The sequence below is a fragment of the Delphinapterus leucas genome, chromosome 9 (assembly GCF_059928025.1).
Source record: "Delphinapterus leucas isolate spDelLeu-1000000601 "Yukka" chromosome 9, BTC_Dleu_Yukka2, whole genome shotgun sequence".
NCBI classification, from domain to species: Eukaryota; Metazoa; Chordata; class Mammalia; order Artiodactyla; family Monodontidae; genus Delphinapterus; species Delphinapterus leucas.
This window is the reverse complement of record NC_143137.1, coordinates 12,720,128-12,864,306: the sequence shown is the minus strand read 5'-3', so window position 1 is coordinate 12,864,306 and position 144,179 is coordinate 12,720,128. Positions and strand designations below refer to the sequence as shown.

General features: G+C 45.8%; 1 protein-coding gene across 1 annotated transcript; it reads left to right on the top strand.

Annotated features, from left to right (window-relative positions):
• The first annotated feature begins 103,680 nt into the window (after positions 1 to 103,680).
• LOC111177630 (transmembrane protein 178B) lies at positions 103,681 to 140,897 on the top strand. Its single transcript, XM_089917969.1, has 3 exons — positions 103,681 to 103,729; positions 105,335 to 105,472; positions 140,647 to 140,897. The coding sequence occupies exons 1-3, from the start codon at positions 103,681 to 103,683 to the stop codon at positions 140,895 to 140,897; spliced, it is 438 nt and encodes a 145-aa protein (XP_089774095.1).
• Positions 140,898 to 144,179: the final 3,282 nt, after the last annotated feature.

Genomic DNA, 144,179 nt, shown 5'->3' with positions numbered 1-144,179 from the left:
CAGAGGTCTCTGAAGACCAGCTAGTATAAGATCACCTTTATTTCCAACTCCTTCTTTCTACAGAGGAGGCTCAGAGAGTTTCTGTACCCAGCTCAAGGTGACTTAGGAAATCAGTGGTTAGAATCAGGTCTCATGACTCTCAGATCATTTTGATAAGCTGTACTTCTTCCCTGGTTGGTCCTCTTTATATATTGTGTGCCCCGTTCCTCCAATCTACGACGTCTTTAGGTTTTATTGCCTTCGTGTCCTTAGAGTTGACCTCCAGGGCTTGGAATGAAGGCTAGGCACTTGAGGCATTGACACTGGATGTCCTAAAGCTCCCCAAGGCTGTGCAGCCTCTGTTACCACCATCCAACCAGTTCATCCTGAGATGTCTACCAAGAGATTGTATGGAGTTTTGTTAAAACTTGCCATGGTAAAATGAGTGAAGTAACTGTGCCCCTCAAACTGTCACTCCATCCCCCCGACCAGGCATCAGAGGTTCAGATGTGGAGCGGTGTCTGTGGGCAGAATATCAGGCACCCACCTGTGTAAGGCAGGAGGGAGGAAAGCTGGGGCTCTGGTTGGTCTGGCCACTGTGCTTACCGTCCTCGTTGCCGGTTTCCTCCTGTGACTGGGTAGCAGATTCTGCAAGCCAGCGGACAGCCTGTTGAACCACTATATCAAATCATCATCCTTTTGTCCTGATACTTGTCAGCAGAGCTGCCTTTTATTCTTGTCCCAGGGGATAAAGCTTTCCTGTCATTGCAACATATTCAGGTAAAGTCATCTGTCCTTGGCGTTTTTGTTCGAAGGAATTGAAAAATGAGTTGTACCGAACTGCTAGTACATCAACCATTCTACAGACCATTCTATAATAGCCATTGCAGATGTGTTAGGGGAAGGAAATGAACCCCATGGCCCAGAAATACTTAGCAAGCATCCCTTTATACAAGTTACACTGTCTTTTCTTCCCCATTAATTAAACAAGTATCCAGTGACTTGCTATCATCAGGGAGCTGATAAGGAGACAGAAAATAAAATAGGAGACGCAATCCCAGCTCACAAAGAGTTAAAAACGATCTGGTTAGGGAAATCAAACTCACACAAAGAGGGCAACTCTTCAGAAAGTATTCTAATGTCAGGTTGCCAATACAGTGTACACAGAATCAGCGGTAGCTGAATGGGCTCATCAAAGTGTATGGCCAGGAGACAGACTAGGACCACCACTGCACAGCAAAGTGAAGATGGATTGAGCTTATCAAGAAGGTCATGGCATGCCTGAGGAGCTTAGACTTTATCCTGAGGTCAGTAGGACCACACTGAAGGGCTTTTTATTGGAGTGTACCGTGATTAGATTTCTCATATAGAAAGATCATGGCTGCTGGGTGGAGAATGATATGGGGGCATGTGGGTATTGACACAGAGGGAAGTAAAGGTGTAGATCAAAAGAAACTGATGGATTTGAGAGTAACTGTCCGGTGGGAAGCCATTGGAGGATTTTGAGAAGAAGAATGACATGATCTGACTTAATAGAATCACTTTAGCTCCGGGATTGAATATATACCTGAGGTTGGGAAGAGGGCAGCAGCAAAGAGAGCAGCTATTGCAATAATCTAGACGAGGGACGGTAGGCAGTGGAGATTGTGAGGGGTAGTCAAATTCTGTCTTGATTTTGAAGGTTGAGCCAACAGGATTTCCTGATAAGCTGGTCGTGAGGTACGAGAGAAAGAAAAGTCAGGGATGTCTCCAAGACTTTCTGGTCTGACAACTGAAAGGTTGCATTGCCATGAATTGAGATGGAGAAGACAGAAGAAGGAGTTAGATTTACGGGGGAAGTGTTGGATGTGTTAATATATCCAACTGGAGATTCTACATAGGCAAGTAGATTACGAGTCTTGAGTTCACTGTGAGTTCTAGTGGAGACTCCAGTCTCCACTAGAGACTGGAGACATAAATTTGGGAGTCTCTGGCATGTAGATGGTATTTAGAGGTGGATGATCTCACCAAGGGAGTAAACATATGTAAGTAGAAGAGAGAAGAGTTGGACTCACTCCTGGGGCACTCCAAAGCTAAGAGGTCAAGTTGATGAGGAAGCAGCAGCAGAATAGACAAGCTGTGACCACTGAGTTAGTAGGAACCTGACAGTGTGGTCCTTGGAAGCCTTGTGAATAAGGTGTTCACAAGGGGAGGAGGTGACGAGCATGATAAATGCTACTGATGGCTCAGATAAAAAGAGGACCGATGAGTTTCCATTGAATTTAGCAGCGTGAGATGCAATGATGAGCTTGATGAGAACAGATTGGGGAAATGGAGGGAGCAGACATCTGATTGGACTGGTTTCAGGAGAGAATGAGAGATGAGAAATTAGATATAGTGACTACAGATATTTCTTTTGGAGAATTTTGCTCTAAAGGGAGGGAGAGAAATGGGGAGGGTGAGTTGGAAATAGAAGTGAGGACAAGGAAGTCACTGGTGCCTCTGAGGGAAACAGTTTCAGGGGATGATGCTCTGGGGAAAGAGGGCATTGAATGTCTGCTCGCTCGTGCTTAAAAACACGGTGAGTGCTTTGGGCCAGTTGGTGCATGTCCTCAAAAACCAGTGGCGGACCTCGGGATTCTCTCGGTGGCCTCCTTGTGATACTCGATGTGCCTGTTCACATTTCACTGCTCTCACCCATGTGTTGTCTTATTCAGGACCTCCTACTGCTCCCTTTGGAATATTCCCCCGTGAGGTTGTGTCCTCTGATTGGGCTTTTCCCTGTGTTCTCAGGACACGTACTTGTACCCCTGGAGCAAGGGGATGACCTCCTGCCTGCGCATCTGACCTTCACATCTGTCATTCCGAGTCAGTCTAACCCGACTCACGGTTCTGAAAAATCTTGTGCTACTGCCCAAGATCCAAGACCCTCTTGCAAATCTTTATGCATAGTTTTGTTCATTAATACATTATTCAGGCACCCATTATCCAGATTCACATTCCAAATATTTTAAAACTCCTCTTCTTTTAATGGCCTAAATACTACATTGCATTGTGAAAAAATTAGAATATACCCGTGAACAAAAAGAAAAAAAATTCCCTCATAGGCCCACCACCCTCATCTAGCTGTTGTTACCATCCTATGGTTCCCATGTACACTGATACACGTACCTGTAAACACACACACTCCATTGGTACAGTCTGTTCACTCAGACCAGCGATCGACGTGACCCCCCTGACCCGTGGGAATGGTTGCCCTTCCCCTCCTTGTGCTTTTGTTCTCTTCTCTTCACACAAGTTCCCTGCCTCCTCCACCCCTCGCTCCTCTTGGGGAGGAATCATCAATTTAGAGATGCACGTGCCTGTCACGTGATTGTCCACAAGGTTTTCAAGCATCTCTTTTAGACATTCTTTTCAAAATCCAGAAAGCAACAGTGTGTTTATGGGGAGGAGGGTGACGGTTGACTTTGCCCAGAGAAATGCAAGCGTGAAATGCAGGTGAGTTTGTCTCCTGCCTACAATCCTGTCCTTCCCCACGGGGGAAACTCTCCATTGCCCCATCCATCTGTCTCACCTGGAATATGCAAAATGTGTCAGCCTTCTCTAGTGCCTCCTCATCTTGCAGTGAGCGTTGCGGATTAAGTTCATACCAACCAGCCCAAGTGCTTCATTCGTCATTTTGAGAACGGATGTATTTTGGTGCTTTGCAGCTCACTCCCTTCCAGTTTTCGTAGGGGTCTCCTTGGTGAGCGCCGAAGAGCACGTGGCTGAAGAATCGTCCGCATCCATTTTGAATCCACCATTTTAATGAAATTTCCAAGTTTTTTTTTTAACCACCCTGGGATCAAAGCAGTTTACTGAGGGGCTTTGGGGGAGAAGGTGGAAGGGCTGGGAGGACAATGAGATTTGATGTCCTTGACCGGAATCTCCCTGGCTTAACAATTGCTGAAAAGCCCATTTCTTTATTGTCATATCCACTCTACCTCACCCCTCCACTGCTCCTAGAGGGTCAGCAGTCCCGAGGGGTGGCCCAGAATGAACACCTACTTTTTTCCAGGTCCCAATGGCATCTCACTTAAATACTCAGCTCTAAATTTCTGTGGTGTTGGAAACACCATTGGACACGGACATTCGTGTGGCTCCATCACATGTTGGTTGGCAGACCTTAGCCAGGTTGGGACCCCTTAGGACTTGTGTAGGTGTTGGGGTGTCCATTTTCCACTCCCTCTCCTTCCCCAGCCCAGCCCCTTGTCACAGCCCGGCACAGCTACTTTGGGTCCATCATTCCCTTTCTGGTCTCAGCAATGTCTTATTTGGCTTTTCTGCCTGTGAACCAACTGTGCCCACACAATCGTTAGCAAGTGTGGGAATGGTTATGAGCTGCATATTTATTGTACACCCACCAATTTTTAGGTGCTGTGCAGAATACAATTGTCAGGGGATTGCTTTTGTCTAAGATGCCAAAGGAAGTTCATTAGCATTTGAGAGAAATGCCCACATTACAGATGGGGCTCCTGACCACAATGGGCCAGAGCCGGACAGAGGCTGGGCCGAGGCCTCGTCAGCTGTACTGAGTAGGGGGAGGGCATCCTCCCAGGGCCTGGAAAGAGGCAAGCTGGAGGAGGACCCATGCCTAGGAGGAGGAGGCCACAGAGGCGAGGAAGCCGGTCTCCAAAACTGTCTGGCATGTGTTCATCCTAACTCCACACAGCCCTAGGACAGAAACTAGGTCAGATTTCTGGAGCTTTTCTGGGAATGTGTGGGCCTTCCTCAGGACTGGCTTGACATGCAACACAGTGTTTCACTCAGACTGATGTGTGTTTGAGTCCTGGTTCAGCAACTTATTGGTAGGTGCCCGGGGGTAAGTTATATAACATCTCGGAGCCTCTCTTTTTCTCATCTGAAAAATGGGCATGATAACACCTCCATGCAGGCTTATTATTATGCGGCTTAGAAATAAAGTATATTAGGAAGCGGGTGCCACGTTTGACCTATGAAGGTGTTTCGCACCTGTTACTTACTGTCATCGTTGTGGTTGTTGCCGTGGTCAGTTCTCGATTGTATGCTTTGTCACGTGTCCTCGGGTCCTGAAGAAGACGAATGCCTGGGAGCCAGCTACCCCAGGCAGATTCCTAAGGAAGATGCACAACCTAATTCCTTGGAAATGGGGAAAAGATTTGTTGTACTTGAACATGGGAAAATCTGTTGAAGGGAGTAGAGAAGAAAGCAATGGTAAAAAGGGAAGAGCATTTCTGAAATTTCCACTAGGAAAAAATCACTAGTTACACCTGTGGCTCCCCTTCCCTCCTGCTGCCCCATGTGGAGGTCACCATCTCAGGGACCATCCTCTTTACAGATCACTGGGGAGAAGCCCTGGGAAATGTGCATAGTTGGCATTCCAGCCACGTGTATGCCATGTCCTATAGGGGAGAGCACTTGATCCAGGTAATTAAAAGTGTCAGCTCCTTATCCAGGAGAGGGTTCTATTAAATTATGTAAATATTTTTGCAGGTTGGAACTCTGAAGAAGACTTACTGATCTGGGGCAAGCTGCCAGGCGGCTGGTAAAAGGTTGGGAAGATTGTTCTCAATCCAAGGCAGGTCCTAGGAGGGGTGGGAACGCACACACAGTCCGGAGACTCTTTTGTTTCACCTTTATCTTTGCCTCCCTTGAGGAAGCTGCAGTTTCTCCCAGGGCTGCTGAATCAGTAGCAGACGATGACATGAACTGCTTGGTTACCTCGGTGATTCTGATACAAGCCATATTGGCATGGTTGCTCAGGGGGGCAGCCTGGATGAGGGAGGGGAAATCGGTGTCAGGGGATGAGAGTCTGATCCAACTGGAGGGGGCAGGTGGCACTGTTGGGAGGCGGGTGGAGGGGACAATGCTTCCTGGACCCTCGGCTCTGTCCTGTCCTCCAGGATCTCCTGAGTGGCACTAACCCCCACCCGCCGGTCCTTATCTGCCCTTCCTCCTCTCTCCTGCCTCAGCCCCTGGCTCTGCCCTGAGGATGCTGGGAATGGCGTTGGCCGACTGATATGTGTAGTCAGCTGGGTCTTGAGAACAGAGACACAGAGATGGGAAGGGGAGGGCTGGCGTGGCCAGGAGATCTTTCCTCATGCTTTTGGTCCTGTGCAATTGGACAGGCACCCCGAGGAGGGGCCAAGGGTGACAGCTGAGAGGGCTGCCCAGATGCCTAGCATTTCTAGAACCCCTACTAGCTAAACTAGCTAAACTAGCTAAACTAGCACTACTCGTTTCCTGGTGTATGGTGTCTCTCTCCTTCCTTGTCTTCTTCATGGCAGTATTCCCAGTTCTTAGAACTCTTCCTAGCACATAGTAGGTGCTCAGTAAATATGCGCTGAATAAATGAATGATTCCCACCTCCTTTGTCTTGATTTACTTCTCCTGTGAAGGTTCCCAGGGGTGGAGAAAGGGCTATTCTAGTGCTTGGAGGTTTTGGAAAATCCTACTGACCCTGTATGCCGAGGAATGCAGTGGGGACTGCTCCAGGACCGGAGTCCAGGTGCTTCCTGTCATTTGGAAACTCCTGGCAGCTGGGCTGTACGGCAGAAGGAGTGACTAGAAACAAAGGCACAGGTGGTCAAGGAAAGAAGAGACATTGGGAATAGGTAATATACACGGTACCTGCAGCTGACGCTTCCTCTCTCTGTCCCGCTGCAGCCCTATGTGTTCAGCAGCCCCTACCTCCCCGCTTCCCTCTCCTCTTGATTCCTGTCACCAGTGGCCTTGGCATGTCTCTGGGGTCCTGGCACGGGCTGATGTGGACTTTTGGGCTCCCTTAACTCTCTTTCTTCCCACTGCCTGGCATCTTGCAGATTTTTGGCTCATTTGCACCTTTAGTGGTCATGGACGAAGCGGAGAACAGAACCCAGGAATACACAGTTTTGCTGTTTGTTAGTAGCTTCTGTCGGGTGAGAGAAGCCGAACTGAGTCGTAATACCGTGTGCAGTTTGGGATTGCGCCTTTTTTTCCCTTTAAACTTACCATTGCCTCACCTCTCCCCATTAGTACAACATGATGGGGACTGCCTGCGTTACAGACACGTTTGGAGCAGAGACACATGGTGGTTCCGTCAGGCTGGTTCAGCGTTTCAGGTGACAGTCTGAGCAACACAGCAGAGAGAGGGCTGCAAAGATGATGCGTGTGTGCACGTGTGTCCTAGAAGGTTCTGAGGCCATGCTCTTTTTCCTAAATTTGAGGAAACTTGCTAATTTTCCTCCCAGTGTCTCTGCGAAAAGAGAAGCCCCACTCCGTGCTTGAAGTTTCGTTCTCTGCAGGGAGCCGTTACTTCGCTGTTTAAAGAAGGCTTTAATGCCTTGCAGCTTTAGATCGTTTCACATGCTGAAACACCATCTCGCTACTGACAGTTGTAATTTAAAATGTTTGACGGTCTTTTCAACTGAAAAAGAGTCATCGTCACATGCCACAGGCAGACTCGGAGAGTCGCTGTTACTGAGCCAACTGGGAGAATCTCGCTGGCTCCTCGTGGAAGAATCGGGTCCTCACTGGGGCCTGCGCTGCCTCACGTGCCCCCATCCTTGCTGTCTTTTCACCCCCGCAGTGGCGCTCTGCCTCAGGGTCCCACCACCGTCACCACGCACGCACAGCTTGCCTTCTGTTCGCAGGCCTCCATGTCTGTCTTCATCCCCTCATCCATGGAAGACTGGTGGGGTGAACTGGGAGATTGGGATGGACATATATACACTAATATGTATAAAATAGATGACTAATAAGAACCTGCTGTATAAAAAAAAAAATTCCATAACAAACCCCAAAACACTGGGAATCTGAACCCTGGGCTGCTGGTTGCAGTGGAAGGAACAGGCGGTGGGAAGTGCTGAGCTTTGGAGAGAGACTGGCGGGGAGGAGAGTGTTCGTTGAACGACAGAATGCTGGGTCTACCCCTGTCCACTCTGTGACCTTGGGCGGCACTTATTTAACTGTTGTGGGTCTCTATTTTCTCATGTGTCAAATTACCTACCTGTTCGGGCTGTTGTAAATTTTAGAGCCAATGTTACAAAGTTCCTAATCCAAGGGTTGGCTCAGTGAACCTGTTTTCTCATGAGGATGATATCTGTAGGACAGTGTATTTAGAAAATGTAAATTGTGTAAATGTGTGGTTTTACTACTCATACTCTCTAGCTCAATGAACGACATATCATAAAACTTCTACCACCATTACTTCTACCATCTCCGCCATTACCACTGCCCCATCACCAAGCCTACCCCCACCAGCACCACCGCTGCTGTTAACTCCACCAGCACTATCATCACCGTGACCTCCACCGCCACTAAAATCAGCCACAGGGAACTCTCGTGGGACTGACTTACCAAGCACAGTTATAAGTGCTTTGCACGTATCTACTCAGTTCTTACAAAAACTCTGTGATGTATTCAGATATCATTAACCTCATTTCCAGTGTTATTACCTTCATGACAGATGACAAATCTAAGTCTCAGAGATGTTCAGTAATTTGCCCAAGGTCATAGAGTTATTAATAAGTGGTGACGAAGCCTCTGTTCTATCTATACTTTTGGCTACATCATTCCGATGATTTACACGTGTGCTTTTGTGTCTGTGTGTCCGTGGATATGTTTTTATATAGGTCGGTACATACGTTGTTATTTTGACATTGAGGAGGCCATGGTGGCCTTATTAAAGATTTTAAATATTAAAATATATTAAAGATATAAATATATTAAGATATTAAGTCTTATTAAAGATTTTAAGTCCATTACAAACAACAGGGGTAGAAAAAATTCAGGAGATATCTATCAGATACCACGAGATGGCTTGGTGTGTTTAAAAGCAAGGTTATTTTTGAAACTCTGTGATAGAAATTAATTAGAGTAATAAAGGTGTAAGAAAGTGGAAGGAAAGTAGAATTTTGATCATAAGGCAGTTAAAATCTTCACTAATAACCTTTTCTTTAAAAGTGATTATGATCAGTGGAGAAATGCTGTAAATGAGTCAATTATATAATTGAGCTTTCTCTCAACCTTTCCTTTTATTCTCTCCCAACTTTGTTTTCTTCCCTGGAAGTCAAAGAAGCATATAAAAGTAGTCTTTGGGGTTCAGGTTGGAGGGCACTCACTCTTATTCTGGCCAGAAACATCTCATTAAGACAGTCAATAATGAAAACACCTGGAACCCTACAGCACCTGCCCTCTATTTGACCTTGGATGGTGATTGAAGGAAGGCAGGGGTAATGTCTGTTTTCTTACATAGTTTAGAACAAAAGAAAAAAGACATCCCCCTTTTCAGTGATTTCACGTGCCAGCGCCACATTGCCCGTGAGGTCTGGACTGCTTAGCCTTGTGAGCGAGTTCGTGACATTTGATTCCGTCTGGACATGCAGGGAAAGCAGTGGCCGAACTCTCACCCTGGTAGCTCCTAGCCTTGTGGCTGTGGTCTACCCTGTGTGCAGAGGGTGACAGCTGCTGACTGGGCTCACTCCACCTCTCACAGCTGTCAAATCCAATCCAGTCCTGGTTGGTCAGGGGTGACATCTCTGCATAAAACGTCACTTTATTTTGTATGTTAGAAACAGGTCCTTGGAAGGATGTTTGCTTTGGGGGCACTTCGTTCCCATCACAAACAGTTGTGCATTGGGGAGTTATCTTACTGGTAGGGAACTGCAGTCATCTGTTAAAATGGAAATACATAGTTACTTCAGAAAAGTACAGGGACTTCCATGGCAGGTGTCAGAGAGAGAGAGAGAGAGAAGGGGCGTGCACTGTGACTTTAACATGTAGACGTGCATTGTAAATCCCTGAGGGGGTCAGTTTTTTCAGACCCAGGTTGGGGAAGGTTCTAGCAACCCCCTTGGGGCCACCTTCCTTCTCTTTGGCTCTCTTTGCACTCGGGAGTGGAAGGAGGGTCCCTGCAAGGAAAGGGGTCTGAAGCCAGTGAGGAATCATTTCAGCAGTGGCCAGCCTCGCACAGCTGGGGAGGATAAGGTAGCAGTCTCTGGTCGAACTCAGTAGACGGATCTGGAGAATGGGCAATGTGCTGCAGCAGCCAGGCCCACGATGGGGCCCCCTCAGCCATGCAGGCAGGTGGGGTGGGACTTGTGACGGCTCAGGAAACCAGCTGTGGGGGAAGTATGGATTTCGGAAGTCAGGCCAAATAGGAGATCAGAAAACCAAGCCTGCACTTCAGCAAGAGATCTAGTAAAAGGGGTTCAAATTAGCAAAGGAGATTTGTTTTTTAAATAAGGAGTTTTGTAAAGTTGAAGATGCAACTATAAAGTCAAATAGAAAAGCAAGGGCATTCATGTGCATCACGAAGGAAAAATCGAACTTTAAAGCAGATTCTCCCCCCATCTCGTCACATCTCACCCTTTGCGGCAGAAAGTATTCCTCGATGCTGTGCATGGGGGCAGATACCTGCTGGACACCCCCTGTCTGAAGGTGGGGGGAGGATGTAGGCTGAAAGACAGGAGCAGGTAGAACCTGGTCCAGCCAGGCTGCCCTTGAGTGAACGGACCGCTCTGCCAAACATCTGCTGTCAACCTGGCTTGAAGTTACAGAGCCAGACAGTCGACTGCCCAAGAGGATTCAGGGCAGGTTGGAAAAGGTCGTTTTGTCAAAGTCTTGGAGTAAGACCAGGGATCAGATGAAAACGTGATGATTGTTAGGCATGATTTGTTGAGAGTGGTGCTGTGCTAGACAGACAAATTGCCTGTGAGATGTCTACATCTTCATCTCTGAAACCTGTGAGTATGTTACCGTCCGTGGCAAAAGGGTCTTCTCAGATGTGATTGAGTTCAGCATCCTGAGACAGAGCATTATACTGGATTACTCAGGTGAGACCAATATAAACACACTGATCCCTGTGAAAAGGCAGGAGGGTTGGAGTTAGAGATTTGAAGATGCTGCACTGTTGGCTTTGAAGTTAGAGGAGGAGGCTGGGATCCAGGAAATACAGGTGGCTTCTAGAAGCTGGAAAAGACAAGGAAACAGATTTTCCCCTAGAGCCTCCAGAGAGAGCACAGTCCTGTCTACACCTTGATTTTGGACAGGTGAAAACCATTTTGGACATTCCGACCTACACAACTATAATATAATAGATATATGTATTTTAAGCCTCTAAATTTGTGGTAATTTGTATAGTAGTAATCAGAAACTAATACACCTACCAATTTCTTCTGAGATATTTCTTTTAAAAGCTTGCTGTAGAATCTTCATCTGTAATTCCTGTTATTATAATTTGGCATGTATAGCTGCATTGATAACATTTAAATAAGGATTCACATTTTCAAAAGGAGTGAAATCATGCTTGTTTCAGTCTTAGTTAAAACTCATCAGGGGCTTCCCTGGTGGCGCAGTGGTTGGGAGTCCGCCTGCCGATGCAGGGGACACGGGTTCGTGACCCGGTCCGGGAAGATCCCACATGCCGCGGAGCGGCTAGGCCCGTGAGCCATGGCCGCTGAGCCTGCGCGTCCGGAGCCTGTGCTCCGCAACGGGAGAGGCCACAGCAGTGAGAGGCCCGCGTACCGCAAAAACAAAAAACAAAAAAAATCTCATCAAAAGATGATGTGTGCTTCTCGGCACCCTAATTGTAGCCATACCACCACCTGTTGGCAGTACAGCGTTCCCTTCAGGAAAAATATCTAAGGAAAACACAAGGTAGGCCGGGAGCATGGCAACAGGAAAACACTAAAGTTATAAAGCAAAAGCCAAATATCCTGCCTTGACGTGAAACTGTACCTAATAGATTGGTGGGTCGTTGATGGATTTTATAAATATTGCATGAGTCTGGAGCACTTTGAGAAAACAGTTTCTCTCCTCAGTGCGTATAGAATACTGTAGGCTGTTTTTTTCTGCAAGATCATTTAATACTCCTTTTTTCCCCCAATGATATACAATTATGTAGCTGTATGTTCTCAAATATGTGGCTAAATATGAAATTCATTGCTCCATCCCTCGAAACAAAGACAAGCTCTCAGAAATCAGTCGCAGCCAGAAATATTGAGTGAGATCAAAGCACAGAATCACATGTACGCGCCATCGCAACAAATCCACATGTAAACATCAATGAGAAGGAAGTGAATCTACTTTCTTTCTCAACATAGAGCGGTTTTGACCCCGTTTGGAGTTATCTGTGCACAAGCTGGAGAGAAGGGTGCAGGCTGCTTGCTAGTTGTTGTTGCTATGGAAACTGTCAGAGACAAAAGGCCACACAAATGAAGGAATAAGATGACATCTAAGGACTAAAAAACACAACAAAATGGGGTTTTCTTTCTTCCCTTCTCTCCATTTTGCTACATGAATATATTAAATGATATGATTAGAGAGGCCAGAAGTTCAGGGAGGGAAATATGAAGAAGGGCAAAGGACAAGGTTTTGCCTTCGGTCTCGTCACTTGTTTTAACTGCATAATCCAATTAAGGTTTTTCTCTTGAATTCCCCATAACTTTCCTCTCCTACAAAAGAAAAGGATCTACCCATACATCTGAAGATAGCGTGCAAAGCTCTCCTTTCTCTCTAAGGAAGGAAGTGTGACTGTTTCAGCTCAGTGTGAGGAAGGTCTTTCTAACCAGTGGACTGCCTGCCTGCCTGCCTGCCTTCCGATTGGGGTATTTTCATCCCTAGAGGTTAAGGAGTGGCAGAATGGCTACCAAAGATCCCTGGCAACTCTTGTGTCTAGTGATTCAGGGGTTAGTCATTTCAGTCATTTGACTGAAACAGGATTGAGTTTCAAATGCATCTCTCTTTTTCAATCTAGGGGGAAAAAAACCCCCCACATGGTTGCAAGGATCCTGTCCTGGGAAGCCCAGAGATCTTCCACTGCTTTTTCACTAGCCCCATTCTGCTTGATCTGGGAAATTTCCTACGCTTTGGGATTGCGGTGATTTTTTGCCATTTCAGAAATTAGTCTTAACTTCTACAATGTCTTCTGGGAGAAACTTACAAATTACATAAAAAAATACAACTGAAAAGCAAACAATAGTTGAATAAAAGAGGAATAATAGATCTGTAGATGTCATTGGTTCCAACCCTCTGATGTTGGATGAGTGAAGCCGGTATTTCTCGACTGAACTAAGTCGGGACAGGTGGAGTCCTGTGTTAAAATGCATATTCAGAAAATTCATATTCATGGAGCGCCTTCTCAAACCTCCTGAGGTAAGGAATCTCTTGGGATGAGCCTAAGGAATCTGCTCATTTTACTCTCATTTTATCCTTGAGATAAAGTTCCACCTTCCAGCCCAGGTCTTTCTGACGACGTTCAGGGCGGCCAGAGAGTCCGGGATGGTGTTCACTTAGCTGGTCACTTGGCTCCTTGGTTGATAAGGAATCCCTTTTGGGTAAGTTTAAGCAAGTCTTCATCACTTGGACAGAGAGAAGAGCAAGCTCAGTATCTACTTTATACAAGACTCTTCTCACATATGCATGGCTCAGTCACTCCTGGTTTTTTCCATTTGATTTTCTGCAGTCAATGAGGTGTGAAAACACCCTGACCAACCTCATGTGTGTCCATCTCCAGTTTCTCTGTGCTTGATTGACTCTTCTGCCTAGCCTGATAGGTTCTTCATGCTGTGGGGTTTGTTATACACACTGTCTGTCCTGATGGAATGCTAGCTTCCTGTCATCATTTTGTTTGTCACTGATCCCATCTGGCTGCTCCCTTAAACATTCTGTACTGTTGGTTCTCAAGCTTTAACTGCATCAGAATTACCTGGAGGCTTGTTAACACACGGGCTGCTGGGCCTTCCCCCAGGGATTTCTGGTTCAGTAGGTCTGGGCCGAGGCCTGAGAATGTGCGTCTCTAACAAGTGATTCTTGCTGAGGCCCAGGTGATGCTGCTGGTCTAGGAACCTCACTTTGAGAACTGCTGCCCTATATTTTACACACATCGCTGGACCATGTAGGCCCCTTAAGGAGTCTGATTCATTCCTGTCCCACTGACACCGTGCATTGCATCTGACAAGGTCACACACAATAAATATGCGTTATGCTGAGTTGGACAAATGAAACGAGACACCCCTCTGACCTCAGACTGGTCCTTGGATTCTGACTACAAGTTTCCAAAGCCAGATGGGCCCCCAGAGAGGCCTGGTTGGCACTCCCCAAATCCAGCTGGGGCCTATTGTTGGGCTCATTTGCAGCCACAGAATCTAAGGCCAGATTGGTGCCGGGGCTGCTGACCTTCCCACAGCTGCCCGGCTCAGAATCAGACTTGATACAGCTCGCAGCTGTGATGGGAAAACTTCCTTAAGCCGCTGTGCTCCGGCTCGTTCTTTAGAGACAACTGTGGGGCGAGCTGCCCAAGCCCTTGGACTCCTGTCTCACCCCCGAGTGTCCGTGGTCTCAGCCTGTGACTCCCACGCGCCTTTGGGAGCAGAGAGTAAATCTAAGCAAACCTCCTTACGTAGAGGATGAGAGTTTGAATTGCAGTAAGTCTGAAAACACAGAATATATTGACCCCTCACTATACACTGGTCTCAAGCTCTGTTCTCTGGTGTTAATGTGTAGGTGACATTGCCTAATAATGAACATATCAACGGCCACAGCGGTGAGCTTGCTTATGGCATTGATCTTCTATGCTGTAAAGTTTTGTAAGTCCCATTTCACAGACCAGGACACTGAGGCTGGACTGGTTAAGTTACTCGTGTGTGGTCACAGAGTTGGAGGCACTGGTCTCAGGTCTGTCTGACTTCAAGGCCCGAGCTCTGAACCTCTGATTCTGTGACCCTTCAGTCACCAAGCTTCAGATGGTGTTTTAAGGGATCCAACTTATATTGAATTCTACTCTGTAATGAAGAGTTGTAAGCTTCCAGCATATTTTAGAAAATTTTTTTACTTTGAAAATAATTTTAATGTGATTTTAAAACTTTTTTTAAGCCATGGATTTTTATTTTTAAATCAAATAACTCTTAGACAGAAGGCTAAAGTATGAAATCGATAAAGATGTACCCGGAAGGCTCAGAACTCCACCCTCCCAGACCCCTAGAGATTCATGGATGAGTTTGGAAACGACTGGAGAGAATAAAGATGGCAAAACATTGGGCATCAGAAGACCTGGCTTTTAGCCAGTGGCTCTGCCACCAGCTGTGAGACCTGGTGCAAGTCGGCAAGCTCTCCAGGACTCAGTGGCCTTGGTTGTAAAGTCACAGAGATGGACAAGGGTCCTACATGTCTCTGATTATGACCTTGATTAATGAACTTGAACTAATGGCTAAAAAAATAATTAAAAAATAGGCTTTATTTTTATGAAGAGATTAAAGCTAGTCATAATTAGCACATTGCATACAACTGTATTATGAAAAAGAGTCTGGACAGAAATTATGTCCTTAAGTAAAAGGTTACAGACACACTCTGATTTATATTAGCACTTTCTCAGGATCCCTTCTCCCCACCGTTTTTCCATTTATACATAGAAGACAGCTAATATTTCCACCTAACCCCGGTCAAATTGGCACAAATTCATTATCAATAGTAACTGAATTAATAACAGGTTATTAATTATCAGAAGCCCCCACTTTTACAAATACATTTACAGAAGGAGTTGATAATTCTGTGATAAAAATCTTTAAACCCAAATGTTAATGATTTGGGTAGTAAAGATTTTTCAGAGATTCTGGAGAAGTAGGGTGTTGCTTTCCGCCTTAATTTTGCTTCCTGTCCTCACCATTACAGTGCTTGGCCTCTTTCTTTGACAAGCTACAGGGAAGATGACACTGTTACAGTGAATAATAGAGTTATCTTGGCGTAAGCTGTGATGTATGCATCAGGGTCCTGGTAGCCTTTTATAGTCAAGCATTAGGTGATTTTGTCATGAGCCTCACTAGACAATGGTTTGGTACAGATGGTTAGTGTTGCACAGAAAATGCAACAGGTAATCTGATGTGGCCAGTAAATTAATATTTATCTTGCAAAGAAGAGAAAAAAGCTGAAGAGATTGGTTTAATGAATTGTTAAACCAAATCATAAAGGATTATGTACAATGGAATATTACTCAGCCATAAAAAGGAACGAAATTGGGTCATTAGTAGAGATGTGGATGGACCTAGAGACTGTCATACAGAGTGAATTAAGTCAGAAAGAGGAAAACAAATATTATATATTAATGCACATATGTGGAATCTAGAAAAATGGTATAGATGAACTGGTTTGCAAGGCAGAAATAGAGACACAGACGTAGAGAACAAACATACGGACACCAAGGGGGCAGAGCGGGGTGGGGGGTGGGATGAACTGGGAGATTGGGATGGACATGTATACACTAATATGTATAAAATAGATAACTAAAAAGAACCTGCTGTACAGCACAGGGAACTCCACTTCACTGTACAGTAGAAACTAACACAACATTGTAAAACAACTATACCCCAATAAAAAAAAGAAAAAAAAAAGGATTATTTAAAATTCCTTTACTAGGACTTCCCTGGTGGCGCAGTGGTTAAGCACCTGCCAGCCAATGCAGGGGACCACGGGTTCCAGCCCTGGTCCAGGAAGATCCCACATGCTGTGGAGAAACTAAGCCTGTGTGCGACAACTACTGAGCCTGCTCTCTAGAGCCTGCGAGCCACAGCTGTTGAGCCCATGTGCCACAACTACTGAAGCCCGTGCGCCTAGAGCCCATGCTCCGCAACAAGAGAAGCCACCGCAATGAGAAGCCTGCGCACCGCAACGAGCAGTAGCCGCCGCTCGCTGCAACTAGAGGAAGCCCACGCACAGCAACAATGAAGACCCAACGCAGCCATAAATAAATAAATAAATAAATAAATTCATTAACATAAATAAAATAAAATACCTTTACTGGTGGTTTTATAGTAACTACCACTTACCATGAGATGGGCCTTTTAAAACTTGGAGTCCTTAGCCAAATGAGAACTACAATTTGGGCATCCTGTCACCAGGTGGTAGATGGTAAGAAACTTGTTTTGTGGCATGTGGTCCAGATCTCTTACCCATTTATTTATTAAAAGTAAGTCTTGGGCTTCCCTGGTGGCGCAGTGGTTGAGAGTCCGCCTGCCGATGCAGGGGACATGGGTTCATGTCCCGGTCCGGGAGGATCCCACATGGCGCAGAGCCTGCGCTTCCAGAGACTGTGCTCCGCAACGGGAGAGGTCACGGCAGTGAGAGGCCCGCGTACCACAAAAAAAAGAAGTCTTTACAAAACTAGGTGATATGGAAAACAGTAAATCATGATGTAGAAAAATACTAAAAAGTACAGACTTAGGACAATTTGACATCCTTTTCAACAATTCTTGGGTGTTATCCATCAACCCTGGTACAATCATCATAGTTCCTTCTTTCCTAATTTATCTAAAATGTCACCTGGAAGATCAATCTTCCTTGGGACAGTAGCCATCTCCAGGGCTTGATACCAGCTTTACGTAGGGCTGCTAGCTTATCAGCACCTTACGGGTAGGAATCACATGTCACTATCTGTGTGTCCTCCCTGCCCTCACGTCAGCCACCCCAGATACAGGCTATGAATACCTCTGTGTACACACACATGGATAGACTCACATTTTTTAAACTAGGAAGTAAATTTCCATTACAAAGTAAATTCCTCATAAAGCAAAAAGAGGTGTTTCCTGCCCCATAAGGAATCTCCTAGACCAGGTCTACCTAGGTTTCTCACGAAATTTAAATATAGGGTAGCAGAGAGTCATGCTACTCTGGGTGTATTCTAAAGTTAGGATGTGAAGTGGGAACCCCTCCCGTGGAAACTCCTTTGGGCGGTGCCACATTGGAGGTCAGCACACAGTCTCCCAGGGCGCCCAGCAGAGCCTGGTTTTCCTTCAGCCTGGAAAGAGACCAATGTTTGCTCAGCTGAACATCAGATGACACAGTTGGTTTGTGTTGAGAAGACACACTGCGCGAAAACACTTTCATTAAGGACCAGCATCACACTGTGCAGCTAGGTGCTCGTATGTGAGGGAGCCATGGTGACGGGATGCCTCCAGGGCCAGCAGGTTCCCAGCTCCGGTCCACCTCACCCCCGCTTGCTCTTTGCATGGAGCCTTGGCACATACACCATCTTTCCCTCTCCAGCTCTCCTTCTCTCCTCTGCCTTCTCCCTCTCTCCCCTTCTTGTCCCCCTCCCCTCACCTCTTACTGACTGCCCACCCCCTACTCCACCACCCCCGCCAACAGTGCAATGTGTGTATAATGAATGCAATCCCAAGACAAAATGCCCTGACAATCTTGCTTTGTCGCAGTTGTTACCCAGGAAAGATGACTTCACAAACAGCCTCTGTCATAAAACCTTTCAAAATGTAATTTCCAAAGGTCTGCATCTAATTACCACAGAAATTTTAAAAACAATATTTACACTAGTTGGAGGAGAAGAGGATTTTAAAAGCTCTAGCCACATTTAGCAACAAGCTATATATTCTGTTGCATCCTCGTGAGATTTTTATTAACCAGGTCTTTGTTTTCTTTTTTACTTTTTATTTACTTTTATTGAGACATAATTGACATATGACGTATTAGTTTTAGGCATACAACATAATGATTCCATATTTGTATATATTGCAAAATGATCACCAAAATAAGTCTAGTTAACATCCATCACCACCTATAGTTACAATATTTTTTTCCTGTGATGAGAACTTTTAAGATCTGCTTACTTAGCAACTTTCAAATATACAATGCAGTATTTTTTTAATTGGAGTATAATTGCTTTACAATGTTGTGTTAGTTTCTGCTGTACAATGAAGTGAATCAGCTCTATGTATACCTGTATCCCCTCCCGCTTGGACCTCCCTCCCACCTCCCCCCCTCCCCACCCCCGCCCTTCCCACCCATCTAGGTCGTCACAGAGCACTGAGCTGAGCTCCCTGTGCTTTATAGCATGTTCCCACTAGCTATCTGTTTTATGCGTGGTAGTGTATATATGTCAATCCTAATCTCCCAATTCCTCCCACCCTCCCCTTCCCCCCCTGTGTCCACATGTCCGTTCTCTACGTCTGTGTCTCTATTCCTGCCCTGCAAATGGGCTCTTTAACTTTTTATTTTGTATTGGAGTATAGTTGATTAACAATGTTGTGTTAGTTTCAGGTGTACAGCAAAGTGATTCAGTTATACGTATATCTATTCTTTTTCAAATTCTTTTCCTATTTAGGTTGTTACTTAATATTGAGCAGAGTTTCCATGCTTTACAGTAGGTCGTTGTTGGTTATCCGTTTTAAATATAGCAGTGTGTAACCAGGTCTTTTTATTTCGTTTTGTTTTGTTTTTAGTCTTAGCTAAAATCTTGGCTTTTGCTGTAGTGGGTTTTTTAAATTTATTTCTTATTTTTAAAATTTGTTTCTAAGTTTTGAAGTTGTTTTGTTTTGCATAAAAATAAGATCACAAAATCAGTGAATCAAAGCTTCTTCTGTAATAAAGCCCAAATCATGTAAAAGTTTTCTAAGATCACATCTGAAAAGGTTATAAATTGCATTTAACATGTCTGTCAGCTGGGCATTGTGCACATAATTTGTTAAAGGGTGTTGGACTTTTCCAGGGCCTGGCAGGGCAGTGAGGGGGCTGTGAAGGAATGGCTTTCTGATTGGGGAGTCAAGTTTTAGAAGAAAGACAGGTTTTTGGAAGTAATAGACCATCTCTGGGCTATCTTGGCAAATTGTAATTTAGGGAGAGAACAGCCTGAAATTAGTTAATCTAATTTAGACTGTGAGAAAAATGCAGCCATTTCAGAGAGCGTGTGGATAATTTCAGGCTGAAAGCAAATTTTAACTGACAAGAATATCTCCAGCCTTGTTAAGCTAGTGAAACCTTAACTAGGTTACAAAGAAATCAGAATATGAGAGTTTGAAATGGACCTGGGAAGAAAAGGAGCAATTTCAGATAATGTGTCTTACTCTGGGCGGAAGGCTGAGTTTTGTCTGAAAAAGAATAGCTTTAGCCTAGTTAAGATAATGAAACCCTAACTAGGTTACAAAGCCATCAGAGCATAAGTGAGCAGACCTGACACCTAGGAACTTGTCAGAATCCTGTTAAGAGAGTGGCAGGCAGAGCTCATGACAGGCTACGGGGGGCAAGGAGCCACTGATGGACAGATCATGCTACGTTCCCACATGACTGACACGTGGGCAAAGGAAAAAGGTCCACAGATAATAGTTTGAATATATTTTATAATTTTCCCATCAGACTCCTCTTCTTCACTTTAGTTCGTAGTTAATGTTGTTATTGGTTCATAGATGATAAACAATTTAGCTTTTATTTATAAACTGTAAGTGCTCTATATTTTTTAAGTATTCCTGATCTATATTTTCCCTGTGTATCTACCTTGCTCAGATTTTTAGATTGCCCAAAAAAATACATATTTTTAAGAATTATTCATGGAGCCTGTCTCAACTTCTCTTTGGTGAACCTACGTTTGTGGATAGAACACGTAACTGATGGATCTTCCTAAAAGCAGACATCTCGCAGGAGAAGCTAAACAGGAAAGGGACCAAGACGCATATTAGGTCAGTCTCCAGAAAAACTGAGATGGACAAGGTCACATTCAGACATTTAACGTGCATGTTTTCAGCTCTTACTATGTCCTGAGCATTGCATGAGGCGTCTGGGTTATGATAATAAGCAAAACAGGCAAAGATCCCCGCCCTCGTGGAGCTTGGATTCCAGTGATAGGAGACAGATGCGCAATAAACAAAGCAAGTAGGTCAGTTATCTGCTGTGTCAGAAGGTGTACATTGCTGTGAATCAAAGGAAAAATATAGCAGGGTAAGAGTTTGGGAGTGCTGGGTGTGTGGGGATGGGGCAGAATGGGGTTTGAAGCCTCGCTGGTGGCCCCAGTCAGCATTTACTGAGTAGCCATTATTCTCAGAGCCATGAGGAAGAATGAATCTACCAACCCACCCACCCGTCTTCCATTCATTCAGTAAGATTTATTGGGTACCTGGCACTGGTCTGGGCTTGAAGATACACAGGTGAATAAGACATGGTCCCTGCCTTCAAGATGTCACAGTGAAAAAAAAAGACCTAGACGAGAAAACTAGTGATTACAGAACGGCGCTCTGCCTCTCAGTGTCCCTTCATTCACGCTGCGCTCAGATCCTTCATTAGTGAGGCCTTCTTTGCTCATCTCACCTAAAAGAGCCTCCTCAATGCCTTTCTATTCCTTGACAATGCATTATTTTACTGTATAGCATTGTTATGTACTTATTTGTATTTTATTCTCCCCCACTAGAATGTAAACTCTGAAAGGAGGCATGTTGTTTTGCTCATTGCTGTATTCTTAGTGCCCAGCATAATACCTGGTGCATAGAAGATGCTTCATAAGGTTTGTTGAATGAATGAATAAATAAATGAAGTGCTGTAGCAGAGAGGTATATTAAGTATGGAGCTGCTGACCTTGGATCTCCTAATAAAGTGGTGACTAGAAAAAGCAGTATTACCATAGGCTCCCTTGGAAACAATGTAAGGGATGATTAAAAATAATGTTATTATAGTAAGAAATGTAATATATTTCTTACCAGGTTAAAAATTTTTATTTTAAATTATGAAATATGTCAGACAAACAAAAAAGTACATAATATATCCATATACACCTTTTACCTGGGTTTTTGTTTTATTTTTTCTGACATTCTCTCTTTCTCTCTCTCTCTCTCTCTCTCTCTCATATTTCCTTGAAGGTTTTATAATGCTTCAGTCCCAAGACTCACAATAGCAAAGCTTAGTAACAAACAGTCCCTGGTCACTTGAAGACCATCTCTCAAAGAACTTCCCCTGCCCCCAGTAGTGGTGGAACCGTACCTGGGCACCCCTGTAACGTGTGACCTGTGTACCCTCTGGCATCCTTTTGAGCAAGCCTTATCACCACGTGGACGATGGCGTGGTACAGCAAAGACTGCTGTTAGCGGTGGGCTCTGCACATCTGGAACTGGTCTCCAGAGTAGTTGGAGCGTCAATTTCCTTTGAAGTAGGGCGCCAAGGAGGAGTGTCTTACATAGTCCTTTTACACAGATAGTCTATCCATAGCTTTTGCTACACATAATCTCCAACCTCTAGTGGCTTAAAGTAACATGTATTTAACTCAAGTTTCTGAGTTGGCGATGTGGGCTGGGCTCAGCTGGGCAAGTTCTTGTCTCCAGGAGCTCATTCAGGTATCTGCAGTCAGCTGAGGTTGGCTGAGGGCCAGCTGATCCAGTGGATCCAGCCACTGGAGTGGCTGGTCCAGAAAGGCCTCAGCTGGATTGGCTGGTCCAGCAATGGCCTCAAATGGAATACCTGGTCTCTGTTCTGTGGGAGTTTCCATCCTCCAACAGGCCAGCTTAGCTTGTTCAAGTGGTGGCTGGGCAGGGCTCTGAGAGACAGCAGCAGTGTACAAGGTCACTTCTGCTGGATCTGGTTGCTCAAAGCAAGTCACAAGGTCGATCTAGATTGAAGGGCAGGTGGGGAAACAAACTCCACCCCTTGATAGGAGGAGCTTCAAAGTCACATTTTTAAGGAATGTGGTTACAAGGAGGAGAATACAATGATTGTTGCCATTTTTGTAAAGAATCCCCTTGAATTCTGACATCACTTCACCATTTTACCTTAGCCTGGACATCTGCTTTTGTTTCCCTTTTCCTGTCATTTTTTTAATCTGAAAGTTTTTCTAATTTCATGACCTTTTTGAACACCCCCTACTTCTGATCCCTGGACCAGCTCTTCCTAGAGGTAGGAAATAAACACACAGGTAATCAGCTGATGTGTCCCACCCTTGAGGTGCTGCTACAGAGGCAAATAAGAAACTTGAGAGCAACACGATTTCATGGAAGTTTGTTGAGCCCTCCAAATGTGCTAGACTCGGCATGAGAAAAGAAAAAGCCAAGGATGAATATGATATGAACTCTGTTCTTAAGGCATTCATAATTGTTTTCAGATAACTTAGCATTGTTTCAAGTAGCTCACTCTCCCTCCTCCCTATTTAAATGCAACGTCCTGCAGACTTTACTTTTACATGCCTTCCGGAGGCATCCCTTCCACCACCACCTCAATTCAGTCCTCTTCATCTGTTGCCATGACTACAACACAGCCTTCTTGCTGGTCTCCCTGACTCAATTCCTCCCCCTCTGCCAAGCTTGGCTAAGTCTAGATTGCTGCCAGAATGTCTTCTAACATGAACATTTGGTCATGTCACTCCCCTGTGACGATGTTTCCATGGATGGCCCCCAGCCTAACGGCTTATAGCTAAAGATCCTTACGTGCCACACAAGACCCTTTTTGAGCTGGCATCCCATCACCCCACCATCTCACATTTTATGCTTGAGCAAGACTGAACCATTGTTAGTTTCATGAATACACCGGCCTTTGTCGTATCTTTTGCCTTACATATGTTGCTCCCTTTGACAAGAACAACCTCTCTCCTGCTTCACTGCCTAAAGATCTTGACTTTCTTTGAGCACAGGTTATTCTTAAAAAGATACCTACATTATTTAGAAGCTGTATATGAAACTCAAACTTATGCTATTGCTGCTGTCTCTAATGACTTCAGACTTCTATTCCTACTTCCAAGTGCAAGCCCCATTGCTCCACTCCTATTAGCATCATACTGCATTATTTTGTCTCTTCTCATTACTATTGTTTTGTTTATTATCTGAAACCTCCTTTGAGACAGCGGCCTTTTCAACGTCTAAAAGTCTAGCAACTAACACTTAATAAATATTAATTAAATGAATGAAATCAAACCAAAAAGAAGTGAAAATATTAAGTTCGTTTAAATTACATAGACGGACAGGCAGCAAGGTGTCGTGTACTGATCACCGGACTTGGTGCCGGAAGATGTTGCTTTGCTACTTCATAGCCACTTGACCTTGAGGAAGTCTCATTCCTTCTTTGAAGTCTCAGTTTCCTCATTAGCTAAACAAGAATAAACCTACCCTTTCTACCTCATAGTGTTAGGAGGGTCAAATGAGAGAGCGAAATGTGAGCATCTTATTACTGGCGAGCAAAAACCGAGAACTAGCCCTAATCCTTAAGCAGGTTTTTAGGAGTCTGTGGTCTTTCCCCACTGCTTTGCTGCACAGTGTATGGTCCATGACTTGTAAAGACTCTGGTAGGCAGTAGCAATATATATGCTTTGACTATTAATATATGTTATACTTCGGGTTTAATACAACCTTCTAAATTCTGTAATTTTTTGTTGTTTTAGAATAAGCTATCCTCAAAGAACATTAAAGAACTTCATGGTAACATGGAAATAGGTCATATTCGGTGGAAATGCTTTTGGTGCCGTGGTAGTGATGTTATACGTAGTCAGTCCTTTTCCACTTCCTGCCATGACCCTAGAACTTCAAATTTGGTATGGCATCCAGTTCTGACAAAATAATGAAGCAGGCTACTAATGCCAGTATAGTCCAGGAAAGTGAGAAGTTTAGGAGTTAAAGTGTGTGTGTGTGTGTGTGCGCAACAGGGAAGGGAATTGTAGGTGCATACATATGTGCTTGAGAGTTAAATTATTTTCATTTATGGGGGGTTTCTTACATTATTTGGTATCGCCTTCCTACCTATTTTCCCACTTCCCTCCATTATTGACCTCCAAAATCAAATCTTTTTAAGCCTTAAGGGGTGTATTGTGGTAACTCATCTCTACGTCCCACTCTCTCCACCTAGTTTCGCTTTAGTGGTTTCTGTGGTTCTCACTTGTGCACCCCCTCCCATTACATTTCTATATCCTTTATTTATTTCTGAGCCATTGCCATTCACACCACCACCTTCTGAGACATTTCTCTGAGTTTCTCTCTCTTTCATCTCTTTCGGACATCAGGGCTTCTTCCTTCTTCAGCCTGGCTGTGAACTGATCGTGAATATCCTTACAGGTTTAAGAGATTCTAGCTGCTCTCTATTTAAGATGATTTTTTTTACCCTTTGAGTTGTTGTTTTGTTTTGTTTTGCTTAGAAGGAACAAATTTATTCATGTTAATGAAAAAAATTCGCTAAAAGCAGCCAGACCAAGTAAACAGCTTCCTCAGCCAGACTGCTGCTGTGATGAAAAGGGTGGAAGGGATGAAGGATTTTCCCTTGGGAAGGCAGAGAGAGCACCAGGGTGAATACTGATCATTTTTTCAGGGGTATCTCCAGTTTTATGGAAGGGAATCAAATGTTCTTGCTAATTATTGTCAGGGATCTGACATGAATTGAGAGAGATGCAGAACAGATGAAGACCATTGATTCTCTTAAAGAGGGAGAGAAACGATGATAAATATTTCAGGATCTTTTAATTCTTGAGTGGGGCAGAATGAGTATGTACTGTATGGGAAGGGCATGGTGGAGCCAGACAAGCTTAGGCATTCCACACAGGTTTAAAGTTCCTGTTAAAATAAAGGCTGGAGGGAAGATCACGCCTATGACTGAGCTGTCCACGGTGCTGACTTGCCTCTGAGTTAGGTGACCTCGGGGCATTGATCTTATTCTCAGAGATTCTGCCTAAGAACTTAACTACTTTGAACCTTGCTGACCTTGGCACTATGACCCTACGCCTTCGCTCCTTTCAACCTCTTCTCTGGGTCGTAAAATCACTCTCTACCTGCTTCCCTGCAAATATGATATTTTGTGATCCATAAAATACACCTTAAATCAGCAGGGAAAGCGCAAGTTTTTAGTGCTCAGTACCTGATGCTGGGTGATGGAATAGAGATATGCAGTCATTGTGGGTTGTATTATAATTTGTTTTAATCAGGTACAGAGGAAATGAAAAAACCCTGATTCATTAGAACAAGGGTAGACTCTTAAAGAAGGAGAGAAATATAACATTATTGGTTCATACCCAATGGTCTCCAACTTTATCTTCTCCATCAAATGATGTCTTCAGATGAAGGTTCTGTTGTCTTCCCTAATGTCAACCGTAAAGGTTAAGTGCCTCCAGCTCTGCTCTCTTAGGAGCTGCTTATGGTTAAAATTGACAAGTTTGTCCAAACACTTTTTGAATCCTTTCACATTTCCAATCTGCTGAAATAGTGAGGTACACATCTTTTCAAGGCTTCTTGTAAACTTGCCTTTTGTGGTCCTAAACTCACTGTACTTGTGTTTCTTCTGCTTCCATCCCACGCATCTTCACTTACATAGACACGGGACATAAGTTTGTTCATCTCCATTATTCATTACATGTTAAGCGTTGATCATATTATTTCTCAACCCTTGCTGTTATGACAGGGGCACTTAGCTTTGGGTTCCCAAACCCGCAGGGGGCCTATGGGAGAAATCCAAGGGGGTTATGAACTTCGATGGGAAAATTTTTTTTTATTTAATTTTTTTTTATACACCACGTTCTTATTTAGTCATCCGTTTTATGCACATCAGTGTATACATGTCATTCCCAATCTCCCAATTCATCACACCACCACCGTTATCTCCCGCCGCTTTCCCCCCTTGGTGTCCATACGTTTGTTCTCTACATCTGTGTCACAATTTCTGTCCTGAAAACCAGTTCATCTGTACCATTTTCTTTTTTTTTTCTTTTGTTTTTAAGGGCTCAGTAGTTGTGGCTCGCAGGCTCTAGAGCACAGGCTCAGTAGTTGTGGAGCATGGGCTTAGTTGCTCTGCAGCATGTGGGATCCTCCCGGACCAGGGCTCAAACCCGTGTCCCCTGCATTGGCAGGCAGATGCTCAACCACTGCACCACCAGGCAAGCCCCATCTGTACCATTTTCTAGGTTCCACATGTATGCGTTGATATACAATATTTGTTTTTCTCTTTCTGACTTACTTCACTCTATATGACAGTTTCTAGATCCATCCACGTCTCTACAATGACCCAATTTCATTCCTTTTCATGGCTGAATAATATTCCATTGTATATATGTACCACATCTTCATTATCCATTTGTCTGTCGATGAGCATTTAGGTTGCTTTCATGACCTAGCTATTGTAAATAGTGCTGCAATGTACATTGGGGTGCATGTGGCTTTTTGAATTACAGTTTTCTCTGGGTATATGCCCAGTAGTGGGATTGCTGGGTCATGTGGTAATTCTATTTTTAGTTTTTGTTGTAGTTGTTGTTATTGTTTTGCGGTTTGCGGGCCTCTCACTGTTGTGGCCTCTCCCATTGCGGAGCACGGGCTCCGGACGTGCAGGCTCAGCGGCCATGGCTCATGGGCCCAGCCGCTCCACGGCATGTGGGATCTTCCTGGACTGGGGCACGAACCTGTGTCCCCCGCATCGGCAGGTGGGCTCTCAGCCACTGCGCCACCAGGGAAGCCCTATTTTTAGTTTTTTAAGGAACCTCCATACTGTTCTCCATAGTGGCTGTATCAATTTACATTCCCACCAACAGTGCAAGAGGGTTCCCTTTTCTCCACACCCTCTCCATCATTTGTTGTTTGTAGATTTCCTGATGGTGCCCATGCTAATTGGTGTGAGGTGATACCTCACTGTAGTTTTGATTTGCATTTCTCTAATAATTAGTGATGTTGAGCAGCTTTTCATGTGCCTCTTGGCCATCTGTATGTCTTCTTTGAAGAAATGTTTATTTACGTCTTCTGCCCATTTTTGGATTGGGCTGTTTGTTTTTTTAATATTGAGCTGCATGAGCTGTTTACATATTTTGGAGATTAATCCTTTGTCCGTTGATTCGTTTGCAAATATTTTCTCCCATTCTGAGGGTGCCCTTTTTCTCTTGTTTATGGTTTCCTTTGCTGTGCAAGAGCTTTGAAGTTTCATTAGGTCCCATTTGTTTATTTTTGTTTTTATTTCCATTACTCTAGGAGGTGGATCAAAAAAGATCTTGCTGTGATTTATGTCATAGAGTGTTCTTCCTATGTTTTCCTCTAAGAGTTTTATAGTGTCCGGTCTTACATTTAGGTCTCTAAACCATTTTGAGTTTATTTTTGTGTATGGTGTTAGGGAGTGTTCTAATTTCATTCTTTTACGTGTAGCTGCCCAGTTTTCCCAGCACCACTTATTGAAGAGACTGTCTTTTCTCCATTGCATATCCTTGCCTCCTTTGTCATAGATTAGTTGACCATAGGTGCGTGGGTTTATCTCTGGGCTTTCTATCTTGTTCCATTGATCTATATTTCTGTTTTTGTGGCAGTACTGTATAGTCTTGATTACTGTAGCTTTGTAGTATAGTCTGAAGTCAGGGAGTCTGATTCCTCCAGCTCTGCTTTTTTCCCTCAATACTGCTATGACTATATGAGGTCTTTTGTGTCTCCATACAAATTTTAAGATTTTTTTGTTCTAGTTCTGTAAAAAATGCCATTGGTAATTTGATAGGGATTGCACTGAATCTGTAGATTGCTTTGGGTAGTATAGTCATTTTCACAATATTGATTCTTCCAATCCAAGAACATGATATATCTCTCCATCTGTTGGTATCATCTTTAATTTCTTTTATGAGTGTCTTATAGTTTTCTGCATACAGGTCTTTTGTCTCCCTAGGTAGGTTTATTCCTAGGTATTTTATTCTTTTTGTTGCAATGGTAAATAGGAGTGTTTCCTTAATTTCTCTTTCAGATTTTTCATCATTAGTATATAGGAATGCAAGAGATGTCTGTGCATTAATTTTGTATCCTACAACTGTACGAAATTCATTGATTAGCTCTAGTAGTTTTCTGGTGGCATCTTTAGGATTCTCTATGTATAGTATCATTTCATCTGCAAACAGTGACAGTTTTACTTCTTTTCCAATTTGTATTCCTTTCATTTCTTTTTATTTCCGATTGCCATGGCTAGGACTTCCAAAACTATGTTGAATAATAGTGATGAAAGTGGACATCCTTGTCTTGTTCCTGATCTTAGAGGAAACGCTTTCAGTTTTTCACCATTGAGAATGATGTTTGCTGTGGGTTTGTTGTTTATGGCGTTTATTATGTTGAGGTAGATTCCCTCTGTGCCCAGTTCCTGGAGAGTTTTTATCATAAATGGGTGTTGAATTTTGTCAAAAGCTTTTTCTGCATCGATTGAGGTGATCATATGGTTTTTATTCTTCAGTTTGTTAATATGGTGTATAACATTCATTGATTTGTGTATATTGAAGAATCCCTGCATCCCTGGGATAAATCCCACTTGATCACGGTGTATGACCCTTTTCATGTGTTGTTGGATTCTGTTTGGTAGTATTTTGTTGAGGATTTTTGGATCTATATTCCTCAGTGATATTGGTCTGTAATTTTCTTTTTTCTTAGTTTCTTTTTGTCTGGTTTTGGTATCAGGGTGATGGTGGCCTCGTAGAATGAGTTTGGGAGTGTTCCTTCCTTCCTCTGTAAATTTTTTGGAACAGTTTGAGAAGGATGGGTGTTAGCTCTTCTCTAAATGTTTGATAGAATTCACCTGTGAAGCCATCTGGTCCTGGACTTTTGTTTGTTGGAAGGTTTTTAATCATAGTTTCAATTTCCTTACTTGTGCTAAGTCTGTTCATACTTTCTATTTCTTCCTGGTTCAGTCTTGGAAGGTTATACCTTTCTAAGAATTTGTTCACTTCTTCCAGGTTGTCCATTTTATTGGCATAGAGTTGCCTGTAGTAGTCTCTTAGGATGCTTTGTATTTCTGCGGTGTCTGTGTAACTTCTCCTTGTTCATTTCTAATTTTATTGACTTGAGTCCTCTCCCTTTTTTTCTTGATGAGTCTTACTAATTGTTTATCCATTTTGTTTATCTTCTCAGAGAACCAGCTTTTAGTCTTATTGATCTTTGCTATTGTTTTCTTTGTTTCTATTTCATTTATTTCTGCTCTGATATTTATGATTTCTTTCCTTCTGCTAACTTTGGGTTTTGTTTGTTTAACTTTGGGTTTTTAGATTGTTTATTTGAGATTTTCCTTGTTTCTTGAGGTAGGCTTGTATAGCTCTAAACTTCCCTCTTAGAACTGCTTTTGCTGCATCCCATAGGTTTTGGATCGTCGTCTTTTCATTGTCATTTGTCTCTAAGTTTTTTTTTGATTTCCTCTTTGATTTCTTCAGTGATCTCTTGGTTATTTAGTAACGTATTGTTTAGCCTCCATGTGTTTGTGTGTTTGACGTTTTTTTCCCTGTAATTCATTTCTAATACCATAGTGTTGTGGTCAGAAAAGATGCTTGATATGATTTTAATTTTATTAAATTTACTGAGCCTTGATTTGTGACCCAGGATGTGATCTATCCTGGAGAACGTTCCATGTGCACTTGAGAAGAAAGTGTAATCTGCTGTTTTTCGATGGAATGTCCTATAAATATCAATTAAATCTATCTGGTCTATTGTGTCATTTAACACTTGTGTTTCCTTATTAATTTTCTGTTTGGACGACCTGTCCTTTGGTGTAAGTGAGGTGTTAAAGTTCCCCACTATTATTGTGTTACTGTTGATTTCCTCTTTTATAGCTGTTAGCAGTTGCCTTATGTATTGAGGTGCCCTTATGTTGGGTGCATATATATTTATAATTGGTATATCTTCTTTTTGGATTGATCCCTTGATCATTATGTAGTGTCCTTCCTTGTCCCTTGTAACATTCTTTATTTTAAAGTCTGTTTTATCTGATGTTAGTATTGCTACTCCAGCTTTCTTTTGATTTCCATTTGCATGGAATATCTTCCCATCCCCTCACTTTCAGTCTGTATGTGTCCCTGTGTCTGAAGTGTGTCTCTTGTAGACAGCATATATATGGGTCTTGTTTTTGTATCCATTCATCAAGCCTGTGTCTTTTGGTTGGAGCATTTAATCCATTCACATTTAAGGTAAGTATCGATATGTATGTTCCTATGACCATTTTGTTAATTGTTTTGGGTTTGTTTTTGTAGGTCCTTTCCTTCCCTTGTGTTTCCCGCTTAGAGAAGTTCCTTTAGCATTTGTTGTAGAGCTGGTTTGGTGGTGCTGAATTCTCTTAGCTTTCGCTTGTCTGTAAAGCTTTTGATTTCTCCTTCGACTCTGAATGAGATCCTTGCCGAGTAGAGTAATCTGGGTTGTAGGTTCTTCCCTTTCATCACTTTAAGTATATCATGCCATTCCCTTCTGGCTTGTAGAGTTCTGCTGAGAAATAACCTTATGGGAGTTCCCTTGTTATGTTATTTGTCATTTTTCCCTTGCTGCTTTCAATAATTTTTCTTTGTCTTTAATTTTTGCCAATTTGATTACTATGTGGCTCGGTATGTTTATCCTTGGGTTTATCCCGTATGGGACTCTCTGTGCTTCCTGGACTTGGGTGGCTATTTCCTTTCCCATGTTATGGAAGTTTTCGACTATAATCTCTTCAAATATTTTCTGTGGTCCTTTCTCTCTCTCTTCTCCTTCTGGGACCCGTATAATGCGAATGTTGTTGCATTTAATGTTGTCCCAGAAGTCTCTTAGGCTGTCTTCATTTCTTTTCATTCTTTTTCCTTTATTCTGTTCCACAGCAGTGAATTCCACCATTCTGTCTTCCAGGTCACTTATACGTTCTTCTGCCTCCGTTATTTTGCTATTGATTCCTTCTAGTGTAGTTTTCCTTTTAGTTATTGTATTGTTCATCTCTGTTTGTTTGTTCTTTAATTCTTCTAGGTCTTTGTTAAACATTTCTTGCATCTTCTCTATCTTTGCCTCCATTCTTTTTCTGAGGTCCTGGATCATCTTCACTATCATTATTCTGAATTCTTTTTCTGGAAGATTGCCTATCTCCACTTCATTTAGTTGTTTTCCTGGGGTTTTATCTTGTTCCTTCATCTGGTACATAGCCCTCTGCCTTTTCATGTTGTCTATCTTTCTGTGAATGTGGTTTTTGTTCCACAGGCTGCAGGATTGTAGTTCTTTTGCTTCTGCTGTCTCTGGATGGGAAAATTTGAGACTTTATTTCCACTAACATCTAATTGAAATTCAGGGTTTTATTCCATTACAAATACCACCAATAGATATCACAGATATTTTTGTGGCATGCCCAGGTTTGTAAGAGTTTCCTGTATCTTTTTTTCAATAAGCTTGAGTCTTTTCTCTCCATACCTGTTTGTTGTCATCTGTGAGACATACTTACGTCCTTTCTCCTAAACATTGTTTTTGGAGATGCTAAACAGCACTGGCCTGGTGCTTATCTGTGAGAAACCAGGCTCTTCATATTTTGCTTCTGTACTCTGAGATAGTTTCTTAAATACTCTGTTCCCTAACAGCTCTTTATCTGTGAAACCCTAACCCTACCCTGTCTCCTCAGTTCCATCACAGTTCATTCAATAAATTGAAAAACGATTGAGCGGAGAAGCTTTTATTAATGATGAAGAAATTCTGTTCCTCTTTATTTAGATTCCTTCTTCCTTTCTCGAAAATTCTAACAAGTAGGCAGATACCACTGTTCTCTTGTTTGAGCCATGTTACTTTCCCATTATAAGGATGCTTAGATTTTATAACCATCTATTAAAAATGAATATTTTAATAAATATTAGATCTCTGGGAGATGGAGTTCAGACAGATCATCAAAGGATGTGGAAGTTTTGATTTTCAAGAGCTTTATTAGTCACTAAGTCTTTCCCAGAGGTTCAGTCTTTCACACACACACACACACACACACACACACACACACACACACACACTCACTCACTCACCTCTGTATGTACTCCTGCACAGACAGTTCATAGTTACCTTAACTGACTCAGAGTGATCAGCTGTTTTTCATGAAATAGGTGCTACGTTTGATATTGAATGAAATGGTCCCAAGAATTTCTCTTTGGGAGACTCTTTCATGTAAAATCCAGGAATCTTGCCCTAGTGTCTTTTTTTCAAGCCTTTTCACTCAGTGGTTTATTGCTGTTCTGTTTTCTTCTTGCCTTTCCAGGGTACATCTGGTCTTAGTGAGATGTACTTACCAGTTCTGCCTCACGGTACAGCCTACCAGCTTGGTGCCCTGCTTGCAGTTGAATCTGACATAATTAACACACTTGATGGTATTGTTGAAATTCTGTATTGAATTTCTCTTTACCATTTTCTTATACTAACTGCCATGCTCTTATCCAGCCTCTCAGATTCACTCTATCCCAACCTGCACTCCAATCTCTCCTAATTGACCCATTATTATTAACTCGATTGTTAGCTTATTCTATCCATAATGACTATAAACAATTGTGATGATAACCTATTCTTACAAGGGCTACAGAGACAATTTGGCTTGTAGTGGCTCATAGCTTCTTATTAGAGAAGCCATCAGCCATTTCTTCAGATCCACCTTGGAGTTCTTCTTATGAACAGGGGATACATTTTTAGGAAAGCAGTCTTTAGAATTGGTGGTCATTTATATGCGTGGGTAACATATTTTGGCCAGTTTTATTTTTCAGTTCCCTCAGAATTCTTGGGTGCATGCTATCTCATTCTGATAATTAATGTATTTGTTTTGTAAATTTAGCTTGTGGCATACTTTGCCTGTAGAAGAGCTATATGACCATCCCTTCCCTGCTAACAGAACCCAGGTTCTGTTCACATAAGGATAAGGAGGGGAAGGTAGGTTCCTCTGACAGCCTTGGAGGATGGATCATGACTGATAAGAGCCAGTCATGGTCATGGCATTCTGCTCCGACAGACAGTCCCTTGCCAGCTTCCCCTGCATCTAGGGGTGTCTATGGGACTGTTGTAGCTAATAAGAGGAAAGGAGAAGTCTTCTGGGGGTTTCTGGAAAGGATTTTGATTCCAAATAAAAGGTGAGATCCTTGTGAGCAGCAAGCCTTTTCTCCTCTGCGCCTTCCTTCCTGCTTGGCATGCTAGCACGCAGCCATACTTTCTTCAGTGGCTGTAGCTGTCTTGCGAACGTGATGGAACAGTCAAGAGAGACCCAGAATGCTGACCCAGCACCCTAACATTTTTGAGCCCCTTCACTAACTGTAACAGCTCACTCCCAGAACTAGTGTTGTGTAGAATACTTAAACGACCTCAACTTCTCATAATTCAGATTTTCTGTTGCTTGCAACCAAATGCATTCTTAACTAATTTGGGCTTAAAATACAGTGTTTTGACTGCTTTCTCCGTCTGGGATTTAGGTTAGGTCCTGGGTTTTAGATGTAGTTATAAGTAAGATCAAACATTTTAGAGGGCATTTGGGAACAGAACATCATCTAATCCTCCTCGGTCAAAGAAAAAAAAATGACAATTTGGTGATGCTTCAGAGTTCCAAGGGAAGACAGCAAGGAGAACATTAATCACTGTGGGCAATTTGGCCACACAAAGAAAGCCTCAAAGAAGGGAAACAGTGAGTGGAGCTTCTCTAGGCAGAGAGAAGAGAAGAGGTCAAAAAAGCATTAAACCAGGAAGGACGTGATGCCTTCTGTGGATATCTTCCCAGGTAGTGTGCCAGAATAAGAGGCTATTTGAAGGGAGAGAATATGGTCTGGGGATCTTGACACTACCTAGGTCCAAGGCACCACCCTGCCACTGGCTGGGCATGTGACATGGTGACCTCTCTGCTCCTCACTGCTTTACCTGGGATGTGGCAGAGTTTGGCACCAAGAGGTCATTCGTCTCCACCGTCCCTCTGGGTTTTAAGGTGAGGAAGCAGGGAGTGGAGGAACAACCCAATTACAGTGTCCAGTAACTCAGAGGACGTACAGTCCTCCCTCGGTATCCTCAGGGGATTGGTTCCAGGACCTCCTGTGGATATCACAAATCTGTGGAAGCTCAAGTCCTTTAGTGTGCCCACCGAACCTGTGGATTGCGCCTCCATGGAATCTGCTTCCGTGGATTCAACCAACCCAATCTGCTGTTGGTTGGATCTGCAGATGCAGAACCCGTGGATCGCTAGGGCCAACTGTACTGGAAAATCAGTTCTGTTTTTGAAACGGAAGAATCTTCAATTTCTCTATATCCACGGCACATTTGGGGGGAGAGGTGAACAAGAACAAACGGCTTGAATTGAGCTTGCAAGACTGTCCCAGAGGTCTTGATTTGGTAAGACGTGTGTCGTTTCACCTACCCCCTTTACATGTTTAAAAAAGTAGGTGCCAACATTTAATAATCAGGAGACTTTGCATAAAAATTCATGTTTCTGGTTTCAGAACAAGTAGACATCTTGGCAACATTAGGCCTACATAACTGCATGCCACTCGGGTAGGAGCAGGGTAACCTTTGTCCTATCACGTGTTTCCTAGTTTGAGACTGTCAGCTTTGCTTTATTGTCTACATGACACCGAGGCCGAGGGTTAGTTTATCATCACTCTTGCAATGCTTTTTTTTTTTCCTCATAATAGAGACTGTCTTTCTCCAGAGTGGGGAAACAAAAGAATAGATGAAGTAGGCTGCATGTTTCTTACACCCAGCCCACTTCATCATTAAAATTAGCTGCCTACCAACACTTGTAGGCCTTAGAATTTGCAAATTTGCAAACCCAACTATAACTGTAGTGCAGGCCACAAATGGAGATTTGTCTCTGTGACACTTTGATTCCCATCCTTCTTGGAAAAGGGGAGGTGAGGAGGTTGATTATTCTTACAAGGCAAAGCATCTTTAGTGCATGGCAATGGCTAAAAATTAATTCAGCTTTCCAGACCTCTTTGCCGCAAGACAGCTAGTCCGACAAATGCCATTGCAGATTAGCGTGCCAAGTCACAGGAGGGACCCGCTCTCTGGCGGTCACAATTAGTGCTTTTCAACAGGCCCCACAAATGAAGACATAACGTGCAGTTTTGGCCTAGGTGGCAGCAGTAGGACCTTTATTTTGCAGTGGAAGGGGACATTCCCACCAGGGCCATTTGCTGGGACAAAAATCCCACCTCTGGTGCAAGGAAATCAATATAGGGCGCGGCAGTCATGCCAAAGTGGACCTTTTTTGGCTTTGAAACGTACAGACAAGATGCCTGCAGCCTGATCGTCTTTCAGGCTCCAGGATAAGACGCTGGCCCCTCGGCATCTATGAAACTGCTTGTTTCCTCTTCGATTCTCTCATAAGGGTGAAAGCTTAACACGTGTACAGTATTTTAAAAGACCTATTAATTAGCCAGACTATTAATTTGCCCACTAAAAAAAGCTCCACGGAACAGGGAGGTCTAGGTCATATTATGATCCAAGTGTCGATCTAAGCATATGGACATGGGCAGTTGGCTCTCGGGCTCAGGGAACGCTCCATTGGACATTTGGTGCTTTGAGGTCGGCATCGTACCTTTGCTGACATTCTGGGTGAAGGACTGGCTGAGGGTCTGGTTTCTGGACGTCAGTGAGCAATTGGGACAGCATCTGTGAGTTCCCACCTCCGCTGGGCAGAGGTGCTTTGAGCAGTTTGCAAGTTACAGGAGGTGGGCAGGAAATCACCCACGCTGTATTCTTCCCTCCTCTAGCCACCAACAAATGCTCAGTGGGCAGCTCTTGCCATCCAGAGCAGGCGGCTAGCTGGCTGGCCATCTGGAGAAACCCTGGTGAAGTCAGACACAGCAGACAAAGAGGGACGTCTTTTGAGCAGACAGAGCAAGGGCTGGGAAGGCAAAGGTAGGCTTTCCTTCAGGGATAGAGCAGGCCATGAGCCCCCACGCCTGTGGGCTCTGGAGAGCTGGCAGGGCAGAAAATTCAGGGGAGACAAGACCATCACAGAAGTCTCCAGGGCCTAAAGCAGAGTAGCTTGTTAATGCTAGAAGAGTGAGCAGATCTTAATGTGAGTCAGAATACTATGACTCATGAATGGGGCTATCATGACACCCTCAGGGTTTGCCTTTGCGGGGTTCGTAAACAGCTAGGAATTCCTTTAGGATCTTGACGTCGAGAGCCAGATTATTTAGAGCAACATGCATGACACATAGCTCTCTTCCCTGAGTCCATCGTGTATAGCTTTTGGCTGATCAGTTACTCAAGATATCATGACCATGTCCACGAAGTGCCTCCATGTATGGCCTCGGAGGACCTGCCAAGTAACCCCTTGGAGTTGACAGGAGGGTTTCAGTTTTCAAGGGAGGGAAACGGAAGATCAGTGGAGTGTTTGGCCACGGTCAGGCTGATTCAGTGGGAGACCAGGACTTGCACCCGCCTCTGATTGCAGGGCTGCTGCCTCTGTTCAAGGCTGAATGGTTCCCCAAGATGAGTTTCTTTATGTGTCAATGAACTTTCCCTCCTGTCTCCTTTATGTGCAGGGGTGGGAAAAAGAGAGATTTCTGTGGAAGTTAGATCTCTTAGTGCTCTTCTCAATAAAGATAAGCCCGGGGCAAGGAGGGACTCAGCGGTGGCCAACCTCCCTGTGGCCTTTAAAGGGTGAAGAGGCTCCATGAACTGCCTCAACTCCCTCTGGATGTCTGTTTATGTTTTCATCACCCGTGAATGTATCTAAACCGTTTTTGGATCTAGTTATAGCTTTACATCTTCTGGAGTTAATGGATTTATATGCCTTCTGCATCTAACAAATGTGACTTCTTTTGATTTGTCTTCTAATTCCTTTAAATCTTACTTTACAAGGTGAGCAACCCCCCTTTCCTGTCCTAAAATAATTTTCAAGAGACAACTACCTCGGTACAGTTAGATAGTCATTCATTTTTTCTGCACTTCTGGGCTGTGCCCCCTTGCAAAGCAAATACCTCTCCCATGTAAGAACCCGTTAAAAAATTGGGCCCAGGATCACATCCTGCAACGTCTACTCTTCAGACCAGGCAGGTGGTCCGAGAGGGAAGTGGGCAGGATGTAGGAAAAGCAGCACCATGAGAGAGAGGTAACAGGCAGTTGGCATTTGGCACCTGCAAGGATGTAGGCCTTGTGTTGCCAGATCTTCTGCTTTTCCAATAAAAGCTGGGAATCAAGATTTGAAGGTAATGTCTCCTGACATTTGGATGTCATAACTCATTAAAAAATTTTTTCTTTTCACTTTGTGGACTAAACAAAACACATCTGTGGCCCAGGGATGGTGCCAAGGACCAACCTGGGGAGACTGGAGCCCCTCTCTCAGAATTGCCACCACTCCTCCCTTCTTTGATATGGACACTCGGCATTTTCTCAGTAAAACCCTGGGTAAGTGCAGCTTTGAGAACCCTCGCTCTTTCCACCCAGATTGTTACTTTTAAATCCCTACCATCGACATTCTGGGTTCAACGTGACCCTCATGATGTGAGTTAAAGGTGCAGTCAGGGTGTGACCTTGGCAAAGATAAAGGACAGTTTCTTCATCTTAAAAAGAGGCAGTCAGGAGGGCTTCCCTGGTGGCGCAGTGGTTGGGAGTCCGCCTGCCGATGCAGGGGACACGGGTTCGTGCCCCGGTCCGGGAAGATCCCACATGCCGTGGAGCGGCTGGGCCTGTGAGCCATGGCCGCTGAGCCTGCGTGTCCGGAGCCTGTGCTCCGCAACGGGAGAGGCCACAGCAGTGAGAGGCCCGCATACCGCCAAAAAAAAAAAAAAAAAAAAAAGAGGCAGTGAAACTTGGAGGCCCACACTGGAGCTCCGATTTGATGGAAGGGTGTCGGGGCTTGCAGATTAAGGCTCCTGGATTCAAATATTGCCCCCTTAATAGCTGTATAAATTGGGGCACATTTCCTTAACTTCTCTGAGTCTCTACCTATAAAATGGGGATAATGACGATCCCTGGACTTGCAGGATGTTTTGGGTTAAAGGAAATGTATATAAAGTTCTGGGCACAGAGTGCTAAATAAATGCCACCATGTTTCTATTTTACACCAAAAGTTTACAGACATTAATATCAGCTTTTTTCCTTACAACTGAGATCACTGACCAACGAAATGGAATTTGTTGAGGAGAAGGGTCAAGAGAAGTGGGAAGAGGTTTTGGTGCTCAGATGACACTAGCACTGTGTGATGGGGCGCCTCAGTGAACCATGTGGGGTGGCTTGGTGGCTTAGAAGGAGAGAGGAGTGACCCGGCCAGTACGGCCGGGGTGGCAGGATGGCCGGTGGGAAGGTAAGCCTCACGGGAGCGCATTAGGGAATCCTGGGGGCTGCAGTGGCAGTCACACCCCACAGCTGTGCCTGAGTGACTGTGTGAGTTTCCTAGGGCTGCCAGAGCCCCCCAGACTCTGGTGGCTTAAAACAAGGGATTGATTCTGTCACAGTTCTAGAGGCTAGAAGTCCAAAATCCCGGTTTTGGCAGGGCCGTGCTCTTTCTCCAGCTTCTGGTGGTTGAACGGGGCTGCAGCTGCATCACCCCAGTCTCTGCTTCTGTTATAACGTGGCCGTCTTCTCTTTGTGTCTGTGTGTTCAGATGACATTCTCCTTTCCTGGCGTGTCTTTCTCTGTCTTCTCTTTTTATAAAGCTATCAGTCATATTGGATGAAAGGCTCACCCTACTCCAGTATAATCTCAACTTCCATCTTAATTACATCTGCAAGGACCCTATTTCCAAATAAGGTCCCATTCACAGGAACTGCGATTAGGGTTTCAGCATATCTTCTTAGGGGACACAGTTCAACCCACAGCAGTGACCTGGGCAAATCATTTAACCCTCGGAATGTCTCTTCCTTCTTTTGTTAAACAGAGACATGTCCATCTCCCCCATCACCCAGGGCTGTTTGGAAGATCAAATGCAATGTTGGGGGAAACGTTTCTGTAAAGCATTTAAGTACTTTATAACTGTTCAGTATTTTGTTATCGCCCTGGAAGGGATGTGATAAGGTCAGAGATGATGATTGTCGAGCGCGTGCATTCCTCTGGAGCGATCATAAAAATAAAAGCTTGTAGTATTTATTATTAATAACCTGCGTGCTAGATCCCTGGAGGCCCAGGAGCCCGCTGATGGAATCCTTTGACACTCTTCTCTTTTTTACTTCTGATCACCCCCTCCAGTTCCTGCAGACACTGAAAATGCATCCACGAGTTCCAATGCAAGAGGGAAATAATTGTTCTGTTTCCTCTTCCTCCTCCAACAAAAATCCTCCACACAAGGATTCATGACAAACTTATCTCACGGTATTTTGCTTTTCATATCCATGCCGACTCTATGACTTGATTGCATATTACCCAGAGGGATCTATTTGTGTTTAAAACCTACTTGTTAAGAATTTAACAAACTGCACACCTGTGTGGACTCAGAGGTGATTTGTTTTGGAGGAGGGAAGGGAGCCCAGATTTCTTGGCATTTCAGGCCCTCCATTCTCTTGACTGCACGCTCCCCGACTCCCTCAGCTTTTTGTTTATTCTCTTTATCACCATTTTGTTTGGTTTCCACTGCTTTTCTTTAACCCTCTCTTCACTCTGCATGCTTCCTCCCCCATTTCTGTCATTTTTCTTTCCCTTTTTCCTCCTTTGCTTCTGCTCCCGTTCTAGAACATTCTCTCTCCTTCTTCCCCTCACTTCCTTGTCTTCATCGGGTTGGACTAGATCTTTGGGTCACCTCCGCTTTATTTTCCTTCTAGAGCCCCCTCCGATCGTCCAGGCCATAGTATACTCTGCCACTCTTCTGTGACAGTTTATAAGCTGCTTTATGGACCTTAAAACTATTGAATCTTCTTGCTTCCGAGAGAGGGCGCCAGATAGCGAATGGACTCCAAAGGCGTTTGCAGGTGGGGCTGCTCCTTCGTGGACAGCTGCTGCTTTACGTCCCTCTTCGGGTTTGGTTTGTTGGTTGGGTTGCGCTGCTGCGGTTCTGGGCCTCAGTCCCGGGAAGGGCCACACACGTGCAGAGGAGGGGCGAGCAAAGGCTTCCAGCCCTGTGGAGACAGCTGCACCCCCCGCCCAGCGCCCTAGACGGGGAGAGAGAAGGGGCAAGACGCTCTGTCGTGTGGTGTCTATGAAAGCTTGAACTTCTTCTACAAGCCAGTTATTTATAAGAGGATGGAGAGGTTCTCCATTCATTCATCCAACAATTACTTTTCAAGTTCCTCTTAGGGACCAGGCGTCATGCTGAGCGCTAGGAGCATCATGTTTGGTAAAGCCATCTCTTAAAACCAGAAGAGTTTATTGGTCAAGACACAGATGAGATGTTGTGCTGGGCACTAGCCTGGGCTCTAACCTGACCTACATGGTGGGAGGTGGAGGAAAGGGAAGGAAGGCTCTCCTGTGAGGCAGTGACCTTGAGCTGAGACCTAAAGGATGCACTGGGGGAAGACATGGGAGTAAGACAGCGAGGGGCAGAGAGGGCGGGGCTCTGGGCAAAGGCCTTGAGGGCAGGTAGACCTTGGAGTATCCAAAGATCTGAAGACCAACAGGATGGAGGAGCCGGGGAGCACAGGGGCTGAGGCCCCAAACGAGGCAAGAGGTGGGGGGCAGAGGCCATGTTCATCTGGAAAAGCAGAGGAATGTTGAAAAATATAAAAAAGGAAAAATGATCTGTGTCATACTGTCTTTACACATTTTAAACTTTTTTGAGCTAGAACATACAGTAAAGTGCGTAAAGGGTACTTAAGTGTGTATCTCATTGAATTTTTGCATGAATGGACTGGACTTATAAACCTTTTTGATGTAACTTCATATCACAAAAAATTTATGCTATTAAAAGTACGTAAAGATGAGGATACGGGGAGGGGGAAGGGGAAGCTGGGATGAAGTGAGAGAGTGGCATGGACATATAAACACTACCAAAGGTAAAACAGACAGCTAGTGGGAAGCAGCCGCGTAGCACAGGGAGATCAGCTCAGTGCTTTGTGACCACCTAGAGGGGTGGGATAGGGAGGGTGGGAGGGAGGAGATATGGGGATATATGTATGTGTATAGCTGATTACTTTGTTATACAGCAGAAACTAACACACCATTGTAAAGCAATGATACACCAATAAAAATGTTTAAAAAAGAAAAAAAAAGTACGTCCAGAATTGGAAGCTGAAGACCAAATCCCGTTCTGTCATCGGGTGCGTTATAATTCCTCCATTTGTCAGTGTGTCTGTGTGTCTCGTGTCCGTGTTCCCTCGTGTACTGTGCACTGAACATTACTGTACATAACTGGTGGTGCGTGTCTAGTTATCTTCATAGTGATGCTAGAGGTAAGAAGGGCATGAACGTTGGTGAGGCTCTTGAGACATGCTGCAAGATGGCAGAAAGATTAATTTTCACTCCAGGGTTTCCAGCAGAGTGGGAAGCATCCCCGAATCCCCTCTGCGTGGCTGTCTTCTCCTCTATCTGGCTCTCTCGTGAGAGGATCCTGCTGCTTGTGCTTTTCGTTCCCCTACATCTGAGTCTGAACAAAGAAGAATTCTCAAGTCAGGGAACGTCAGTGAGTGTTTGACCTGACAGGGAGGAAGACCCCCATTTCCTTTGAGGTGGGAAAGCCTGAGCCACGAGGCCGTGGGCCCCTCCTGGATGGAGATGGGGCTGATCCCAGAAATAATGATGGGGGATGCTTCTCACTCCCCCCCCACCACCTGCCTGGTCCCTCTAAGAGGTTTCCAAGCTGTAGAAAGGATAAACCTCCCTTCAGCCTCAACTTGGCTTTTCTTCCTCACTGGACCTACTCATTCCACATAAGGTATAGATATTCAGATTTTGTTTCTTGAATCAGTGAAGAAAGATGTAATTTCTTAAAGTGATACTGTCTAAGAATTTATTCTTTTTTTCTGTGTGTGTGTGTGTGTGTGTGTGTGTGTGTGTGTGTGTGTAAAGGGGAGAGAGGGTAACTTTATCACCACAGAGAAGGTAAAATTCTGTTGGTCTCTCTGGCACTGACTTTCTCTCAAAGCAGCAACTCCTTGCAGGGTTTCTGGGCTTCTCCAGCTGTTTAAAATGGCTAACCTCCTGTTTACTTTCTTGTTTATATGTCTGAGCAAAATGGAAAATTCAAAGGAAGGTGTTTTGCTTATTCCCTGAGCTAGAATGCTGAGCAGGGAAGTACTTCCACCCGTGTTACTAATGGAGCTTGCTCTCTGCAGACTGGCTCTGAGCCCAGGTTTACGGAAATTCACTTCAGACAGATACATTCTGCCACTTTGTTTCTTGGGAACAGACATGGCAGAGTCCCAGTGGGTCACTCCATCTGTTCCCTGGAGCCAGGATTACTTCCTACATCATTCCACAACAGCTTTTTCCACATGACTTTTAAATAAACCATGAAATAAAAATATGCCAGCAACTGGAGAAAGATTCTGCTGGTTGAGAAGGCTCAGGAATCCTCCAGCTTGAAGAAAAACAAAGAAAACGATATAAAAGCAAAAGCAATGAACAAATCTTTGCTTATTTTTTCCCTTTTTCTCCTAGCACGAAGCACACCCAGACCTCAGTCATCCCAAATAACAATGTATTCTGTGTGGGATTTACCTCCCAGGCCCAAGGGATGAGCTGGAGGTCTGCCCCAGGTTAGAGGGTCCTGGCACCAGATGGGGGAACCCCCAAGTGTATCACTGAACCCCAGAGGTCCAGGGAGCGGTAGCAGGAGGGTCGCAGAAAGAAGAGGAAACTTGCAGAGAGATTCAAAGGGAAGATCCAGTCTTAGCATATCAAGAGCGGTGGCCAAGAGACCCCAAGCATTACAGTTTTGTCTGGGTGTATGCCCAGGAGTGGGATGGCTGGATCATAGGGTAACTATATTTTTAGTTTTCCGAGGAACCTCCATACTGTTTTCCATAGTGGCTGCACCAGTTTACATTCCCACCGACAGTGTAGGAGGGGGGTTCCCTTTTCTCCACACCCTCTCCAGCATTTTTCATTTGTAGACATTTTAATGATGGCCGTTCTGACTCCTGTGGGGTGGTACCTCATTGTAGTTTTGATTTGCATTTCTCTAATAATTAGTGATATTGAGCATCTTTTCATGTGCCTACTTGCCTTCTGTATGTCTTCTTTAGAGAAATGTCTGTTAAGGTCTTCTGCCCATGTTTCGATTGGGTTGTTTGTTTTTTTGTTGTCGAGTTGTATGAGCTGTTCGTATATTTTGGAGATTAAGCTCTTGTCGGTCCCATCATTTGCAAAATTAGCACAACATTGTATCAGTAAATCAACTATACTTCAATTAAAAAAAAGAGAGAGACCCCAAGAAAAGGGAGCGAGGATCCAGGATTTCCACTGGCCGGCAGCTCAGAAAGTGATGCTGGGGGGCGAGGGATACGTAGCTGGGCTCCATTGTGGCAGCTGGGAGAGGCAGTATCGAGTGGGACGTGACTGAGCTGGGCTCGTATTCCAGGTGAGCGACCCCAGAACTTTGAGAAATGTGATCAGAATGTATGGCTCGTGACCTCTGCCCTCAAGGAGCTTTTAATCCAGTTAAGGAGGCTGATAAATACAAGTGGTGGCAGAAAATAATGTGTGATAAAGTCTCCCAGCGTGCGTAACCGACAGGAAGTTCCTTTTGTGCTCAGCACCAGGAGGAACTAGCTTAGGCTGAAACAGTAGAGGGAGATTTCCTGGAGAGAGAACTTATGCCAAGTCTTGGAGGGTGAATGAGATTTGGACAGGAAGGAAGGGCAAGGTGTTTCAGACTCTGGCTCTGTGACATATGCTAATATTTAATAAGGATCGTTCTTGCCGGGCCAACCCCTTGGAGGTTGGTTAATGAGCTCCTAAGTATGAGAAAAGAAGAGCCCTCCTCCTTGCACATGGCCAGTGTGGAAGATGAGCGCTTCTGTCTCCACTTAGGCCAGGACATCTGTTACTCGGTCATCTGATGCCGCTCTGTCATGTGCTCAGAAGCGTGGTGGTGTCGGCATTCTGGGAGTGGATCAGTCTTTCCTGAGGGGATGCAGAGTGACCAAAAGCCGGACTGTGCACTCACAGAGACAGCTCGGTGGTTACATGGGTAGGAATAGCCAGTGGCTTGTATGACCAGCTCTTCTTTTCCCCCATGTAGGCAGAGATCTGTGAGCAAAGCAGAATTGTAACCGCCAAAAGTTACCATGTAAACGTGGAATAACAATAAGTAGGGCTGGACAGAAAGGGGGTATAATGGCACCAGGCTAAGACAAACTCGGTATCTCCATCTCTCAGATGCCTCTGATCTCCTCAATGACACCAGGATGCACGAGACCAGAATATTCAAGGTCTGAAGGCTGTGACCCCCGGCATACATCTCTGCATTAGAGATAGTCGGGCCGATGGGGCCAGAGCACCCAGTGTCCACAGGCTAAGGCCATGTCAGCCCATGTGCCCAGCCAGAGTCCCCCCTCCTCCCACCTAAAGCTGGTCCCTCCAGATCCCATCTCCTCTTGACACCTCACGACACCGCCCCGCCAGTTCCTCGCTTCTCTCATCGTTTTCTTTCTCTCCATTCCCTCCATCTCAGCAGCATACAAATATCTGTTACTTTTCTCATCTTAACAAAGTCTCCTCTTGAACCCATTTTCTCCCTGCCAATTAGTCCTTCACACCTTTTCTCCTTTTTGCAGCAAAGCTTGGAAGACTTGTCCAATTCCTCCCCTTCTCTCTCTCTCACACTCCCTCTAATTTGGCTTTCACCGCCTAGGAGGTGCTCCAGAGCTTGGGTGACCCTTCAGAGAAGTCCCAGTTGAGACCCAGGGACCAGGCCTTTCACCCCTGCGTTCACCATCGTTGGATGCAGGCTGCCCCCAGGGCGGGGGCATGACCTCAGCTGAGGCAGCCTGCGCCTGCCGAGAGCGACTCCAGGGGAGGGCCCAGCTGAGAGCCTGCAGCGCGGGGAAAGGCGGGCTTGGTCCTGAGGTGAGCTGGGTGGAGTCCACCACAGCGCTGCTTTCTGTTACTGCACCTGAGTGCGGAGGTAGGGGATTGAAAATACTGAAACCTCTGCTCAGCAATCAGAATGTGAACCTCCAGGTGCGCCGCTAAGTCCCTCCCACGGGCCAACATTTAGTTACGCGTCAGACCCCTCTCTATGGGATGGACTTGAACACACAAGGAAGAAAGCGGCCGTGATGTTGAAAGGACCCGCCCCTCCTCCCATTTTTTTTCCTTACAAAGCGGCTGTGAGGTGAAACGAAGGCCTGCCCCGCAGCCGATGAGAGCTGGGTCACCGTGGTGAGCTTCATCCCTTTCCAGGAGGGGAAGCCCAGGCCTGTAAACACCCAGGAGCAGAACCTCCTTTGCAGCCTCACAGTGTTAAAATGGTGCTTAATCCACGCTTCTGGACTGAAAATCAGCATTTAAATGGGACTCCATCTGTGCTGTGCCTCTACGGGGAGAGCATATGGCCTCTCTTAGGGTCGTTCCTGGTGCTCTGGGGTGCCGGACACCCAAATGGCTGGCCACCCTTTAAAATGATTACCTGTATAGGCGCACAGATCCAGGTCTGCAGTGTAGACAGCTCTCTTCTGCACACAGTCTTCTTGCACCCTCTTTGCTGGGTGCATCGTCAGTGGAGAGAAGAGTGAGCACATAGCTGGGTGAGAAAAAGTGACCGTTCCAGGGAGGGAGTGGGCTGACGGGTGGGTGTGGAGTGAGGGCGATAGTGCAGATCAGAAACGCTCACACTCTCTAGTGAAAGAGCCCCTCCCACCTGTGCATCCGCCGCGTTCAAAGTGCCCTCGACCGTGTCACCTCATGTGACAATTACTTAAGCATTCACGGGACCTCCCTGCCCTGCCTGGTAACTTGTCACTTGATTTTACTCTGGTGTTTACTTTTCCAGGGCATTTTCTCTGAGTGACTATGTATTCATCTCTGGCATTTGAACTAAATTTGTGAAAATTTAATCTGACAGGCTAGATCATTACCAGGGACCTTCCACTCCTAAGATTCCACAGATGCCAAATGCAATGAGGCAGAGTACCAGCTGCATTTACACATTCCCAGGGTGCCTAACACCTTCTGCATCCTACCCAGTATTCACTTTGTATTTATCTTAAGATATATGTCCCCATGTCCCATGTCTGATATTTGAGGATTTGTCTCGCTATTTCCATATGTTTCTTTTTCATAATTTAATGTATCCTTGGATACTGACAGATGCTTTCCCTTCTGGATTTTGCATATTTGATGGACAGGTCACCACCTCACTTTATATATTGGACGATGAGTGTTACTGTTTGCTTTCATTTGCTCCCTTATACATTTAAATGTTCCATCTCCCTGTGATTTTAATAATTAACATGAGTAAATTATGCCTATAATTGTATAACCTTGATGGAGTCTGACATAATGGAAAGGTCTTGGTGTGGCCCGTATTTGAAACTGCTTGTAGGCTGAAAATACTAGCCCCATCATTTCAGGGTCATTGTGATGTGTCATGTGAATTGCAAAAAGTAAATCCTTCCATTACATCCATCTTGATCGCAACTGCATAGAGGTTGTCAAAGTCAGACTCTTATTTTTAAATGAAAAAGATGAGGAGCTAAAAGTAAAATAAAAACCTTTTATGATGCTGATTTTAGCAGACAGGAGTCACATCTGTGTTAGAAGTAAACTGTATTACATCCTGTTTCTTATTACAGCAGAATAGCTGTGATTACCTATATAGGCTCAGAGACACAGGTCTGCAGTGTAGACGGTACGTCCAAACTCTCTTCTGCACAGTCTTCTTGCACCTTCTTTGCTGTGTGCGTCGTCATGGAGAGAAGAGTGAGCACATAGGTGGGTGAGCAAAAGTGACTGTTCCAGGGAAAAGAATTTGACTCTGGGGGTTCTTCTACCATTTTCTCTTAAGGAAGCCACAAGGAAATGAACCCGCTGTTACTCTGTATAATTCTTGGTTATTGGAGGCTGTGGTTCTTGTAGTATATTTAAGAAGCCATGCTTATCGTAGTTTATTTAGAATTAGCCATGTTGATGGGTGGGAATTTAATATACTGCCATATTAATTAGGCGGTGGAGGGTGGTCTCACTTAAAGGGAGAGATTATTCTTGGGGAAGAGGCCAGACTCTTAGACATAATATCAAGAGACCAAGCTTCAGATGAGCACCAGAAGGGGACATCCCTTTAGACCTTAAGCCTAGAAGAGTTTAGATGGGACCAGCCCAGGGACAAAGGCAAGGTGACTTGAAATCGTGCCAGTCCCCAGGATACCTATCTTCATCTTTGCATCTTCTATTTTATATTTGTAATACTCTCAATATTTATCTCCACTCGTACTTCCTTAATGCTTAGCAAAATCTTTTAAATGCTTCAGCCAGCATTTCCCCTTGTCTTTTCTGTAGGAACTGTAGTTAAGGGTAGCTATATAGACCCAAATGATTAGGGAATGCTATGCTTTATGGAAGAAAGCCACCTAATAAGAAGAAAGAATTTTAGAAATAAGTTCATGAAATTATTGATTCAGGGAAGTAGTACTAATTAGTATGAAAATCACCGGATAGGTAGCTATTCGGGAAAAGGATATGTGTTATACTACCAAAATTACACTGACTCACAGATTGGTCTCACTTTTTGGTGTCAAGAGGAAAACATAATTGTACAATATAAGGAAAAGGTTATCACGACCCTCATCTGGTAACCAATCATGACATCACTAATGGTGTAACAGCCTGAAGTTTTGTGTCTTGTGATATAATTGAGCCGTGACTACATAATATCACTTACAATGTTTTCTAGAAAAAAAGTGTTTAACCCATCAAGCCTTTGGATTGATATTTCAGCTCCTAGGAAATACAGGGGTTAGAGGAGAGGAACAAGTTAAGCATCACCAGAAGGAAGTAATTACACAAATCCGGAGGCTGAGACATTCTGTAGGAACCACTGGCCTAATATCTTCACAAATCAGGGTCAATAAGGGAAGCTTACTAGGTTTAAAAGTACTTAAAGGACATAACAGTCAGATGCAATCATCCTGGATTGGATACTGGTTTGAACAAAGAAGTTGTAAGAACATTTGGAGGGAAATTTGAATATGATAAAAAGTATTAGATGATACGAAAGTTTACTGAAGTGGAAATGAAGAAATCATTGAGCAAAAAAAGGCTGCAGGGCAGCATGTACTATAAAATCTCATATTGGTAAATATATATGTACATATATATAAGAAAGAGAGCCAGAAAGAGAGTACACCCTAAAATAGTAACAGGTGATTTCTGGGTCATAGAAATACGATATTTTGATTTTTAGTTTTTACCTGTATACATTTTGTAATTTTCTATAATGCGTGGAGGCTGTTTTTATTATTTTAATAAATCACCATAAAGAAAACGTGTCAGAAAGGAATTAAGATTTCATTTTGTATTAAGATCTGTTGATTCTTTTGGAACTCAAGTATATTTGAAGTAAACTTTTTATTTTGGAGCAGTGTTAGATTTAGAGAAAAATTATGAAGATAGTACAGAGAGTTACTTTATATCCTTCCCTCATTTCCTCTAATGTTACCATTTTACTTACTGTGGTTCATTTGTGAAAACTAAGAAATTAATAGTGGTATATCAGTCTTTACTAAACTCCAGACTTGATTCAGATTTCACCACTTCTTCCACTAATGTCCTTCTGTTCCAGCAGCCACATTGCATTTAGTCATCATATCTCTTCAGTCTGTGCCGATTTCTGAGTCTTTCCTTGCTTTTCCTGACCTTGGCAGTTTTGAAGAATATTACTCAGGTATTTTGTACAATGTCCCTCATTCTGGATTTGTCTGATGTGTTTCTCACAGTTAGACTAGGGTTATGGGCTTTGCGGCAGGATTCCATAGAGGTGAGGTGCCTGCCTTAGTGTGTTACATGAGGGGCTGCATGATACCAACATGGCTTATCACTGGTGAAGTTAACCTCGATCACTTGGTCTCGCCACTGTTTCTTACTTTTCTTAAAAGTAAGTTAAGAAATAGTAAGTACTTTAAAGTTTCTTAAAGTTACTATTTTTCCCTTTCTCTGTCCTCTGGAAGTGAGTCACTGAGTCCAGCCCATGTGTATTTGATTTTCACAAAATGCTGCTCTGTATTGACCCCCCCCAAAGAAAAACAAACCCCAGGGCACTAGTTAATTTTAGCTGAGCTAAGGAGAGCTTATTTTTGTCTCCTCTTGAAAGAGCATTGTCAGATAATAATATACACTAGGGACATGGTATGGGTGGAGCTGGTGATGAAGTATGGGGACCCTAAGGGAAAGTAAGTGATACTCAGGGACAGAGATGGGGTCCCTTGATCAGCCACTGCTCCTCCACATTGTCCTTTGACCAACCTGGAGATTCTTCTCACACTCACACAAAATCGGGGTTTCAAATGATCAGAGAGGTGGTCTTCCGTTATAGAAGCTACTTTTGATTTCCAAGGATCTTTCATTGCCACGGGAGAATGGGTAGCAGCAGAATGGAAGGGAAGGTACTGAGAGTCAAGGAAAATTGCCAGCCATGCTCTCTTCCCTGGTGGACAACACTTTGGTGTGTAGAGAAGGACCCCACGCATCCAGTGTAAGAATCTCTCCCATTTGTGTAACTGCCATTTTCAAAGAGGCACTCCGTTTTTTTTAATAGTTTTTCCAATTTTTTCCATTTTTGTTGAGAAATGGTTGACATGCGTCCACTCTGTAAGTTTAGGTGTACAACGTGATGGTTTGATTTACATATTGTGAAATGATTATCGCAATAGGTTCAACCAACATTCATCCTCTCATATAGATACAAAATAAATAAAAAAAGAAAAAAAGAAAAAATTTTCTCCTTGTGATGAGAACCCTTCGGATTTACTCTCTTAACTTTTCTCTGTATCATTCAGCAGTGTTAACTATAGTCATTAAGTTGTACATTACATCCCTAGTACTTATTTTTCCTATAACTGGAAATTTGTACACCTTCTTGATTACAAGTGTCACCGTATGAGAAATGAAGGTTTCAGCTCAGGCTAACAATGAAACAGTTCTTGGAAGATTTTTTATCAAATTGGGGGATTGTTCACGTGTATTATGATTCTAGCAGAGAATTCTTTTACCTTTGGAGAATTTGGAAATGGATGTTAATTTACAGAATTTGACACTGGCTATCTTTTTCTACCCATCATTTCTTACTATTCTAGATATAGCACTCTGCCCCCCACCCATAAATGTAGATTTGAAAACAAATTTAGTCACATATTAAAAATGCATATTTCAATGACAGAATTTTTAGGGCTAGATGTATATTTTGGGAAATTGTTGGTCAAAGTCTTTATACATTTGTGCTGATCACCCCAATAGCCTAGAACTGATCATTCTGCAGTGGTTAACAGGGTGGGGCAACAACAAGTTAATTATGTCAATATTTGTTGGCTGTGCACAAAAATCTGGACATATGAAGTATGTGAATGTTTTGGATTGATAGCAAAACACTTGGAATAACTGATCTCTCAATTATATTCTTTGCATGTGTGAAGACCTTTCTAAGGCAGTTAGAAAGGAGACTCCACCTTACTGATGTTCAATTGTAGGAACCTTCTGCCCCTTTAGGAAATGATACCCCACATTCTCTTCTTTGTCATCTCTAAACTTTGTGGGTTTCATGTCAACATTTTTTAGGTTTTTGCCTTCCTAACTGGAATACACATTTTACCAAGCATCCCACTCAAATAGAATATGTTACATACTACTGAGATTATTTTATGCTATGTAGAGTCCAAGTATTTTGATTAAACTTAAAGAAAAACAAAAGAATGATATGTGCCTATCCCTTCTAACAGTAAAAATCCAACTTCTTGTTGTTGTCGTGTGTGCATGTGTATGTGCGTTTGGGGAAGGATTCTATGCTTTTCCGCAAGCAAATATTAACTGATAGCATTTATCATCCTGATCCTTAAGATTAATTATTCAGCTAAATTGTAATCATCCTTAGCTGTATTCGATCATTACATTGTAAGTGAAGTCTCAGTGTGCCGAACTCACAGCATTTTAGAGGCAGGATATCATCTCTGAAAAGAGACTTACACCTTTCTGTCTGTCCGGAAATTTCAGACTCAGATACTTACCTAGAAGAAATCAGACCTGTAACTGGGTATTACAGAGGATAATATTGCAGATGACAAGACCCTTGTGACAGGTCCATCACTGTCTCCCTACCCCTTGTCCCCTATAACACAACACGGTCCATACCGTACCTGTGTACACAGCATATTTCTTTTATATGCTTCCTTCGGTTTCCCATAATATTACAGGGAGTGAGGTAAGGTGTACGAAAGTGTTCCGGACCCCAGAAGTCAGGGCAAGCGTAGCGTCTATGTGACTGTGATCTTTTCGCGTAACTCAGTGATGTGCCCTAGCGCCCACACCCCACCGCATCTGAGTCTTGTAGTCAATTTAGCAATGGCTTCTTCTGATTTTCCTCTGTGGCCTTGTTCACATTTCTTAAATTCTTGTAGACCCTTAAGCCATATAACAGACAATTCCAGCCCCCCATTCTGAATAAAGATGTAGACTCTTCCCTGTAGTCATAGAGGAAGTAATTTCCATTTGATTTTCCTGTGCCACACTTGGTTTGTCAGAGAGCTAAGTGTTGTGTGAAATTTTTCCTTCCTAAGAAGGAGCCACTTGCATTTTTCATATTTCTTCCTTTTCTTTCCTGAGCTTGAAATACTGCTGTCTATAAATTAGTTTAAAAGGCTATTTCTGTTTCTCTTACTTCTTTCCAGATATCCCTCAAATCTTGCCTAATGAGAGATATATGGGTCTCAAATATGTTTAAGTGAGTATGAGGGTAGGTTGACAAGTGTGGGAGGGGCTTTCATTGTCTTACGACAAGGACAATTCAGACTCCTTTTTGCGCACAGAGATAATACATTTTTCTCTTGTAACTGAGGGGAACTGAATGCGTTTACACTACTCTTCTATTCTGTCTTGGCTACAACTTTTTCCATTTAATACAGAGAGTAGGCCTCAGGCATTCATTTATTCATTCTGGATTTAAATCTCCAATCCTCTTTTCCTCTCTGAGTTCTAGGATCAGATACCTTCTCCTGTCTAATTGATGTCTAATTGACATCTCCACACATATGTCTAAGACTTATCTCAAATTTCACATGCCCCAACGGAATTGGATTCTCCTCCCCTAAACCAGTTCCTTCCTCTGTCTTGCCGATCTCGATAATGGCACCACTATCCACCCTATATCCTCAAATTATGCTTGATTCCCCTCTCCCTAATCCCACACCCAGTCCATCAGTAAATCCATTGGCTCTAATCTCCAATTTATCTTGAACCAGTTGTCAATCCCCAAATCCAGGCCACCATGACCCCTCGCTTGATGTGTTCTAGTAGCCATCTCCACAGGGACACCTGGTCTACCTCCTACCAATGCTTTTTCCATCATCTGTTCTCTGCGTAGCAGCCAGAGTGACCTTTTAAAACTGAAATCATATCACTTCCCTGTGTAAAAATGTCCAAAGTCTTCCTTTCGCACTTAGATCAATATCCAAATGCTTCATTATGAACCACTAGGCACTGCGTGCCTTCGTTGCTGCCTATCTTTGAAACTCCTATGTGCCAGGCACCACTGTAGGCATTGGGGTTCAATGAAGTATCAGACAAAGTCTGCCTTCCTGGAACTGACAATCTGGTGGGATTCTTAAGGGATGGTCTCAACCTTCGAGAGTCTACCAATTTGTGAACATCACTACATTATTAAAAAATCCCCCATAAATTACAGCTTTTGCACTGGCTGAAACACTCATAAATTACATTTCCTAATATCCCCAGTCCCTGTAAGTGAACTTGTTGGTTCCACATGTCTGATCTGCTGCCAAATTCAACATTCCACTCTTTATTTTATACAAGTACCACTTGCTAAGACCTCTCTCTCCTCATCTATCTCATCTGTTACCAGCAGTAGCCTTTGGCCTCCTTTAATGGACTGTTTTTTCACAAGAAAGGCAGTTTAAAAAATCACTTTATGAATGTTAATGCACGTGTAACAACAAAGAGAAAACAGCACTAATACATTGAGTTGGGAATGCCTTTCCTCACTAGGTAAATGATTCAGTCCCACAAACAAACCACACAATGCACACAGTTCAAAGTTCTGCCTCAGTAAAGTGGTGAGCTCCTCTGTGTCTCTGGAGTCTAATGGGAAATGTACACATCACAGCAACGTCTGCCCACGGGAATCCACAGAAACCCCTTTACTTACCTTTCTTACATTTCAGGGACCCTTGTCAACACTGTCCTATCCTCCCACACCCTCTCCCCTTGAAAACTTGGGAGCCTGGAAAACAAACTCATCTTTCTGCCCCAAGCTTGTGTCATGCCTTGGGCCAGGGTGGGAGGCTGCAATCCAGCCTTGACTCCTTGGTTACCACTGATGTCCCCTCTTGGCTTGACTTCACACTAGCATTGAACCGTTGCTCTTGGAATTGCTTTTATTTTTAACACGTGGAGGAGACTGTTCACTGACAGAGTTATTCATCTTCCTATGTGTGTGGGGTTTTGGGGGTAATTTCCCCCAGCTTTACTGAAGTATATAATTGACAAATAAAATTGTAAGATATTTAAAATGTACAACATGATGATACATATACATTGTGAAAGGAATCCCTCCATTGAGTTAATCAACCCATCTCTCACCTCACGTGCTTACCTTTTTTTTTTTTTTTTTTTGCGGTACGCGGGCCTCTCACCGTTGTGGCCTCTCCCGTTGTGGAGCACAGGCTCCGAAAGTGCAGGCTGAGCGGCCGTGGCTCACGGGCCCAGCCGCTCCGTGGCACGTGGGATCTTCCCGGACCGGGGCACGAACCCATGTCCCCTGCATCGGCAGGTGGACTCGCAACCACTGCGCCACCAGGGATATGCTTACCTTTTTTGTGTGTGAGAACATTTAAGTTCTAACCTCTTAGCAGATTTCAAGTATGTGATACAGTGTTATCACCTTGAGTCATTGTGTCATCCATTAGATTCTCAGACCTTATTCAGCTTATAACTGAAAGTTTGTACCCTTTTACTAACCTCTGACTATTTTCCCCACCAATTTGTGAATATCTTATTTTCTACCAGTGATACCATGTGGTATTTGTCTTTCTGTGGGTTATTTCACTTAGCATAATGTCCTCTAGGTTCATCTATGTTATTGCAAATGGCAGTTTTCCTTATTTTTAAAGGTGCGTGTGTGCGTTTACCACATTTTCTTTATTCATTTATTCATCATTGGACACTTAGGTGGATATAGATGTTTCTTTGATATAATTCCTTTTCCTTTGGGTATATACTCAGAAATGGAATTGCTAGATCATATGGCAGTTCTTCTTTAATTTTTTTTGAAGACCCTCCATGCTGTTTTCCATAGTGGCTGCACCAATTTACATTCCCACCAACAGTGTTGTGCAAATGTTCCCTGTGTTCCGAATCCTCACCACTATTTGTTATCTCTTGTCTTTTTGATAACAGACATCCTAACGTGTGTGGGGTGATATCTCATGGTGTTTTTGATTTGCATTTCTCTGATGGTTAGTGATGTTGTGCACTCTTTCATGTAACTGTTGGCCACTTGTGTGTCTTTGGGAAAGTGTCTATTTAGGTCCTTTGCCCATTTTTTAATTGGGTTGCGTTTATTTTCTGTTGAGCTGTATGCTTATATGTTTTGAAATATGTTCTCACTGCTTTCCGTAGGTCAGGTTTACTTGAGATCCCACTAATCGCCTCGTATTGTAATAACCTGTGTGGTGTGGAAACCCATCATATGTAATTAGTCTACTTTTTGTCCCTTATGGACCATGCTGGCACTCTTATATTGTTTTTTTCCCCATTTCTTTGTTCCTATAAACCAACCTTCTTTCTAAGTCTGTTGTGAATCCCTGAATTCAAAATTAAACTCAGAGCATTCTTTTTTTTTTTTTTTTTTAGCATCTTTATTGGGGTATAATTGCTTTACGATGGTGTGTTAGTTTCTGCTTTATAACAAAGCGAATCAGTTATACATATACATATGTTCCCATATCTCTTCCCTCTTGCATCTCCCTCCCTCCCACCCTCCCCATCCCACCCCTCCAGGCAGTCACAAAGCACCGAGCTGATCTCCCTGTGCTATTCAAAGCATTCTTTAATCCAAGTGACTGTCCTGACTTAAATTTATATGGGTCTTCAAAAACGTCCCCCAATTTTTTTCCACCAAAAGAGATTCCTTTCCCTACTTTTCATATTTTTCAATATAAATCTCATGATCCTGTTTCTGACATTTCAAGGTCCTTAATTATGCCAGTTTTTCAGCACATGCAATATGTCCATTACTGAAATAGAAGAATCTGCTGCAAGACCAGCCCTTAATGCTGAACCAGATCGCTGGAGTTCTGTATGCATCATTATGGTCCCTGCCATCAGATGGTCTTTCTAGGAGCATCCTCACAGGTGGACTGAATTTGTGTAAGCACAATTTACCATTAGCAGAGATACTCCAGTCAACCCAGCCATTTGGACTTTTATGTGAAGATTTACATTTTAAAAGATTAGAAACACATTACATATAACCTTGAACCCTATTTGCAAGTAACTCATATCTTAGAGTAAGTAGGAGAAAAAAGGCTTCTAAGTTCCAAAAGCATACCATTAGTGCTTACTTAACTGTTAGCGAACAGTGTTTCAAATAATCCTTTCTGTTTTGAGGTCAACCACACATTGTCATCCAGCCCTACCTGTCCGTCTTGCTTGTTTTCAGCCAGATTTCAAGGCATAAATCCCTCTTACATCATTAGAACTTTTCCTCTTATTCCCTGGCCGCCCATTGGTCTTAATTATCCCTAACCTAGGTGAGTCTAGGAACAACGGTTATCAGCTCCTCAGCCCCACTCCCATCTCCGCAAGCGCAACTCCCTGACAAATTACAAGATGGCCCCTTCCTTCTACACCACCCTCTGCTAAAAAGCAAAAACAAAACAAAAGCAAAACCAAAAAGAAATCTCCCAACTCCTAGTTCGGCCTCACCTGAGCTTTGTTTTATTACCAAGAGAGCAGACTCTTCTTCTGGGGACTCTTTTGGAACTCATTACACTACATGGTGATTACAAGTTTTTCTTTGAGGCTCTGGACTTCCCACAACGTTCCTCTCCCTTTAAGCATCCATTCATCACAGTCACAAGGACCAGAAACTTTGGGCAGGTGGCCTCTGAAAGACTTGGACAGGGGTTTTGAAGGGCTAAAGAGGTTTTTAAATTTTGCTCCCCTCTTCTGGGCTTTGATTTGTCATGGATATAATTAGTTCTCTCTGTGTCATCCCTCGGCTCCTTTCTCTCCTGGGTGATGACTTGATTAAAAATCTTATCTACTTGTTGGCGGCATTCTTTTTTTTTTTAATTTTATTTATTTATTTGGTTGTGCCGGGTCTTAGTTGTGGCAGGCAGGCTTCTGAGTTGCAGCACGTGGGCTCCTTAGTTGCAGCATGCATGTGGGATCTAGTTCCCTGACCAGGGATCGAACCTGGGCCGCCTGCGTTGGGAGCGTAGAGTGTTATCCACTGTACCACCAGGGAAGTCCCTTATTAGTGGCATTCTAGTACAAAGGGTTACTTGGGAACTTTGCAGAAACTTCGGCACCATTCCCTGGACTCTGAAATATGGGAGAAGTCAAAAGCATTCAAATCTACTCTCAGGAACTTGGCTCTCCAGTGAATCGAATAAAATGCTATTCGTTCTCCATGGAGCTACCTCTCTATTACTTTATTACATGAAGGTCTTGTATCTTGGCGTTTAATCATTTTGGGGGGGAAGTCAGGAATACTTTCAAACTATTATGAAAACTCTGGATCTTCTTTCTCAATAATGTGATTATGCACATACCCGTGTGCACCGTTGCCCTGTCCTTTCTTTGCAAGCAATGGAAACAGCTCTGGCTGACATAGACGAAAAGGAAGGATGTTAGACTAACTCACGGAGTTGAGTAAGACAGAAGCATCCTAGATAAGAGCAGGACAGGAGCCTGAGCAGTCCCGCGGTTTGAGTCTTCCTCCTGACTCAGCTCCAGTAACCCCCAGTGTCTGTATCTGCCCCAAATTTTAAAATCCCTGGAGAGAGAAGTTAATTGTCCTAGCTTGAGTCAGATCAGTCAGCTGCACGAGGAGGGCAGGATGCTCATTTGGGTCCACTTTGTGTAGCGTGAGGCCATTCCCAGCAATGGGGAAATCATTGTAAGCTATGCGGACATCTCTCCTGCGATCTAAACTCTGCACACAGTTTCAAGGCATTCACTGTCCTCCTGCTTTGGAGGAAGATAAAACCAGTTTTGACAGAATTCACAGAACCTCAGAATACTGGAGTGGAAGGAACCTTAGATAATAACATCCTTTTATTGAGCATTTACTATGTGTCAGACATTAGGCTAAACACGTTACAGGCACCATCTCTTTATTTCTACAACAACTCCTTTAGACAAGTACATATTACATATTCTACAGATAAGGAAACCTAGACATTCAGCTTAGAAAAGAGATAATTTGAAATCCCCTGTGCTCTTCGTCACTGGTCCTCATAACTTATTACAGTCAGGGGAAGAAATTCTGCTCCTAATTCTGAGTTCCTAGATACCCAAGTTTTATTTCTGGTTAATTTATGTAGGTCAGAGGTAAGTTACAGAATGACGTTTGTCCCTGCCTAAAATGGATTTGGTGGCAGATGAATCCCTCGTCATGCCCATCTTTTCTTACACCACTGCCGGCTAGGACTTAGAAAAGGTTTTCATGGAGAGAAGCTATATTTAGCAGACCCCTTTTTAATAAAGGGAAAATGTTGAGCCTGCACGTATTCACCCATTTCTGTCACCCAGAGGCATGGACTCCCTCTGCCCGCCCACCACTGCCTGCTGTGTTTCCCTGTGGCCTGACACTTGTCTCCCATCACCACATGGCTCACCCACAACTGTTCCGTTTCTGGACCTCTCATCCACCCACTCTTGCTCTGTTATTCTGTCACACAACCCAAAATTCATGCATATTCTCCACCCAGCCCTCCACGGTCATCCTCCTGGCCACTCTGTTCTATAAGAAGCCCGTTCTCTCACCCAATACCCGCCTGCTGTTTGAAACCTGCCTTCTTCCACTCACCTGTAGTTATTTGCTGAAGGTGCCAAGCCACACACCCCTCTAGCTCTTCATCGGCTGACTCTCCGGGGTGTGTGCTTTCATGGCTATAAGGCTGTGACTGAAGCATGTAGGTACCTCTAGGTGACTATATAGGACATTTCTGCTACTGAAGCAGTTTTCCTCACTCATATAGTATCATTACGGCTTGAGTGTCTATCAGGTAGCCACACAAGTTCCTGGAGGACAGCAAGAAGCGGCTTAGGTGTACCTTTGGCGCCTCTGGACCCGGCACAACGTCAGGCTCATGGTAGGCACTAAATAAGAACTTGCCCTGAATGGCCTCCATCATATCAGTCAGGCTTCAGGTGGAGATGTTTGCCTAAGATAAATGGTAGGCATGCCTTTCTACTTTAAAGAGGGTGTCACTGTTACGACCACCTGGTTTGCGGTGAGTGCAACTGGAAACTCACTGAAGATTGAGCCACCTTTCTTTAGGTGAAAAACATTCTCATCACCTTAATTGATTCAGGCTGAATTCTTCTAAACAATAAGGGAGCAAATTCATTATTTCTTCCTTCTGAGGTTGTCATGCTCCCTCCCCCTAAGGCCCTTCCTACCAGTCAGAAGGATCCTGCTGGGATATCGAAAACCTAACTCTAGGAACAGTTAAGGAGTTAGTTTAAAAGGACTAGAATAATAACTACTTCAAATAGGCATTAACTTTTCCTACCATGGCAGGCTGGGTGATGAACAATAGTTTTCATAGGTCCAATTCCATTGTAGTTCTGAAGTTTCACAATGCTGGACATTTTATATACAGTTGGGGGCTGATTTAGGTAGGAGTCAGCGAGACTTTCACTCATTTCCAAGGATATACACGAGCAGACGATGGGTCAAAATAAAATACTCCAGTTTCTTGGAAGTTCTGTCGAGAATTACAGATGTTTAACTGGTACAGCCATCGTGGAAAATAGTATGGAGGCTCCTCTAAAACTAAAAAATAGAGCTATCTTGTGATCCAGCAATCCCGCTTCTGGGTATATGTACAAAGAGACGTCTGTACTCCCATGTTCACTGCACCGTTATTCATGATAGCCAAGATACAGAAGCAGCCTAAACATTTGTTGAGAGATGAATGGATAAAGGAAATGTTCAAGGCTATTATTCAGCCTTAAAAAAGAAGGAGATTCTGTCATGTTTGTGACAACATGGATAAACTGGGAAGATATTATGCTAACTGAAATAAGCCAGGGGCGAAAAAACAAATACTCCATGATCTAACTTATATGTGGAATCTAAAAATGTCAAACTCGTAGAAATATAGAGTAGAATGGTGGTTACTAGGGGCTGGGGGAAGGCGGGATATGAGGCGATGGTGGTTAAGTGACACAGACTTTTACTTGTACACAAGATAAATAGGTTTCAGAGACCTAATGTACAACCATGTGACTGTAGTGACAATATTGTATTGTAGACCTGAAATGTACTGAAAGGGTTGATCTTAAAGGTTCTCACCACAAAGAAAAAGGGTAACTCTCTGAGGTGATGGATGTGTTCCTCAGCCTGATTGTGGTGAACATTTCACAATGTATATTAACTTAGCAAGTTGTACACCTTAAGTATACGTAATTTTTAATTGTCAATGGTAACTCAGTAAAGTTAGAAAAAAATTTTAATTTGAGATGGTAAATAGAATAGCAGCGTATGCATTTACTGATACTAATTTTTATACTGATTATCGGATATTTTATATACATGATGTCTTTCCCTTCCAAAACAGACCAAAAGAAAAAAAAAAACAAAACAGAATTGCAAATGTTTTGAATACACCGTTTCTGCAGACACAGCTACATTACTGTCCTGGGACTGTCAAAGGCCCCCTGGTGGTACCTTACTCCTGGCAGCAGTAAGGGTTCAATAGATCTCCCTGGGCTGCGAAGTCCAGCTGAGTCCAGGTGTCACCACACCTGGATGAACACAGTCTAGGAACTAGGCCTTCCTGGATTTCTTTACACTGGCAGAAACAGACTCTTTACTCTGAACTCCAGTCAGCAGGAACACGCCAGGAAGTTTATCACTTTTTCCTGATACCAACTACTCTTATTAGGTCCAGGAGGTATAAATAGAAAATTCATAGTAAAAAACGTGTAGCTCTTCTGGGCTCTCCTGTGTCAATTACATGGGTAATGTATAATGTAAAAGGGAAAGAGTGTCTTTCTCTATTACCAGCTTGCCATAACAAGTAAGTCATATCCACCCTCCTAATAGCCCCTTCTGGGTCCATGGAGTGGTCTCTCTAGTAAATTGGTTTTGAAACTGGGTCATATCCAGGCCTGGACTTCCATTTATACAGCCTAATGGAAGAAAGAGGAGGCATCCACAGACAACTTCATGGGGTAGAGTAAAAAACACAGTTGTGAGAGCTGTTATGTCTTCAACACTCAGAGCTGGGGTGTTTGGTGAGTGTGGGAGGTCCTTGTGTTCTAAGATCTTAAGATCTCTGATTAGTCAGTAATAACACACGGGCACACCAATTATACCAGCTGTTGCTAGGCAGCACCACGTAGCCGAAGTCGTCAAAAGAGTGACAGTCCTGTTTACTGTCAAGACTGTCCTTGATCAGTGGCCAAGACATTAACGGTTGAGAGTTGTCTACATGAATCTGAGTGCAGACAATTGTGTGGGGTTTGCAGTTTTACAAGAAACCTTTGGGTCAGAACAAAAGTCATTCAGAGACTTTGGGGAGAAAAGATGTTTCCAGAGACCTCCATCTTTCAGCGGGGTACCTGCCGTGAGGCCCTCAATGACCTGCCTGGGAAAATAGCGAGAGATTCTCTTTTTTCTTTTAAAAATACAGCTGCTTTGGGAAGTGAGCAGTACCTTCAGAGACTAAGCACATGGCTGGAAACGCCTTGTCCTGGGCCCAAATAATTACTACTAAGGGACATTTTGGCTTCTCACCGAGAAATACTTCAAGCATTCAAATCCATTTCTTTTCGAGTTAAGATTCCCTTCAAACAAAGAAGAGAAAATCATTTAGGCTTAAAGGAGAGAATGGGAGAGGGCAAGCCCAAATTGAGTGGAAGGGTAAATCATCACTTCTCTCTCTGCCACCTTCCTCCTTTCTTTTTTTTTTAATAAATTTATTTAGTTAGTTTTGGCTGTGTTGGGTCTTCGTTTCTGTGCGAGGGCTTTCTCTAGTTGCGGTGAGCGGGGGCCACTCTTCATCGCGGTACGCGGGCCTCTCACTGTCGCGGCCTCTCTTGTTGCGGAGCACAGGCTCCAGACGCGCAGGCTCAGTAGTTGTGGCTCACGGGCCCAGTTGCTTCGAGGCATGTGGGATCTTCCCGGACCAGGGCTTCGAACCCGTGTCCCCTGCATTGGCAGGCGGATTCTCAACCACTGCACCACCAAGGAAGCCCCCTCCTTTCTTTCCTGGGTTTTGGGGGCAATACTCCTCCTTTTGAGTCAGGAAGCGGTCACGTGTTTTTCTTTATCATGTGCACCGTGGGCTCTATGCCCCAGCTGTGCACTTTATGAACTAGCTTTGATGGTTTCTGCCCTCCAGTGACAAACTTTTGCTTGTTTATTTGTGTTTTTACGTACTATATCCTATTCCACAAAAATACTGCGGTTTGGAGGGATCAGCTCCTCCTTAGAATCAAGTGATTTTCACTTGTTGGGGAAATCAGAGCTCTCTGCCTGCTTCTCTCCATCTCCAGAGGGGGCCGGCCTCATCCCCCATTCTGACGGGCTGGCGGGTATCCTAGTGAGATTTTAGGGACACGCGTTACATATTAGAATTTGGTTTACCTTACTTTTGGGTTTTCAAAGCCAGAAATCCTCAAACTGCCTGGCACATCCTGAGATGACATTTGGTTGGAAATTTTATATGTAGCTGGGGATTGAAGGTAGAGATCATAATTTCCCAGCTACGACCTTTAACCCTCATCCCGTGTTACCCATAACCTTTCTAACGTGCATGTTTCCTTGAAAGAAAATTTATGCTCCTGTACCTCTGCTGGGACTCTCAAATGAATTATATGCACAGTACTCAGCCTTGGCCAGAATCTGAGCGTTGATTTTGTGTTTAAGGGCAAACGAATATTTACGGAGAACACAGACAAGATGTAGCAGGAATCAGAGGACAGTATCGCTCTGGTCAGAATTTGGGAGGGTTTTAAAAAGAAGATGACAGCTTTTTTCTAAAGACGGGAGCTTGACTTCCGGAATAGATGGGATTTGACAGATGGAAAAGGAGAGAGAGAACTCACATGTCAGGACTAACAAGAGGAAAGGCGCAGAGAGGCTGGGTGGTGTTGGGTGTGCGCAGGGCCCAGTACAGAGCAGGAAGCACTCGGCAGACCCGGGATGGCCTTGAAGGCCGGGCTCAGGAAGCTTACTGTGACTGTGCCTAGCTTCTTACTTTCAGCTCTTTATTATGAAGCTTTTTAATTGTGGCAAAATATACGCAACATAAAACTTCCCGTTTTAACCATTTTTAAGTGTACACCTTTGTGGCATTCAGCACATTCACCTCGCTGTGCAACCATCACCCCCATCCGTCTCCAGAACTTTATCCTCCCCAACTGAAACTCTCCACCCATTAAACATTATCCCATTTCTTCCTCCCCCAGCAGCTGGCAACCACCGTTCTACTTTCTGTTGCTATGAATTGTCTACTCTAACTATCCCAGATGAGTGGAATCATGCAGTATTTGTTGTTTTGTGGCCGACTTACTTCACTTAGCTGACGTCCTCAACGTTCATCTATGTTGAAGCATGTGTCAGAATTTCCTTCCTTTTTAAGGCTAAATTAACATCCCACTGTGTGAACCTACCACGTTTATTTATCCACTCACCTGTCTATGGACATTTGGGTTGCTTCCACCTTTTGGCTATTGTAAATAATGCTGTGAACATGGGTGTACAAATATCTATTCAGATCCCTACTTTGACTTCTTTTGGGTATATACCCAGAAGTGGAATTGCTGGATCATAGGGTAATTCCATGTTTAATGTTTTTAGGAACCAACATACCACTTCTATTACGAAAAATTTTAAACATTAACAAAAGTTGAAAGAAAAGGCATATACTAACTTCTCAGATTCAACACAGCAGAAGTCTCAAACCACCTGGCCCTAGGCTGCCGTTTGATTAGAGATGTTACTTAGCGTTTGGGATTGAGAGGCAAAGATCAGAATTACGTAGTCTGGCCTTCAGCTTTCAATCCCATATCAGACATAAACTTCTGATACTTATTTCCTTGAAAGAAAATCTATGCTCCTGTCCTTCTGAAAGGAACAGATGACATTCATAGGTCCACAATCCAAATCTAACAAATGCTGACATTTTGCTCTATTTGCTTCATCTTTCTCTCTTCTCTACCTGTCCAAAATGTTTGATATGAAAAAAAAACCCAATCCAGAAATGGGCAGAAGACCTAAATAGACATTTATCCAAAGAAGATATACAGATTGCCAACAAACACATGAAAGGATGCTCAACATCACTAATCATTAGAGAAATGCAAATCAAAACTACAATGAGGTATCACCTCACACCAGTCAGAATGGCCATCATCAAGAAATCTACAGACCATAAATGTTGGAGAGGGTGTGGAGAAAAGGGAACCCTCTTGCACTCTTGGTGGGAATGTAAATTGATACAGCCACTATGGAGAACAGTATGGAGTTTCCTTAAAAAACTAAAAATAGAATTACCATATGACCCAGCAATCCCACTACTGGGCATATACCCTGAGAAAACCATAATTCAAAAAGAGTCAAGTACCACATGTTCATTGCAGCTCTATTTGCAATAGCCAGGGCATGGAAGCAACCTAAGTGTCCATCGACGGATGAATGGATAAAGAAGATGTGGCAGATATATACAATGGAAAATTACCCTGCCATAAAAAGAAATGAAATTGAGTTATTTGTAGTGAGGTGGATGGACCTGGAGTCTGTCATACAGAGTGAAGTAAGTCAGAAAGAGAAAAACAAATACCGTATTCTAACATATATATGTGGAATCTAAAAAACAAAAATGGTTCTGAAGAACCTGGGGGCAGGACAGGAATAAAGACGCAGATGTAGAGAATGGACTTGAGGACACGGGGAGGGGGAAGGGTAAGTTGGGACGAAGTGAGAGAGTGGCATGGACATATATACACTACCAAACATAAAATAGATAGCTAGTGGGAAGCAGCCACATAGCACAGGGAGATCAGCTCCGTGCTTTGTGTCCACCTAGAGGGGTGGGATAGAGAGGGTGGGAGGGAGACGCAAGAGGGAGGAGTTATGGGGATATATGTCTATGTATAGCTGATTCACTTTGTTATAAAGCAGAAATTAACACACCGTTGTAAACCAGTTATACTCAAATAAAGATGTTAAAAAAAAATGTTTGATCTTTAGTGAACTGCTCCAATGTAAGTTGCAGACTTCATGGCCCTAAATACCCCAGGGTACTTACCTATCCACGTTGTCATTAGCACATTCAATAAAACGAGCAGTAATTTCCTAACGTCACCCATGCTTAGTCTCATGTTCACTGTTGTCCCGCAGATGTCTTTTGTGGTTGAATTTCTTTTTCCAAACCAGAATCCATTAGCCAAGGGTCATATGTGGCAGACTTTGACTGCCCAGCAGATGGAAAAGAAAGACTGGAGGTTTTGAGCAGTGAGAGAGGAGATTCAAGATGAAATCTGGTGTTGCAGACAGCAGCCTTTTTCCTGGGTCCCTCAGGGCCATTATCTAACTCTTGGGAATGGATTTAAGAGATTAAAGAATGCCGGCTTCCCTGGTGGCACAGTGGTTGAGAGTCTGCCTGCCGATGCAGGGTACACGGGTTCGTGCCCCAGTCCGGGAGGATCCCACATGCCGCGGATCGGCTGAGCCCGTGAGCCATGGCCGCTGAGCCTGTGCATCTGGAGCCTGTGCTCCGCAACGGGAGAGGCCACAACAGTGAGAGACCTGTGTACCGCAAAAAAAAAAAAAAAAAAAAAAAAGAGATTAAGAAGTGAATTCTTTGCTCTGGAGAAAACCAGATACAAGCTCTAATAGGGCTTGCATCGGGCATCTACTCTCTCCAAACTTTCAACAGTCTGAAAAAAAGACTGACAGTCAGTCATTATCAAGCTACCAGAAGTTCTGCATATACAGTCTCCAAGCCCTGTTACTTAAGGTAAATAACTCTCCAGTTCCAGCACTTTGAGCCTGTGCATTTGTGGTATGTTTAGACACTGGGAATTCACAAAACGTGTGATGATTCATTTTCTCCTCTTTGATAAAGAGAGCTTGTTGCCGGGGAAGGATGCCGTCCTAGGTGCTTCAAGGGGTTTCTCTTCCCCAGGGTAACTCAGTCTTTATCCTCCTTTCCTTCCCTCTATCTTTAGGTAACCATGAATTCCTAAATCCTTCATCTGTTACCGAATCAGCAGGATATTTACCGAGTGACGGCTCTTTACTCAGCAGTGAGGAGTCGTCAAAAGAAACGTAAGCACTTGAAACCAGGAGAATGAGAAGTGAGACAGGCATGATAACTACAGAATCAGTGCTTTCAGTCCAGAGTGCAGGGTATAGTAGATGTTCAGATCAGGGAGGAATGAAGGAGCTGGAGGACTTTCAGGGAAATACAGGAGCTGAAGGGTCTTGAAGGATTTGGGGGTGTGGCTAAGAGGTCAGGAGAAGGGAAAGGGTTCATCCCCTCAGCATTTTGGAGTCAGGGCTCAGCTCTAGACCTGCTTCACCCTCGTTATGTAAACCTCTCCCACCTCGTTACTTGACAGCCACGCCAGAGGCTGGTACTCCCAGGAGCAGGGTCACTGGAACAAAATGGCAGCCATCTCCTGCAAAGATGCTGTCAAGAAGACCTTCATTTTCTTCCCACTGCTTTTCGTGCACTGGGTTATCACAGGCCACACAAATGCTTCTCTTATGGGCTCCGTGTGTGGGTTTGGAGAAGGTTAACTAGACAAGTGACTTTCAGGTGTGCAACACTTCCATTTGGGGGGATTAGTACGAAGACATACTTTTTGCCTTAATTTAGGAGGAATTGATTAGCCCCCAATTTTTCTTTTCCTCTTTAGACAAAGAAATGGCTTCATTCTTTGGTGTTTACCCTCTATTACTTTTTATGTTCTTTTTTTTTTACCTTCTAATGACTGGACATGTTGAAGGAAGCTCCTCTTCTTGTCTCGATAAATCACCAGCAAGCTCTGTTGCTTGACCTCTCCTTGACTTGCAGTTGCATTTCTGGGGGATTTTGTTTGAAGATGGATTCTACCCAATTTAGTCAAGGGTTTTCTCTCTAACCACCACAGTAGCATCCTCTGTGCCTTGCTGATAGACAAGGATTGGGGTTTTCTAGGAGGAAATGGGTGTGATGACAAGAACTTAGGCTTTGAGCATAAGAGAGCTTGGTTTAGATGTGGTCTCCCCACATCCTAGTTATGGGGGCCTAATGCAAAGTAGAGACCCTCCTGTCTACCATGAGAGGCAGCTCAGGAGTCAGATGTGGTTTGAATCCCAGCTCTGACACTTACTGGCCGTGTGGCCTTGGGCAAGATGTCTGTTTTTCTGCGCCTCCGTTTCCTGATCAGTAATACCTACTTCAAGGGTTGTTCAGGGGATTATAAATTATAAAATGCCTCACCCTCCACAGTGATACCAAAAGCCAAATCATGGCCCCTCTGTAGAAGTAATAATGTCCACGGCACCTCCGTCCCAGGGGTACAGCCCATGACACGGCTGTTATTTTCTACCACCACCAGTGTGAATGTAGATCTGTGGTACTTTGAGCAAATTCTGGCATTTTCCATTTTTCATCTATGCGTGGTTCAATTACAGATTCTCAGATTCTAAGATACAGTTGAATTGCACAGTGTATATATTTATATATATTCTCCTTGGCCCCAGTCCTCCGCCTCTCTGAATTCCCCCCACTGTGCTAGCCCATTTTTAAGTTCTTATTCCATGTTTTAAGTGTGTGCTCCCCACAAATCCTGGACCCACCTGTGATACCTCTGACCTTTCATTATCGTGAACCTTCTCTTTGTCTACCCACAATCCCCTGCTGCTTCTCACACGCAGTGCGTCCCCCTCACTCCCGCTTCCTGGACCTGAGCCGCTCCCACCTCTATCGACTTACTTGTTGTATGTAATAATTCTGATTCTATTTCCTTAGTTTAGTCAGGTTTCCAAAGCAACCTGGCTACAGATACGCTCCAGAAGACTCTAGAGAAGGAATTCCACAGACACATGGAACAGTAATGAAGAATTTAGCTGCAAACGTATATAGCATTGCACAGCTTCCCCGGTTTCGTTGTTTTTATCCTCGTAACAAGCTCAGGGCGAGCAGGGCTGGTTTGTTATACCTGTTTTAGGACCGGGAAGCTTCTCGGGTGGTTGGTGGTGGTACCAGAGGCAGACCTGTGACTTTTAGCTGGGTGTTCGGTCCACGGTGCTCCGCCCTCCCCCTTCCTCAGTAAACGGGAAACAGCACTGTGTGTTTACTCTGCTTGTGCACGCATATATGGCTTCAGGGGAATGGGAGAAGAGGACGGGGCTGGGAACTGGAAAGCTAGAATTAATCCTCTTTCCCACGCAAACCACTGAAATACCACAAATGAGAAACAGCATCGCCTGCAAAATGCCACCATTACGCAGCATTGCTTTGTATTTGGGAGGAAAGGCGGGTGGTGCTAACAGGTGGAGATGGAATGTTTACAGCATCCTATTACTGGTAATGGAATTATCTTCACCCTCCTAATCATAATGGAGATCCGGGCTCCTCCCAGCCAGGCGTCTGGCGGTGCCTTGTGCAAGAGGGTGAAGCGAGAGCCTTGGGGGCCTTGATACCATCCCCTGACCCCCAGGAGGGGTAGTGAAGAGCTCGGCAGTGGCTAGGGTGGAGGAGGGGTGAGTCATTACACCAGGGCGGAAGCAACTTTGCCAGCATCCCTCACCTGTGCATCCCAACTTGTTCCTGGTCATCTGGCGTGCCTCACCACCCAGGAGTTTGCTGCCCAAATTCAAAAGGAAGAAAATGGAGAATCTGTTTCCAGAAGTCCAAAGAGGCAAATGCCCTACCACGTTTCCCTCCCTGACCCCGCACGCCACCCTCCAGCCTGTTTCCCACAGGCATCCCTTGATCATTCAGCTGCCCTCCCCACATGGTCCTGCTGCCTTTGGAGGTTCAACTGTCTTGGGAGCCAGAATGATCTTCAGGGCTCGCCTGGTCTGGGCCTCTCACGTGACAGAGAAGAAAACAGAGCATCAGAAAGATGCAGGTGACAGAGCGGGGCCGTTAAAGATTTCACCAGCACTCAGGCTGAGCACTGTCTTCCTCTCCTCTTCATCATACCTGTATCTGTTCAGAGGCAAGAAGCCACTCCAGATGTGGCCTTAAAGAAGAGAAGATGGGGACAAGGCTCAGGGTACAAGGTATTTTTTTTTTTTTTTTTTTTTTGCGGTACGCGGGCCTCTCACTGCTGTGGCCTCTCCCGTTGCGGAGCACAGGCTCCGGACGCGCAGGCTCAGCGGCCACGGCTCACGGGCCCAGCCGCTGCGCGGCATGTGGGATCCTCCCGGACCGGGGCACGAACCCGCGTCCCCTGCATCGGCAGGCGGGCTCTCAACCACTGCGCCGCCAGGGAAGCCCAAGGTATTTTTTTTTAACAGAGTTGGCATGTCTCCTAGGAGTCCACATGATACCAAGAGAAAGATCATAAAGAAGGTCGCTGTCACAGAGTGGCAGTGAGGGATGAACTACTGGTGGGCTAGGAAAGAGCACTTCAGTGGCCGCCGCCCTTTAGGTGGTGGTGGAATCCCTCCATCAGTTCAGTGTGGGGACCATAACACCCTAAGACATTTGTGATTGTTGTCGTTCATGGGAGAAAAAGAGCCAAGGGGACAAAGCATCTTCCAGATTGCACTTCTTTTTGTCCCATGAACATCATTGAGCATTGAGCACAGACATTGTTTTAGCACCTCGGCCACCATCACCCCCAGGGGACCACGTGTCAGCTTCCCTTCATTGAAGGTTAATGGTTGCAAGAAAGATGAACTTCGATTGGTGCTTGAAGTAATGAGATCATGGAATTTTTATCTCCATAAAAAATCATAGTGATTGTTTCGTTCATTCCTTTCCCTTAGAAATAGTGCAGTGAGAAGAAAACCTAAGCATGGTCTTGGGAGACTAGAAAAGGTTCCCCTCCCCAGTGGTTTTTGGACTACCTTTAACACTGAGTCCTGAGGGCACTTGCACCATGATGATCCTTCTGTGGGCAGGTCAGTCCAGGAGTAACATCATTTCCTTGAGTCTGACCCCTTCTGCAAGCCCTAATACAGACAGACCCTATACGGAATTGGTGGTCTCCAACTTAGAATGAGCCCTGTTCCAAATTTTCCCTACGATGTGGTGACTGGGAACTCAGGACACAGTTTCTGATAGAAACCGCACCATAAACAGTAGGCAGGTTTCCACGCCAAAGAGTCAAAGCCCATCTGTAACTGAACTGGGAATTAGGAGCCCTGGGTTTCAGTGCTACCCTGTTGCTAGCTGCCTCTGTGACCATGGGCAAGTCATCTAGTCACTGCTTCTGATTTTCTCACTTGAATACTGATTATCTTTCTATATTGAATAATATAGAATTTAATCACCATTATAAATCCTTCCCTGAGAAGTTAGATTCCAATTTCTAATTTGCAATGCCGGGAATGAATCTGCTCAATCGGGGGCAGAAGCAGAGATGTCCTACACCTGTGCCTTCCAGTAAGCTCTTGGGCAAGTGGGACTCAGATGGGAAGGGCCCCAGCTCCGGCTGTACTGGGGGCTGGGTCAGGGTCATCTGCAGGGTCAGGAGACTGGGGGGGTGGGTGGGTAGGTGAGAGGTCACCAATGCAAGATTGGGGGAGGGGTGCCACAGTGTATATCGGTGGACTTTCTAACACGCTGGGGACTCAGTAAGGAACCTTTGACTGGGGCTAAGGGTGGTATCAAAGACCAACTTTAGGATATTTGAGACCTTTGCTTGGCTTTGGTCCTAGGCTTGGACCTTTGTGAGAACTTTGTAGCAACTCTTGGAGTTTAACCAGAGGGGTAGATTTAAGTTCTGGATCCCCATTTTGAAAAGGAGGAGACCTCTTCATGACTTGCTTCTGAAAAGTCTTTGTCATCTAGATACACTGAAGCTGCAGGGACCCCTGGTTTTGCTACACTGCTCGAGGAGCAGCTGTGACCCAGCCCCTTGCCTTGGAGCCTGGGAACACCCCAAGGAGGCATGGCGCTAATACATAGGGAGCTGGACTGACCAGCCTTCTCTACACCGCCCCCCCCAGCTCCCCTTCCCCACCACAGCGGGGTTTCTTTTCTATCCAAGGCTTGGAGCCTCAGACACCAGTGTGGACTTTCCTCTGGGCCATCTGCAGGAGCACGTGGGGGACAAATTAGACTGTTAGGCAGGGAGCAGAAAATATTCTTTGCTAGAATGGTTTGATGGAGAATCCTGGGCTTTCTGGAAGCAGCAGGAGGGGCTGCAGAGGGCTCCAACGAGCTATGTTCTACTGGCCTGGGGCAGGAGAGCCCAGAGCTGGCAGGTGAGGCAGGCAGCTGTTCTCCACCCCTGTCTGTGTACAGATGAGGAATCTGAGGCCCAGAAAGGTGAACTGACTTCTCCGAGATCGCAAAGCTAGGAGGCGACAGAGGCAAGAAATGGCTCCACTGTTTGTCATTGTTGAAGCTCCTCCTACATTTCCCGAGAAGGGACATTAAGGACAGAGGCTCCAAAGGGCATTTTCATCGGTAGAAAAGCACACCAGCTCCCCAGTCATCCCAAATTAGCAAGCATCACGCTGTAACCAGTGTTTGGTGAATATTCGGACAGCCCAGATTCAGCACCTGTTTGCTTTCTTTGCTTTTTTAATTTTGGAAAGGTTTCCTATCAATGCAAATTCAGACCAGATTTATCTCCCCCATCCTGACTTCCCTCCCGTTTTCTTGTTTCTCATCCTCAGTTGCAGCACCACTTGGGCCTTTATCTCAGAGCCAGTTGAAGTGTTTTCCTTATTACTCCCGGATTGTGGCTGCTGCCATCTAACAGGATCCCTGGACCTCAGTTTGTCCCTGATTCGGGCAACCACACTTGATTGACAGAATAAGCATTTGGGGAAGGTAGCGGGAAGTATGGGATGTGGTGGAATCACATTTTAACATATTAGCTGATATATGGTCAAGGCAGAATCATGATAAGAACTCAGGCCTTCTGACTCCTTTTTCCAGGTTATGGTAATAAAATGTTCTCTATACTCACACATGTCCTAAGAAGGTAACTGGCCCTTACCTGGGTTAGCTAGATATGCCTGAGCCTCTGCCCAAGAGATCAGTTTCACACCTGTTGTCCACGTACATGTCTTTGCTGTTTCTTGTAAGGTTTATAGGGGTCATTTGTTAGCCTTCTTTGCCTGCATATTGAACCGTATTAAAGGGAGAGTCAGATGACTTCCAGGTTGCTGAATCATCAAGGGCATATCTACAACTCTATGAATTCTCTTCTTCTGCTGGTCCCAGAGATTTTCCATTTTACTTTCCTTTTTAAATTGGTGTCTTACTTTGGGTCTTGGGATTTTCACTGCCTCTTCTTACTTTGCTATTTTTGAAAATAAATGCACAGGTATTCTCCATTTGTAAAGAAAAAATGAGGAACAAAATACATATTCCGGAACTTTTAAAACAGTCTCCTATACAGCAAACTCTGTGTTGGGATCTGGGAACACAAAGACGAACTCAAGCTGGTATCTGTTCCCAACGAGTCCACGGTCAAGTGGAAACTACAGGCATAGACACAAATAATTATAACACGACATACAAGTGTTATAGGTGATCATGCACCCACTGGTAGGGGTTCTCCTGGTAGCAGGCCACCCTGACACATTGGGAGTTCTAAAGTTTTGGACCAAGCTTGGTTGAGTTCACTGCTTCTGTTTTTTATCTTTCATGCATCTATTCACCAGATAAGAACAAAGATATCTGCAAATTAACTCAGACTGAGTTTCAGAAGCACAGAGATTTCTATATCCCCTCCCTCTCCTTTTTTCAGTTCCCTCTGCCCTGAACTCCCAGAAGCCTTCATGCCTGGCTGCTCAAACACACCTGCATTTTTCTGCCTTATTCCACTGCTTCAACGCGGGCCCTGAGATGTCGCTTTAGCTTGTATCAGCCTTGCCCTTCCTTTCCCAAGTCTGTTTCATCTTTCCTAGAACCTCCTTTCTCCTCTTCTTTGTTCCAAGCTGGGAATACACCCACCCATTCCAGGAATAGTCTTTTACCCATACTCTTGTTTAAGGCAGCCGGCAGCTTTACATTGGAGCTAAGTTTCCTGCAATTCTGAGAAGAGATATTTAAGTTCTCTTGTAAAGCGAGGGCCTCTGTAACACTCTCACAAAGAAGACTGCAGCTTATTCTCCCTGGGCACCGGGGTGAGGGGTGGTCAGGGAGGGCTTCAGGAGAAAGTAGCCTTTGAGCTGGGGCTAGAGCGGGGAAGGTATTCTTTGCACGGAGGGTCACTGGTGGGACAGCATGAAAGCTGTGGAAGGACATGGTGTGTCTTTGCCTCTGGCCTGTTCTCTCTGCCTCCAGATTAGATGGTGACCAGTTGTCCCAATGTCCTTTTTTATTCTCATTTATTCTCTGAAACCTCTGAAGGCCTGAGAGGCACTTCCTCCTGAAAGACCCCCTAGAAGCACTATTAGGGGGAACAAGAGTGAGCCGGTGACCATTAACAATCCAAGAGTCAGATGGCTAACTAATTATCTAAGGAAGCTATAGCCTGGGAGCCCAGCGCTCCTGATTCTATCCAGTGCCAAAGAATAATTTTCAAAAGGTTAAAGACATGACTCCCATACAAAATAGAATGGACTTGGGTCAAAAATGTATTCAGGGCCTCCCTGGTGGCACAGTGGTTGAGAATCTGCCTGCTAATGCAGGGGACACAGGTTCGAGCCCTGGTCTGGGAGGATCCCACATGCCGCGGAGCAACTAGGCCCGTGAGCCACAACTACTGAGCCTGCGCCTCTGGAGCCTGTGCTCCGCAACAAGAGAGGCTGCGATAGTGAGAGGCCCACGCACCGCGATGAAGAGTGGCCCCCGCTTGCCACAACTAGAGAAGGCCCTTGCACAGAAATGAAGACGCAACACAGCAATAATTAATTAATTAATTAATAAACTCCTACCCCCAGCATCTTCTGTAAAAAAAAAAAAAAAATTTATTCAGCTTACCAATTGATGAGGGAACCAGTAAGATGGTAAAGCTGGTTCGAAGACCATTGAAGAGCAGGGGGTTTTATGTTCTGTAGGGAAAGGCATTTAAAATATCCTAGAATAAGAAATAAGATTGCTAGGTTAGATACAAAACTGGTTATGAACCACAGGGCAATAAACAGTAAGCACTGACTGGGCCTATCTTTTCTTCAGGCTAGAAATCATTTGCATCTCTACAGGACAATATTCATGTGCGTTACCGTTGGCTGGAATCATTTGCTTTGCCATCAGTTTTCTAAGTTAACATCTACCCTGACAGATTTGTAAATATCTTAATCAATAGTAAATAGCAAATCAAACTAAGGCACACATCTCTAAAGAATCAACTCTAGGCAGCCAGCTGCCTGGTAAGTCCGTAAACGAACCCACGGTAAATCCTTTGTTCCATTTCCAAATCTTCCAGATTTTTTCTAACCCAAGGAGGAAAGGTGGCCTTAGGAATATCCTCATAGTAGTTTTGCTCTTTTTTTTTCCTTCATTAATAACAACAGCAAACACATATTGAGCATCTTCAATGTGCAAGGTATTCTGCTGTGCTATGGCGGTCACAGTCACAGGCGAAGCGTAAGGGTGAGCCCCACCCTTGAGGACTTCTCTACACTCACAGGCGCCACAAGAAAGGGTTAAAAAGAGAAGCAGCACAGGCCACAGATATTATTTCCGTTCTGGGGAGAGAAAACTCCATTCTGGCATGGAAGGGCAGGAAGGCTTCTGGAGGAAGCTCCACGATGCCTGTGCGTTGAGCTAACCTGGTTTCCCCTCGTCTGGAGCGTGGGAGTCTGCCTGTCTGCCCGCGTGGGTGTGGGTGTCTGTCTTCGCATGTTCTGCGGGGCAGGGAGTCGGGGCTGTGCAGCGATTGATTTCCTCCCTCCCACCGGTGCCTGTCATTGTTGCCGACGTTTCCTCTGTTGGAGCTGCATCGTGGTGGATCGAACGATGCGCTGTGTCTGCTCGCTGCCACCAGCCCAGGATCAAGCGAGTCGATGCTCCGGTGTAAAGACAAAACCGAGCCAGGGGAGGACAGGAGAGCTGAGAAACAGGGGCAGAGTCAACGTCTGAGCAGTGGCCTGGAGATGGGTGGACAGGTGTGGACTGAGCTAGATGGACAGACTGGAGGAGACAAATGTAACAACCTCGGCTAGTTTGGGGCTGTAATTAGCCGAGCTCCCACCAACCCGTTATTATAGGCACTTAGCCGAGCTGAGGAGAGGCCCGAGGCACCAAGTACTCAATGGCCTGAGTGTTGACAGCAACTGCACATCTGGGGAGGGCTCTGGGTCAGAAGCAAAAGAAGGGGGAGAACCCAGAAACAAAGGTATTTACTTTCCTTTGTTTTTCATTTAACCCCCTTAAGGAGGAACCTACCACCCTTGGCAGGGCTCGGTCGAGTGCTGTTTTATGGTATCAGATGAAGGAAGGCTCAAACCAGAGCATAGGTGGCCTTCCCCACGTGCTTGTATAAATTACATTTGCCCTCGGCTTGTGGCTGTTTGAAAGACTGGCCCGAATCCGCATGCAGTTGTCACCCAGGGCATTGTCTAGGCCAACATAGGCGAATAGGAACAGAAGAGGAGCCACATACGTAATTCTTCCTTTCCTAGTTGCCACGTTAAAAATAGTCTAAAATCAGGGCTTCCCTGGTGGCGCAGTGGTTAAGAATCTGCCTGCCAATGCAGGGGATACGGGTTCGAGCCCTGGTCTGGGAAGACCCCACATGCCACGGAGCAACTGGGCCCGTGAGCCACAACTACTGAGCCTGCGCGTCTGGAGCCTGTGCTCCGCAACAAGAGAGGCCGCGACGGTGAGAGGCCCGCGCACCGCGACGAAGAGTGGCCCCCGCTCGCCGCAACTAGAGAAAGCCCTCGCACAGAAACAAAGACCCAACACAGCCATAAATAAATAAAATTTAAAATAGTCTAAAATCAAACAGGTGAAATTAATTGTAATAATATGTTTTATTGAACTCATTCGGTCCAAAGTACCATTTCAGCATGTAATCAAAATAGGAAATATTAGTGAGATAATCTACACTCCTTCCACTTGGTGGCACATCTCCATTTGGCCCAGGCACGTCCTAGTACTCAGTGGCCACACTCGGCTCGTGTCAGCTGTCCTGGACAGCACACACCTGGGCAGGACAACACAGGTGCTTGTGACCTGTGACATCAGGGCCATGGCTCAGTTGGTCTTTACAGCGAGCCCCAGGAGGAGGGCAGGATGAGCTGTGTATCCCCAACTCTGTTAGTTTCCTACGGCTGCCGTAACAATATACCATAGGCTCGACGGCGTTAAAACACAACAGGAATTTATTGTCTCAGTTCTCCAGGCCAGGAGTCCAAGATCAAGGCATCAGCGGGCTCTAGGGGAGACTCCTTTCTACCTCTTCCCGCCTCTGGTGGCTTCGGGCAGCCTCTGATTGTGGCAGCATCCCTCCAATCTCTGCCTCACTTGTCACATGACCTTCTCCCCTGTGTCTCTGTGTGTCACATCTTCCTGCCCTTTCTCTTCTAAGGACACCAGTCACTGGATTTCAGGCCCGACCTAAATCCAGGATGATCTCATTTTCAGATTCTTAATTTCATCTGCAAAGAGCCTATTTCAAAATAAGTTCATATTCACAGATACTGGGGGTTAGGACTTGGACATATCTTTTGGGGCGGGGGGACACAATGCAACCCACTCTACCCATTTTACGTGTAAGGATATTGGGGCTCCTGTCCTTTCCAGGGGTGTGTGGCTGCTTAGAAGCACAGCTGTGATGAGGACCTAGACCTTCCGTGTCTGGTCCAGCGTCCTGTCCTGTCCGCTACTCTGAGCAGCCCTCTGACCACACCCAACACCCCAAGGGCGAGGCTACGGGCGACGTTCCCCTGTGCAGCCTCTCCTGCGGCACGTGGGCACGCGGGCACGCGGGCACGCGGTGCTTCTGCTTTGGACCTTTCCAACCATCCTTCTTTCCTCTCACATCCAGGCTTTCCTATGTGACCTGCCTGGGTGGCTGCTTCCTGCTAATGCCTTACAGTGGAAACTAACATGTTTCTGTGACCCTCCCCAGTCTCACTGGGACCCTTGAGCATAGCCAGATCTGGAGGCCTGGAGTCTTAACCCCGTGAAGGGAATTTGGACACAGGAATTGCAGTTCCTCTGACAGTCTGGTGCCATTTGGGCAGTTGGGCCTTCGGGTACCTTGCATTGTACCATGGGCCGCTGCACACTGGTATCCACGCCAGGCTAGACTAGGGCAGTGCCGTTGACCTCATGTCCCTGGGACAGGGGAGGGACCTCCTCATCCTGGAGGCCTTTCCTCAAGCCCAGAGACAAGGTCATGGTCTCTCTATACAACTTTCTTGACATTACCTAACCTTGACCGTGGGACCCATTTCCCTATCTATCTCGCAGGCTGAGGAGCAAATGAACTAAGTTATATAAAAGTACTTTAGGGCTTCCCTGGTAGCACAGTGGTTGAGAGTCCGCCTGCCGATGCAGGGGACACGGGTTCGTGCCCCGGTCGGGGAAGATCCCACATGCCGCGGAGCGGCTGGGCCCGTGAGCCAAGGCCACTGAGCCTGCGCGTCCGGAGCCTGTGCTCCGCAACGGGAGACACCACAACAGTGAGTCGCCCGCGTACTGCAAAGCAAAACAAAACAAAAGTACTTTAACGCAAATGGTGAGGATTAATCGTGTTATTATCCTTCCACTTCCCTCTACCCCCCCTGCAAACTGAAACCCAGACCCCAGGGCATACCTGCCCCTCTGCCCAGAGGTGGGTGGGACCAGCAACCCAGACCTTTCAGGAGCTGCCCTCCTGGGGCCTGGGATCCAGCCTAAAGGAGGAGGCATGTGCCATGACAACGGCATTGGGCTCCTTCCCCCACTGCCATGGAAACCTCTGGGCCTCTTCGGAGTAGGGTAGGGATTGGGCTTCCTGGTGTCGTGAAGCAGCTGTGACAGGCTCTACAGACAGATTTCCATTTTAATGGATGTGTCAGGGTGTCAAAATGTCTATGTTGCCTTCAATCCTCATTAAGATGGAAGCCCATTGCCACCAGCTACAGAGGAGGTGTGCTGCATTATTTATTGTTTTTTACCTGTTTTCCTAAAACTGGGCTGTTCAGGTTCAAATGGCAGATAAAATTGCCACCCACTTCTCTCCAGCCTGTCATTTTCCAGCTCACATCTCTTCAGTGCACATTGTATGTTAAATGTTACGTTACCGGCGTGTCAGAAGCCCCGAGTGGTACCCTCCGAAATCTTATTTGTTTAGCTTCCTGGCAACTTGTAGGGGTTATTTCTGCGCCTTCCTTTCTCCGCAAGGTCCCTGGCTCTGGTTTCCGTCTCTCTGCATTCGGGCCTCCTCTCCATCTTGTGCCCTGCGAGGCCCCTGCCCTACGCTGTTGGGAAGTTTCTACTGTTCTCTATTCATTGCCATGTCCCCCGTTTTCTGTCTTAACCCTCTACTTGACCCAGCCCCTCATCCTACTCCCACATTACACCAGAGTGGGATGTAAAAATGAGAACTTCCCCCACCACTCATGAATCCGAAGGACTTTTTTATTTTTAATTAATTAATTAATTTTTGCCTTGCGTTGGGTATTCGTTGCTGCGCACAGCCTTTCTCTAGTTGCTGCGAGCGGGGACTACCCTTCGTTGCGGTGCGTGGGCCTCTCATTGCGGTGGCTTCTCTTGTTGCGGAGCACGGGTTCTAGGCGTGTGGGCTTCAGTAGTTGTGGCTCACGGGCTTAGTTGCTCCACGGCATGGGGGATCTTCCCGGACCAGGGATCGAACCCGTGTCCCTTGCATTGGCAGGCGGATTCTTAACCACTGCGCCACCAGGGGAGTCCCCCTAAGGACTTTTAACAAAACAAAACTACTAATTCAACCCCACAGCACTTAGAGATCTATGTCTAAGTGTATTAAGATTACTTATCACAGCACTGATGCTCTTACACTATTACTGTACACATACCCTGGGTCAAAAGGACGGACTGTCTTTCTATAACTTTGATCAGCTCCTAGGAAAACACAGATTGGCTGCAATGTATGTAGTATACTAAAGTTTTCACTTAATAAAATGCATCATATTCGAATTAGGATGAGAGAGAGGCAGACTGTGTGGGCAGACATGGAAATAGGGTTTGTTTGGTTTTTTTAAAAATAACTCTGGACCTTCAATGTCATGTGTTGAGATAAAAATCCTATAATGAAATGAACTCTGTGTAACTCAAATTCTGAAGTTGAAGTGGGATTTTGCTACAATTTATACATTTCTAGAATTCATACCCTGGGGCTGCATGAACTAGAGATAAAATGGAGTTGATAGCCAGTTTCTCTGTAAGGAATTAGCAAAGAAAATGAAGCGTTTTGAATGGGGCTGAGGAAAGGAGGGACCATGATTCTGTCACGTCTAGTTTCTTGGTTCTCTAAGCCGGAGGTTGGCAAACTATGGCCCGTGGGCCAGATCCAGCCCACCTAATTGGTTTGCGTGTCACCTACTGTGCATTTGTACTTCATCGGCAGAGTTGAGTAGCAGTGGCAACGAAGACCCCATGGCCTGTAAAGCCTGAAATATTTACTCTCTGGCCCTTTAAAGAAGAAGTTCACTGACCCCTGTCTTAAGCTATTGGACACTCTGTGTTGTTTAGCATCCATGGGTGGACTTCTTGGCAAGGATGGTCCCTGAAATAGTCAACCTGAAGGTTTTGAAAGGCTGCCCTGTTTGATGTCTGAACCAACCAAATAAGACCAAAACAAACCCAAACGAATGAAACTGTACTCTGTAGCCTGGAGCACAAAAAAAATATACAGTTCAGTGTCACACAATCAGAAGATTGTGTTGACTAAGACTGTTCTTTACCGATTGTGTAGAACCAGATGATCTCTTATTTTGTGCTGTTCCCCTCAGGAATGAAAATAGCACGATTAAATCCAGCAATAGTGCATTAGTAACAAGAGTCCCCAACATTTTTGAATGCTTACAGTACACTTCCAGCATCTTACATATATTCAAACAACCCTGTGAGGTGAGTGGGAGTAATGACCCATTTTACAGCTGAGGAAACTGCGGTAAGGGGAAGTAACTTTTCCATGTCACACACTTTTGGAAGCATCAGAGCTGGTTAGAACCCAAGCTTGATGCCTGAGCCTGCATCATGACCCACCGCTCTCTCCTCATGGACCCTGTCTTTTCTTAGTGTTTGTTGAAGTGGGATTTTGTCGAGATTTCACAGAATCAGAGAATTTTAGAGCTGAAGCACTTTTGTGCTCATCTAGCCCAGTGTATCTCATTTTGTCATTAGGGACGAACATTTAGAGGATGCTTTAGAGTTGAGGAAGCACATTCACAAAGATTCTCTTCCTTGATGTTTATGCCAATCCCATGAGGTAGGCAGGTTTCCTTTTCAGAAAAAGAAGGGAGGACCAGAGAGGACACGTGTTACCCACTAAGAGCCAGAGCTGGCCTGGTCCCTGAGTTTCACTATATTTCCAAAAGGCTACATGACCTGAAGATTGATTCGATTTGTTCCAGTCACCTCTCTAGTTGTCAGCTGCACCAGTGCTAGAACAGGATTGAAAATACGGTGATCCCAGAATCACTGGGCAAGACAGGGAAGCTAACAAAGAAAGTCTCATCCCCTCCCCAGGGGAGGATGGAGTAACCCTGAGGCCGCCAGGGGCTCCAGGATAGCTGGTTTCTATCAGCTGTCACATTTATTGTGACGGTCCACAGTTACTGAGTGCGGTATGCCAGGCATTGAATTAGAGCAATGGCTCCCAAACTGGATGGCTTGCTAAAACGGAGACTCCGTTCAGTAGGTCTGTGGTGGGACCTGAGAATTTGCATTTCTACCAAGTTCCCAGGCTGATCAGGCTGCTACCCGGGACCACACTTAGAGAACCACTTTACTCAAGGCTGGAGATGCAGTGCTTAAACTAGAGGTGGTTGTAGTTCCTTCCCTCAGTGGAGCTTACATGTGTGAGTGGATGAGTGGATGAATACGTGAATGAATGAATGAGTCTCATGGGGGAGAGGGGGTAGTGAGGAAAGATACCATCGAAATGCAGTGTGGGAGGAGCTATAGCAGGGGGCAGGATGGCAGGTGCAGGGAGCAGAGAGAAGAAGCCAGCTCAGTCTGGCTGGGCACAGGAAGCTCGGTGGAGGAGGTGGCCTCGGCCGACTCTGAAGGTCCAGGAGGGGGACCGGGCAGAAGGGGGAAGCGATTTTACACCCAAGGAGCAGCAGGGGAAAAGGCCGAGGGTTAGGAGAGCAGGAAGCCGGAGAGCCCAGGATGAGTTGGGGGGGGGGGTCCCTGTTTATCAGCATGAAAGGCTCACTCATGGGCTACAGGTGCTGGGGTTGGGGCCGGGAATGGAGGAGGTGAGGCTGGAGAGGCAGGGAGGAGCCAGACCACAGGAGGCCTTGCGTGGCATGTGGAAGAGCTGGGATTTCATTCTAAAGGCGGTGGGAGCCACTGAAGGACTTTCAGCTGTGGGGTGGTAAGATGAGACGTGCATTGGAGGAGGCTGCAGAGACTCCCAAGCGGGAATTGGGCCACCACGTAACACTGCCAGGAGCGATGGCGGAAAGCCTGTGAGAGATGGGGGCAAAGCCACTACAGAGAAGAGGGGCAAGAAACTCTTCTCAGCTGCGTCTTATTGGGGACCCTCGCCAACTCCTTTTTAGGCCGTTCGTTTAAAAACATTATAAGATAGCTGTTGGGTGTCTCGGGAAGGAAGATGAAGTGTTTGTTTTGATTCCATTTTGTTGTGTGACCTTGGGCAAGTTAGTTATTTACTTAACCTCTCTGCGCGGCTGTTTCCACATCTGGGAAATGAGGATGGTGGATTTTTGTGAGGATTTTATGGGATACTGTTTAAGTAAAATGTGCCCCCCACGGGTTTGGTATTTTTATTAATTTATTTGAGTTAGTATTTTCTGCTTTCCTAGGAGAGATGATAAGGTTGGATATTTCTGTTTTATCTCTGGTCTCTGTAATTAGCCTGTTTCCTTCAAGAAAGAGAACAAAAGTCTCCCCAGTACACAAACGTAAGTGACTGTCTTTGTCTTTTTATTTGTTTTAGAAGTAATTTCATGGCTCTGTGCACTTGAGAATCCATCAGGAAAGCAGGCCTTCTCTTTCAGGCAGATAATCGTCCCTGCTGGGCGCTCATTGGCAAATCATAGCTCTGTTAATTAACACAACGTGGGATTCAAGCTCTCAGCTCCTTTCACACTCGCCTTTTCTCGCTTGGGGTTTTGGTCGTGGGCTCTCTCCTATTCTGAGCCCTGGGGACCTGCGAGCCTTGGGGCCATCCCTGTGTCCTTGCTCCGTCCTGGGCGCTGCAGCCAGGAGCACGGGGCCACGTGCTCCCCCACACCCACCTGACTTAGGCGTCTTGTTCTGCTGCTTCCTTCTTCTAACACCAACATCCCCATCACCTACTTTCCGGAAAATTTCCTGATTTCTCCCCGGTGTCAAAAGGGACTTACGTTTCTATTCTGTGCACTTTGTTTGACTGGGCATGCCTTCCTGGTGTTCAGCAAGGCGCCTGGTCTGTGTAATGAGCCTCTCTCTGAGCCTCAGCTGACAGCCCCTAGTAGCGCTGCTTTGCTGTTGCACATGCAGCAAATTCCCCCAGGTGGAACCCCCTTAACAGATGTGTTCACAGGTCAGGTCTCCAGCTCTGTTTGTTATCACTCTCGTACTTCCCTTGAGACTGTATCCCTGGGCATTTTTCTCTTTTATGAATATTAACCAGAGCTAGTAATGGGTTGTAATAATCCCCCCCGACAACTCTGGCCTGGGACCATCACCAGAGACCTAAAAATAGCCGGCTCAGGAGATGGGCGACTTGTGAAGTTCTCAGCACAGCCAGGTTCTAATCCAGACCTCCTGACCTCTTTTCTGATACCAGCTCTGAAAGAAATTTGAAAAGTGAGGAGGGCTGTACCGTGCAGTCCGTTGTCGCTGCTGCTACACCTGTCGTATTAAAAATGAACCACCATGACCACTGAACTGGATCCTTAAAAATGATCACGATGGTAAAGTTTATATTGTGTATATTCTGCCACAGTTCTTAAAAAAAGGCATGAAATCCTCATGCATGCTACAATGTGGCTGGACCTTGAAAATATTATGCTAAGCGAAATAAACCAGACACAAGAGGACAGATATTGTATGGTGCCACATATATGAGTTTCCTAGGGTCATCACATTCATAGAGGCAGAAAGTAGAAGGTGGTTGCCAGGGGGAGGGGGGAGGGAAGAACAGGGAGTTAGTGTTTACCAAGTGCAGAGTTTCAGTTGGGAGGATGAAAAAGTTCTGGAGATGGATGGTGGTGACGGTTGCACAGCAATGTGAATGTACTTAATCTCACCAAACTATACGCATAAAAACAGCTTACATGGGGCTTCCCTGGTGGCGCAGTGGTTGAGAGTCCGCCTGCCGATGCAGGGGACGCGGGTTCGTGCCCCGGTCCGGGAGGATCCCACATGCTGTGGAGCAGCTAGGCCCGTGAGCCATGGCCGCTGAGCCTGCGCGTCCGGAGCCTGTGCTCCGCAATGGGAGAGGCCACAACAGTGAGAGGCCCGCATAACACACACACACAAAAAAAAAAACAAAACAAAAAAACAGCTTACATGGTAAACTTTATGTATCAACACAATTTTAAGAGGTGGGGGAGGGAACCACCATGAAAACATTTTTAAAGCACAAAATGAACATTTGTGGGAAAACAAAAATATAAAAAGAACTTTTTTGAAAGCCCCGTTTATTGATTCAAAGACACTTTCTTAGTTTTGGGACATAAAAATGTATTATGTATAATTTGGGTTGTTCATAAAATTATCACGTTCTGTGTATTCAATTTAAAAGTATAACTCAGACAACTTATCCATGTATTCAGCGCATTTATGGAGCCTTTGTGGGAGGCACAGTGCTCAGCACTGAAGAAAACAATCAGTGCAAACTCACTGATTGAGTTTATTTTTTTATAACTTTTTAAAAATTAACTAATTTATTTATCTTTGGCTGCGTTGGGTCTTTGTTGTTGCGCGCAGGCTTTCTCTAGTTGCAGCGAGCGGGGGCTACTCTTATTTTTTTTTTTTTAACTTTATTTATTTATTTTTGGCTGTGTTGGGTCTTCGTTTCTGTGCGAGGGCTTTCTCTAGTTGTGGCAAGCGGGGGCCACTCTTCATCGCGGTGCGCGGGCCTCTCACCGTCGCGGCCTCTCTTGTTGCGGAGCACAGGCTCCAGACGCGCAGGCTCAGTAGTTGTGGCTCATGGGCCTAGTTGCTCCACGGCATGGGGGACCTTCCCAGACCAGGGCTCGAACCCGTGTCCCCTGCATTGGCAGGCGGATTCTCAACCTCTGCGCCACCAGGGAAGCCCAGCGGGGGCTACTCTTCGTTGCAGTGCACGGGCTTCTCATTGCAGTGGCTTCTCTTGTTGCAGGGCATGGGCCCTAGGCGCACGGGCTTCAGTAGTTGTGGAGCGCAAGCTCAGTAGTTGTGGCGCGCAGGCCCTAGAGCGCAGGCTCAGTAGTTGTAGCGCACAGCCTTAGTTGCTCCGCGGCATGTGGGATCTTCCCGGACCAGGGCTCGAACCCATGTCCCTTGCATTGGCAGGCGGATTCTTAACCACTGCGCCACCAGGGAAGCCTCTCTAGTTGAATTTAATGTAAAACGGTCGACCTTTTTCCTACACGTAGCTCAACAAGCTTCTGAACTTTTGGAATCTAGCAACTCTTGGCTTTTGTGGATTTTACTGGTGAGTCTCCTTCACGTCGCAGCAGAGAGGCAAGCCCAGGTTGTGTTTGCTGACAGGCTTGTGTTGCAGAGATACAAGGAAATGAAGTGGGGGGAGCCGGCGGGGTAGCGGGGGAACCATGTCCTTAGCTCCACCACTTCCCTGGGTCCCAGCGCTTCCAAGGCTGGGCTCTATGGCAACAGTGACTCTGCGGTTTTGGATTTCAGGCTGAGCTTGAGTGACCTGTCCTTTCTGTATGCCCCTCACATCCCTGTATCTCCAAAGACGATCTGTTTGAGCCAGATTGTCATTTTTTTCAGTAAGAAGTGACCCCCCCACATTGGGCAGGATGTTCCTCTGAGTCATCTCCAAAGCATCAGGTTGTTATGATAATTAAATGACTTAATAAACGCACAGTTTTTAGGACAGTGCTTTATTCAGTACACGGCAAGTGCCAGAAATATGCTGTCCGTATTATGAAGCAAGGCGTGGTGTCAGAACCTAAGGGTGAGAGTGGGGAAGGCAGACTAGGTATCAAATCTGACCAACGTTTGGATGCTCTGAATCAACCTCATTCAAATAGAAATTGTCCAACAATTCTGCTCTAAATTCTGCTGCTCTCAGTGTGCCCTAGCCTTTCGAATCGAGGCAAGTGCAGAAGCAGCTGGATCTTCTCTTACATTTCTGCTTTTGAATCATGAGCCCAAGAGATTTGCAGCAGCATGAGTTGGTTGACAACGAGATTCATGCTGTTTATTGACAGAAAAACTTTCACTTAACTTCTGCATTTAGCTTCTGAAATATGTTGGGCTTTACTTTATCTAAGCCATTTGCAAAAGAGTATTTGGACAGACTCAGATGAGGGAGTGGAAAGGAACCACTTTGCCAACAACATGGAGTGTTCAGTGGAACTTGGAGTGAAGCTCAGCCAGTGTCCAGTGCCCCAAATAGCTCCCTTTCGCGGAGCATCTAATGTGTATCATGCACGATCTTCCCTAACCCTCAGATTCTAAAGGAGACACTGTTATTAACCCCATTTTACAGGTGGGAAACTGAGGCTGAGAGATGCCCAAAGTCTCATGGCTGGCAAGAGTCGATGCTTAAACCCAGGCAGTCTGACTCCAGACCCTGAGTCTCAAGATTTAACATTTCCACTCTTAATGAAAAAGCATCAGTGTAATTGGTAAACTCTTGTGCTCTCTTTAGATCTTTGGAAGAACACTCAGCTTCATAATGTCACAAAGAAGCACAGATGGTAGCACTCTACTGCCATGTCATGATGATCTTTCACATTAGAAAAATTGTCAGTGGATCAACCAAGAATATTGCCTGAGCACTTTCTATGTGCCAAGCATGGTGCCAAGTTCAAAGCACTTTTCTGCTGGCCCATCCTCTGTCTGACATTCAGGATTTTACAGCTGATACATTCCTCAGGGCTTCTATCTCCTTGTCTGTAGAAAACTGATTTCATATCACGGTGTTTTTCCCGCCCCAATCACAGCACGTGTCCATCAATCTGTAATCATTTCAAGTCTCACTGGCGCTTCTTTCGGAGATACCTGTGCATGTTCTGATCCTTGAAAGAGACCTACAGAGAGATTGCTTAGTGCACAGATACATAATCGCCTTAAGAATCTGAACAGCTCAATAAATAAAATAATGCCTTCTACCAGTATGCATCGTCAATCACGGACAGAGGCGTTACAGGAAAAAAAAAAAAAATGCTCTGTCCTTTTGCGAGACCTTGACTCCTTTGCCTGGCATTCTTGGGTCATCTTACCTGTAGGTGAAGTCACTCTTTAGTGTGCAGCTGGTCACAGGATTTGGTTCAGAGGCTGTTGATGAGGAAACCTTTGTGATTAGTCTGTGGAATCCAAATGCCTCCATGGGGGCGACAGCTTCTGGCTAGAGGATGCTGAAAGGGCTGCTTGAACTTCCTCTATCCTTATATTGCCTCATCTAAGCCCAAGGACATTTTTTTGTTGCTGTATTTGTTTTCGAATCATGCTTTGAATATTTTCCTCTCTGACTGTAAAAGCAACACATGCTTATTATTGAGAATTTGGAAACTACAGAAAAGGAGAAAGGATATAGAAAACAACCGTAATCTTCTTCCTGCACGGTTAACCTTTCGGTATATTTTCTTTTGGTCTTTTTTTCTTGCTTACTGTTGTTATCATTTGCGATTATATTCGTCATTATTTTATGTCCAGGAGCAGACAGAATATACAATTTCTTATCTTGCATTTTTCAACATCATTTAATTTCTTCAAAAACATCATTTTTACGGCTGTATAATAGCCTCTAATGTGAGCATACCGTAATTTATTTAACTGTGTCCCAATTATTGGAGTAGTTTAAGTTGTTTTCAGTTTTCACAGCTGGGTTTTTAACGTCTGCAACACTTCTTACATAGAAGGATATGCCTGGTCAGCTTATAACGTTCGGGAATTAATAATACTTCACTAGAGAATATCTGCAAATGACTTTTATTTCTCAACTAATTTACTATCTAGAAATATGGAAATCTCTATACGGAAAGCTAGTGTCTAGCTTTTATCTCTGTCTATCCCCCCACACCCACAGATACACTAAGCTACTGTAAATTTATATTTATATACTTAGTAATGGCATCTCCTTAACATAAACATTATTTAACTTTGACAATTAAATGATCCCTGCAGAGTGCTAAAAGTTGGGTAAATGACGTGTGCATTATTATTTATTTTGGATTTTGCCACGAATCAAGTATCAGGAAGACTCTCCCAAGGGTTGAGCTGAGCTGGATGGGTCAGAACTGGACACATAGACACGGAGCAGATGCCTTCTCTCCAGCATCAGGAAAGGAAAGAGGCTAGGAGAGCAGAGGGCAATCTCGGAGATGCGTCAGCCATCCAGGTGGCCACAGCACAGGGCGTGTGAAGGAGAGAAGACAGAAAAGTGATTGTGCTGGTAGTGAGGGTCAGATATGAAGGGCCTAAAACTAGGCCCTCGGTGTGGACTTTACTCCGAGACACAGTGGGGAGCAGTTCAAGGTTTTGAGCACTGAGGTGAGAAAGTGAGTTTTGCATGTGACGAATTAATCTGCCTAGCAGAGCATGAAATGGATCGGAGCAGAGAAATGCTGGGAGGAAAGACTCTGGGGGGCAGAGCAGCAAGTAGAAAAGGAACTACTGCTCCCTGGGCTCCGACTAGGGGCCGGATGCTGTGCACGCATTTCATGTAAATTCTCTCGTTTTATCTCCTGCCCTTAGCGATGGGGAAACTGAGACTTGCTGAAGGTCGTGGGGCCGGAAGTTATGGAGCAGTAGTTAACCCTAATACGAAGTGCAGGCTCCTTTGACTGCACCAGGGGTGGGGTGAGGTGGGCTGGACCAGACAGTCAGGAGAGAGGGGAATCACGTGGGTTAATTATCATGGAAGCGAAATCCCGGGAACTTGGCAACTTGTCAGAAAGGAAGGTGGCAAAAAAGGGGATTCAGAATGCTGCTGGAGTATGGGGGACAGAAGGTTATGAGGTTGGTGATGCCATTGGCATCGGTAGAGGAGGAGCCCTTTGACAGTGAAGATGAGGAATTGGGGGTTAGAGGTTCAGAATTAGAAGCACAGGCAGACCACCCTTGACGAGGTGTCCAGAAAGCCCAGGGGAAAGGTCTGCACCTTCAGGTAGCATTAATAGATATCAGACATTTAGTTCTCATTTAGGCAGATTACAAGTATATTGGAATGCAGCCTAAGTACAGTTTAATATAAATTCAGATACATTCTAACCTTACAATAAAGAGGAATACTCTCTTTTAAATTCTTTGGTGGGTCATAAGGTCCCAGAGCCTGAAGGAGCCAGGTTTCAACCTCCTTCCTGTTCTAAAACCTTAAGTCTTCTTGCCCTGTGTTCTCTGGAGCCTTCTAAGCAGTCAAGACAATGAATTCTTTGTTTTTAACCTGCCCAAGAACATCTAGGTGACTCTGCCAGCAGAGTTCATTCTACCCACAGACCCATGAGTTCCAGTCCAGGGGAATGTTCCCCCCACCCCTGCATCCAAATACTACAAGGCCAGAAGCCCCTGACTCTTTTTTCCCTTTTCCAGTGCCAAGGACAGTGTCCCCAGAAGGCCAAAATGAATCTGGAACTTGAGAATTGCTTTGGGCTGCTGGGTGGGAGGACACGGGAAGCGTAAAGACCTGATGAGCTAGCGTAGGCTACACAACTTGGTTATTGTTCCTTTAGAAGTCATTGGAGGGGTAGAAAAGATGGGCTACCAATATATAGACATCTTGCCTTCAATATTTTGTCCATCATGATTTAAAAAAAAAAAATCCGGGCTTCCCTGGTGGCGCAGTGGTTGAGAGTCCGCCTGCCGACGCAGGGGACACGGGTTCGTGCCCCAGTCTGGGAAGATCCCACATGCCGCGGAGCGGCTGGGCCCGTGAGCCATGGCCGCTGAGCCTGCACGTCCGGAGCCTGTGCTCCGCAATGGGAGAGGCCATAGCAGTGAGAGGCCCGCGTATCGCAAAAAAAAAAAAAAAAAAAAAAAAAATCCACGATCCATTTATTTATTTATTTTTTCTAACTTGGAGGTAAACCAAACACACTAGTTCCCCTGGAAGAACCGAAAAAAAATGTTTTTTCCCAATGATTCCTGTTTGGTTCTGGGTTTTCACTCATCTGCCGATGACCCTGGCCTTATTAATAGGCACATTGCTGGAACGGGCTTTGATAGGCTGCCACAGAACAAAGATAACGTCGAGGGCAGAGGGAGAGAGTGTGCACACGGGGCCAGAGGGGTGGGCTTGCTCTTCTCTTGCAGAACCAAAGTACATAACAAGCATTTACTTAACAAAAGACCCAACAGCCAAACACTGGCAAAATCCCAAAGCGACTGACTATACGTGAAGCATGAAAAATGTTTCCAGTCACGTGAGACATTTCAAGCATAGAAAGCAAACCATACATAATGGAAAACATTTGAAAACATAAAAATGAAGCCATTAGTTTTCAACCAAAGGAGTAGGAAAGGCTTTTTCTCACCACTGGCTGTAAGTGAGTGGTGTGCTGTCAACGGTGCGTGGCACGTAGTAAGGGACAAAGAAGCGTCAGCTCCTTTCTCCCTTGATAACTCATCTTCTGGGAGACAGTGTGGGCTCCTACTCATTCGGGTGCCTACAGAATGGAATAGACATTCATTCCTTCATCCTGTGGGGTTTTGGCGCTCCTACTGTGTATTAGATGCTCTGAGAGACACAGAGAAGAAATGATGCTGTCCCAGTTTCTAAGCGATTGAATGACCACACCACACATGGCAGACAGCAGGAGAGAAGACCCAAGGCTTTCTGGACCAGCAGCCTTCTCGAGGGAAGGGCTAGTGTCTTACCCATCTTTATAGAACAATACCTGGACGAGGGGTGGAGCTCTGTGGGTGATGAACAAATGAATGAGTCAGTGAATGGATGAATGTGCCCTAAGTAAGAGGTCGGCCCACAGGTATGCTCCATGCTGGGTACTTCCTACAGAATGGGTCATTCTGGGTAGAACTCCCCAAGAGAGTTTCAGAGAAGATGGGGTTCTGAGATGAGCGCTGCATGGCTTTGGAAGAAGAAAGATATATACTCACCTGTGTGCTCACCCACTTTCTAACCCTCCTCCCATCTACCAAGCTTCGTATGTGTAAATCGTGTGTCTGTTTCTAGACTTTACTTTCCCAACACTTGCATAGCACTTACTTTGGGCCAGCCTCTAAGTGATATAAAAATATCATCCTCATAAAAGTCTTTGAGGATAACTGTTATTATCCCTGCTTGCAGATGGGGAAACTGAGGCACGGAGCCGTGAAGGTCACATGGCTAGTAAGTGGTAGATCTGGAATTCAAGCCCAGATCGTCTGACCCCCAGGCTCAGCGTTTCTCACCACCAGGCTCTGCTGCCCTCGTTTGTCAAGTGGAACCAGGGACTCGGCTGCGTTTGGGTGCGAGTCTGCTCTTTTGATCTGGATAAGACTCAGAGCACGTGAAAGGGTGTTGCCTCCGATATCTTCGGGTTCATCCTCTCTGCTAATTCTTTCTCCTCTGCATAGAAATACAGGCAAGTCTTAAGGACTTTAGGAAAAGAAAAGTCCCCCTCACTCCACGTTCCATCCTAAGTGTCTCTCCGTTTCCCTCCTCTTCACTAGAGTCAGGCCACCTGAAAGCAGAGTGTCAAAGAGTGACTTTTATTTCCTTACCTCCTATTCATTCCTAGGAGGTCAGTGAGGTCGACTTCCACTCAAGGAGCCCATGCCGAGGTCGCGGGGACCTCCTAGTTGTGAACCTAGTGAGCTCCGTGTGGAAGAGACCATGCCAGTCTTGTGAATTGCAGTGTTCCCTGTGGCTGGCACAACGCCTGGCACACAGTCGGTGCTCGGCAATCCTTTGCTGACTGTTTTCTGACATGAGGTCTTATTTGATCTCAGTATCATTAGCCATCATTGAAACCTTTCTTCCTTTCCCTCCCGGGATGGCCCTCATGCCGGATTTTGCCCGCCCTTCTTAGGCACCCATTCTCATTCTTCTTCTCTTCCTCTTCTCATCCCTTAAATATTGATGTTCAAATTCTGTCCTTCACCTTTGTCTCTTCTCACTTTTATGAGAAGCGCCATAAGGGACATCTCCAGTTAGATGTCTGTTAAATGCTTAACAAACTGACCTTAGCATCCTCTCTTCTCCTACAAGACCTGCCCTTCACATCCTTTCTCCCATCCCCCTCCAAAAAATGAATAAAAATAAAACTGAATTCAAACAGAGGAGCAACACTCTCTGCTTCTTCTTTTACTCTGTATCTGGGTCAATGACATCATCATTTTCCCCCTTATCTAAGCCAGAGACCTGGGGGTCATCAGTGATGTATCTCCTTCATCTCTCATATTTAGCTAGTCACCAATTCCTATCAATTCTACTGCTTTTCTTTCCCTAAGTTGAAAGAGAACTTAGCTGGTTATACCAAGTACTTCCTTGCTTCCAAACAATCACTAGGATTTATCACGTGGCTCTAAGTCAGCGTGTTACACTAACAATTGGGAAGAGAAAGATATCCTACAGGATTGTGTAGAATATGTCGTCTCCCTGCTGTTCCTCAAATATGCTAAGCAGATTCCTGCCTGAGTGCTTTTGCTTCTCTTATTCCCTCTTCCTGGAATGCCTTTCCCTCAGATATCCACCTGTCTGTCCCCTCACTTCCTCAGGTATCTGCCGAAGTGTCACTTTGTTAAGATCATTTCTAACCTCCCTCTGTTAATTAGCAACTCCCCCACTTCTGCCCCATTACATTTCATCCCTGTCACCTACTTTATTTTTCTTTCTAGCATTTATCACCACCTGTCATGGTGTGATACGTATGCATATATGGAAATCGTTTGTCTCTCTCCCTGGAAAGTACCTTTCATTGAAGCCAGGGACCCAGTTTTGTTGTTGAACATAGCCGCTGCTTGGTAAACATGCAACGAATGAATAAATCAGTATAAGTTGACCCCAGAGAGGGAATTTCTGTTGATGAATTGTTTTTAAGTGGAGGGTATGATATACTTTTAGTTTCCTTACAGAGGCCCTTTTATTGGCAAGATCTTTATTTGAATGAGATTTAACCATTTGCCAAAGAAGCCTGGGTCACAGGAAGCCTCCAAAAACAAGCCAGGGGAGCCACAGAGGAAGGCATAAGGGGAAAGAGAGGTCCTCCAAGTCCACTCACTCACTACTGATCACTACCGAGTATCCCCTTACCAGGGAGAGACCCACAGTGGGGGGTGGGAGGTTGACCACACAGAGGAGGCGGCTCTGTGTCTCATGCCCGGGACTCCCAGCCTTGTGGGAGGCATACAACCTCCCTTGATTTATGTTACCTGCTTGATTTATGATCATTCAGCACTCCTCAGAAATGGCCCCAGGATGTAGTATTAGTGTTTTGGTAATGTGCCCATTGTTTTTGAATTGTGCTCCGTCTCTTGAGCTAAAGACAGGCTGGCATATCGCAAAAATGGGGCTGAGTATCACAGCTGCTAGAGAAGAATCATCTGGTCTACCCCCAGACCTCCAGGCAGGAAAGGTACGATTATCCCCATTTCAGAAAGCAGAGGAACCCTGCAATTATAGGACTTACCTAAAGTAATAGAACTAGTAGCAGGGGTCAAAGACCAGATCTCCTGTTGCCCAGGGCAGTGCGCACCCACTATTCCATGGTCCTTACTACTCCAAAGCACCCTTTTTTTTTTTCTGTCGCACTGCCTGTTCCTGCCACCCCATGCACATGGGCTTTGGAAAACCTCTCTGCTTATATGTGGCAAGAGGCAAGCACACACTTCTTAGGCCCTTCATTATCATACTTCTAAATTAGAAAACAAAATTTGCCTGGATTGCAAATTTAAAGACTTGGGGAAGGGCCAGGGAGGGGGAGAAGTTATTTGTCTTGGGTTTCCCATGTTGTTTGTAATGACCAGTGTGCCCTGAGACTGCTAAATACACATTAGATGATACCAGTAACGCCCACTGGGTGCCCTGTGTTTGTTCCTCTGCCTTGCAGCCTGCCAGTGAACATAAATGATCCCTGGTATTTGTGGTGGTACTTTACAGTTTACAAAGGGCTGTTGTCACAGATGTCACTTGGTCAGTGACTCCAAGAGACTGCAGAGCAAAGTGTCTAAAAGCCCGGCTTTTGGAGTCTCCTACTTGCAAGCTGCCTGACTTGGGGCAAGTTACTTATTATCTCATCGATAAAAGGAGCGTTATAAACTCATCAATTTGTTGGGAAGATTAAATGTGATAAGGTATAGGAAGTGCTTAGGACATGCCTGACACATGAAAAATGCTGGCTGTATTGTTATCATTCTTGTTTCAGATATGACTTGTATAAGATCATTTTTAACCAATTTATTGAAAAGGCTGCATCTACAACTTTTATTCTCACTACCATCTTTTTAGCCCCATTCTGTCTGATCTCCCGTTCTTAGTTGACATCTATAGGAGATCCCACAGTTTCTTTGGGTAACCTTCAGGTATTAGTAAACTTGCATTTGTAGATATTAACATTTGAATCGGATCTAGTATCAGAATGTCGGTCTTGTATCTGGTTTAAATCTTCTCCCTTCCCCAGTGCATGGGCTTGACCCCCTCCTGGAAACGTGCAGTAAGAAAGAAGGTCTGTTCTGCTCCTTCTTCAGCATTGTTCCACCTGCCCCCCTTTAGCTCTACTACTACTGCTTCCTCTAGGGTTGGGGTGGGGCGGGGGGGTGGGAGTCGAGAGAACGATGGGTAAAAGGCCCACAGGGTCTTGTTTGCCTGGTGGCGTTGCTGTCTGTTGGTGCCCTGCATGCAGCAAGGCCCAAGTGCCGATCTGTCTCTTGCAGGGCACCTTTGTGATTCCTTTGGAAAAGCTTCTCAGTGACTGACCACACCTCATCGTCTCCTGATGTGGGCAGTGCACCTTCCAGCTGACCTGGTCCCACTCCTTCCTCAGCCCCCAGTTTTGGTGCTACCCCTCATAGGACTCTGTTGCAGTCATCACACCCTACCAGGTGAAGCTCTTGGGTCGCGTCTTTTCTAGGAACCTTTAGTCTTCGTTGGCCTCCGCTTGGCCCGTGGAGAAAGCACAGGATCGTTCCCCAGCCAGACTCTGGATGTGTAGCTTTGTCTTTGCTTTCATGGGCAACTCTAACCGGCTTCTCGCCTCATCTTTTCGGGCCACACGTAGGTACCATGCCCCGTGTCTTCTAAACTCTAGGGTACCTGTGTGCCGCTCTCCAAATGGTTCTCTCAAGGGCCCTTTTCTTGGCTTGAGGAGGTGGTGCTGGGAGTGGGGAAGCTATCGTGGGAGGAAGGGGAACACGCAGCCCTCTGCTGACTCTCTTCTAAGAACCCTCCCTCTTCAGTCTCTGCCCCCAGTCTCCTTCTGTGTGTAAACTGAAGGTGGAGAGTACACTGCAAGTTGCAAAACCCTCGTAGCAAGTTCTGCCCAATGTCTTACCCTTCTCTTTAGAAAATGCTGGGCTTCCCTGGTGGCGCAGTGGTTGAGGGTCCGCCTGCCGATGCAGGGGACACGGGTTCGTGCCCCAGTCCGGGAGGATCCCACATGCTGCGGAGCGGCTGGGCCCATGAGCCATGGCCGCTGAGCCTGCGCGTCCGGAGCCTGTGCTCCGCAACGGGAGAGGCCACGACAGTGAGAGGCCCGCGTACCGCAAAAAAAAAAAAAAAAAAACCCGAAAAAACAGAAAGTACTGTCCAATATATGCACTACCAAATGTAAAATAGATAGCCAGTGGGAAGCAGCCACATCGCACAGGGAGACCAGCTCGGTCTTTTGCATCCACCTAGAGGGGTGGGATAGGGACGGTGGGAGGGAGACGCAAGAGGGAGGGGATATGGGGATATACGTATGCATATGGCTGGTTCACTTCGTTATACAGCAGAAACTAACACCATTGTAAAGCAATTATACTCCAGTAAAGATGTTAAATAAATAAATGCTGTGTTGCCAACACAGCAAATTCAAAAAAAAAAAAAGTGCTGTCCATTGAAATATAATGCAAACCGTAATCCAAGTTAAAATGTTCTACTAGCCCCATTAACTGTGTAAAAAGAAACAATAACACTAATTTTAATCACATATTTTATCTACTCTAGTATATCCAAAATACTGTCACATCAGCATGTAATCAGTGTACAGATTATTCCGATATTTCGTGAAAACTCATACCGTCTTGGACAGCTGGTGTGTATTTTACATGTACGTGTCTCAGCCCAGGTGCTTGATGACGATTTCAGGTCCTCAGCACCCACGTGTAGTAGCCCTGGCTGCCGTATGGCCCACACAGCTGGAGAATATGGAGGGAGCAGGGGGCTCGCCATCCATTGTTCTCTGCCCCATTGTTGTTCTCTCTGTATTGTTCTTAGGCCTCAGAACTAAGAGTTTGGTGTGACCTGTACGCTGCATCCCAGCCAACACGGGGAGAACTGGGCCTCAGATGCAGGTCTTCTGACATCAAGTTCAGTGTGTTGTTTATCTCTACACCATCGTGTCATTCAAACAGAAATTGCTGTGCTTGTTCCTGGGAACCTCATTAGTGGAAGGGACATTTGAGGGTGAGAAGACTGCTATAGAGACATGCGTGTGAGCCGTCTGAGGTTCTCGGGTATCTGCAAGGTGCCTAGCCCCTAAAGCATGGGATCTAGTCAGAGAGAGGGTACTGAGGGGCCCCGCACACCTCCCTGACGGCATCACATGCGGAAAGAATAACAGCGGAGGGCAGCGACATCTTAGAGCCGCATTCCTGTGCTGGCCTGAGCTGGAGCTGCCAGGTAAAGGAAGCACTGCCCTCCGATGGCAAGTATTTCCACAGTCCATACTGTTGGCCAAAGAGCAGCTTGGCAAGTCTTTTGCTTTCACTGTTAAAAAGACTAAAGAAACTACTTAGTGGCAGTGTGTCTTTAAGAAGGGGGTACTCATGAGAAGGAATCTGTGGCCAGGCCTGAGATCAACGTCTCCTATCAGTTCGGTGTGCCTCATTATTTGTACTTAGAACTTTAAAAAGCAGTAAAGCTCACATCTCCCAGAGAACTCAATGTTTCATTGTTAAAGGAATTCATTCTCATTGTAGGAAAGAACAAACAAAACCCCCAATATCACAACCCAGAAAGGCTCCCTGTTAGCATCTGGGGTACTTCTCCCTTGCGTCTCCCACGTGGGTGTACATGCATGGATGCACGTATGTACACCCGCAGCCTAGGGGTTGTATGGAATAGATAGGCTTGTGCATTATTTTTCATTTAATATTCTGTTATGAACTTTTCCCTGGTCATTGACATTCTCCACGAGAGTAATTTTAACAGCTGAATAATATTCCATTACATTTTACTGAATGTTAAATTCTCTTCTGGGGTTTGAAGCGGCACGGAATCGAATGGAAAGGGCATGGGCAGAGGGAGGCCGTTTCCCAGGCCTGCCTCTGACTGGCTGTGTGACTTTGATCGACTGAAATTCCATTGTCTCCATAGCTAAGTCTACAAAATGAGAGAAATAGTATCTTCCTTATAGAGCCATTGCGAGGCTTCACAGGCGTGTCCCGTGTAAATTGCCCAGCCCAGCGCCTTGCGCATAGTAGATGCACAATAAATGCTCATTCCTATTTCTCTTCCTCTTCCCCAGGCCTTTCAAATTCTTTGCAATCAACCGATTCTCAGGCGCCTGCAGCATGTTTCTGGAAAGCATAGTGCTCTCTAGGGTGCCCGTGTGTCTTAAAGCTCCTATCTTCTCATTGCTTTGTGGAGACTCTCTGGGGACACATTCTTGCCACCCCGATTTCTGTCCTCTGCACTCAGAGCAGCTGTCAGTGACACGTGATCTAGAGGAGGAGAGTTGGGAGCTTCTCTAGGGTGGAATAGCGACTGTATTGGTTTAGCTCGTCGTTCCCGGCAGGGAGACCCTCGAGGACAGAGAACTGGGCACCCAGTGGGTCTACTCGCGTGTATCTGGTTGGCTGCGCTGTAGTTTCCTTCTCATCATTCCTGTCTGCGGTTTCTGATGTTGGCTCAGCAGTGTGGCAGCAGGGAGAAGGGAGTCATTCTTGAGGGTTTTTTTTGTTTGGGACTCTGCCTCTCAGTTCTGGGTTTTTTCCCCATTCTTTCTTCTCTCCAGGCACTTGCTTTAGCTGCTGACCTAGCTTTCTTTCATCAGGCGGGTACAAATTTTGCAATTTGCCTTCCCTTGTCTTGACAATGGATGTGATTTGTATATGCTGTATCACATAATGTCCCTATTTATGGCAGCTCTCTAATCCGGAGGTAGGGTTGAAGAGCAGGAAGCGTCAAGCCCGTCTTCTGACCCAAAAACCACTTCTCATTTCTACAGCAACTACCTTCCCCCACGATCTCTTCCTGACTTGTGGGGACAGCACAGGAAGGTCTGTTGGGATCGTGATCTGTAGGGTTTCACATGTGCTCATTAAACTTTATAGTAAGGAGCCCCCATGTTGCATGGCTCTGTGCGATCTGAAACCTAACCTATGTTGATGTTTTCTTTGTGTACACAAAAAAACAAAAGCAAAAAATTACGTTGAATTGTTAAGCAATAATTAATGCTGGCTTTTAAAAATAAGGTTGGAGGAGAGAGAAGTTGGCTTCAAGTCACAATGACGTTTGAGCACTGGAGTGGGTTGAGTTGGGTAAGCGCATCCTCTTCACTGTGCTTTAGTCCATGGTGCTTACAGTTTTAGTAATCATCACAGGGTGGGATGGTGATCTCACTTAGCAGACATTTATTGAGCACCTGCTTTTGCCGGGCAACGCGCTGGGGACTGGGAAGGCAAAATAAACCAGACACGACCACAGCCCTGAACAAGCTCACATTTGCTGGAGGAAGGGAGACATAAATAATTGCAGTAAGACGTGGTAAGTGCTAGAGGAGTGATTATCAGCCAAGTGCTACAGGAGCCTGGAGCACTGGACGCCCGTGTCGGCTAAAGCACCTTAGAAGCCTCCCAGACATTTACTCTTTAGGGAAATTTTAAGGATGATGAGAAGCTTGCCTGGTGGAACATGTGGGCAGCCATGTTGGCAGAGAGCACAGCGCCATCAAGGAAAGGGAGGAAAGTGCCAAGCCTTTCAGAGAACTGCAGTGTTTTCATGACTGGAACACGGGGCTCTTGGAGAAAGATGGAGGCACAGGGATGGGCAGAGGGCACTTTCTTATGGAAACCCAAGAACTATTTTGTTTTCACATAAAAATGGTTTCTTAAATACAACTACATCACGATGCTGAACCAACCTATACTCTGGAAGAAAGCCCTAGGCAAAACCTTTTAATCGTATATACAAAGAAGACATCAACATAGGTTCCTACTCCAGATTCGTGCGCTACTTCTCTGTTTCACTGTTAACTAGTTAGATCACTGAAAAGTTATGTCTTGCCCCATGCCTCTTCCTTTTAGATCAGTACAGTGCTCAATGCTAGAGCCCAGGTTTCAAGCAGCCTCTATGGCCCCCGGCACCTCTGCTATTAGCTGCCATGGCCTCTAGCTGTTTTGGGTCCCCCAAGGATAAGAAGCATCACCACTCCAGGGTGGATGCATCTCAATATTAACAAATAGATGCATAAAGCCTTCACCTCAGCCTCTCCTGGTACCCGAGAGAGGTACAAGAACAGACCCCAGAAACCTGTTCCCTCTGGGTACCAAATCCTTAATTAGGGGCTAACCCCAACATGGTGCTTAGCTCTTGTGTGCTCTTGCACAGCACGTGTGAGAGGTGTGGTGTATGAAAAAAGAGAACAGCTTTAATTTAAGTGTCCTCCACTTCTATTTACATTTGTATAGCTCTAGCTTTGTGCCAGGTACTATTCTAAGCAGTTTATACATAATAACTTATTTAATCCTCTCAATAACCCTTTGAAGTAGGCACTGTTATAACCTCCCGTTAGAGATGTGGAAACTGAGATCCAGAGAGAGGGACTAACGTGCTCAAGTTCACGCAGCCAGTACATGGCAGAGCCAGGATCTGAATCAGGGCAGCCTGATTCCAAGAATCCGCGCTTGCATCCGCGTCAGTTGAATCTCTGTGTGGTTACCCAGAATCAAGCCCCACTTCCTTCAGAGATGGTTGCTGTGCAGTAATTGGTTCCTGGAATATTCCTTCCCCTGTGAATCAGTCTGTCCTGAGTTGATCCCATGGCTAACATGTTCATTGCCCAACTATCTCTCTCCACTTCTTCCCTTCCAGACCGATTCCTTGGGGCAAAAGCACTGAGTTCTGTCCTCACCACCTTGCTCTGCCCTCCAATTCTTGTGACCTTGAACCCCAGAGGGACTGATTAATTTGTGAATGCATGTCCAGCTACCAGGGCAGCTGACACTCTTCCATCCTTGTAGCCAAGGCAGTGCTCATATCAGGCAGAGGTGCCCCGCGTGGCCAGCAGAAGAGGACCATGACCTTGTTGGTTTCGCCATACTCTTCACGCTGGACCACTGTATTAACAGTGTCTGCCCTCCCCATCTCCTGTCTTTACTGACACAGCAAGGTCTAACCCATACTTATCCCGACCATCTCTGTTTTTTTAATGAGAAGAAAATCCCAGCCCTCATCAGTTTTTTTGTACTGAGTTCTTTAAAGAGCACATAGAAAGAAATTCAGAGCCCATATATATTTTCCTTCTCTGAATGGTGTTTATTTAAATGCAGATATCCTGGTTTCCTATGTAGAGTTGCAAGCAATACCTTTCAATTTAAATGTTAATAGGAGTGTAAACTTCAAAATAAAAATTTTTCCACGAGGGAGAACGGCTTTTTTCTGCTTCTATTTAATGGTTCTCCTGGTTTTCTTCCTCCTCTGTCCTCATCACCCACCCCCTTCTGCCCACTCCTTTCCACTGCACTGAGCTAAATTCTTTTTCTAGAAAGTTTAGAATGCACCTTTCTCATTTCGAACATTAGAATGTCAAACATTACGGTCGTGGAATACAGATATTAGACTCAAACCCAACACAATTCATGAGAAGATTTTTCTTGATCTCAGCCTTTGCCTGCCCAACTCACTATTCCAAGTTCTTTCCAAGGGGATTATTCTTAGGCTGACCCTGCATAATATTTTTCCATGGCTTCAGATAGTTGAGTTAGGTTTTCTTTTTCCTTTCCTTCCCCCCCCACCTCCTTCCCTCCCTCCCTGCCTCCTTCCTTCTTTCTACAAAAAGGCGGGGAAAGAAATAACAGCTGACCCTTGAACAACAGTTTTGAACTACATGGGTCCACTTATTCGTGGGTGTTTTTCAAGAGTACATACTACAGTAGCACAACATGCGTGGTTAACTAAATCCATGGATGCAGAACCGTGGATTCAGAGAAGCTAAGTGTACAGAGGGCCAACGATAAGTTATACGTGGATTTTCCACTGTGCGGGGCGTCGGTGCCCCAACTCCCCTCTTTGTTCAAGGGTTATTAACTGTACAAGCTGTGTAAATTCCTGGGTGCAAAGTACTGCTGTGAGCACAGTGAGCAATCACAAAGAGCAAAAAAGGCAGATTCTTACTCCTAAAGAAATGAAATTGACACATGGGCTAATGCAGGTGGGCAGGAATGGGGCCATCTATATGTGGGTCATTCCATAGGCAGAGTGGCCTTTGGGATTTTCTCAAATGCAAATAAAAAACAACAAAGATTTAAAGATAATCAAAATAATACCTAATGCCTTAAATCCAAATATGGTGACTATAATAACCTTTCTAAAGACATCGTGAACCAAATTTTGTGTGTGAATGTGATATCTGGCTTCATCTTCTTTTATTTTTTTATTTTTGTTCTCCTTCATTTCCTTGTTGATTATTTTTATCCTGTTATACTGTGTGCATTTTGTAAGACTCCTAAATCTTTTGGAACAAGATAGGACTGTTAATCCATAAATTAGAATTGATTTTATAATATTAATTTCAGTGATTTTGATTCCATTATTATAAGGTATTATTTTTGTTCTTCAGAGAGTTCTTTTCAATAGTATCCTGTTTGTATTTCATGGAGGCAAACTGTGTTTCTTCTCTTGTCTCTTGGGGATATTAATAATTTTTAAATTTATTTTATACAATTTTGTATAAAAATTTTTTATACAATTCTTAAAGATTACTTTCCATTTACAGTTATTATGAAATATTAGCTATATTCCCCATGTTGTACAGTACATCCTTGAGCTTATCTAACACCCAGTAGTTTGTTTCTCCCACCCTCACCCCTGTATTCCCCCTGCCATCCCCCCACTGGTAAGCACTAGTTTGTTCTCTGTATCTGTGAGTCTGCTTCTTTTTTGTTATATTCACTAGTTTGTTGTATTTTTTAGATTCCACATATAAGTGATGTCATACAGTATTTGTCTTTCTCTGTCTGGCTTGTTTCACTTAGCATAATGCCCTCCAAGTCCATCCATGTTGCTGCAAATGGCAAAATTTTGTTATTTTTTTATAGAATACTGAGTAGTATTCCATTGTGTGTGTGTGTATAAATATATATATCGCATTTTCTTTATTCATCTGTTGATGGACATTTAGGTTGCTTCCATATCTTGACAATTGTAAGTAATGCTGCTCTGAACACTGGGGTGCACGTATCTTTTCAAATTAGTGTTTTTGTTCTTTTCGGATATATACCCAGGAGTGGAATTGCTGGGTCATAGGGTAGTTCTAGTTTTAGTTTTTTGAGAACCCTCCATACTGTTTTCCACAGTGGCTGCACAAATTTGCATTGCCGCCAACAGTGCACAAGGGTTCCCTTTTCTCCACATCCTCACCAACATTTGTTATTTGTGGTCTTTTTGACGATGGCCATTCTGACAGGTATGAGGTGGTATCTCATTGTGGTTTTGATTTGCATTTCCCAGTAATAGTTTTTAATTATTGTTTCTTTTCCCTGCAGTTTGTTTCCTCAAGCTCTTCTCACAGCTTATAGCTTTTCTCAGGTATTTGGGGCTGCCTGGAAGCCCTGAGTCGGGGGTGGGCTTGCCGATGGGAGGCTTCACTGTAGATGGTTGGAGTGGCTGCTTATGCCTCCCTCACAACACACAGTGGCAATGTGTCTAGATATTTTCTCTTGTGCTGGTCATCACCAGAAAGGTCTCTCCCAGCTTCCAGGCTATAGGGCAAAGGCAGGGCAGTCTGCTTCTGAGAGCCAGGCAGAAGAGGTCTGGGGTCTCAAGGGTAAGCCTTCAACATTCTGTATGTGCACAGACACTTGCTCTGTGCATAATGACCCTCAGCTGTGCCGGCCAGCCCTCACCTGAGCTTGTCAACCCCCAGTCCTAAGTATGCCCACTCCACCCTGGGGGGTGGGGGAAAGGGGGTAGCCCCAGAGGTGTAGAGTGGGTGAGGGGAGCTAGGGTTCTAGTTCCAGCTCAAACAACTTGTACCAAATCCTTGTTTTATCTCCCTCCCCTCTGCTTAACTTCCTGATGCCAGTTCCTGAGCCTTTTGGGGATTTGGCAGGATGGTTTTCAGCTTCCCCCCTGCTGGCTCTCGCCTTAGCTCTTTAGTTCTGCTGAGGCAATTATACTGTCTCTCAGCTTTACGGTTTCCAATCTTCTGTTGCCGCTGTCTCCTTTCCTAGTTTCCCCTTCTGTGTGAATTTCTGTCTTAAAAAAAAAAAAATCTTGTAACTATAATCCTGGCTTAATTTGGGAGGAAGAAATACTAGATACATTAATTACATTTTAACTTTACTTTCCCACACAACTCAATAACCCAGCTCACTCCTTTTTTTAGTTCACGGGTTTGAGACTGTTAATAAATTATTTAACTTCTTTAAATCCTGCAAAATAGGAATATTTCTTGTCCTACCTACCTTATAAGTTGTTGCTACAGCTGCCCTGAGTTACCACGTGGGTCTGAGGGCAAAATAACCAGCCGTACTTGCATGGCTCTAGCAAAATCAGGCTCAAAGGGTGATGGGGAATATCCTCCCAAGTCAGTGAAAATACTCAGACCTGACCTCTGGTTTTCATCCTTCTTTCCAGATCAGCAACTTAACGTGAGCCTCAGCTTTTGTTGACCAAGCCTTTGGGAGACAGTAGAGTGTACCTAGTCTGTCTTGGAGGCACAGCCCTCCCTGACCTGGGACACAGATGACTATTATCTGTCTCAGGACTTTTGGAAGAGGAATTATTCTCTCCATTTCCCTTCCTGCCTTTTGCTCTGTTTTCTTCTAAGTAAAGCACTTTGTTTTCGTCCACCAACAGCAATACGCTTCCCTCTTTTAACGATTTGCATTTCTCTTTTCCTGCCCAGCCCGCTTTTCCATCCCTGGCCCAAGTGCACACACCTTACAGGACCCCGTCTCCATTCAGTCCCCCAGGCAGTACATTTGCTCCCATGGGTCTGCACAGCCCAGGGGCCGGTACCGGCCAAGTGCAGCAGGAAGGGGCTCTGGGGCTTCAGCAGGTTTGTCCTCTCTAGTGCTGGCAGAGGGGCCGAGATTTTTCCTGGAAACCCTCCAGTTACTGAAAAGGGAACCATTGGTTTCACAGGGGTATAGAAGAAAAATTTCCTGACCTGTTTAAGGGGATATAAATCTCCTTTAGACCGAAAATACCCTGACCTCTCTTTTCCCATTCCCATCACCTGCTTGCCCTTGACTACAGTGGAGAGTGGAGGGAGCCCCCAGAGCAAAGAGTAATGGATGTGACTGCTACCTGGCTGCGGCGGGCACTCCGGGTCGGCATGGGTGGGGAGGACTAAGGAGAACTCAGTAAAGCAGGAACGGGCTGTCTGTGGATTTCTGCCTCTGTGACAGGGCCCTGTCAGGTCCCCCCACCTCCTTGGGGAGGCTCTGCTGCTGTTCTCCTTCCCACCCACCCCCACCCCCCAACCAGCTTCCTCCCTGGAGGGCGGGGAGGCGGCTGCCAGTGTCTGATCTTCAGTGTCAGGACAAGGCACGTGGACCACATCTGTCTCCAGCGTGAGGGCGGCGGCAGGGAGGGCAGGAGGCCTCAAGCCAAACTGTGCCAGGGATCCTCTGTTTGCTCTGCACTGGAGTGAGAGAGAGGCAGAGAGGGGACGTGATGCCTGTGAGGTGCTCTCCACGGAAACCTGGGTGTTCGTTTCCCGGGGATGAGAAGAGACCGTCCGTGCTTGCTTGGATGCGGGGGGTTGGGCGGGGTGGGGGGGGATTGATGTAGTTTGCTGTCCGGTCCTCAGCGTCACACACACACATTCCTCCCTCCCTTCCTCCAAGAGAAGGGAATGCCCAGGGGATCTCCAGGCTGCTCTGAAATCCCCACCTCCCACCCCTTAGGGCAGAGGCCCAGACAAACGGCTCCTGTTGGGAGCCCTGTTGTGGTGTGTTACCCAGGAGGGCGGTAAGAAGGCCGGGTTCCAGGGGAGGCAGGTGGGGGGGGGGGGGGGGGGAAGAGGCACCGGAGGGCGGGGCTGGAACTGGGAGGAAGCCAAGCCGAGCCAGTTGCTGAATGAAGCTGACATGGCAGCAGCTCTGCCCTCTCCCTTCTGCTAAAAATACCACCTTTCCAGACGGCCCTCCTCCCCTCTGTGCCTACACCAGGCTTTGTCTGGCGGGTCAGTGGGGCGCGGAGCGGAGAAGGGCCTGATCTGGAAAACCGGGTTGACCTGAGGAGGCCTCCTCGGGGGTACAGTCCGAGAGCAGGAAGCATGGTGCCCACCCTGCGGCCTCACGTGCAAGGGGAGCTGAGACCCTGGGGGCCGGGCTGGAGAAGGAGGAAAGCGTTGCCACCGGCAGCTTTATGCTCACTCCTGACCTCCTGGGAGACCAGCAAACCCTGGAGGGAAGGGAGGGAGTCCTTGGCAGGTGCAGCCAGACTGCCAGGACCTGACCCAGCCCAGCTCTAACGGTCCATTTGTCTGGTTCTCCCTGCCCGGAGAGGTGACTAATGCTGGATTATGACTGGGGAGCCGCACAGATCTGGGCTTGCCGCCCTGTCCTACCACTCACTGTATGGCTTTCAGCAACTTGCTGCATTTTTCAGATAGGGATAAAGACAGTACATATCTTAGAAGGTTGAGAGAGAAGCCTTGGGAAGAACGGTGCTGTGCCTGGTGCAAAGGAGATGTAAAAGAAATGACAGCTACGATGAGGATCTCTCCCTGTGCGTATGGACCACGCGGCCCCAGCATGTGTTTGCACGCGAGGAGACAGTCACCACTGGAGGCTCTGTCCTCTGCAGAGGAAGCTTGGTTGTACCAACCTGTCTGTAAAGGGCAGGTGGCCTCCCTGCCCCCTCGCCCGGGGCCGGGGTGCACTGGACCCTGAGTTCCGGGCTCTGATGCTAACTGTTGTCTGCCTGCTTCCCCGCAGACCTGCGTAGGATGACGGCCGGCTTCATGGGCATGGCGGTGGCCATCATCCTCTTCGGCTGGATCATCGGCGTGCTGGGCTGCTGCTGGGACCGAGGCCTTATGCAGTATGTGGCAGGGCTTCTCTTCCTCATGGGAGGTAAGAATTGGGGGCTGCGGGATGGGGGGGGTCCTGGTTACTGGGATTCTGAGAGAATGGCTGGTGGGCGTGTGGACGAAGGCCCAGGCTCGGCGGGGCCCTTTCATTCCCTCATTCAGCGAACATGTTTTGAGCTCCTCTTAGCCACTCTCCACTGCTGGTCCTTGCACTCGGGCGTCTGCCCGCCTGGTGTGGGAAAGACTGTGGCGATGGCGTTGAACGAGGTGTCAGATCTGGGGCAAGTGAGAACCCACGTAATACTCGGGCGTTTTATGCACATACTATACATACTATACTTTGGGGTGGGCGGCAGGTGCTATCTGGGCAGCTTCCCCTTCAAAAGCGTACCTTTACCCTTGATTTATGGGTCTTAATGCCGCTCCATTTCCAAACGAGGCTCTAAAGGTGGTAAGACGGGGCTAGACCTTCGTCACATGTCTCCCTTACCCTCTATTACTGTCAGGGCCATAGAACCGATCGCACCCTTATAAAGGGCTGTATATGAGCAGAACTGTGTAGCTATGAGGGAATAAGGTTCCAGTCCACGGGAAGTAAAGGTTAATCCACTATCCACACGTGCCTCTTTTCTCCCTGAAGAGCTGAAATGTGCTTTTTGGTCTCCTGGTTTGAGTCTCAGTCTGAAGCCAAAGCTAACCGTCGGTATGCCCATCACGGTACACTCCTCGGGGAGAAGTGGGTGGATGACTTGCATGGAGTTAGGAAGAGGGGGAATTGGGCTTGGACAGAGGGAGTTAGAAATATGTGTGGGGAAAAAGGACAGTGAGTCCCATGCGTGGAAACCACTATCAGGTAGATGGTAGATACCACGTGAATGGCCCGACTCAGGGCCTCAGCAGGGGCAGGCGGTGGAGGGGTGGGTCTGGCTGGAGAAAGGAGGCGGCTGTCCTTCTAGGTGGACGGAGAGATCTGGGGTTCAGTGAGTGAGCTGTGGGTTGGGAGAGGAGGAGGAGAGTTGCAGGATTCCACCTCGTGCCTGACCGCTTATCCTTGTTCCCCCAAAGCACAGACACCCTGTGCCTCCCAGATCCTCTGCCATCAGGGTCAGCTGCCCCTGCCCAGCACTGCCTTCCTGTGGGTCCCACAGCGGCACTTAGGGCAGAGGCTGGGGAAGGAGGGGCACGGTGGCTCCTTCACCCCTCCTTCCGGTCTCCCGCTGAGACGGGGGCCCCCAAAACCAGCCGCACCACCTTTTCTGCACCCGGGTGTCCTCCTCACTGAAGCGAGGGTCACACTTGGCCCGGGATTTCCATACTTGGTGTTAGCAGCATGGAGTCTTTTGTTTCCACCTTCCAGTCAGAATCTTCCGTGGACCCCAAAAAGTGAAAAGATAAAAGTGGAGTGGCTCTGTTTGTAGTGAATGTTCTCTCTAAGACTCTTGTGGTTGTACAAAGATGGGCTCCAGTAAAACGGGGCTTTTCTAAGGCTCTAGAGAGGGCTCCCAGGGATCCAAGAAAAGCTGAGCAAACAGGCCTCGGCCAGAGCAGAAATCCAGGAGCCCTGGGAGCCGATACTCTTTCATCTCTGCCTTTTCCGAGGCGATCGTCATCCCCTGCACGTTCCCCTCTCCAGGCCGGCACTTGGCTCACATCGTGCCCAGGTGCTAAGTAAGCCTTCCAACTCTGACAGCTTCCAGAGAAAGAGTGATGGGCTCACTGATCCTTCCAGGCCGGGCCACACATCATTGTGACTTGAAGGCGGTGGGGGGGGTCCCTGAGACACTTCCCACTCACCTGAGACCCTGGGTAGGAACTCTCCCAGAAGAGGGTGTGGGGCAGGAGGGTGCCTGGAAGCCCTGTCCCCCATTTGCTAAGGTACCGCCCAGGAGCCCTAGGGCTCTGGGGATGCTGGGAAAGCCCTTGGGCTGGACTGGGGACCTGAGGCCCCTGTCCACAGGGAATGAGTGAGGGTGTTGCTTCCCTTCTGCCTGGTTAGTGGTTCTTAATCACCACACAGTCGAATCACCTGCAGAACTTTTAAAAGTACTGATGCTAGGGCCTCACCCCAGACCAATCCAAGCCGAACTTCTGGGGATGACGCTCAATAAGTGGTGAGAGTTGGGGGAATAGATGACCTTTAAATTTCCCTCCAGCTCTGAAATGTCAGTTGGGCAAGACCTCTCGTGATTTGTTTTCTTCCTTCCCCCGATGCCCCACAGCCGCCCCATTTTATGACTACCTTAGGCAGCGTCAGACAGGGAAGTGCTGTCACAGGGCTTCGATTATTACTGTGGAGGCCTGTCCGAGCCCTGATCACCGAGGGTCCCAGCTAAACCCACTTCCCCAGCACACGCACTCCCTTTCTTTTTTTTTTAATGGAAAAACCATAGTTCATAATAAAATGTTAGCGTCCAGAAGAACTCTGGGGAAGCTGCTGTCCTAAGAGCTGTTTCTTCCTAACGGAAGCATTGTCCTGGTTGGAGTGGGGCCATCTTATCCACCATGGGGCTTGTGTCCATAGGTAGAACTGTCCTCTCCCCAAAGAGGCTGGGGAGGAAAGTGGTATCCACACACCTCATGGGTACCGTCAGAGAGGCCCCAGTAGGAGAGGAAGAAGGACAAAGCCGCTAAGAGCTGACCCCTTGAACCCTGGTCTTTTGGGGAAGATAAAGCTCTAGGCCGGTGAAGGCACCCTCTTGCTTTTCAAATTAGTGCCCTTTCCAAGGAGGCCTGACACAGCTTCAGGGGGTCCCAATGCCCAGGGCAACTGCAGCCTGCTGACCCCATGAGTGTGGTTTAGTTGGAGCCTGGGAGGAAGCAGACTCAGTGTAGAAGCTGTGCTCCCCCCATCCCCGCTCAGCACCGAGAGTTGCTGAGAGGTTGGGTGCCAAACCCCAAAATGAAGACTTGTCCTGTAGAACCCTGTGTGTCAAAGAGAGACATGTCAGCATCAACCCTTCCCAGAGCCCGACCGGTGCCTGCCCTCCAGGGCAGCCCCTCTAGGGCTGACCTTTGAAGGGCTTGGAGAGTCAGCTACCTGTGACAGGAACCTCCTGAGCACGGCAGAGCCGTCACTCAAACGGTAGATATTTGTGACCAAAAGGCCCCGCGGCCTTAGCTTTCACCCGGATTGGCATTTCAGGCACGCGTAACTGAGCACAGACTAGGGCCCAAGGGGTTAGACTGGGCAGCAAGTGAGAAAGGTGGTGGGCACCAACTGTCGCAGTGCTGGTCGGGTGTGGGTGTGGTGAGCAGCTGGAAAAGGAGGGGTTGGCAAGAGTGGAAAAGGTAAATTTAAAGTCAGGAGTCTGAAGATGGAATTGCAGTTGACTTCAGATGAACCGGCCGAGGCCGAAATACAAACAGAAGAGTTCTCTTCACAACCTCTTCTCTGTTCCCACACGAAAGGAGGTGGCCCACACTGGGTGCTTCTCTTCTCGATTTAACTATTTCCGGGGTTAAAGAGAGGGCACCCCACACCTCGTGAGATGACTAGCAACAAAGTGTTTAATTAACGCTCAGCCCAGAGGAGGCACTTAGTTAAGTATGGCAGCTCTGTGGGGCCAGGAGGCTGCGGGTGGTGAGTGGGATCCAGTTTCCCCTTTGGCGTGGCCTCCAGGGGAGAATCTAGTCCAGACTGGCGCAACGGCGTTTGGGTGCAACTGCTAGAAACAAGTGTCTGGATTCGTCATCAGTGAGATTCAGAAGCACAGGGACAGGCTGACACGGGGGGCGGGGCCGCGTGGCAGGGAGCACGTGACTCCTACGATTACTTGTAATTCACTCGCCGGGCGAACCTAGACCCACCTCATGGGCACAGATCCACAAGATGGGTGTGAACATCCAACACCCGTGCCCCGCCCCTCAGCACCCCCTCACATGTCCTCGTCCTCCCACTCTTGGGAGGACGCCATCATCTCTGCCGTGAGCTTTCATCTAGGCTAATGCTGGAGCCTCCTATCTAGACTCTGGCACTGGGCAGTCAGCCCTTCACAGGGCAGTTGGCATAATATTTTTGAAACTAGAAATCAGATATTCACTTATCTACCAATGCTCAAAAAGCTTACACTTGAACTTAAAATCCAAACTCCTTACCCTTCTTTAGAAGCTATCTTAGTTAGCTTGGGCTGCTATAACAAAATACCAGACGCTGGGCGGCTTATAAAGAACAGAAATTTATTTCTTGCTGTCCTGGAGTCTGGAAAGTCCAAGATCAAGGCACTGGCAGATTCGGCGTCTGGTGAGAACCTGCCTTCTGGGTCATAGATGTCATAGATGGTACCTTCTTGTGTGTTCTCATACGGTGGCAGGGCCAAGGGAACTCTCTGGGGCCTCTTTTATTTATTTTAAAGTTATTTATTTTTGGCTGTGTTGGGTCTTTGTTGCTGTGTGCAGGCTTTCTTTAGTTGCGGCGAGTGGGGGCTACTCTGTTGTAGTGCGCGGGCTTCTCATTGCGGTGGTTTCTCTTGTTGTGGAGCACAGGCTCTAGGCACGCGGGCTTTAGTAGTTGCAGCACGCAGGCTCAGTAGTTGTGGCACGTGGGCCTTAGAGCACGTGGGCTTCAGTAGTTGTGGCATGCAGGCTCAGTAGTTGTGGCTCGTGGGCTCTAGAGTGCAGGCTCAGTAGTTGTGGCTCACGGGTTTAGTTGCTCCGCTTCATGTGGGATCCTCCTGGACCAGGGCTTGAACCCGTGTCCCCTGCGTTGGCAGGCAGGTTCCTAACCACTGCATCACCAGGGAAGCCCTGGGGCCTCTTTTATAAGGTCACTAATGCCATTCACGAGGGCACCACCCTCATGACCTAATCACCTCCCAAAGGCCCCTCCATTTGATACCAGCGTCTCGGGGGTTAGCATTTCAACATATGAATTTGGGAGCACGCAAACATTCAGTCCACGGTGGAAACCCTATGTAATCTGGCTCATTCTACCTCCCCCACCTCCTTTCCTATTCCTTCCCCTATGCTCATGTCACTCCAGCCACACAGGCTGCCTCTCTCCCAGTACACATACGGTTTTACTTCAAGCCCGTGGAGTGGCCTGATAGCTTTGCCCACAGTGCTTTCCCCGCCAATACCTCATGACGGGCTCCACATAGGGTTCATATTCCAACTGAAAAGTCACCCCCTCGGAGAGGGCTTCCTCAACCACCCAATTTAACAAAGCTACCCAGTTGCTCTCTACATTTTAATTAATTTAATTTTCTGCAGCACACCCACCACTTTATGACATGTTTATTGTTGTTGTGTTTTGGTTGCTTTTTTTTTTTTTTAAGCAGCTTAAAACAAACATTTGTTACCTCACAGTTTCCATGAATCAGAATTCCAGGCAGGCTTAACTGGCTTCTCTGCTCAGGGTCTCACAAAACTGCAGTCCAGGTATCATCCAGCACTGGGGTCTCGTCTGAGGCCAGGAGCCTCTTCCAAGATCATGATGCCGTTGGCAGAATTCGTTCCCTGCAGCTGTAGGACTCAGGGAAGCTTGCTTACGCAAAGCCAGCAGGAGAAGAGGGTCTCTGACTTCTTCCATCTCTGACCTCCAGATTCTTTTTTTTAAATCAACTTTCTTTTTTGGCACAGTTTTAGGTTTACAGAAAAACTGAGCAGGTAGTACAGAGAATTCCCATATTACCCTTTGCCCTTGCACACAGTTTTCCCTATTATTAACATCTTACATTAGTACAGTACATTTATTGCAATTCATGAATAAATATTGGTACATTGTTATTAATTAGTGTCCGTAGTTATTTAGCTTCTAAGTTTTACCTGATATCCTTTTTCTGTTCCTGGACCATCCAGGATCCCCCGTTACATTTAGTTGTCATGTTTCCTCGGTCTCCTCTTTCTGTGACACTTTCTCAGACTTTCCTTGTTTTTAATGACCTTGACAGTTGAGTACTTGAGGAGTACTGGCCATCCATACTGTAGGATGCTCCTCTGTTGGAACTTGTCTGATGTTCTTCTCGGGATTAGACTGGGTTATGGGTTTGGAGAGGAAGATTACACAGGTAAGGGGCCATTTTCATCACGTCATTTCAAGGATACGTACTATCACCGTGACCTATGACTGTGGACATTACCCTTCATCCCCTGGCTGAAGGAGTATGTGTCAAGTTTCTCTACTGTAAAGTTACTCTTTTTGCCCCTGTTTCCATACTGTCCTCTTTGGAAGGAAGTCACTAGGCACAGCCCACACCTAAGGAGTCGGGGGTTACGTTTCTCCTCCTTTAGGGTAGAGCAGCTACATAAATTATTTGGAATTCTTCTGCACAGGAGATTTGTCTCTTCTTCCCTGTTTATTAATTGATTCAATCATTTATTTATATCAGTGTGGACTCGTGAATGTTTATTTTATACTTCGGGTCATAATTCAATACTATATTTGTTGTCCAGTTCTGGCTTTGGCCACTGGGAGCTCTTTTGGTTGGCCCCTGTGCCCCTTTGGTGTACTCTTATCAACGTAGGGTTTTGCTTTTGCTTTTTTTGTGAGTACTTCCTTAGTTTGGGGCACTACAGGGTGTTCCAGGCTCATCTCGTGTATTTCCTGCCCTACTCTTAGAACCGGCCACTTCTTCTAGGAACCTGGTTCATTTTATTGGAGAGTGGTATTAGAAACCGAGATCTGGACACTAGGTGTCTGCAGTGTTTCTAACATTTTGTATTTTTTCATTGCCTCCCACCACCAACATAGATATCAGCTCCATGAGCTCCAGAACTTTGCCTTATTCTCCAAGGCACCCGCTGTGTCTGGAACAGTGTCTGCAGCCTCAGATATCTGTTGAATGCATGTATCAGAAAAGGGAATTATGTACAACAGAGGAAGTGTTTTGGTTTTTCTTGATAGAGCAGCAGTCCTTCAAGAAATTAGCCTGTCTTCTGTTCTTGGTCTGAGCTCTTCTTCCATGGGGCTCCTTATTCTCTTTTTATCTTTATTTGAATAGTCCTGGGGTCTGTCCCAAATTCCTTTTGGATGTAGGGTATGAATTATACATGACCTCATGAAGAATGTTCTGCCTTTAATTTGGACTCCTAGAATGTTAGAAATGGCAGGGGCCTTAAAGACCATCCAGTTCAACCTTCTTGTGTTTCCAGATAAGAGTAGTTGTGTCAGTTGTCCGAGGTCATCCAGTCTAGTGAGTGGCAGAACTGGAGCCAGAGCCCAGCCCGTGACACCAGCCTGGATCCTCGCAGCCCATCCTGCTGCCTCTGCTTTCAGCTCCCCGTGATGGAGATCCCCCTGACCCCCTGTGCCACACACGTCTTCCCGCACTAGCATAGCTCCAATTCTGTGCTTCTAAGCAGGTGCCAGTCCCAGAATCTTGCTCTATTCCCTTTCTGTTCCTCCCTTCTCAAAGCACGAAGGGGCATATGGAGGAGACAGCGGCCAGAATTGAGGGCACAGGTGGTAAGGTCCTTTTCCTCCCACCTGTGATCAGTGTAACATTTTTCTACCTTCCCAGTCAGTCAGGAGAGCAAAGAAAGTGCCCCAGAGAAGCTCAAGCTATCCACTTGGAGTGATTGCAGTCATTTGCAAACCAGTGATGCCAAATGGCTCCCCCTCTGCCAGGCTCACCAGAGAGCAGTTCAGCTGTGTGCTGAACCCCCAGATACCCCTCTTCTGGTAGACAAAGACCTTGATAAAGGCCCAGCAATTATGAAAACTTACAAACCTAAAATGAAAAGGCCAAGGCATGGGTGTCTTGACTGGGTGACTGTTTCTTTCAGGCAGTAGAGTGATTTTAGGGATGCTGTAAAGTAGGGCAACATCCATCAGCTTCTCCTTACCGTCCTTCCGAGCTCCAGCAGTGCTCAGTGACTAGGGCTGCATTTCTGTAAGTCCAGTAGGGACTGTGCCTCGAAATTCTTGACTCGTGGGTAAGAGTCATGTGGGCAACCACGTAAGTTAGATACTATTCTAGGGAGGGAAGATAGAATCAGTAAGCCAATGACTTAACATGATGGAAGCTTATAAGAAACCCCCAGTAAATCATAGCTATTACTATTATATGTAAATGGTAGTAAAGTGGTAGTGGGTATTACACATGTACCCCAAGCAAAATCCACTCCAACAGGCAGAAGAGAGTCCATAATCTATCATGACCAAACGAGGGCATAAAGCCCATCTACCTGCCCTGCTAAACGGCTTTTATAGTTTCATGTGGGATTTCACTAGAACATCACAACTCTTCTCTTGACTTTTTTGTCTCACAGCCTTTCTTTCAAAATCCTAAGCGGAAATTCACAGACTACTTCCTGCCCTGGGGTATGTCTTGCCCTTTGGAAGGTGCATGTTTGAATATGTATTAGCATTTGATAATTACATTCAAAACAAAGACCTTTGGGGGAGGAGACACATTGTCAGGAGGAATAGGAAATAACATCCATGCTTGCCTAATGTAGAACCAGTGGCCAGGACCGATCACTCCAGCAACCCGGACAGCAGGGGTGGGGCTTCATTTCTGTCTTAAGAGCCGAAATAGACCTCAAAGCAGTTTCGCCCTTGCCACCCAGTGGGACCTGCCTCTGTTACAGATTTGCACTTTGGAGGAAAATAGTAAGCAGCCCTGGCCCTGTAAACCCTAATCTGGTCAGTGAAGGCCATGCCAGAATGACTTATAACCTGTCCACCAAACACTCAGCAAAGCCACACTGCTTACATATTCTCCAGGGCAGAGGCTATGGCAGAGCAGACTCTGGAAAGAAATGGAAGGTGGGGGGAGGGTGGTCGGTGGTTTGGGAAGAACCAACTCTCGTCTCGGATGTCCCTGCCCACACTTGCCCTGAGCCACCTTCCATTCTCTGCTACCTGACTGGGCGTTAAAGTCCTTCTTCAGGAAGTAGAATCATCCAGCTAAAAGGGAGAGTTACGGTTTTATCGTGGAGAACCAGTCGAGGACCAAAGGAGTCTTGGACTAGCCCTGTGACACTGGGAATGTTACTTAACTGCCTTTCATGTGTTGCTTCAATTTTCTCACCTGTAACACAAGACTAATAATAGTACCCACTTGATGCCTAGTAGTGAAAATTATAGTTCACTCATGTAAAAGGATTAGAACAATGCCTCGATGTTATTATTTTTACTACTGAGATGCTTCTTTTTTTAAACAACCACCTTCAGGGACACTTTAAGCAGCCCCATACCACGACCACCAACACCACGCAGACACACACGCTACGGGGTGATGAAGACGGAATTGCTCGAACAGATATTGTTTCTCTGGCTAATCACCACCCTACCCATTCATTCATTCATCCATTCATTCAATATTGATAGCCTGTTAGGTTCCAGACACTGTTTAAGCACTTGGGCTATAGTTGGGAATAGAACCAAGTCCTCATGAAGCTTACATTCTAGCTGGAGAAACAGACAAGAAGCAGGTGTCATAAATACATGATCTGATGTCAGGGGATGAGAACTATGGAGAAAAATTAAGCTAGGAGGGAGACAGGGAGTTCTGGGGGGCCTTATTGTAGATGAGGGGCCAGTGGGTGGGCACGGAGTCCTCTCAGAGGTGGTAACGGTGAACAGAGGTTTGAATGAAGGGAGGTGTTGAGCTGTGGGAGGACTTGGGCAAGATGAGTCCCTGCAAAAAGAACAGCAAGCGCAGGGGACCTGGGATGGGAATGAGCTTGTTGGGTCTGAAGAAACTGCACAACAGGAGGCTTGTGACAGGAGCGGAGTGAGATGGCGGTATGCCCGAAGCTGGGTAGATTGTGTAGGGCCTTGGAGGCCATGGGCTGGGTTCGACTGATTCTGCCCTGCCCTCTCTCTGTTTCCACATTGCTCTGGGGTTCTCCCCTGGGCGATCCTTTGATATTGTGTGGCTTTTATCAGCCGTCTGGCTCCCTTCAGGGGTACCTATAGCTGGGGCTTCTTCAACCTGCCATGCCCAGTTCCAGTGATTGAGGGCATGGTATCTATGCCTGAGGTGGCCAGGTCAGGGTAGGGGGACTGCCACGTGCCCCCTGAAGGTGTTGCATTGCCACACACCCGGTAGCATCCTTCCCCTCCAGTCAAGACCAGCAACATAATTGGCGGGGCCCAGTGTAAAATGCAAACTTGGACTCCTAATTCAAGCATTATTAAGAATTTCAGGGGGACGACAGCAGAGCCTTAGAGTAAGCACACAGCTGCTCAGGCGGCATGCCCACGAAGCCGCCCCTGCCTCCAGAATCGTTCCACACCCAGACTCCCCGATCCCAGGGCACCACAGCCTTTTGCTACAGGGGCTCGCGGAGAGCTTGAGAACTCAGGTCTTCTCCCGATTCTGCAGGCAGCTCTCCTTCTCCCTAACTCAGGCTGAGTCTGCTGTGTTTAAAATCACCCCTCGTCTTTGATGACTGAATAATCACACAGAACGTGTGTTCCCGCATGCCTCGGGTCAAAAGCTGGCTCCGCAAACATTGCCAACACAACCCGCTAATAAGACTAGACTGAGTTCATTGCTTACTGCCATCAGGGAGAACAGCAGCTTCCAAAACTGGTGGGGTCTGAGGGGGGGAAGGTTAAGGGTGGGATTTATTGAGAATTGGAAACTTGGTTTAAGCCCTTTGTTTCTATGCAGGTCTTTGATTAAGACTGGGTGAGAATACTGATATTATCCAAGATCGATGGAAACAGCAGGATTGAAGAAGTCTTAGAGCTCACACTGTCTACTGATGCTCTAAATGGGCGAGTTGATGGATCTTGCAGGAAGTTCCTGTAATGCAATCAAACCACTTGCGTGGGCAGGGCAGACCCAGAAGTGTAAAGGTGTAAAGGAGGGAATAGCAGAGTTAGGTTACTATAGATGGTAAAGTATGGTTATGGTTCTGCGTCTAGGCTGGGTGTGGGTGGATGATTTGGTGTCCACTCAGGATGAGTGATTTCTCCACAGCCTTGGTGCATTCCTGGCTGGCCTGTCTCCACAAGTACAGATATGCTTAGACATAGTCGAGACTCAGGCTGGGACGCTGACAACCTGAGGTCTCCTCCTGTCTTTCCTAGAAATACGAACATCGCTGCCCTAAGTTGGGGCCTCTTGCTTCCGGACAGTAGACTATAGGCAAGAATGGGATGGGGAAGGGCAGCCAGGAGAAGGGAGAGGGGGCAGGGTAGCCAGAAGCCCATCTCCATTCTTGGAGTGGTGGTTGAGAAAACAGATTTCTCCAACAGCCTTTTCACTGGAAACAGAAAGACCCAGACGGTGGTGGTGACTCCACAGTGCTTGATTGCCATGGAAACTTAGGTAATTTCTAAAGCACCTTCAAAATCCTCCCTCCCTGTGGCTCTTCTAGGATGTCCTTACAGAGGTGAGCAAGCTTCAGAGGAAAGGAACTTGTTTGGCAAGTTCTTGGCCTCTTGAAACAAGTCATACATCAAAGAAAAACGCTCATTCCTGAAGTAAATGCAGAGACCCCTCCGATGGGGCTTAAAACCTGCTCCTGGGGGCTTCCCTGGTGGCGCAGTGGTTGAGAGTCCGCCTGCCGATGCAGGGGACGCGGGTTTGTGCCCCGGTCTGGGAGGATCCCACATGCCGCGGAGCGGCTGGGCCCGTGAGCCATGGCCGCTGAGCCTGCGTGTCCGGAGCCTGTGCTCCGCAACGGGAGGGGCCACAACAGTGAGAGGCCTGCGTACCGCAAAAAAAAAAAAAAAAAGCTGCTCCTGGGAAAAACTTAAGAGGGAGGAGCTGGTGGAAGTGAGGAGGAATTGCCTCTCTCCTGCCCTGGGTGCAGAGAGGAGTCTGAGGAAGGGGAAAAGTGGCATCAGAAATAGGCATGCCCAGGGAAGGGGAACAGGGGGTTCTGCTCTTAAGAGGCTCCTGTCACCCTCACTGCTTGGATGGCTGGGATGTCCTGTGTGTCCAGGGACTGAAGCCAGAGTACCCAACACCAAGGAAAATGGCCCAGACCAGACACAAGGGCCCCCTGGATAGACTCAGAGGACATCACCAGCAGGCGAGCTGGGGTATGCGCACGGGCGCAGGGCCCCAGCTCCCCCTGGGGACCAGAGAGCTGATTTGGAGAGGTGGCCCAGATCAGAGAGCAGGGGGTGAGGGAGGGTGGGCAGCCGGCCCCCACAGTGTGCAGTCAAGCACACCCTGGGCCCGGGGCTGCCCCCCACCCCGCCCCTGGACCTTGTGGACGATGCCTGCTGTGGACGGAGGTGGAGAGGAGCTTAGCAAGCCTGTACCGATTGCTGTGTACGCCGTCCAGGGTCTGGTGGTGATGGCCTTGAAGGCCTAGGAGGTGCTGGTGGGGGAATGATTCTGGGGAGACCTTAAAGCATTACGCTGGAGAGGGTTTATGAAGACAGCTCCAGAGGTGTACGTGAATTCTGCTCTAGTGGACGTGCCTCTTCATCCCAACAGAACTTGGGCTTTTGGGACAGATGGGGAGTCACTTGCATTTTACCTCCCGGTATAAAATAATTGGAGAATGAGTGCCTGTGTAGAGCTGTTCTCTCCCTGACATTCTAGAAGTCTCCTGATTTCAAATACACTTAACCTCTTATTAGATCATGTCTCATTCCATGTGCCTTGATTTGGGGTTTGAAAACTACACTCACCCTTTCTATAGAAGCCATCAGAACATCTAGGATGTCCAAGACGTGGCTGTGAGAGACAAGAGCCCATCCCCACGTTATTGAACCATTAGAATCTTCCCAATGCTTATAATTTACTCAATAAACAGCCAGTTAAGTAGCGGCCAAGTACTAGGTGGTCGGAGGATAAAATAAAATAAAACTCGTCGCTGCCTTGGTGTTGCCCACAATCTTAGAGGAGAGTCAGACACCTAGACCAATTAGCGTGATAAATGAGCCGTTTTCCTTTTAATGACTGACACCTTTAAAATGCAAAATATTAAAAACAAAAGAATTCCGTGTCATTTCAGCAGTCAGAAGGATGAGGATGTCTTCAATCTACCTGTCTACCATTCCTGGGGAAGGAAGGTGCTGGTCACCCAAAAAGGATTTTAAAAGGGTCAATTATGATTTAGCTGACAGTTTTTAGTTCACAGAGCTCCAAAGGGAGGGTAAGGTCTTATTTGACCTTCACACCACCTGAGAAGGCAGGTGGAAGAGGCAGGCAGGAAGGTAAGAGCTCGCTTTTTGGAGCATCAGTGCTGTGTCAATGGTAGATGCTCTTCAAACGGTATTTCCTTTCATCTTCCCAGCAGCCCTTAAGGTCGCCATTACCACCCTGATTTTGTCGATAATGAACTAGACCCAGAGAGCCATGAAACAAGCTTAGAGTCATGCAATTAAGTAAATGGTGGAGCCTTAATCTAAGGCCTTCAGATTAACCCCTGACCCCTTTCTTCTCTGTTCCTAGAACCTGTGGGAGGAAAGAGAAAAGGGTACTGGGCAAGGCCACCTGGGATAAAGAAGGAGGCGTGAGAACTGAACCAGAAGGCAGATGCAGGCTTACCCACCAGCTTCCGTTAGTATTCGTAGGCCAGAGGGGTCCGCCTCTGCCCCCACCAGCAAGGGGCAGGTAGATGTCCCTTTGGGGCAGGACAGGAGGAAGACAGAGAAGACACAGAGGGGCCACCCCTCCTACATTAGGTCTAGATGCGTGAAGATCAACCCTGGAGTCAGGTCTGAATCAAAGCTCTACAAACTTAGGCAAATGTAGCCTTTATATACCTCAGTTTCACCAGCTGTAAAGTAGTACCTGCCTTGTAGGGCTGTCGCGGGAATTAAATAAGCCAAGATGTGTAACATGCTTAGTACCATGCCAGGCACAGAATGAGCACTTACTACATTCTTGTTCATGGGTGCTCGGTTTATCACTGGCTATTCCCTCCTTTGCAGTTCCTAGCTCTTGCTTAGAAAGTTTAAGTACCTTGCCCAAGGTCACATAGTTCCCAGATCAACTCAAATCTATTTAACTCTGAAGGCTGGGTTTTTAATTACCAGGCAGCAGTATCTCCCAAATAATAATGAACTTGCTGACATATTTATGATCCTCAAGCAGCTTCATGACCTGATAGGGTAAGAGATGACCCCACACAGACATGTCATCGTAGTGGACAAATGGCATTGTTCTTGGGGTGGCAGAGAACATGAGGCTGATTCTGTTCAAGGAATGTTTCCTAGAGAAATGGGAAAATGAGGACCTTATCTTTCCACATGCTCTGAGACAAAAGACAGAGCTTGCGACTCGTGTAGCAAAAAGAATAATCCTTACTTATTACTTCTGTGGCTCGGCTACCAACCCACTTCGCCTCTTGAAGTCTGGATTCTGTTCCCACCACGTCACAGAAGCTGCTTGGAGACCTGCTAACTTCCGGCTGCTCACCTGTCCTTGAACCCTCTCTTCCTGAGCTCACTCAGATTTACCCATCTCCATCTTTCCTGAAACTCTCATCTCTTGTCTTCCATGATAATACACTCACGATTTTTGCTTTTCTCTGTGCCCTTCTATTTTCTTTGCTCTTGTCTCCACCTGTAGATATGGTCTTCAGTACTCTTCTTTTTCCCTATAAACATGCCCCCCTTGTCAACAACACCTACCTTCACAGTGATCACTGTCTCTGCACAGATGAGTCTGGAACCTGTGCATGGAACAGTCTTTTCTGAGCTCCAGCCTCATGTTTTTCATTGTTCACTAGACATCTCCCCCTTCTGGAACCTCAAGCATGCCTTGAACTAGGCTTGTCCTTTCTCTACATAACATGTGCTTTATGTTTTTTGCATACATACCAAACACTGGCTTACTCTGGACACCTGAGAAGTCAACTCCCATCCTTTCCCTTCCCGCAATGAAATGAGCTGCGTTTCTTGACTTCCTCAGCATGTGTGTCTGTCAGTTACCCCTGGATCATTTTTCACTTCTCCAGTTCCATCCCACACCTTTCCATCAATTATTGATATCTGCCAATATCCCCTTTGCAATAATCTTTGGGGCCCATTCACTTGTTTCCAACCCCTGAGCACCACGTGGGCCTCCATTACTATTGTAGAGCCCCTAGTGGAACTCTGTCCCACCACTTAGTTGCTAACCTCTGAGCCTCTATTTCCTCATCTGTAAAATTGAGATGTTGCTGTAAAGATGAAATGATACATAGGAAAAACATCTAGCCGAGGATAAACATTCCTTAAGTATTCATTTCCCTGCTTTCCACTGAATTCCATCTTTGCACCATACCGCCCTTCTAAAATACACTTATTACCATGTCATTTGTCTGATGAGAAACATTCTGTGGTTCCATATGGTCTGTAAAAGCCCATGTCCCTGGCCTGGAGCTTAATGTCAGCCACAGTCTCATCTTCAGCCGTACATCCTGTGCTCCCTCCCCTTCAGACCACCTGTCATTGTCTGCCACCATGCCACCTTTCTCTGCCTGTTGAAGCCCTGTGCTTTCCTCAAGGTTCAATTTATAGTCAGTGTCTTCCAGAAACCTTTCTGAATCTGCTTAACTAAAACCAGACTCTTCCTCTGGACTCAGACATCCCTTTGTAACATTTTGATGGTACTTACCTCATCGTGAAGACCTTGGAGAGCAGAAGTCTAGATCGTTTCCTGCCTCCCCTCTGGGTCAAAGCCTCTGTGGTGGCAGGGGGCCTCCTTCTTGCTGACTTTGCCAGTTGTCAATTTGCTCTTTTTTATTTTTAAACCTTAATATGGGGATTTCCCCGGTGGTCCACTGGTTAAGGCTTTGCAGTTCCACCGCAGGGAGTTTGATCCCTGGTCGGGGAACTAAGATCCCACACGCCACGTGATGCGGCCAAAAAATTTTTTCAGAGATTAAAAAAAAACAACCTTAATATGGTTTCTGGTAACTTTGACTTATTGGACTTGGGTTGTCTCTGCTAAAGTAAGATCAATTAAAGTCATTACTTTCTTCCTCCAATGGTCCTTAAAGTATTTGGAGACAACCCTATTGCACTTGTTAATTATGCTTTACAAACTAAATTCAACTCAATAAACATTGATTGGGTGCCTACTGTGTGCTAGGCATCGTGCTAGCACCCAGGACACACATGGTCCCTGCCTTAAGGACACCCAGGCAGGGTGATCGGTGCTGTAACAGAGGGGACTGTGGGTGCAGCAGAGAAAGGGAGCGTCTCTCTGCTGGGGACTCAGGAGCAGCCTCGCAGGGGAGCTAATGATTGAGGCTAAAGGGAGAATTGAGTAAACTTGCACTATTCTTATTGTTGCCCCTTAAAGGCCTTATAATGTTCATTTATCAAATGAAACTGCTCCTAGACTTGGAGTTGGCCACTCTTCAGAAGAAGCATGCCAAGTCCTTATTTATTCATTCTCGTTTAGGATTTCACATGTCATTAATACATATGCGTTTATATACATCTCTATGTAACTAAACTCTATTGTGAATGAGGAAAAAAATCCATTTCATCTTTTATTTTATTTTTTTTTATTTTTCCAAAACCCATCTTTAATATTTTACATTATTTGCCAGTGATCCCTGATTTCAAATATTTTCCCCATGTACACTCACTTCATTTTTCTCTTTCTTTTTTTTAATTTTTAAATTTTATTTTATTTTTTTATACAGCAGGTTCTTATTAGTCATCAATTTTATACACCTCAGTGTATACATGTCAATCCCAATCACCCAATTCATCACATCACCATTCCCACAACCCCGCGGCTTTCCCCCCTTGGTGTCCATACGTTTGTTCTCTACATCTGTGTCTCAACTTCTGCCCTGGAAACTGGTTCATGTGTACCATTTTTCTAGGTTCCACATACATGCGTTAATATACGATATTTCTTTTTCTCTTTCTGACTTACTTCACTCTGTATGACAGTCTCTAGATCCATCCACGTCTCAACAAATGACCCAGTTTTGTTCCTTTTTATGGCTGAGCAATATTCCATTGTATATATGTGCCACATCTTCTTTATCCATTCATCTGTCGATGGGCATTTAGGTTGCTTCCATGACCTGGCTATTGTAAATAGTGCTGCAATGAACATTGGGGTGCATGTGTCTTTTTGAATTGTGCTTTTCTCTGGGTCTATGCCCAGTAGTGGGATTGCTGGATCATATGGTAATTCTATTTTTAGTTTTTTAGGGAACCTCCATACTGTTCTCCATAGTGGCTGTATCAATTTACATTCCCACCAACAGTGCAAGAGGGTTCCCTTTTCTCCACACCCTCTCCAGCATTTGTTGTTTGTAGATTTTCTGATGATGCCCATTCTAACTGGTGTGAGGTGATACCTCATTGTAGTTTTGATTTGCATTTCTCTAATAATTAGTGATGTTGAGCAGCTTTTCATGTGCCTCTTGGCCATCTGTATGTCTTTTTTGGAGAAATGTCTATTTAGGTCTTCTGCCCATTTTTTGATTGGGTTGTTTTTTCTTGACATAGAGCTGCATGAACTGTTTGTATATATTGGAGATTAATCAATCCTTTGTCCGTTGATTCGTTTGCAAATATTTTCTCCCATTCTAAGGTTTGTCTTTTCGTCTTGTTTAAGGTTTCCTTTGCTGTGCAAAAGCTTTTAAGTTTCATTAGGTCCCATTTGTTTATTTTTGTTTTTATTTCCTTTACTCTAGAAGGTGGATCAAAAAAAATCTTGCTGTGATTTATGTCAAAGAGTGTTCTTCCTATGTTTTCCTTTAAGAGTTTTATAGTCTCCGGTCTTATAGTTAGCTCTCTAATCCATTTTGAGTTTATTTTTGGGTATGGGGTTAGGGAGTGTTCTAATTTCATTTTTTACATGTAGCTGTCCAGTTTTCCCAGCACCACTTATTGAACAGACTGTCTTTTCTCCATTGTATATCCTTGCCTCCTTCGTCATAGATTAGTTGACCATAGGTGTGTGGGTTTATCTCTGAGATTTCTATCTTGTTCCATTGATCTGTGTTTCTGTTTTTGTGCCAGTACCATATTGTCTTGATTACTGTAGCTTTGTAGTATAGTCTGAAGTCAGGGAGTCTGATTCCTCCAGCTCCATTTTTTTCCCTCAAGACTGCTTTGGCTATTCGGGGTCTTTTGTGTCTCCATACAAATTTAAAGATTTTTTTATTCTAGTTCTGTAAAAAAATGCCACTGGTAATTTGATAGGGATTGCATTGAATCTGTGGATTGCTTTGAGTAGTATAGTCATTTTCACAATATTGATTCTTCCAATCCAAAAACATGGTATATCTCTCCATCTGTTGGTATCATCTTTAATTTCTTTCATCACTGTCTTACAGTTTTCTGCATACAGGTTTTTGTCTCCCTAGGTAGGTTTATTCCTAGGTATTTTATTCTTTTTGTTGCAGTGGTAAATGGGAGTGTTTCCTTAATTTCTCTTTCAGATTTGTCATCATTAGTGTATAGGAATGCAAGAGATTTCCGTGCATTAATTTTGTATCCTGCAACTTTACCAAATTCATTGATTAGCTCTAGTAGTCTTCTGGTGGCATTTTTAGGATTCTCTATGTATAGTATCATGTCATCAGCAAACAGTGGCAGTTTTACTTCTTCTTTTCCAATTTATATTCCTTTTATTTCTTTTTCTTCTCTGATTGTCATGGCTAGGACTTCCAAAAGTATGTTGAATAATAGTGGTGAGAGTGGACATCCTTGTCTTGTTCCTGATCTTAGAGGAAATGCTTTCAGTTTTTCACCATTGAGGATGATGTTTGCTGTGGGTTTGTCGTATATGGCCTTTATTATGTTGAGGTAGTTTCCCTCTATGCCCACTTTTTGGAGAGTTTTTATCATAAACGGGTGTTGGATTTTGTCAAAAGCTTTTTCTACATCTATTGAGATGATCATATGGTTTTCATCCTTCAATTTGTTAATATGGTATATCACATTGATTGAGGCGTATATTGAAGAATCCTTGCATCCCTATGATAAATCCCACTTGATCATGGTGTATGATCCTTTTAATGTGTTGTTGGATTCTGTTTGCTAGTATTTTGTTGAGGATTTTTGCATCTATATTAGTCAGTGATATTGGTCTGTAATTTTCTTTTTTGGGAGTATCTTTGTCTGGTTTTGGTATCAGGGTGATGGTGGCCTCACAGAATGAGTTTGGGAGTGTTCCTTCCTCTGCGATTTTTTGGAAGAGTTTGAGAAGGATGGGTGTTAGCTCTTCTCTAAATGTTTGACAGAATTTACCTGTGAAGCCATCTGGCCCTGGACTTTTGTTTGTTGGAAGATTTTTAATCACAGTTTCAATTTCATTACTTGTGATTGGTCTGTTCATATTTTCTATTTCTTCCTGGTTCAGTCTTGGAAGGTTCTACCTTTCTATGAATTTGTCCATTTCTTCCAGGTTTTGCATTTTTTTGGCATAGAGTTGCTTGTCGTAGTCTCTTAGGATGCTTTGTATTTCTGTGGTGTCTGTTGTAACCTCTCCTTTTTCATTTCTAATTTTATTGATTTGAGTCCTCTCCCTCTTTTTCTTGATGAGTCTGGCTAATGGTTTATCAGTTTTGTTTATCTTCTCAAAGAACCAGCTTTTAGTTTTATTGATCTTTGCTATTGTTTTCTTTGTTTCTATTTCATTTATTTCTGCTCTGATCTTCATGATTTCTTCCCTTCTGCTAACTTTGGGTTTTGTTTGTTCTTCTTTCTCTAGTTCCTTTAAGTGTAAGTTTAGATTGTTCATTTGAGATTTTTCTTGTTTCTTGGGGTAGACTTGTATAGCTATAAACTTCCCTCTTAGAACTGCTTTTGCTGCATCCTATAGGTTTTGGATTGTTGTGGTTTCATTGTCATTTGTCTCTAGGTATTTTTTGATTTCCTCTTTGATTTCTTCAGTGATCTCTTGGTTATTTAGTATCGTATTGTTTAGCCTCCATGTGTTTGTGTTTTTTACGTTTTTTAACCTGTAACTCATTTCTAATCTCATAGCGTTGTGGTCAGAAAAAGATACTTGATATGATTTCAGTTTTCTTAAATTTACTGAGGCTTGATTTGTGGCCCAAGATGTGATCTATCCTGGAGAATGTTCCATGCACACTTGAGAAGAAAGTGTAATCTGCTGTTTTTCGATGGAGTGTCCTATAAATATCAATTAAATCTATCTGGTCTATTGTGTCATTTAAAGCTTCTGTTTCCTTATTTTTTTTTCATTTTGGATGATCTGTCCATCAGTGTAAGTGAGGTGTTAAAGTCCCCCACTATTTTTGTGTTACTGTTGATTTCCTCTTTTATAGCTGTTAGCAGTTGCCTTATGTATTGAGGTGCTCCTGTGTTGGGTGCATATATATTTATAATTGTTATATCTTCTTTTTGGATTGATCCCTTGATCATTATGTAGTGTCCTTCCTTGTCTCTTTTAACGTTCTTTATTTTAAAGTCTATTTTATCTGATAGGAGTATTGCTACTCCAGCTTTCTTTTGATTTCCATTTCAATGGAATATCTTTTTCCATCCCCTCACTTTCAGTCTGTATGTGTCCCTAGGTCTGAAGTGGGTCTCTTGTAGACAGCGTATATATGGTTCTTGTTTTTGAATCCATTCAGCAAGCCTGTGTCTTTTGGTTGGAGCATTTAATCCATTCACGTTTAAGGTAATTGTCGATATTTATGTTCCTGTGACCATTTTCTTAATTGTTTTGGGTTTGTTTTTGTAGGTCCTTTTCTTCTGTTGTGTTTCCCACTTAGAGAAGTTCCTTTCGCATTTGTTGTAGAGCTGGTTTGGTGGTGCTGAATTCTCTTAGCTTTTGCTTGTCTGTAAATCTTTTGATTTTCCATCGAATCTGAATGAGATCCTTGCCGGGTAGAGTAATCTTGGTTGTAGGTACTTCCCTTTCATCACTTTAAGTATCTCATACCACTCCCTTCTGGCTTGTGGAGTTTCTGCTGAGAAATCAGCTGTTAACCTTATGGGAGTTCCCTTGTATGTTATTTGTCATTTTTCCCTTGCTGCTTTCAATAATTTTTCTTTGTCTTTAATTTTTGCCAATTTGATTATTATGTGGCTCAGTGTGTTTCTCCTTAGGTTTATCCTGTATGGGACTCGCTGTGCTTCCTGGACTTGGGTGGCTATTTCCTTCCCCATGTTAGGGACGTTTTCGACTATAATCTCTTTAAATGTTTTCTCTGGTCCTTTCTCTCTCTCCTCTCCTTCTGGCACCCCTATAATGCGAATGTTGTTACGTTTAATGTTGTCCCAGAGGTCTCTTATGCTCTCTTCATTTCTTTTCATTCTTTTTTCTTTATTCTGTTCCGCAGCAGTGAATTCCAGCATTCTGTCTTCCAGGTCACTTACCATTCTTCTACCTCAGTTATTCTTCTATTGATTCCTTGTAGTGTAGTTTTCATTTCAGTTATTGTATTGTTCATCTCTGTTTGTTTGTTCTTTAATTCTTCTAGGTGTTTGTTAAACATTTCTTGCAGTTTCTCCATCTTTGCCTCCATTGTTTATCTGAGGTCCTGGATCATCTTCACTATCATTATTCTGAATTCTTTTTCTGGAAGGTTGCCTATCTCCACTTCATTTAGTTGTTTTTCTGGGGTTTTATCTTCTTCCTTCATCTGGTACATAGCCCTCTGCCTTTTCATCTTGTCTGTCTTTCTGTGAATGTGGTTTTTGTTCCACAGGCTGCAGGATTGTAGTTCTTCCTGTTTCTACCGTCTGCCCTCTCCCCTTTCACTTTAAAAAAAAAAAAAAAAAGCTTAAGCAGCTTTGTGTCAAGTTAAATGTAAATTTAGTTTGATATTTGACCCCATAATTTTGGCCCTGGGGAGGAAGAAATGCCAATAGCTGTGTCCTTCCTACTGCCCCTGTAACAAAACCTAGGAATCCCTTAAACATTCCACCACACTCCCAGGCTACAGTTTATTTTAAATGATAATTAATTAAAATATCCCTTCCGATTCAGCTCTCAACATTTTCAGACAAGTTCTACTGAAATCACATTTCCAGGAAGCCTCTGGGTCACAGCTCTTTAGGGTCCCTGAGTTAGTACGGCCAAGGGAAATTGGATGGCATTTTCTCTTTATCTCAGCATTCCCATCTGGGCCCATAAAGTAGGAAACTTCTCTCCTCTCTTTAGAAGGGTACCAAGTCTACCTTTTAAGGCCCTACTTCTTTTTTTTTTAATTTATTTTATTTATTTATTTTTGGCTAGGTTGGGTCTTCGTTGCTGTGCACAGGCTTTCTCTAGTTGCAGTGGGCGGGGGCTACCCTTTGTTGCGGTGCACAGGCTTCTCATTGGGGTGGCCTCTCGTTTCAGAGCACAGGCTCTAGGCGCATGGGCCTCAGTAGTTGTGGCATGCAGGCTCAGCTGTTGTGACTCGCGGCTCTAGGGCACAGGCTCTAGCAGCTGTGGTGCACAGGCTTAGTTGCTCCATGGCATGTGGGATCTTCCCAGACCAGGGCTCGAACCCGTGTCGCCTGCATTGGCATGCGGATTCTTAACCACTGCGCCACCAGGGAAGCCCTAAGGCCCTGCTTCTAAAGGAGAAGAGGTGACTTACTTCTCCGGTTGGTGAGGTTGCCAGAGGAGGCCAAGCCTGGGGAGCCCAGCAACATCTGGGTCTTCTGCCCATGCTTTGCTCCTCCGGGTGGCCAGTATTCCCAGGGTCAAGGCTCAGGCCAGCATCAGGAGGCCAGGTTGGAGGCCTATTTCCCTTTCTTCTTCTGGCCCACCAGTGTGAGTCACTTCTGGGTGAGTGTATCTGCCCTGCAGGCCCAAACATTCCCTTGGGGAAACCATCCTAAAATGTCAGCCTTGCGGGGGAAGCGTTACTCAGCTTGATTGTGGCCAGGGGCCAAGCCACAGTTGCCACACTTGCCTCAACAGTAAGAAAGCTGGTATTTCCCATCCTGTCTACCTCCTTTCTGGGACTCTCTTCTCATCAGAGTTTGAATTCAGAAAATGAAGAGCGGTGAATAGTGATCATTCCCTAAATCTCCCAGACAAAAGTGGAGCTAAAAGGGTTGTTAGGTGGAGGCCCACTGACGAGCAAGGAGCACTGTGGGGAGGAGCCCTCTGATGGGCTGCGGTCCGTACCGAGCTCCTTTGGGTCTTCTGACCACCAGCTTACTCTGCCCACTGGGGTTGGTGTCTGGCCTCCTGGGAAGCTACTAACTGCCTTACTGTAAGAGAGTTAATGCTCTGTTCTTGACTCCTGTCCTTCCTCAGCCACACCATCCTGCTCCTCATAGGAAACTCGTGTCCCTCTACAGGAAGCCACCCTTTTACCCAACACAAATAGGAGTGAAGTTACGTACGGTTATGATAGGGTTTCCTAGTTCTCTGGAGAATTCAGCAACGAGATTTTATTAACTGAGCCTTGAGTCTGAGGGGCACCCAGAACCTCCTGAGGGCCACGTTTGATAACAATAGGGCCTCTTCTCCCAATCTCACCATCTAGTGGATAAATATCTTTTTTTTGCGGTACGCGGGCCTCTCACCGTTGTGGCCTCTCCCGTTGCGGAGCACAGGCTCCGGATGCGCAGGATCAGCAGCCATGGCTCACGGGCCCAGCCGCTCCGCGGCATGCGGGATCCTCCCAGACCGGGGCACGAACCCGCGCCCCCTGCATCGGCAGGCGGACTCTCAACCACTGTGCTACCAGGGAAGCCCGGTAAATCTTACTTAAACACCACTGGGTATAGGGCCCTATTGGGGAAAAGAGCTTCTCTGCTTACATTGCTTACAGTCCAGCTCTAGAGACAATACACTGCACGTGAAATAGCTGGAATGAGAGAAAACAAGTGGCAAAAACATGGATTTGAATCCTGGCTCCAGTACAGAGCAGCTGGTGATCTTGGGCAATTTACTTAACCTCTCTGTGTCTTTCCCCATCTAAATCTCATAAGGTTGCTTTGAGGATTCAAAGAACTACCATTTTATTTGTAAAGCATTTGGGACAATGCCTATCCTATTAAAAATAGTATATATAAGCGCTTGATCCATCTAAAGCTATATATGTGTCCAGTGACCCAGTGGTGAGGTGACAGCACGCCAGAATCACTTGGGTCCAGGTTCTCATCTCAAAGAAAGGCCAGGCCAAGCTGACGAATGTGCCAGGCATATGGAAACATAAACCAAACCAGGTGGTAGACTCTCCTGATCTTCTGGCTACCACCCCAAGCGTCTTCCTCTGCTAATGAACATGGCATTGGCTTGGATCACATAGGGCACAGGCCAGAGAGATTTCTTACAGGAGCCAAGTTCTTCCAGACACTTAAACAGCTGGGTCCCATTCCTTCCATGTTTCAAATCAGGGCAGTTTTGAGCTGAGCCTCATAGGCACACTGATGGCAAATAATGACATCTAATGGTCTCATTCACCAGCCCTTCTGTGCGTGTCTGGAGGTGAGAAGCAGTATCTTCTCTCCAGGCAGCTCACGTCTGACGAAATAACTGACAGCAAGTCCTAGAGCAATTCAGAGAGAACGGTACCTTTTTGTCCCAATACCTAGAGTCACAGGATCATTTGATTGGAAGGATCTTAGAGATCTGGTCCTACCCCCTGTATTTCATGGTTGATCATAGCCAAGAGAGATGAGGTGGTTTATCCGTTTAATGGGAAAGAATGGGACCAGAACCTGGATTTTCTGATTCTTGGTGGAGTTGTCTCTCCACTAAGCCACATCCCCATTGGTAGCAGCTCTCCTCCCAGGAAGCTGTTGCAGGCTGACTTGGTGGACCTCTGGGCGGGCCAGGAGAGCCTTATGATGACCAAGACAGGAATTCAAACATAATGATAGATTTACTTGTATTGGGCTTCATGCTGGCTTTGGGGGGTGGGGGTGGCATTGGTGATGTGGCTTTCTCTGCAGAATCCTTCTATCTACTCAGGAAGATGAACGTTAGACCAACCAGAGAGCTGTGGTATCTGAGATGGTCTGCAGGAGGCTTTGTATGACTTCGAGCATTGTCCCTAGCAAGAAACCCAGGGCAAGATTGCCCTCTGCCCTAAAGGTTCTCAAAGTTTGCTCCATGGACCCTTGTCCACCGGAAAGTGCTGGCCTAGAAAGAGAAGGAGAGAAAAGAGAAGCCGGGGCAGGAATATGGCATGCTCTAAGTGGCCTTACACTTGGAAGCTCACTCTTCACAGCTTGAGAACGTTCCTTTCTACACGGCTGTAGATGCCACACTCGGTCTAGTTAAGAAGCCAGTTGGATCCACTAACTCTCAGCTCTGAGCCAAGGCCCAGATGGATAGAAAACTGCAAAAGTTCGCCTTGAGAGAAGTGTGACGCTGCACTCTTGATTCATTTCCTTTCTAGAACTCTCTTTCCTGCCCTATTTGGAAAGGTCTTAGCTCACCACAGACCACCAGGCTCAGATGTTCCCACCTTTTCATTCCCTGAAATATCCAAGACCAGGTGGGCAAGAGTGGAGTGGGCCAGTGGTTGCTTCCCCTGGGGTATATTGTTTTTGAATGGGGCCAGTGGAAGCAAGTGTGATGCGTAGTTCTCACGTGTTTCCACAATCATATAGTTTGAGGCTTTACAGCGAAATCAGATATTTGCTCTGTTCCTTATACTTTGGGACGTTCAGCAAATTATTTAATTTGGGATTATGATGTGAATTATATAATTTATATGATGTGTGTATATATATATATATTAATGCATATACATAGATGATTTACGTAAATGTATGTAATCTCACAGCAACCTCAAGAGGTACAGAAGAGACAGAAACTGAGGCTTGGCTTGAGTCAGCTGCCTCTGCCTGAATTAATCCTTGTGGTCACAGAATGGCTTTCCCGGGAGAAAGAATGGTGGTGGTGCTTTAACAAAAGAAGAAAGAAGGGAAAGTGTATTGTGTAGACTAAAAACAAAACAAAACATTATAAAACAGAAACTAACACACCATTGTAAAGCAATTATACCCCAATAAAGATGTTAAACAAAACAAAACAAAAAAATAGCTCTCACAGTCCACTAGGCAATAGGTGTTTAATAAATGAATTTTATAATAATTTAATAAATGGGATAGCTGTAAATGCTTCCTCTACATTCCAGGGGAATCACGGTCAGAGCCTCTACAGCACTTATAAAAGGTCCCCAACTCATGTCACCTAGCTATTCCCAACCCTTCTCTTAGAGCTGCTTCCTTTTACCCATCCCAGTTGAGCCACAGGCTTCTTTGCAAACCCAGCAATGTCATGATGTAACTAACCCCCACTGGATGCTGCAACCTGAGTCCAAAGATAGGTTCCCTTACTAAGGAGGGTCTCAGAAGTGTATTCTGAGATCTTCCAAATTCCATGGTTGGAGTGCCAACAAAGCCCACAGAACGAAGCGTCCTGAGTGAGCACTGTCTCTGGTCTCTGCTGAGAGCAAGTGCTTCCTGGTTTGGCACTTGCCCTGCGACGGGGCCGGGAGAGAATGGAGCAGGTGATGGAGGTGAAAAGCAACAAGCACAATTTTTCTTGTCCTCCGGAACAATTTTTCTTCACCCTCGCTTAAAGCTTTCCATTTCTAATATCATACCTTACATATAGAAAGCAATCTTAACTTCTCTCAGCCTTTTCACATTTATTATTATCGCTCTTCAAAATAATCCTGCGGAGAGGGTATTATTCTGATGCTGAATTTCCCTAAAAATAAAAATGCTTCCTGAAATCCAGGGCACCCATTGAAACGCAAGGTAGGTAGGCATGTACCTGTGTGCACACACACGTGAACGCACACACGCACATGCACACACATGCACGCAAAAACACCTCAGCAACCGCAAAACGATTTAGGAGAAAGGAGGGTGGGAGGGCCAGCCGTGATATTGCCTTCATTCCCTTCTGGGTTTCAAAGCCCATATTTTCATTTAAAAGCTCCATAGCCCAGAAATCCACTTCCTCCAGTGATATGGATTCACTGGGCAGTGCTGTATCTAATATGAAAGGAGACACCACTACCGTAACCAATTCTGGAGAAAGTTACAGTCTAGCTGAACACAGACTAAAACAGAGAACAAGAGAAGTTTCCTATAGCTAATTGTGAGATTGCCTGTTCCAGACCAGAAAAGTTTTAGGGCTTCTGAAAAAACATGTGGATTATCTGGTGCTGGGCATACTCAGAGAAGACTTCTTGGGCCATTCGGGGCTTGGACTGGGCCATAAAGGTTACCTGCCAGGGTAGCTGCAGGGACCCTGTGCAGACTGGGTAAAGGATGGAAATGGCAGAGTCCGGTCAAGGAGACTGGACAGTGGCGCTTTGACCTTAGTAAATTCCCATCACAACATTTGAACCCACTGATGCTCTCTTCCATTGGCTCAGCCCTTTAGGTGTTTCCCCGAGTTTGAAAAGGCTCAGTCTTGGGTGTAGAGGTCACCAGGGCCAGTGATCTTGTGATCAAAGCTAACATACACCCAGAAGAATAAGTATCGTGTTGGGGATTGAGGGGGAGTGAGCGTAGATGCGTTGATGAGACGGAGAAAAATCCACACGATGCCCGGCAGCTACTGTTGTGTACGGCTGTGTTTAGATGCCTGTTTTAGTTACCGGTAGCCATAAAGTCTGGAAACAGAGCCTTATTTTATCATGTATTGTAACGTTCTGTTAATAAGCCAGTTATTATATATTCACCTGTTGTATCAGATTGCAATGGCTGCCAAAACAAAATACGACACACTGGGTGGCTTAAACAAGAGAAATTCATTTTCTCACAGTTCTGGAAGTCCAGGATGAAGGTGTCACAGGGTTGCTTCCTCTGAGGCCTCTCTCGCAGCCTTGCAGATGGCCTCCCTCTGGCTGCCTTTTCATGTGGTCTTTCCTCTGTGCATGCAGCTGTCTCATATCTCTTTGTATGTCCTAATCTCCTCTTCTTACAAAGACACCAGTCACATTGGATTAGGGCCCACCCTAAGAGCCTCATTTTCACTTAATTAGCTCTCTAACAGCCCTATCTCCAAATACAGTCACTTTCTGAAATATTGGGGATTAGGGCTTCAATATAGGAATTTTGTGAGGAGATATGGAAAACCAAGGGATGAGACTCCATGTTCTATGATAGGAACGCAGAGGTTTTTTCTTTAGAGTCAATGCCAACCTATTTGAACCAGCCAGTCCCTTTCGTCACTTGAGTTGAGGATGTGGCATTACTGTGGCATAATCATGCCCGGACGTAGACCAGCCTTGCAGTGTGCAGACAGACTCGGGGATACAAAAGCCGCTTGCCTTGGGGGTGAGGTGGCGTTTATGCAATGACTGCCTAGAGCATCTGCAGAGTTTGCAGAATGATGGATGGTTTTGTCTTAGCTCAGGGCCCCATGCCCTGCAGTGTGTTCTCCCCCAGAGCCTGTCACCAACCCCCCTGCCTCATCCCAGTGAACCCCTAAGGCACCTTGGCTGTAAAGCCCCGTGTGACCTGCCTGCCGGCTGCCGCTGATGCAATGGTGTATAATTCAACAGTAATTTATATTCCATGCAGGTCTGAGCAAAGCTATAAAGTGCTATCAGGAGCTAGATGCTGCCGAAGCATTTAATCTAAGCAAAGGAAGGGTTTGTATACATCAGCCTCCTGGGATGCATACCACTGTTAAAGGAGGAGGGATCCTTTTTCTGCTTGCCGATTTGCTTCTTTACGGTCTTAAAGGTCAGAGGGGGCGCAAGGGAGAGAGTCTTAGAGGATTGAGCTGCTTCCTGACCTCCCTGACACACACGTCCACGAGGGCACTTCTGCAGAGACAGCTTTGCAGCGACCTGTGGGGCTGGGGTCAGGACAGAGGCCCTCTGGCCACCATAGCAACAAGGCACCACGTGAGGGTCAGGGATAAGCAGGCGGCACTCCTTATTCCCAAGAGCAGAAAATGTCACACAGATGGATTTCTGGCCCTGGAAAGCTGCAGAAAATATACTCCAGTGAAGTTTTGGGTACAACTTGGTCACAGAAGGAATAGCTATTTGGCAAAATGCCTCTGCACACAATATGTGACCGCCCTGGATCCCTGTGAGAACCTTCTTGAGGCCCTCGGTTTCCTAGGCAATGGCTTCTTGAATTAGTAAGAGCCCTTCGCTGCCTGACCTGAGACCACAATTTTGATGCTGTTTCTCCACAGGGTCCGTGGCTGCGGTGTTACTGCGTGGCTTCTCCAACAGTCCCTGAAAGAAGTGGAGACGTGTTCTCCCCTCCCCTCCTGTGGATGCTAAAGCAGCAGCCACGCAGGAGGCCCCATCTCGCCCGCCTTACGTACCTGCAGTCACTGCTCGGAAGTGGGCTGAGCAGAGGTTAATGCCCAAACTCTGAATATCAGCTTAAAAATATCTTGGTAATCAACCTACCAGGTGGTACTGGGATAGAACCATTTGGGGTTGCAGATTAAGTGCTCCCTGGTGACACTTCAAGGTTGCAGAAGAATTAACTGACCCAAAGCAGTGCTCTCCTGGCCAGGCATTTCTTAACGTGGCAACAGACCCGGGGATCCAAGTTTCTGTGCTTCCACTGGGTTAAGGCTTTAGGTTTTCTGTAACTTACAAGCGAGGATTCATTTCTGTAGTCACTGCAGTATCACCGATTGGCCCCAGAGTGCAGGGCAGGAGGGAACGTGTAGGAAGGGTGACCAATGTATACTCCTTAGCCCACATCTTTCTAGTTTTAGGACCAAAAGTCACACTTACCAGGGACACACCCTCTACCCTCACCAACTCCCAGGCAAACTGGGATGGTTGATCACCCTTCTAGGGAAGGAAGACTTTGAAAGGAAAAAAAGTCAGAAACTGAAGGGAATTGGGGATTATGGGGGAAGCAGTGGAAATCCTGTGTGTAGCCAGGGAGTACCTCAAACATACCGTGTCCCTGGGGATTGGGACGCAGAATTACATAATATGTGATAGCACGTACTATCACATAATCCCTATGAGGCACTCATGTTCTGGTGGTAGTTCAAATCAGAGGAGAGGGTGAAGTGGCCAGAAGGAGTATGGAATGTGGTTTCAGAGGAAGACTGACAAGCCCCAAGTCTGAAAAGACAAAGGAGGAGACAGACAGGGACATCTAGGGAGGGGGACCAAGCCTGGATCAAGGGGCAGCTTGGAAACTCAGGGAAGAGATAGCCAAGCAGGAGGAAGTTGTCAGACAGCCCAGAAACTAAAAGTGGGGAGAAAACTAGAATCTAATATCGGTAACCAGAGAAACGTTAATTAGAAACGGCAGCAATGCGAGGAGCTTGGTGAGGGGGCTGTATTTGGCGCTGGGACAAGAAGTTGGCCAGCTGGGCATGGAAACCCTTCTCTCGGTCTCGCCCTCACTCAAGCCTCAGCGGTGCCTGGAGTGGAGGGGTGGGGGGCGGCCAGTGATCCCAGAACCCCACGCAGCCCTCGCCCTTTCCAGCTAGGCGCTGACGGGACACTCAGACACCGGTGACTGGGGCTGGCCCATGGGTTGCCAGGTGACATCATGGGTTTGATTCCTGAAAGAGTTCCAGGTGGGGTTGGTCATCCAAGGAAGCAGGTGCTGTGTTTGAATCAAAAGGAAGCATTTATGTTTGCAGAGTGCGTTACACTCCTTGGCCATGCCTTCCTGCTCACAGGTGGAGTTTGCAAATGGGGACACCAGAGGGGTCTGGAGGACACTGTTCCCTCTGTGCCAGTGGGTCTTGTTAGCACTGGCTCTCGGGCTGCGGGCACATGGGGTGGTGTGGTCTCATCTAACTGGACTTCCTGAGCTCTGAGTTCCAATGTGTGAGAGTCCTGGCACGGAAAGGGTAACTAGGTGTCATTTCTCCTTGCAACCCGCTGCAACTGACTAGTTGCGGCTGGCTGCTGGGGAGGGCTGGGCTGAGTCGGAGTCTGAGGCCAGCAGGAATAAGGGTTGAGATTGATTAGCTATTTCGGCCAAAGGCATGGACTTGAAACTAACAGAAGAGCCATTGCACTTTGCTGTCCAAAGCTTTACAGTTCCTGTAATGACATGCCTTATGGTCCCCTTGAATGGACAAGGCTGGTGCTTTTCAAAAATGTTTAGATCAAGTGAAATTTCACGTGGAAACAGATCAAAGCAGGGCTCTTCTGGCCAAAGAGAGGAGAGAGGGCTGGGAGTTTCTTTTACTCCCTCTTCCTTTCCCAGTGGCAGCTCCTGAGGCACCTCCATCGAACAGGGTTTGAAAACCACTGGAGGAGGGACTGCTTTAGGAGAGGGTCAGGAAGGATCTCTCTGAGAGGATGGCATTTGAATTGAGATCCCAGAAGATCTCAAGAAGAAGGCCATTCTTCTTAGCTAGAGTACAGGGAATATGGGGGTCAAGGTGAGAAATGAGGTCAGATCGGTAGGAAGCGTCCACTCAGGTAAGCCCATACAGGCAGGGTAAGGAAGGTGGGATTTAAATTTTTTTAAATATCACTGGAAGAAGAAGGCAGGGAACCAATGATCTGTTACCAGAGGTTCTGTGGGAGATGATGGAAGCCTGACCAGGACGGCAGCGGTGAGCATTTCGGAAGTTAGAGGCACGATGGGAGTGGGATGTGGACATGCCTTCTCGACTCAGGCTTAGAGACCTAGGACACTGGGGCACTGGGGTTGAAGGAGGGATGCTCTCCAGGCCAGGTGCGGACCCCCTTCTCTTTATTGCCTGCGGACACCCTGTTCATTTTTCAAGACACTGCTTCCTCTGGGAAACCTTCCCTGGCCCAGCATAGTTGTCTCTTACCATTTACCTCTGGGTATTAGCCCTTCTTTTCCTAAATATGGCCAGATATAGGAGCTGCTCCAGCGCCCTGATTTTACAGATGAGGGGACCAAAGATTCAGAGCTGATACTAAACTCAGGTCTCTTAATCCCCAGTCTGGTGCTATTTTCACTTCATCCTCAGCTTTTCAGTTATATCTGTCTCATATCCCCAGCGAGATTATAAGATTTTTTTTCATCTTTTTATTTTAGACTTTATTAAAAATTCTTAAGAACAGTGATCCTATCTTATTCTCCTTTTTATCCCCCTAGCATCTAGCATAATGCTTGGCACAAACACAGAAGTTCAACAAATATTTGCTGATTGGCCGTTGGGTACACCATGGAGCCTGCGGCCACAGGAATGTCCCCTTCCGCCTGCCCCATTGCAGTTAACCTGCCTCCCCAGACCTGACGTCGCTTAGGTCTGACAGCCGCGCTGCTGCTGTCCCTACTCGCCTAGCCAGTGTTACAGCCAGTTCTGGCCACACAGCAGAGCCTTGCTCCAAAGGGAAGGGCTTGGGTAGTTCTTTTCACTTAATTGCTAACTGTGACTACAATTAGTCTTGGAGCCTGATTGGAGTTAGGCTCAAATCCCAAGCCATGGCGGGGAATTACTGAGAAGATGTGACCATGCATTATTACGTTTGCCTTTCTGGATCCTCACTCACCAATCGATAAGTGCTCCCGAGAAATAAAATGACCCAGGCCACGGCCTGTTCCTTGAGGGGAGAGGAGAGCCTCATACTTGCCCAAAGGACCACTGTACTTTTGGGTGAACGGAAGGAGGCTGCAGTCCCCCGTGCTGTAATATCTATTACCGCCCTTTAATTGAGGTTGTTTTCTAGCAGAAACATTTAGAATCTCTATTAGTTCCCCAGAGAACCCCTCAGAGTTGGTGGTGGTAGGGGGAGTTCTGAGCCCCACCCTTCCCGGTTGGTCACCAGTCCACAGGTCTGAGAGCTGGGCTCATCACCTGAGACAGAAAGCTGGGTCAGGTAGGGTCCTTGCGCGCCTGTGCCCCTCGTCCCCCCACACTCCGGTACTCCTGCCGTGTGTATTTCCAGTTATTAATGCACGTTTCCAAACTTGAATTTATAAGTGCAGAAGTACATAAAAATATAAATCCTTGCTCCGAACGGAAAACAGCCGTGTCTATGGTAGCTGACAGAAGCTGCTTCAACTCTTCTCTCTTTGTCACAACGGGCTTTCCTGACATGTTGTACAGATGACCTGCGTAACGTGCCGTCTTAAGTGAGAGCCCTCAGAGTTTTTTCCCATCTACGGGAATATTGACGGGAGCTAACAAACTACAGAAATCTTTAAAGGTTCCAGAGTCACAGAACAACTGACAGGAAGTGGAGGCAGGAAGATATCCCAACTAACCCTATTAACATGACAACAAGATGTATGTTACCAACAAGCTGGGCCATTTCCAATTGGTAGGTAATTAAGTCCATATGGTAATTATGTAATTAGGTCTTGATTTATCAACCACATCTTTGTGTCCTGTCTGCTCTGTTTGCAGAACACCCTTAAAATAGTGTCTGTCAAGCTTTTTCAGCTACTGGTAACTTGGGAAGATCAAAACTTCCTTGAGATCGACCTTCTCTCCCGGAACAAATCACTGCACTTAACCAGGAAGACTGTGCACAATTTGATGAGAAGAAATGTCTCCATTTTTAAAAGTATCCTATGTGGATACAGTTTATAGAGAGCCCTTGGGTGACCTCAGTCCCCATCTCTAGCTCAGAAATTACTACCAGCCTCCAGACCCACGGTGCCAAGTGCCTTAACATCCCAAGGGCAGCTCAGATTTGAACTCAACACGCATGTACACGTGTGCGCTCTCTCTCTCCCTCTTCCTGTCCTAAATCTAAATTTTAGTAGATGACGTCATCGCACACTCAGGTTTCTAAACCAGAAATTGAAAGCGTACTTGAGGCACGAGCAGGCCAGCTCTCGTTTGTTGGAGTTTGGAGTCTTTGAAACTGGTGTCAATACGAAGCTTTCTTCAGTTCAGTGATGGCCAAGCCATCACACTGTCCTTGGCCAGGGTCCCACAGGCTGCCTCCTTCCCTGTAGCCCCCCCCCCGCTTCTTCCCTCACCTGAATCTGTGCCTCAAGGTTATACAAAGAAACTCTGCCCTAACACAGGGTCTCACCAGGCCAATCAACAGAAATCATCTGAGGAACTTTTAAAAAGGAAAGATTCCCATCCTCTCCCTAAGATTCCGATTAAGAAAGTCTGGGATGAGACCTAATCCACCCTGGGTGCCGTCTTAGAATTCCGTCTAAACCCCAGGGCACAGCAGGAGAGACTCGGGGTGCTTTGTAACCCCCCCACTGTTTTCCCAGGTAATGATGGTGCCATATCTGTTTGTACACGGTGACTTTCACTGCACGCACATGCACAAGCATGTACACGCACACACATGCGCGCACACACACATGCACACATATGTACACCTCCATGCTTCCCACCCACACAACTTTACTTATGCGGCACCTGTGCCTAGGTCACCCCTGACTCACTGCTTTCCATTGCCTCTACCAGCCATCATTCACTAACAGTCATTCAGCCCTGCCCTGCTCCCTCCTCGCCAGACCCCTCCTTCCTTCTCCCCTTGACTACAGCTCCTAACTGGTCTCCTGCCTCTGGACCACCCTCTGCTCTGCTCCTGAATTAGTGGTCTTTGGAAACATAGATCACAGCCCCTGAAGTGCCTGGACCCCTGCAGTACTATCGACCCCACCCAGCCTTTTCCAAACTTTACTTCTTCAGGCCATTGCTCTCCTACGTGCAGTGACAGAGGAAACATTAGACACAGCAAATATCGAGAAAAGCTCTTAAACTCATTTTAGGTACATCAAATATCTATTGGCTAAAAGTGGACTTACAATTCTGTTCTATTTGATAACATTGTGTCTCTTGTAGCAGCCGTCTCATTGGAGGTTAATTTGAGCAATGGTTTTTTTTTAAAGGAGCACCATTGAATAAGTTCGTGAAATACGTCGTAAGACTAGGCTGGACAAGTTAACTTACGTTACTGTGGATGACGAATCTTAGTGGGTGAGAAGTGACGTACAGAGTTTCCCAGAGTTATCGACTCTGCTGCCACGTCGTGAAGGAGTTATCTCCTAGGCTTGGTTTTCCACAGAAAACGCTGGAAATGTCTTACGGGAAAAGGCTTCCAGGATTTGGATGGCTGGTTGGTAAATGGATTAAAGGAAAACCTAATATCGTATGAGACATTGTGTACGGAAAAGAAAAGAGTAAAAATGTTTCTCTCTTTAAAGAAGTAGCAGTGGGGGGTGTTTTCTGCGTCTCCAAGGAAAGACTGAATTTTAAAGGCTTTCAAAAAATGAGCCGAATACTCTTCTGCTTCACTGCACCCTACACAAACTTTCATGTGATATATTTTTAGTATTTCCCCAAAGGAGAGACTCCCCGAGTTTATCCAAGACTGGGCCGTTATTGAAGCACGAGGAAGCCTTGATACTATTCCCTTCTCCATGAATACTTCCAAATATTGATCTCGTTAGCAGGTTACTCTTACCTGGATCTCCTCATTGTTTCTACTCAAGAAAATCGAAAATGTAGTAAACCTCACTTCTCTGTTTCTCTCCCTCTCCTCTTCCCTTTCCTTCTCTGTTACCCCACCCCTGTTTCTTCCCTTCTCCTCCAGGAACTTTCTGCATCATTTCACTGTGCACCTGTGTGGCCGGGATCAACTTTGAGCTGTCACGCTACCCACGCTACCTGTATGGACTCCCCGACGACATCAGCCATGGCTACGGATGGTCCATGTTCTGTGCTTGGGGGGGCCTGGGCCTCACGCTAATCTCGGGATTCTTCTGTACCTTGGCCCCTTCTGTCCAACCTGTCCCGAGGACCAACTGCCCCAAATCCAGACCCGAGAATGGGACAGTGTGCTAAAAAAAACAAACCCATACATATATATATATATATATATATATATATAAATATATATATAATATACATATATACAACAGAACTCAATCAAGTTGATGCCAGTGCCGAGGCAGAGTGGAGCTGGCTTAGGCACCTGCATCTCGTCGGACTTTGTGTTGCCTCATCACCGAGATGGGGAAAGCGTTCCCATCACGTGGCTCTTCCATCAATTCTTAACTTTTGGCTCCGTGGTTTCTTGAAGACATCACCACTCGAGACAGTCCCGATTCCCGTCACTCACGAGGATGGGGTGGTGGGCTGGGAAGGGACGGTGCCCGTGGTCTGGGGCGGCACGGGTGTAGACATGGAAGTGCCCTCCGCTGGGCTGGCAGAAGGGGACAATACCCCAACACCGATCATATCAGAGAAACGACGCCCTTAGTTCATAGAATGTAACCAGATCTTTGAGGCCATTTCCAGAACCATTTTCTTCTGCTCTTCCCGTCTGATTTCCTTCCTGGCCGACCAGTGACGCACAAGAAGTGGAAGAGAAAACACACCGAGAAGGGAGTTTTCTCTTTGCTGCCAAACTTTTGGACAAAGTTTCGGAGGTGGGGAGGGGGAGAGCACAACATGCTGAGAGACAGGGTCTGCCTCGATGAGAGGACACTTCAGTGGATGCTCAGAAAACCCAGTCTTACCTTCCAGCTGCCTTACACCCAGTTAAGCAAGAGGCCGCCCTGCCCCGAGCCCCATCTGCACTCCCCGGGAAGATCGGAGCCTTGGAGTAACGCTGTAATGTGTGTGTGTGTGTGTGTGTGTGTGTGTGTGTGTGTGCACGCACGTATGTGCCTGCAACAACTTCAGGCATTTTCCTTTTTTTTCTTTTCCCCTTTTTAAATGGCAATACTGGGTTATGACTGTTGTCTGTCATTTGTGGTGGTTTCACAGCCCAGGATGGAGGGCCCAAGACCTAGGAAGCATCATGAGGGGTGGGCTTCTATGGGGGCCAGTTTTGCAGCTTCAGATCCCTGGAGTGTGTGTGCGTGCATGCGTGTGTGTGTGTGTGTGTGTGTGTGTGTATGTTTTCTGAGTGTGGGGTTTTATCATTTGTGTTGCATTTTTCTGTTATTTTTAGTGCACCTGAAATTCCCAGAGGGCAGAACCAAGGACAAAACCACTGGGCAGAGGACCTGTGGTGCTTCACATCCTAGTTCTGGGATGCCACAGGATTTAGTCCTCTAATTTTGGAAGTTCAAGACACAGCTGGGTACACGAGCCATGAGCGAAGAGGGGCAACACGGTTCAAGAGGGAGAAGGAAAGTGGCCTCTGTTGCTGTTGGAAAGTCCATATACCAGACAAGACCTTTCACTTCCCATCACAGAAGCTGTCCTTTGTCACTGGACATCCACCCCTTTTGTAGGGTTGACCTCTGTACAGACGAAAGAAAATGGGTCACCTGCAGAGAGCCGCCATGTCCCATGGACTCCAGTTTGTATGATATTGTGTAAATTCATGGAGAACTCTTGACGCTTGCCATCTTCCTTTTCCTCTTGGTATTCAAGGCCATGAATCCCCAAGTAGCCATCTTGGTGGCTAGCACCCAAACAGAAGTGGCCTCAATCCAGCCCGGTGTCTCAGGCTCGGTTGAGCGCATTGGCACTGCGGGGGTTGGCGAGCTATGGAGTCAGCCAGCGGGTTGTGAAAGCTGGGGGGACAGGAGTCTGCCAGCAAGAGTGGGCAGCAGCAGCTGACCGTCACCTCAGTGACCCCGCGGGGGCCGAGCAGCCCTGGGGAGGCAAAGAGAGAATTCCCCGAGCCGTCCAGCTGTGGGTCACCCGTGTAGCCGAGAATTCAGTTGCTTCATAACTGAATTGTGCTCTGGGAACTTTGCCACCCACTCAGCAGCCTTCCTTCCCAGCCATGCCCTCTGTTTCATCTACCTGTCCTCTACCCTGCCTCCCCTCCAGCTCCCCCCTTTTCTCACCTGTGAATCATTTCCCTTCTCCCTCTTCCATCCACCAGGCTCCAAGTCCCGCCTCTCTCCTCATCTACTCTTTTTGACTGTGTGTGTGCGCGTAATTCACAACCACATAGGACATCTGATGTGCGTGGATGGGTCTGAGTGTGGGGCTCTGTGTGTGTGTATCTCTCTGGTGCATTTTGTGTACATTTGTGTCAGTATGTACCTGGACGCAGATGTGGGTGTGTACTACTCAAGACTTCCTTGCTGACGACACGGATCAGCTTCTGCAAATAGGCTCACGTGTGAGTGAGTGCCCTGTGCGTGGGGAGCTAGGAGACGCCGGGGCAGGAAATGCTGTTAGCTCCTAATTGCGCTTCTAAGGATGGTTTTTAAAACAAAGGATGTATTCTATGAGAAGGGAGATAATTTTCAGGCGAACCCAGTGTTTCAATTGTACAGGGAATTAAAAAAATAATAATTTGCTTTGAAAAGTTAGATTTCCCACTTCAGGGGAAGGGCATACTTGGGCTTGAGGAAAAGTGAGAAGTATCTCAGATTGTGTCTTCCTTCCAAGCATCTTGACTGGGCTCCGCCTAGCAGGGAGAGCTGGGCGTCCACCAGCATCTGTTTGGGGACAGGAGGCTTGTCTGTGACCACATCCAAATTTCAGCTGTTTCCCAATTGTAGGAAAATGCGGAAAGAAATTCCAAATGGGGCAATTTGTAATCAATCATTTAAACTTTTCCTAAGTAACCAGTACTGTTCACCAACCTGTAATTTATACCCTCTTTTTTAATCCCATGCTTGCCGTAAATGCTAGGAGGACCCCTAAGAAAGAAGTAAACCACCTGGGCCCAACTCACCATCAGCAGAGCAGGAGCTTAGAGCCGCTTTCTTTGGTAATGGGGCCGCAAATGTACAGACACGCACACTCTGGGTCTGACCCTGCTCGGGGCCAATAAAAGCCCAGCCACGTGGCCAGGACGGAAGCCCTGTACAGATGGCAAGTGGGAGAACTGCTCTGGTCACCTTGATCCCTCCGGCCTAGGGACTTGACCGCAGATGAAGACGTGTCACTCCAAGCTGTCACTGAAGCTTTCGTGCTGTGAGGGCTGAGGAGGAAAAGGCAGAGAGGGAGGAGAAGGAAGGAGGAGGCTCAACCTTCGGGACTCTTTACATCAGACTCTGCTAACCCCAGATCAGAGTAGAACCCGGCCTTCTGACGGGATTTAGGGTCAGCGGCCTCACCCACCAGCCCCCACCCCAGGTCAAGTTCAAATTCCCTACAGGTGTGCAGGCGAGGCCTGTGACCGTGTATGTGTTTTGAGCTCTGTGAAAG

What these genes read in the sequence shown, in the direction of transcription:
- LOC111177630 (XM_089917969.1), top strand. Translation starts at nt 103,681, where the DNA reads ATGGATGTGACTGCTACCTGGCTGCGGCGGGCACTCCGGGTCGGCATG. An exon ending in GGCACTCCGGGTCGGCATGG is followed by an intron (nt 103,730 to 105,334) that starts GTGGGGAGGACT and finishes GCTTCCCCGCAG; the next exon opens with ACCTGCGTAGGATGACGGCC. An exon ending in GCTTCTCTTCCTCATGGGAG is followed by an intron (nt 105,473 to 140,646) that starts GTAAGAATTGGG and finishes CTTCTCCTCCAG; the next exon opens with GAACTTTCTGCATCATTTCA.